Source organism: Ctenopharyngodon idella, chromosome 13, assembly GCF_019924925.1.
Source record: "Ctenopharyngodon idella isolate HZGC_01 chromosome 13, HZGC01, whole genome shotgun sequence".
Classification (NCBI taxonomy): Eukaryota; Metazoa; Chordata; class Actinopteri; order Cypriniformes; family Xenocyprididae; genus Ctenopharyngodon; species Ctenopharyngodon idella.
In genome coordinates this window covers 35455210-35587758 of record NC_067232.1, presented here as the reverse complement: position 1 = coordinate 35587758, position 132549 = coordinate 35455210, and the positions used below count along the sequence as shown (strand labels likewise).

The 132549-nt window shown below is 37.3% G+C and overlaps 6 protein-coding genes across 10 annotated transcripts in view; 3 read left to right on the top strand and 3 right to left on the bottom strand.

Moving 5' to 3' along the window:
• Positions 1 to 5143, bottom strand: part of nolc1 (nucleolar and coiled-body phosphoprotein 1) — a 16794-nt gene extending 11651 nt beyond the window's left edge. For 2 of the 4 annotated variants that reach the window (XM_051917665.1, XM_051917668.1), the window contains exons 1-8: positions 4898 to 5143; positions 4218 to 4273; positions 3943 to 4100; positions 3383 to 3486; positions 3184 to 3289; positions 2946 to 3070; positions 463 to 589; positions 248 to 310 (exon numbers count right to left, since the gene is read on the bottom strand). In XM_051917665.1, the coding sequence (XP_051773625.1) occupies positions 248 to 310; positions 463 to 589; positions 2946 to 3070; positions 3184 to 3289; positions 3383 to 3486; positions 3943 to 4100; positions 4218 to 4273; positions 4898 to 5023 (865 nt within the window). In that variant the 5' untranslated portion in view covers positions 5024 to 5143. The remainder of the gene's footprint in view (positions 1 to 247; positions 311 to 462; positions 590 to 2945; positions 3071 to 3183; positions 3290 to 3382; positions 3487 to 3942; positions 4101 to 4217; positions 4274 to 4897) is intronic. The other 2 variants (XM_051917666.1, XM_051917667.1) reach the window with 1 other exon arrangement.
• A 2496-nt stretch (positions 5144 to 7639) lies between these two features.
• On the top strand, positions 7640 to 9642 carry mrps6 (mitochondrial ribosomal protein S6). Its single transcript, XM_051917710.1, has 2 exons — positions 7640 to 8141; positions 9378 to 9642. The coding sequence occupies exon 1, from the start codon at positions 7780 to 7782 to the stop codon at positions 8137 to 8139; it is 360 nt and encodes a 119-aa protein (XP_051773670.1). The 5' UTR covers positions 7640 to 7779; the 3' UTR covers positions 8140 to 8141; positions 9378 to 9642.
• Positions 9643 to 10874: 1232 nt separating this feature from the next.
• On the top strand, positions 10875 to 28210 carry psap (prosaposin). Its single transcript, XM_051917693.1, has 14 exons — positions 10875 to 11066; positions 15941 to 16074; positions 16171 to 16245; positions 16325 to 16450; positions 18071 to 18256; positions 18407 to 18550; positions 18688 to 18744; positions 22084 to 22236; positions 22486 to 22578; positions 25208 to 25385; positions 25488 to 25651; positions 26970 to 27050; positions 27168 to 27275; positions 27391 to 28210. Exons 1-14 carry the CDS (start codon positions 11033 to 11035, stop codon positions 27424 to 27426), a joined length of 1569 nt encoding a protein of 522 aa, XP_051773653.1. The 5' UTR covers positions 10875 to 11032; the 3' UTR covers positions 27427 to 28210.
• On the bottom strand, positions 27694 to 45797 carry abcg2c (ATP-binding cassette, sub-family G (WHITE), member 2c). 2 transcript variants are annotated; one of them, XM_051917691.1, is made up of 17 exons: positions 45469 to 45796; positions 44459 to 44553; positions 43663 to 43853; positions 41746 to 41805; positions 40363 to 40480; positions 39501 to 39656; positions 39098 to 39255; positions 36674 to 36825; positions 36467 to 36559; positions 35241 to 35419; positions 34175 to 34326; positions 33146 to 33235; positions 32937 to 33061; positions 32317 to 32471; positions 30205 to 30294; positions 30070 to 30122; positions 27694 to 29937 (listed from the first exon to the last, which is right to left on the bottom strand). In XM_051917691.1, the coding sequence occupies exons 3-17, from the start codon at positions 43836 to 43838 to the stop codon at positions 29790 to 29792; spliced, it is 1905 nt and encodes a 634-aa protein (XP_051773651.1). In that variant the 5' UTR covers positions 43839 to 43853; positions 44459 to 44553; positions 45469 to 45796; the 3' UTR covers positions 27694 to 29789. The 2 variants fall into 2 exon arrangements, with proteins under 2 accessions (XP_051773651.1, XP_051773650.1); XM_051917690.1 differs by lacking the exon at positions 44459 to 44553 and having other exon boundaries at positions 45469 to 45797.
• A 3985-nt stretch (positions 45798 to 49782) lies between these two features.
• On the bottom strand, positions 49783 to 71287 carry slc29a3 (solute carrier family 29 member 3). The gene is made up of 7 exons (XM_051917698.1): positions 71116 to 71287; positions 69312 to 69441; positions 67352 to 67754; positions 62509 to 62591; positions 60574 to 60800; positions 57586 to 57748; positions 49783 to 50877 (listed from the first exon to the last, which is right to left on the bottom strand). The coding sequence occupies exons 3-7, from the start codon at positions 67679 to 67681 to the stop codon at positions 50253 to 50255; spliced, it is 1428 nt and encodes a 475-aa protein (XP_051773658.1). The 5' UTR covers positions 67682 to 67754; positions 69312 to 69441; positions 71116 to 71287; the 3' UTR covers positions 49783 to 50252.
• A 508-nt stretch (positions 71288 to 71795) lies between these two features.
• c1d (C1D nuclear receptor corepressor) lies at positions 71796 to 74573 on the top strand. The gene is made up of 5 exons (XM_051917709.1): positions 71796 to 71902; positions 72435 to 72586; positions 72683 to 72749; positions 72833 to 72888; positions 74031 to 74573. Exons 2-5 carry the CDS (start codon positions 72449 to 72451, stop codon positions 74208 to 74210), a joined length of 441 nt encoding a protein of 146 aa, XP_051773669.1. The 5' UTR covers positions 71796 to 71902; positions 72435 to 72448; the 3' UTR covers positions 74211 to 74573.
• Positions 74574 to 132549: the final 57976 nt, after the last annotated feature.

Below are 132549 nucleotides of genomic sequence, written 5' to 3'. Positions count from 1 at the left end.
GCATCCCTAAAACAAATAATTTCAATTATGGATTACTTTTCTGTATTAAATTATTAATTTATAGCTAAATCGTGAAAGCACATGCTGCTACAAACCAATGAAGGTCCATACAAATCTTGGAGGAAATGTTTACTTTGATTATCAATAATTCAACCATTTTAACACCCCTGAGCTAAAAATCAGAGTAATGCATGCCTCTCACAGCTTATTGCTGACATATATTCTACAGGACAACTCAAACTCTAACCGGGGGCTTTGACTGGAGCACGAGATGTCAGTGTTCCAGGGGGCGGGACGGCACTGAATCGTCCTGTGAATAGAGAGCTCTTTAATTTCACATTTGTCTTCTCTTTTTCAGAAACACTTTTGCCTCATAAGGTGCACTAAAGTTTTTTGACAAATATAATATAACCTGTTTCTTAGTGCACCTTCAAGACCAATGTGAAAGGAAAGAAGTAATACCAGTCTTGGCTTTCTTTGTAGGAGGGGCATCTTCTTCATCTGAGGATGACTCCTCGCTACTGGACTTCGCAGTGGCCGCAGGTTTGGCTGGAGGGGTCTTCACCGGAACTGCTGCTTTTACTGCTCTCTGTGATGAAGTGAGAGGAATATATCAAGCTCAAATCAAAACAAAATGCATTTAAATGTGGAACTGTGAAAACTGAAGGTTTCTTCACCTTCACATTTGTGTCTAAAGTACATAAAAAAAATAAACTAGCCTTATAAATGTCATGATTTATCTGAAAGGGTAAAATTAGCCTAGTTCTGGAGGGTGGAGGGTTTTGAGTGCCTCTACGGACTACAAGAAGAGTTATTAGATGCTGATAATTATCAATGAATGCTAAGAAAATTTAAAAAGGAGGTAAACCTTATCATATAGTCACAGAAAAACAAAAAAAACAAACGTGTTCATGAGAGCACCACAACACATGCGTGTGACATGAGCAGACATTGTTGCCTGGTTGGGGATTAATATTTTGTAAAAGTTGTGTTTTTGTGCAAACAAAGCATTCGTGTCGCTTCATAAAATTGAGATTAAACCACAAGGAGACACATGGATTACTTTAATGACGTCTTTACCTTTCTGGGGCTTGAAAGGCATGAGGTTGAGTAAATGACAGAATTTTTGGGCAAACTAACCCTTTAAACCACAGAAAGACTGACATTTAAATTCAAAGTTTCCATGTTCTCCATGATGTTTGTTTGCCGAAAAATAAAAGGAATTGTTCAAATCTCATTTGGCTGCATTTTAAAAGATTAATCTTATTGTTAATTTCATGTATTTATTTACTACCAATTTTGATAATACATTTAATATTGTGCCATAATTAAACAAATCCAGCATTTTGCAAACAAAGAGTCTGCTTTGCAAAGGAAAACTCGACTCGCAAACCAACAGAAAGTGATGTGCAAATACAAAGGTCAGTTTGAGCAAAAACGCAGATGAGTAACAAATATATGTATTATTTTTCAAATAAATAAATGAGCCTAAAATCATTTCACAATTAAATACAAACCATCCTACAAATGGCATGTAACCTTTGAACAAATACCAAATCTAGTGCATACAAACACACACCAGTCTGTTACGATTGTAAGACACTTGCCTTTTTATGAGATCTCTCGGCTTGATTTTCTCACAAATGTGTGCAGGCAGATTCTCACAAATGCAGCTGAGCAACTTCCTCGTCCAAAACAGCAGATGGCGCTTTGCTATGGGTCAATTTATGCTAGTCTCCCGAGAGAAGCCCAGAAACATGCGTTTATAATAATAAACTTTGTTTTATAGCACCTTTAAAAGTTGCACCTCAAAGCACTTTACAAGAACATACAAATAAAATGGAATAGGGGAATTAAAAGATGGAAACATAGATCAAAAAATATTGATATAAAAACAGGAGTAGCCAGAGTGAGCAGAGTGATGCCATCAAGATTGCTGGGGTTGCATTTTGCAGATAATGTAGAATTACCAAACTTTGCGTACTTGATATTGAGAAACGCCCAACTCACCTGTTCACCGCTCATTTTCGTCAGCTGTAAACTCCTTGTAAACTTATTTTCTATATGTGATTATTTTGTTTTATATATAACTATGTCTTGAAATGTGTTTTGATGTATGTTTCTATCTTTTATTTCCCCTATTCCATTGTATTTTATTTGTATGTTATTGTAAAGCGCTTTGAGGTGCAACTTTTAAAGGCACTATAAAACAAAGTTTATCATTATAAACGCATGTTTCGGGGGTTCTCTCAGGAGACTAGCGTAAATTGACCCATAGCGAAGCGCCATCTGCTGTTTTGGAAGAGGAAGTTGCTCAACTGCATTTGTGAGAAAATCTGCCTGCACACATTTGTGAGAAAATCAAGCCGAGAGATCTCATAAAAAGGCGAGTGTCTTACAATCGTAACAGAAAGGTGTGTGTTTGTACGCACTAGATTTGGTATTTGTCCAAAGGTTACATGCCATTTGTAGGATGGTTTGTATTTATTAGTGAAATATGATGTAGGCTCATTTATATTTGTAAAACAATACATATGTTACTCATCTGCGTTTCACTTTGTTTGTTTGCGAGTCGAGTTTTCCTTTGCAAAGCAGATCGTGTTTGCAAAATGCTGGATTTGTTTGTTTAATTATGGCACAATATTAACTCCATACATTTAACAATTTTATATATAATTTTATAATCATAATATCCTAAAACACAGAAACCAGAAAACAACAGAATATCTGAGAAAAAAAAAAAAAAAAAAAAACATTTCACATGCCATATTTAATAAATTTCATTTTATAAATTCAATTGATTAGACATTTTTGCTTATTAAAATTAATAAAGCCATTAAACCAGAATTTACAAAAAAATTGTGTTAAAGACAAAACAGAAATTTGTGAAAAAGAAAACTGAATTGTGATGCATGATTATGTTGTATGTCAGCATGTTAAAGTACCTTAGCTGGAGCCTCGTCCTCAGATTCACTCGAGCTGTCCTCACTGCTGCTACTCTCCTGCTTCTTCTGAACTGCAGCTGCTGGAGTGGACACCGACTTAGGGGTCCCTGCCACAGGCTTGGCCCCTGGAGACCACAGATCATCACTTTGAACATGTAACTGACTTTGAGTGAGCAATTATACCTGGAGTAATACACAGGTGTAGTGATTGAGAATGTGAACTCATGCTTCAGCTCACCTCTTGCTGGAGTTTTGGCAGGCTCGTCATCAGAGTCGGACTCCTCACTGCTGGAACTGGTGTCTTTCTTCCTGGCTGCTGCCACAGGTTTCACAGCTACAGGTTTCTGTACAACAAATGAACAAGCCGGGATTCAGGAAGAGGCATCCTAGCAGAGATATCCCACACATGCTCACCTAAACAGCATCAACTTCCTGACCTTTGCAGCTGTTTTAGCCGGAGCTTCATCCTCAGAGTCACTGGAGTCTTCAGAGCTGCTGCTCTCTTTAGCAGCTACAGGCTTCTTTGGAGCAGTAGCTTTCACTGTTAAGGACATAATACTTCACATCAGTGTTCAATGTAGTGTTAAAACACACAACTGTTCAAAAGTCTGGGGTCAGTAAAACATAATTCTTTGAAAGAAAATACTACTTTTATTCAACAAGGACATATTAAACTATTCAAAAGTGTCAGTCAAGGCATTTATAATATTACAAAAGATTTATATTTCAAATAAATGCTGTTCGTTTAAACTTTCAATTCATAAACAAATCTTAAACACAATACTAGAACCCAAATTAGGTTCCTTAAGTTCTTCTAGAGAGAACACCGCAGTCATCAAAAAAATACATTCATTTTCATTGCAATGTTGCTGGCTGCACCAACAATACCAATATACAGTCCAACCAATGAAGACCAATTTGTGAATCATTAAATGTAACCCTAATAAGAACACTTGTTAAGTCCCCATGATAAGATGACTAAGTGACAGCTATGTACCTTGTACGGCTTTCTTAGCAGGTGCTGCAGCTTCCTCCTCACTGCTGGAGTCTTCACTACTTGAGCTTTCTGCATCTTTCTTTGCTTTCTTGGCTGACGGTCCGTTTACTGCCGCAGGGCCACTGGTGACCGCTTTACGCTTTTTGGTTTCTGGGGACCTTGAGGAAGCAAGTTGTTGTAATTACAACCCAACAGTGGAAATGACCGCAAAACTACCAGCATGAGCAGAAGTGAATAGTTGTAATACGAAAAATTAAAAGACAGCTTATACATACTTCACCCAGAAATTGAAGATGTCCAGGAGATTGTCCTCATTTTGGTCCTGGGGTTTCTGATGAGAGGAAACAGATTTTAAATTGTAATATTTGTACAAAATTTATATATTATAAAACTTAAATATTCAAAGTAAAGTAAACTCCAACTTTGTGGTGTTATTAATGGCAGAGACACTCTGAAACTAAAAGATATTAGGCTACGACTTACGATAAAACATATGTATGAGTGTAGTTTATTCCACAATTTTGCACTCGTTTGTTTGTCATCTGTTATGTTGTATGTATGTATTATAAATTCCAAGCTTTACAGGTTTAACTAAGGTTTGTAAAATGTTATACATTTATAGTTTACTGATTCCAACATAGTCCAACACTCAACCTGTTGCAAAAGTCTATCTTAAGAGAATCGTGATGAATATAATTAATTTTGTACCGAGAAGAAAATGTTACACGTATAACAAAACAGCTGTAATATGGCACAGGTCGAAATGATAAAACAACCAGCAGAAATTAAATGTATTTAAACACATTCTACAAAGCGGCTCTTAAACACGTGTTCGGCACGAACTGCGTGTCAGTCCCCACGCGTGTGGAGAGCTACACGCCACGACCGACACATTGCAGCACTACTACACCCGCGCGCAAGACGGGTTCTAATAAACACGTGAAAATGTTCTTACCACTTTAGCCTGCTTTAAAAACTCTTTCGCAGCTTTGGCGAACTTATTCTCCACGAGAAACGAGTACACATGCTGATAGAGATCGCTGGGCACCTTGCCGTCCTGCGCCATCTTCGTTGCACTCATGTAGAGGAGGAGCGCGAATGGCTATTTCAACGTCACGTGGAGCCGCTGAAAATGGCGCACAATGAGTGCGTCATACTAAATGTACGATTATTACATTTTCGACTTTTAGAAACTTCTATATAGTTTACTTGTTATTCATATATTATATATATTTCTTTTTTTGTTATAGACGAGATCGGGATAGTTGTCAAATAAAGCTGTCACAAGCGCTATATCATTAACCCTGTAAAGCCCGACATATGAAATAACATAGAAAATCATTTTTTTTTTTTTTATGACCTGGCTAAAAAAGTATTTATATGGCTAAAAAGTCAGATGAAATTCTGATAGCTTGTAGGCTAATGTAACCGAATGAGATTTTCATATCTTTAAGCAGACGACTTGCAGCCCAGCCCCTTTGTCTGTTGACTTCCGGTTTGTATTTCCACAGTGATCTTACATATTTATGAATGAACTACTCGTTTTGAAAAATCTTCAACTGACATTTGTTAAGACATCTGCTAAAAACTGTACAATGCTCACAATAAACTTCCATTAACAATACAACAAGTAAATCCACTTCACCAGCTAATTATTCTTTGACAGCGATGCCATAGCCATCGAAATGTACAGAGATAACGTTACCGCAAAACGGAAGTTCAAAGACGATATTTAAAGATGGCGGCGCCCTTGTTTCTCTGGCGCATGAGGCCTGTAAGTCTAAGTAAGATTATAATTAAACGTTAAAGCTCTGTAGTTTTATTGTGGGGCAAAACATATACTGTAATGTGATACAATGATGACTGAGAGATAAATGTTCCTCAAAAGCCCGATGTTTGTTTGCATGTTTGATACTCACATTTTAACATTATGCATGGATAATCAAGTAAACCTAAGTAGCTTCAATAAATGTTCATCTTGAAATATTACTAAAATTAGCCTATAGCTAAAGGTTATTCTTACATTTACTTTATAAAAATCTTTAAAAGACTTCACAGCAAAAATACACATATTACGACCTGAATGTGGGAATTCCTTGTATAGGTACTTCTCCCTGATAAGCGTGCACACACACACCACCCAGAGCAAGAGCAAGAGCACGCCCATCAACACGCTTCGTTCGGGATACAGAAGCCGAGAGATTTTTCAACAATGGCTGTGTCCCAATTCAGGGGCTGCACCCTTTGAAGGCTGCATACATCATCGAGGCAGTCTCATTTAAGAAAAATAACCATTAGATTGCAACGTAAGAAAGAAATTACAGTATTTTACACCTCACAATGAATATCAGTCAATTTTATTACGGTTACTTTTCTTAAATATGACATCCTTGATGAAGTATTCAGCCTTCAAATGCGATCTCCGAAGGACGCAGCTTCCAAAATGAGATGCAGCTCCTGTCACCAAAGGAGTGTGTTTTTGGTTGTGATAGAAAGATTACCATTTTCAGCTTCCCAAAGAACGTCAAGGGAACAGTGGATGAAGTTTGTTTTTCCGGGGCAGCAACAGAGTTGTGCACGTATGTTTGTTTGTTCCCGGAACAAGTCCCAGTTCGTGCATATAATCTAAACAACACGAACGTTTTTGTTCCCTTTTTATTTATAATGATGTCGCAGCTAGCAGACGATCTCTACACAAAAGCTGCGCGCGCTCGTGACTCTTTAGCTCCGCCCACGGCACTGACAGCAGGCACGCCTCCAGGAGCTGGGCTTTTTTCGGAAAGACTCAGTTTAGCGTATCTATCTTTTATAAATATGATAAAACTAAAGACTTCTCTGAGATATGAAGGATGCATTGTTACTGTATATGTACTCAAGATTAACATGAGATTGGCAGAAACTGTGTGTGAGTTTCTGCCATGTAGTAGATTGTGTAAAAAATCTTTAGCAAAACTTTGATCATGTTGATAATTTAGAGGCCTTAGAAATTCGTGTTACAGTGGGCTTTACAGGGTTAATATGGTCTGTAAAAATGTTATACATTTATATACTTTATTGATTCCAACATTGTAAATTGTTTTTATATTTTTGACTTTACATATTTTCTTTAATTAGCCTATTTTTTGAGCTTCAATGTCTAAAAGTTGCTAAAGCCCCACACATGGGCAGTAGCCAAGGTTTTATTTATATATTTGCATTTTTTATTTATTTATTTATTTTATTTATTTATTTATTTTTTTTTTTTTTTTTTTTTTTGAGGTGTAATGGTGGTGTGTAATCGATTTCTCTGAAAGCCGATTCTTCTTCTTCTTGTACAATTCCGGCAGTGTAGACGCTGCTAAGCGTATTACTGCCCTCCGCAGGTCAAAGTTTGAACTAAATTCTTATATACAGTCCTGTATCATGCAAGAACGGAAGAACTGCCTTGGAGATCAGTTTATGCTTGTCGTTGTATCCAAACAAAGATGTAACAGAGAAAGCCTCAACTCCAAGTCCTGCCAGTTTAAAAAAAGAATACATTTCTTTCTGCCCTATACTTTCAACATTACAGGAAAACATGCCCGACTGTCTCAAGACTCCCACATTCACACAAGCCAGAAACATGCTTTCCTACAATCAATGTACAACTCAAAGCCGATTCAATCCTCAAAACCGAACATAATCCTCCGATGCTGTAGGTGGAGCACTACATCAAACTTACACGTGTGGTTCCACAGTTTCTCCTTGAAGAAGACATACACATGCACTTCAGAGCAGGCTCTGCGACAGATTTCCACTGAGAGACATTTATCTTTTTAGATAAACTCTCTAGTTCGTCCGTTCAAACAGTACCGGAAGATGCCGCGGTATGAGCTGTGTGTGATCTTAAAGGCGATGCAGAGGCCGGAGACCGCGGCTGTCCTGCGGCGCACGGTAGAGACTCTGTTCGAGCGGGGCGCTGTGGTCCGGAGTCTGGAGAACCTCGGAGAGCGCAGGCTGCCCTACAAGATCTCCAAACACAACTGTCGCCACACGCACGGTGGATACTTCTCCATTGACTTCCACGCCTCGCCGAATATCGTCAGCGAGCTGCTAGATCACCTTGAACGAGACGTTGACGTGCTGCGTCCGACAGTTTTAAAGAAAGACGTTGAGATTTCCGAGGCGCAGGGCTGTGGCCTACAAAATGAGAAAGCAAAGAGTGCCACATCCCGTTAAATGTGAGAATCTCTATGTTTCCCTGATCTGTTTTTACTCCGAGGATTTGGATATTCTGTTCAGATTGGAACTACTATAAAACTATGAATAGATTGTTAAAAGTTAAGCAGTATTTTAACATTATTAAGGAGTTAAGGTCACGGACCACTCCGCTAGGACACTTGTGTGGACTTTAGGAGAACTGAGTTCTTCACTACTTAAGTTTATTATACGGCTTGAAACGCAATTTTCCATAGTCTTTTCTAACCAGTTATCCAGGTGAAGCGGTTCACAAACAAGAGAAAACGTAGTGGGATTTGATTTTGTCCATTTGGAATTAAGTTGTATGGTTGTGGTTTGCTATTGGTCGATCTCATGTGAGTGACAGGTTGTTCCGCCCTTGCGCCATTAAACACGTAGTCAGAGAAGAGATGTTGTTGCAAGTGGGAGGGGAAGTTATTTTGATTATGAGCAACATAAATAATAAAAAAGGTATGCACAGATAAATCATTTATGATAAATACCGCAATATTCCATAAATTCAATTTTATTTAAAGTCATTGCAAAAGTGATAAAAAAAAAAATAAGTTGGTGTTAGGGGTGTAACAATATATCGTGTCACAATATATCGAAATACAAAAATGCAGCAATATGTATCGTGGATAGTGACAATGGCCTGGTTTCACAGACAGGGCTTAGCCTAGGCCAGAATTAGGCCTTAGTTCAATTACTTCCATTAGTTCAATTATTAGTTCAATTAAATATCTAGTCAATGACAGTGCAAGCATATTCATATTTTTCTGTATTTTTAGCTTCAGAATCATGCATATTTTTATTCTGGTGTCACCATTGTCCTGTGCATTGGGTTACCATAACCAAGTCCAAGCCTATTAATTTCCACTCCCAATGTAATACCAAATTTAGCATTTTAATCAACAGTTAATTTTTGTTAACCTTTTACCATGTGTCTTGACGTATCGCAATACTATTATATTGTGAGTTCAGTATTGTGATATGTATCGAATCGTGACATGAGGGTATCGTTACATCCCTAGTTAGTGTTTAAAAAAGGTCAAGCATAGTATAATTTTTTTCAAGTGCCATTTGCATTAATATGCAATGAAATCTTTTCCAAAGTGTTCAAATGTTTTTGAGGTCAAAGTCCTCAAATTTTGCTGGAGCTTCTGTGTCATTTTTTTAATAAGACTGTTGTTGATCATTTGTACCATAAAGTAAATTCCTGTCATTTTCCTCTATAGGACTGTGAAGATCACCTCATCTGCTGGATTATGTGAATGGACTTTTGCAACAAGACAAGCTAGTAAATGCCAGCATCCTTTTTATGGTTTTGGAGAAGTGCATTTACTTCAGCTAATGATGTGTGATATGTATTTCTGTAAAGAACTCTGTACATATTATCTTTTTGCAGGATCAACTTCTTTTTTTTTTTTTGAGTATTTAATTTTAGTATGACAGAATCTGCTTCAATTACATGCTCAGAAATAAATTATATGAAATTGTTTATCTCCGTCTATGGCAGTCATTTTCTTCCACAAAAGGGACATGCAAATAAAGAAATACATTTAAGTGGTGTAGAGAAAAGCTATGGTATAAGTGATTTACCATTAGGACAGTAACATGAGAAGTATGCAAGACTCGTCTGCATTTCCTTGTCGAGAATATAAAAAAAAGTCACTGGAGAAAAGATAAAGACATGCCAGTTTACACATACATACAAAAGTGTTTAATCAATTCAAAAGCAAATCAAACAAGATGCTGCAATTAACAATACGAAGTCACTCATCAAAACAGTTCATAACTCTAACTACTTTGTTCCTTAATCTCGTTTTTTGTAGAGTGGTTTTATTCATTCTTTATCTTATACAGAGAGGTTGCCCTTGACTAATGTCATCAACATCATTTTCTTAGTCATGGGTTCTTCATTTAAGATGTTTTCTAATTGTGTAAATTTTAATTGTCTTAAAATCGTATAAGAGTCACTTATATTAATAGGTTAAAATTAAATAGGTGTTAAAACTTATTCCAACCATACTACAACTACAAATGCATCAAAAATTGGATTTTTAATGCATGGGGTTATATTTGATAATAGTAGCTATTATTTTTGGACAAGCTGTTCCTAGTCAAAACTATTTTTGATAAAAAGCATAAATCTGGAACCAAGTAGTTTAAACTGCAGTAGAAGAATTGTTGAAAACCTAATATAACCAACTTGAGTGTAAATTTAGGAATGAACCACATCAGTTCTATCACATTCATAAAGATATTATCTACTACCTTCAAACAATATATATATATATATATATATATATATATATATGCATATGTAATCTTATTAAATGATGTAAAAACCCACACAAATGTAAATGTCATAGATATATACATATCTATGGTAAATGTTCCAAGGTCAATTTAAACAATGCTGGAAGGTATTAGATGGTAATATGGTAATATATGTACAATTTAAATTGTCGTATACAGTGGTATTTACATGGTACTCAAAGAACACCGTGTTATTACCACAGTAGGTGTCCAACAAAAAAAAAAAAAAAAATTACAAAGCACAAAAACAATTCATGAAACAACAAAATGGTATCATACAAAAGTTTCAAACCATTGTTTTAATGTTAAGCCATTGTAAAAATTGTAAATAATATATGGAAGACATAAATCACATAAATACTTTGTAAAACTCACAAATACTACAAAAATACAATTCAAATATTTTTTTGTCCCATATAGACACACCCCAGTCACGCGGTCAGCTGACAGTGAGCTCAGCATAAAGCCTCATCACACGACATAGCGATTCATTGCAGCACAAACACCTTCATCCGACCCAGACAAGATTCAAAACACGACATTGCTGTTCGAAAGAAGTGTTTCCGAAGTCATGATGCTTCTCACGCTTCTTTTTATCTCCACGGGTAATATATATGGTTTTACTAACCTCCACATTATTCTGTGTGTATTAGATGTAAGAAATGTGTCATAGCCGCAGTTAATGGCGGAGGAAGTGTTTGGTAAACATGTCATGTAGGTTACTGGAAGCCGAGAAATGTTATCTTCAAATACACATCCTAACTTGTTCTTTATTCTGGCTTTCTTGAACAGAATAATCTTATCTAATAATAGCGATATTAATATTGTATACCCAGTGTGTTTATTAGCAAGTCTGTCGAGTGTTGACGAGCTATGCTAACTGGCTAGTGTCAAGCAACAGACTTGAGCCCACGATAAGTGTCTTATGACGTTTTTAAAATATTTTGTTCAAAATTAGTTGACTCAGCCGCTGTCTGTATTTTTATACGCATATATGCGTTTGTTGCGCAGATATTTTTAATTGGTATAAACTATGACTAAGCCAAAGTATATTTTAACGCGTATCTGCAGATTATTTTGTCTGAAACAGACGTAAATATTATGGGTTCAATGACTATTTATTGTAGTCATGAATGTATTACTTAAATTTTAATTTCTTGTACTTAATGCCAATCTTTTCCGCATTATGACGCATTACTAACGTTCATCTCGTGCTTGATCGATTTAAATGATTTCATCAACTTTATCTTTCTTTCGAGCTCTGACAGTAGTCATGTGTCTGGATGTTGACACGGTAATTGAAACCTGTTTATCAACGTTGCCCTGATGCTGATGTACTCAGACTGTGTTTTAACCCCAAGTTTCCTTTATTCTGAGATCTGACCAATCATATGCGGCGTTGTTTGTATCCAAGCAAGTTTTGTTTTTTATGGCTTCAAAATAACGTCTTGTTCTCACTTCCAGGGATCAGATCCGTGCTACATGGGTAGTTTCCACATCCTCTTCTGTGTTCCTCTTTAGGGTTTTTGTTTACAGTGTCAATTTAACTTAATCTTTTTGCAGAGAGATCTGCTCATGGAAGCATAGAGGTCTGAAAGCATAGTCTTTCATATGTGTGGTCAAATAGAGCTTATAGCTTGTGAAAAATGGTTTATTAATAAAACCACACATGCCTCTCAACCACAGAATCTTTCACTTCTTATTGATATACAGTTTTCTCAGTAATTGCACAAGAGGAAGCTGGAAACTATTGGCCGAATAGACTTGGAGCATGACTTTTTATAAAATTTTAGTGCTGTGATTGAAAAGGCATTTCGAGTATGTGACTGTTTGCTCTTGACTTATCACTGGGATCACTTCTGCATTTCATGTATTTGATCAAATTAAGACTTTCTTAATCCGTTTTCTTAATGAAGATTTTCTTGATCCATGTCCATTTTGTACTTGTCAGTTTTAGCTTTTTTTCTGTTCAGTCCAGTGAAATATAAAAACTGATTCCATCTAGTGTCTTATAATATGAGCATATGCATACACATATAAACTGCATACACAGTTATAAGAGAATTAGAAAAATGTTGTTTTTAGAGGTTTCATGTCATTACTTGACATGCTGTCAACTACCCATTCCACAATGAGTTGACTGTTTTCTGTCTAGCAATGATCTTTTATTGAATCCTCTTTTTCCTTATTTGTCATGTTGGTAAAATGTAAGTACTTTATGGTGTGTAGGGCAAAACACTTTCATAACTTGAATAATAACATGGTCATTCAAAGTGAATGACCTAGTTTTACAGCTAGTTCTTGGGCCATAGGTTTATTGCCATAATCTGTACTGTCTGCACTTTTTCACCTTTTTATGTTTTTGTTTTTAGGCAGTTTATGATTTATTTTTGACAACTGCTATGGATTGCAGTGACAGAGCAAAAGTGAAAGCCTGGTGGTTTAACAAATGTTTTTTTTTTTTTTTTTTTTTTTTTTTTTTTTTTTTTAATAGAGATGTGCATGAGCACTCAGGCTTGACCATGACAGTCGATCATAAAAACAATGATCACTGTAACTTCAAATAAGTATATAAATAAATATATTTATATTTATTTATATAAATATATTTTATATAAAAATATATCCCCCCGGATTGGTTATTGCAGCATTTTGTGCAATACCCAAGGTCTGATTGGATGGTGTTAGTGCGCAGGGATGCCTGGAATCTAAGGGTGCTCCGATCAAGATTTTTGGGGCTGATCACCAATTACAGATCACTGAAAGCAGTATTGGCCGATACCAATCACCGAAATAAGTAGGAGATGAGATGAGAAAGTGAATTGATAACTCTTAAGGCCCTGTCCCAAATGGCATCGACCACAAAGGGGGCGCTCACGAGCACCCTTTTGAAAGCTAAAATGACAAACGGGACACCCTACAGTCTCCTGGACTTAACGTACATGCGCACGTGGCAGCCATTGTAAGTCCACAAGAACGAAAGTGCATATAAAGTGTGCCATTTGGGACAGGACCTCATTTATTGGCAAGCAACATGTGCAACATATTCCATTCCCTCTTTTAGAGGTGATTAGGAACAGCTTAATAAATATAGCATTTCTGTGAAATAGGTGATACAAATAAAAACCACAGAACAGTCTTTATCAACAGATAGCAATCAAATGTAAAACAGCACTGCATAGTCTTCACTGTATAAATTTAAATATAGATTAGTCCTGCTAAATCTACTAAAGAGCAGGGAGTTTTTTTCCTTGTCTTTTGTTGTTTAACATTAATAGGCTGCTGTCACTTTAAGGTCGAATGCACAGATCCAATATACTGTTACACATGCAACTTATAAGGGATAGTTCACCCTAAAATGAAAATTGTCATTTACTCGCCCTTAAGTAGTTCCAAACCTGTATAAATTTCTTTGTTCTGCTGAACACAAAGGAAGATATTTGGAAGAATGTCAGTAACCAAACAGATCTCGCCCCCCCATTGACTACCGTAGTACTTATTTTTCCTACTATGGTAGTCATTGGGGGGTGAGATCTGCAAAGATGTTGCAAATTTATTGTCCTTTTCAGTTACCTTGTAGAACTGACAGACCAGTGAATGTAGTAAAGCAATTTTGGCTGTGCATAGAAAAATTGTCACGCAAGTTTTGTGTCATCTGATCGACTCTTCTGACTGGCCTTTATAAAGACTACTGATTAAACTATATAAAGCTGTTATTGACCGTTTATGATCAGCGCCCGATCAATCGGATCACCCTTAGAATCACTTTGATCATAAAGTTAATTGTAAAATCTGCAGCGCCAATCTGCCATATAGCCAACATAACATTATAATGAGAACTCTATTGTAATAGAATGTTATAAATTCTTTGTGCTTTAGTTGCCCGTGTTGTTACAGAAAGAGCGCATCCACAACAGGTGTTACACATTCAGACAGTAAAGTTAACGTCCGCATTCACGTCCCTTTGTGCAGATACAAGTTGTAATATTACAATAATGCATCAATAATGTAAAATATTGATGCATTATTGATAATCCAGCAGTGTTATTTTTTTCTAGTCATATTTTGATGTACATATTTCATGTCATTTTTATTTATCAACATTAATTTTCACAATAGTGTTTTAATTAATTTCGGGAAAGGACCACAAGCAGGGACTCAAACTCGGGTCACCTGAAGTGCAACCCACAAGGCCATCAGCTCTGATGAAATAAGAAAAATTGACAAAAATGCCTATCCCCAGTTTTTCATTGGTAATTGGATACTTGGTGTTTGTTGCTTTTGGTTTCTTTGTTTAATAAGAGATTTGGCCATTAGGGATGATTCCAAGTTTACTCATGGCACAGTTTATTTATGAATCATGTGATGTTGACTCATTGGAATCATGAGTGTTACTGTCATAATTTATTACAGAAAAATACAGCGTCAGTCATTTGGTAAAAGTGCATTTGCTCTTTCACATCTGGGCAATGTGTCAACTTGTCTTGTTCAGTCAGCTATAAAGGCTGATGCTGAGCTGGTGGAAACAGAGACTGGATCAGAAGACTCACGCTTCTAGTTTTTGTTAGTGCGTGTGTCATATGTCAGATGATATTGCCTACAAATTTCAGACTTGGAGTCTGCATTTTTTTATTTATTTTATTTTTTTTTTTTTTTTTTTTAAATGGTGATTCAGCAGTAGGAAGAATAATCCTTCAGATCTACATCTGTCCAAAACTGCTTTCCTGACTACAGTTTCCTGTGATCATCTCTAGGTGGAAACTCTAGAAATCTGCTGGCATTTGCTTAATATGAGCCTGTTTATTCCTGATGTGACTCTTCATTTCATGGGAAGTTTTAAAGGAACCGTAATTAGGCGTTGTACTTGGTGGAATCAGTATTAATTGGCTTAAGTTCTGGGGACTTTCCAGGCACAAACTGTTTTTGTTTTTTGTCCCTCCCCCCCCCCCCTTCCCCTCTCTTTTCCAGTTTCAATTCTTTAAAGCAAAGTAGCTTTGCTTTGTCATCTTAAACTAATCTCAATAGCAGTTCAGCTCAAATTGATCGTGAAAGCCTAAAGTTTGTTTTTGTGTTTTGGCAGCTAAGATTTGCTTCTAAAATGTAACTTGATAAGAATTCCGTGGAGAACAAATCACAGAAAAGACACTTGAATAACCTGTTATTGGTCACTAGGATGTAATTCCACTCGTATACAAAAAGTTAAAGCAGAAAATTGATGAATATATGCTGCCTCCTTATTCAATGTTGACGACAATCCAATTAGAATACAAAACATGTTCTAAACACATTTTTTTTTTTTTTTTTTTTTTTTTTAAACAAATTGTGTGAAGTGTCAATTCATGGCAGGCTGATCAGATAAGAAATCAGGAAGAAGATGGTACAAAATGATGTGCTATTTGATTTTGCGTGGGCCATCACGCGTCTGTGTGACCATTGCGGCTGTTCTGAACCTGTTCTGAATCTGATGTTTTGTTGTTAGCTGTGGCGAGTCCTCTGTTGGGTACGGAGCAGTGTGCCCGCGGCCCCCCCTACTGGTGCCAGAATGTCAAGACTGCTTCTCTTTGTGGTGCCGTCCAACACTGCCAACAGAATGTGTGGAGCAAGCCTCAGATGGTGCGTTGATGGATTCTCAGAAGCACTTTAGTTTGCCAGTGCATAATTCATGAACACGAATTATGTTTTAAGTGTATAAAACCTTCTTTCTTGCAGAAATCTGTGCCATGTGATCTGTGCAAAGAGGTGTTGGTGGTGGTGGAGCAGCTTTTGAAGGACAATGCCACAGAGGTATGCTAACAATGATAACACTGGAGTTTTGAGTACTATTAATGAAGGTCAAAGTCTAAATTCTTGTGTTTTAATCTAGAGCGAACTCCTTGGATACATGGAGAAGGCCTGTCAGCTGATCCCTGATGAGGGCCTGGCTAGCCAGTGCAAGGAGATTGTGGATGACTACTTCCCCATTCTCATGGGCATCGTCCAAGGAGAGCTGGTGAGCTGAATACTTTCCCTTCCTTCCCACTAATTGAGTAACAATTTCCCTTTTAGTTGAAAATTTGTGAGTGGTACATGGTGGGTGTTCAGTAGCAGTACTTTCAGAACCTCTTTTCCAACACAAGCTGCTTCTTTTTGAGCAGAAAGACAAACAATGATTTGTCGTTACAAACCCTAATGAACAATTTTAGACTTTGTGGATGTTTGATACAAAACTCTTTATTTAAACTGTTATTTGCTTTAAAAAAAAAAGCCCAAAGTATACTTTGGTTTTTACGTATATGCAAGCGTCTGCGTAATGGTGCGCATAATGCAAATTTCGTCACCAAAATGGTATATGTGCTGCCTGATATTATTTTACTTTTTTTTTTTTTCTCGGTAACCGTGCATACTTTGTAAACACAAGTCGCACATGTGCATTGAACTTGTTTTGCACTAAACTGTTGTTCCACAAGGTGGCAACACTGGTCTGGGCCATTTCACAGTACAAAACAAAACTAAAGAGACGGAACAACAAAATACCGGAGACTGCAACACTAGTGCACGTGTAAAAAAAAAAAAAAAAAACCGGAAGACTTGTTTGTTTACACAACGCCGTTTTGCTGGCCTGAAAACACAAATTTTTGAAAATGATACCTTTATTGTCTCCATGTAAACTGCAAAAGCACAAGAAGTTATTCGCATGTGTATTTTGTGTTCTGTTTATAGGCGTGTAGTGTTTCTTTACAAAGTGACATCGCCAACTGCTGGCCTGGCAGCAGAATACAGCATTTTTAGTCATTTTCCTGGATCCATGTGAAAAGGGATCTTTTTGACAATGTTGTCGGCCCTTACGCAAAAAATGCAAAGGAAAAACTTAGTAGTGATAAATAACGTGCATAATTTCTGCAATGTATCTTTTTCCCCTAAAAGTCATTTGAAAAATGAATAAATTTTACACATTGAGATAAGAACTTCTTGATTCTATATTCCTATTACAGTGTTTATCACAAAGATGTTAAACATGAATAAAAAAGTAGACACAGTAACCAACAGTACACAGTAAAATCTGTGTGCATAAAATAAGTCCTGCTTCTGACATTTATTGGCCAAACAAGAAAATGCTGATAATTAAATGCCTAATATTGCCTGATAATTTTAATCCATGGTACTGTCTCGTTTGAGACTACATCAGACCCTATAGAATACAACGGTAGAGTAATTCTATTCATTACTACTTCATCAAAGTTGTGGCTTTTACAAAACCGAAAAATCAGCAACTTTCAAACATGCTGGTGAACTAAACTACCCATGACCCTGAAAAGAGAATCAATCAAACCACCAGTTAGAGAAGTTACTCAGCTGAAATAAAATGGGGAAAACTGAAACTAAACGCATATAGATGAACTAACTAAAGGCTGTAGTGTGAATAGACTGGTCTAGTGCTGCGAAGGTGGTTGGCTATCTAAAAAGCATCCTTTGTGTAATGGTCTCTTCCTTCCCATTGAGCCTCATCTGTCATTCAAAGCATCAGTCACAATCCCCTTTAAAGAACTGAAGGGGGTCCGTGTATTCAGCTGCAGATCCTATCTGTGTTTATCATGTTCTACAATGCGTCTGTGTTCCCTTCATTTTACAGGATGACCCCAGTGTGGTGTGCGGTGCCATGGGCCTGTGTGTGTCCCAGCAGGAAGCTCTGGCTAAAGCTCAGCTCATGTCCAATGAGATCCCTCAAGTGGACCTGAACCAGCGTGTCAACCCCTTCCTACTCAACATCCCTCAGCTGCTCTACCCCCAAGAGAAAGTCAAGGAGACCCCCAAACAGGTGAAGCTGTCACACACCTGTATGTTTAATGGGGATTCTAAATGTTGAACTTGAATGTTATGCAGTGTTGTCAGCTGCTGATTAAAACATGCTTGAATTCATCTCATTCTGTATGTTCCCTTACTGATTGGTGTTCTCTTCTGTGTGCAGATGGATAAAGATGTGTGCCAGGACTGCGTTACGTTCCTCACTGACACTCAGGATGAGGCCAAAACCAATGCCTCATTTATCAGTGCTCTGCTCACACAAGTGGAGAGCCAGTGTGAACTTTTGGGACCTGGCATGTCTGATGTGGTGAGAATATGAGAATTGGGTTTACCTGGTTTGTGTGCTCAACATAAAGATACCTTACTTTGGTGTGCATTGCTTGTCTGGTACATTTCTTGATATCTTATTTTTCCTATTTATCCTATTTTATTTTTCTTTAACAGTGCAAGCAGTACATCAGCCAGTATGGCCCACTGGTCTTTCAACAGCTCATGTCTATGGTAAGTAATTTTGCATAATTAAAATGTCTTATTTGTGTAGGCATTTTAATGGTTTCATTCTTCCATTCTCCATTACCAAAATGGTGCTCAAGGTTCTTTCTTGTGGCACACCGCAGTGAGTTTTAAAGGGGTCATATGAGGAATCATTTAATGTTCTTATCATAGTGTATAATTTCCAGAACTCAACTTTCTCCTTAATGAAAGAGCATTTATTGGAAGTTGCATGAGTTTCAAAATGAAACTCTTTTGCAGCTCTCTTGCAGGTGCCCACATAAACATTTCAGGGTAACACTTTACAATAGGCTTCCATTTGTTAACATTAGTTAACTATATTACAGTAATTAACAATAATACATCTAAAGCATTGATTAATCATAGTTAATGTTAATTTCATAATTTACTAATACATTATTTAAATCAATAGTTGTATCTGTTAATATTTAATAGACCTGAGGTAACTGTTCATTGTTCAGGTTATTAACTAAAGGTAACAACGATTAATAAATACTGTAACAAACATATTGCTCATTGTTATTTAAAGTTAGTAAATGCATTAACTAATGGAAACTTACTGTAAAGTGTTACCCATTTCAGCAATGTGCATTTGACAATGTGGATCAAATGAGCAGCTGAAGTTTGTTTTTAACAGGATCAGGATGATGGGGCTAAAAATTGTTGGGATTGTTTGAGTCTACAATCCTGTTCGCAAAGAGGCACAAGCAGCAAAAAGCGTCCTGTTTGACGGGTCAAAGACGGGGTGGAAAATTGTCGAAAATTGAATTCTGACATAAATGCATAAATGACTGATGTTTATAAGTGGACCTCAGGGGAAAAATGCTATTAAAATATGACCCCTTTAATATGTAGAGTTTGTTGGAAATTTGGTCAGTCAAGTGAACAAAGCTGCTTGTGTTCCCTTTCCTGTTAAGACACTCTGCCTGTCTGCCAGCTTTATTTGCATCTCTAATCACTTGTCTATTTCCCCCCCCCCATTCTTTATTCCCACCTTTTTTTTTTTTCTTTCTTTCTCTTGCGGTTTTGTTTGCTCTGGTCTTCAGGAGCAGGTATGTTTCTCTTGAGCTGCTAGTCTCATGCTAGTTTGTCTTTTAATCTGTCATGTGGCTAATCACCTGTGCTGTTTTCTAATCCAAGTGACCATTGCTAATCTGTGCTGTTGTGTAGAGTAGCCACTCACATGCTCTTAAAATGGCCTAAACCTTGAGGGTTTCATGTTTGTTTGTAGATGTAGTACCAGACTGATCTGCCAGTTGTGGGTCTTTCATGCAGAGAACTATTCTCCATATTTTTGCATAATGATGCATTTAAAACAGATATTTCCAAACGGATATTTATAAAAGTTCACATTGTTGTTGCAGATGAAATATTATAGTTGAACACATTATTCGTGTTTGTAGTTCTGAACATAATCCTCCAAAGCACAATGGGTTGTGGGCAATATTAGAGTGTGCATGGACCCACACTTCCACAAAATCTACCAGAAATAGTAGACCATCAGGGGACTTTTGGCGTACTCTTTTCAACATGCTATGCTTTGGGACATGCATATTCTAATCTCACATATTATTTAGGATGGATAGTAAGCACATTGGGACGCAGGGTCAATTTATGGGTTTGACTCGGTCTTGAATTGACTCCTTAAGTGATTGAATCATTCTGAGCGGATCTTGACTTGGGGCCTGTCCCAATACCCACACTTAGAGTATTTGCACTCCTTTATTTTGCATGATGTATTTGGCCAGCGTTGAAGTGGTTTTTTTTTTTTTTTTTTTGAAACTGTAAATGTCTGTTGAGTAGTCAATGGATAACAGGCACCACTGCTTATTAATTGTGGTGCTTTTAATTGAATGAACTGCAAACATTTTAAATGCGTACTTATCTCTGTGCCAATAAAATATGCAACACTTTAGTTTTACTTACAAATTACTAGGGCTGGGACAATACATTGTTTCTCAATTTGCAATACAATGATTCTGGATCGATTCTGATATTGTCTCTCTCTCTCGCTTAGTTTTAACAGCAGATGGCGCTCTAGGCTAGTTTTTAACCGCACACTCAAATGCTCACGAAGAAGAGTGCTGGACAGCAATCGTGCGTTCGGCTGAATCATGTAGGTGGTTAAATATCCTTGCACCTCGGCTCAGAATGCTTTTATGATGTGAGATTAATGTAAACACAGGCCACTGTGAACACCCTTGTAATTTGCTTCAACCTTTTTGAAATTTTATGAATGATTATTTTAGGTTTAAGTGGTGTGTGTAAAGGAACTGGAAGCAGGCAGAGTACGGGTGTTTCTAAAGCACATAGTGCCATCATCTGTTAAACTAAGCTCAGGTCGGTGCCAATGGCCTCGTGGGCAGCGCGCAGACATGTAGTGCCGATGCAATTCAGGTGACTGGAGTTTGAGTTCCGGCTTGCGGTCCTTTCCCAATCCCGTCCCCTTCTCTCTCCCACTTTGCTTCCCATCTACATAATGTCATATCGCAATAAAGGCAAAAACGCCAAAAAAAAAAAAAAAAAAAAACCACCAAACAAAAAAACACTAAGCTCAGAATTGGAAAAATATCAGATTCGCTCCAGATTCTTTTTGTTGCGAATAGAGATTTGATGAATCGAGAATCGAATATCGTCCCAGCCCTACAAATTACATGTAATATCTAATTCATTGAAATTACATTGGAAAGTTTCTCAATCTCATGATATTGGGTCATGCGAGTTCCTGAACATGATGAATGATGGGATGCGCTCAGAAGCTATTATAGTGTGGCATTAATGTGCGTTAAGGGCACTGAGTTTTGAGATTTATCACATCTGGGACAGACTTTTGCACTTACTGTTATGTGCATGTCATCTCAAGTGGTTAAGACCACAAGTGTGGGTACTGGGAAATGCCCTTTAAGTTTTTTTTTTTTTTTTTTTTTTTTTTTTTTTTTCCCTCCATCTTTACCTAAGAGCACACACTCAACCACATTCTCATTTCAACATGATTTTGATAGTGTTGAACTGGATGAATAAGTTGGTTTATTAATTGAACCGCCAGCAGCTTTTGCCATTTATAAGATCATACTTGCACATATCCTGTGTTTGTATGCATGGCAGTCATCAGACTGGAAGGGTGATGTGGGATAAATTGGGCATAATGTGGAGCTGTATCATGGATAATCAGTTAGTCAGAGGTGTTGCAATGGATGCTGCATGATGTCATCCTGGAAGATGTTATAAGCATATCAGTCAGTGCATGTCTAAGATTCTGCTCATGTTGACACGTCATGGTGAAATGTTACTCAATGAATGTGTCTGTGCCTCCTACCGTGCCTCTAGCAACCCAAGGACATCTGCGGTCGTGCTGGCTTCTGTCCCCTTCAGAAGAAGTCTGTGCCCATGGAGATGCTGATGCCTGCCAAATCCATCCCTGCTGTCAAGACGTTTCCTGCAACCAAACTTGAAACACCTGCCCTAGCCAAGCCTGCTAAGGTATTCTTAACAGTGAAGTAGGAAACAGTTTATTTAGGACACCACCCCCACCCCCCACCCCCCACCCCCCCATGTGTTAGGTTAAATGTAAAGAAACTTCCTCGTGTTATCAATTTTGATCATGTAAAATAACTGACTACAAGTTGTTGGCAATAATTGTGGCCTCTCATCAAACTCAAAACAAACTCAAGTGGGGAAGGTGTAAAAATGCAGGATGTTTTCTTGATGCGCATGCATTTGTTTTGACAGAAGCTAGTGCGAGTGCGTGACTCCCCTCAGTGTGCCATCTGCGAGTTTGTGCTGAAGGAACTTGAGAGCATGATTGAGGATCACACATCTGAGGTATGAAACCAACATTGACATTATTTTATGTGTTAGAAAATTGAGGCTGCAACAAATAATGGAGTACGCCAATAGAATACATGGAAATAAATTTGGTAAGCGAGACACCAATGAGACGTTAAGAGGGTTGATTAACTCTTTAAGCCCTGAAGGCATTTTTAGAGTGACCTACACAAAAGTAAAGTCTCATAATTCCAAAACTATAGCAAGGAGAGTCAAAAGGTTGGTATCGTTTGATAGAAAACTTACGTTTTTAGAAAAAAAAATGTATTACATTTGGACATTCTCATGCTGAGAAACTGCTGAAAAAAGACACGTATATATATTTTAAGTAGACATGTACATAAAATATTTTCTATCTTATTTAACATGCAATACCTCAGGAAGGAAATAAGGTAGGATTATTATTTTTTTTATTTTTTTTCCCCTTGGTAAATTTCCTCTACATGTGAGCTGCATTTGGATCAAATTTTGTGGTGATGGCATAAAGTAATCAAAAGTTACAGCATTTAGAACCAAGGTTCAGTTTATTTATCCCCTTAGGGGAAAGTAAGGTTGCAGCGAACTCGCACAGTATAGCAACTCGCACAGGTAGCTGTTTTGTTTTTTTTGTTTTTTTTTTGTTGTTGTTTTTTTTTTTTTTTTTTTTTTTTGTTCTTGACATGCCCCTAAAAGGCATTTTTAAAATTGTTCCTCCACAAGGAATATCTTGTGATCGATGCAACGAATTGTTTATTTATTTGTTATCAATTATTTTTGGACTCTTTTCAATCTGGAGCATCCATTGTTAGTAATGACGTGCCACTTTCTACGATTTTTGCATATTTTATGAATTTATAAGCGAAAAACGTCACATGAAAGCTACATTTGATTTTTAGGTACACTTCAGGTTTAACCCTTGTGTATTGTTCAAATTCACTACCCTTTTGTTATGTTCGGGATGAAAACATCCACTAAATTAAACTGCTGTAAAAATGTATCAGATAAATATTTTTTTTTAAATCTTTTTGCACAAATCTGTTAGTCAACCTCAGTCCTGAACAAAACTACTAAATCCAGGATTTTTACTCTTTAATTGCCAAGTTCACAAATGATGTCACTGATTTTGGGGGAAAAAAAAAACACACACAATGACTTATTTTCAATATAAAAAGTGATTGTGGACTGTATATATTTTTTTTATTTATTTTAACCTTTTATCACAGTCTTGGACAGATTAGTAACAACATTGACTTTGATGCATTGTTAGTTTTTGTGCAGCATCAGATTTGAATTTTTCTGCCCCATTGACTTCCATTTTATATTTTATTTTATTTTATTTATTTATTTATTTATTTATTTTTTTTAAATTGCAAAGCCATGACACCATATAATAATACATTGATTGTTGGTAGGATTGTTGGTAGGTTGAAAATTTTCAAAGCATTTTCCCAAAATATGTATCAAAATAAGATTTGTCACTAAAAATCATTCCGTTTGCTGAAACACAGAGAAAGTTGTGGCCAAATTAAGACTCAAAAGCACCCCATAGTGGATGAAAACATCCCCAACATAACATAAGGGTTAAAAGGTTAAGCCAGTGAGACAACCTTATCAGCAGGTGGGACTGATGTAATAAGGTCTTCATTCACTAAAGAGAAAGCAGATTTATGAAAGTGTAATGGATGCTGGTTTTGCAGTCAGGCAATTGGCCAACAATCCCCTGCAAAAAAAGCACACATAAAAAAAACAAAAAAAACGAAACAAAGAATGGCCATCACAGTCGGAGACTAACAAAAACGCAGTACAAGTAAATTGTGTTTTGAGTTCATATATTCAGATTTTTCTCAACTTGAAATCAAATCAAAAATTCATCATAACATAAATCTGGCATCAGTGGAAAAATTGCTTCGCAATATGAAATACTCAAAACAAGACAACTAATATTTCAGTATTTATAGTTCTGTAAATTCTGATTGGATGAGACGCATTGAAAGTATGATTATGGGTAGCAGGGAATTATTGCAGCAGGTGTTCACTTTGCTGACAGCTGATTGGTCCAATTTCAGTTTGACCTCTTACCCAGAACAAAACCTTCCTCCCAACAGATTAGCTGTGGAGCACAAATTACTATGGCGATGAACACTGGTATAAGACTTCATGGTACCTAAAAACAAGGGTTTGTGTAAACTAACCTAAAACTAATCTGGTTAGTCAGCTAAACCAGCTTCATGGTGCAGGCCCCTGGATTTGTCCCTCATTGAAAGTCCACCCAAAGTGACCCAAAACTACGAAGCCTCATTGGTTTTTGTGCATCAAGCACGATTGTGCTTATATAAACATTATTTGATGTGCTGTATGTGTCGACCAGTGCTTATGTGAATAAAAACCTAAACTAAATCAGTACATATTTTTTGCAGCTGAAAAGTTTGGAATGGACTTTCAATGGAGGGACAGAAATCTCTCAAGTTTAATTTAAAAATATCCTCATTTGTGTTTCAAAGATGAAAAATCTAATGGGTTTGGAACAACATGAGGGTGAAATAAATTGACAATTTATTTTTAGGTGAACTATCACATTGCTATAAATCTGTGATTACATATACAAGATTCTCCTGTTGAAGTTGTTGCCATTTGTTGTGAATTTTAGGCAGAGATTGTGCAGGCTGTGGAGAAAGTCTGTGATATTTTGCCCTCCTCACTCACGGCTCAGTGCAAGGACCTTATTGACGCCTACGGACAGGCCATCATTGAACTGCTTGTGCAGGAGGCCGATCCCAAAACGATCTGCTCTTTCCTCGCGCTCTGCAATGGGGTCAGCCATGTCCGTAAGTGCTGATGTTTGTTTTCAGCATAATCAACCCCTCTCTCTGTTGGATGCAAGATATTTACAGTATTGCCTTGCTCTTGCTTTTTCCTGTCTTGTAAAGCTGTAATGGACAAGCAGCAATTTGAGGCAGGTGATTTCTGTGCCGTGTGTAAGATGGCAGTGCGTTATGTGGATGGGATCCTGGAGCAGAACGCCACTCAGGCAGAGATCGAGGATGCCGTGAGGAAGGTCTGCAACTTCCTGCCTGATTCAGTCAGAGATGAGGTAGGTCAAACCTTTCATGTGACACTTACAGTCAATGGATATCGTTTCTTCCATCCATACTTCACACTTGCAGTGCTTCCAACAAATGATTCAAATTCAGTTTAAATTTCTCAGCAAACTTTCTACTGAGCTGCTGTCCAACATGTATGGCCATGTGAAATGAGTTTTATTTTTCCCCCAATATTTTTTTTTATTTTATTTTTTTTCTGGATTTATGATTTAAAATAATTATCAAATTTGTGGTAATCAAATGAAGGCATAACACATTAACAATTTATTTAATCTCTCAATAATAATTATTAAAACAAAATTTTATTTATTTATTTTTTTGATTACATTATTACTTGAAGTACATTCTGGAGGACGCAGTCCCCATGTATTGTGACACAGCTTGTGTGTATCTGACGATAGTTTTATGACACAAATGATGTATTGCTGGTGAAGTGAGTCAGAGCAGCTCTGGAGATGAAGTTCATGTTGAATGTCTACGTATGAGACGGCAGACGCTGAAATCACAGTGTCACGTGCGCTGTCTTGTGTCTGAATATCACAACAATAGTCCATATCATGATTTGATCATGTACAGCCCCAATTTTCATTTATTATATAGTTCCGTTTGAATTGTACTATAAATTTCCATTCCGTATGACTGGATTCAGTCCATGCTTTCCACATTGCATAAATCATAGGGATCTAAACATGCAGTATACCATTCATTTGTCGCATCTGATTTGCCAAAGCTGGTTCAGATTTATTTGAACTGCATTGAGAATCAGCCTGTAGTATAGATCAGTGTTTTTCTGTGTATTAGGCTTGCTCTGGTAGTTGGTGTTACATAGTGTTTGGTCGTACACAGATTACATTACTTGCCCACTGTGGCAATTTTTGCTTTTTTTTTTTTTTTTTTTTTTTTTTAAATGGAAAATAAAATCCATTTAGTTCAGTTGGACAACGGACGCTACAAATATAAACTGAAAGCGTCTGCTCCACTCCATACAGCACGCGCTGCAGAGTGTCAGCAGGAGTCAGATTTCACTTACTCTTGTACATAGTAAGTAAGTAGAGGTGACTGACAAGACGATGGCAGAGGATTTGGAACACAACAGCTCCTGAGTGTCATTATAGGCCTATATACAGAGTATGCGTGATTTGCAAAAGTGAAAGTTAAAAGTGAGCGCTCATTCAAACGCGATTCACCTCCCCCTGTGTTAACGGTAAATACCAGTGTTAATGCAAGTTTATATACAAGTGTCACGGTGAGGAAATGTTAACACATACTGTGTATGTGACTGACTATGTGCTGTCCTCCTCCCTGCAGTGCAACCAGCTCATTGAGCAGTATGAGCCTATGCTGGTGCAGCTGATGCTCCAGGCACTCGACCCTGACTTTGTGTGCATGGTAAGATTTACACAGCACTCTCAAGCTCAAATCATGTGATCAAATGGTGAGCCTAGACTGAGCCTTTTTTTTTTTTTTTTTTTTTTTTTCTCTCCTCTCTTTTTCTTCTGGATACAGAAGCTGGGAGCATGTCCTGAGGCAGTGCAGAGGCTGCTGGGATTGGAGCAGTGCAGCTGGGGGCCAGCATACTGGTGTAAGAATGTGGAGACTGCTTCTCGCTGTAATGTGAGTATTGCCTTTCTGCATTACAGAAGATGCCAATTTATGTTTTGAGCATATAATGATGTCTTGCACAACAACAGGCTGTGATGTAAATTAAGCTTTGGTGTTTGTGTCGTAGGCCTTGGACCACTGCAGGCGTCACGTATGGAGCTAAAGGATGAGAAGAGCGTTCCAGAACAATCTTAGGAAACTAAAGGAGAATTGCTGTAGCGCTGCTTTTCTGTTCGAAATCAATACTTGGGTTTTCTTTTAAAAAGTGGCATTTGTAATTAATCGGTCACAGCTAATTTAACAGCCTTGTTTCAGAGGAAAGAAAGCTTTTACTGAAAGGACCTGTACACTTTTGAGGGGGCAGGGGTTTGGAGGGAGGTAAGACTGACAGGTGTAGCTATATTAGAAATACTTGCACTGAAACTGGAACTTTTTTTTTGTGCGCTATTGTGGGGATTTTTATTTTTAAAAGTAATTTCTTTTAGTTGTACAATGCTTCTTTAAATATGCACATGCATCTGAGCGTTTCAAGAAGTGTATATATGGAAATAGATTGTGCCTTTTAATGGAAGCAGGAGTATGACACCCCTGAGAATGAAGATGAAATGATTTAGGATGCTCTAATATCCCTGCCTCCCTCTTTAACTGCAAATACATCTGCAAGGCCAGTGATTTTAAACTTTTATTTTTTAATGGGTAACATTTTGGTCATAATGGATGTTGATTTCTCTAACTTTGTCACTTTGTGTCTGTTATTAATGAGCTAATGGGGAAAGTTATGTTGACATTCTTCATTTGATCCACTAATTGTTGCCCCTCACTGATTGATCAGTCACTGCTCCCTAAATGTTGCTAAATGTCAAATTTTATCCTTGTGCTTCACACTGTTATGACTGAGCCTTTGTTTTGTTTTGTTTTTTTAAAATTAAAATTAAATTCCAAACCCATTCTCTATGGTTTCTTTGTTTGTAAATGGCTTTTTTCACTTGGCTTTGAAAGTTAAATGCCATTCAGTTCCTCTATAGAATTTTCATATGTATAAACTTTATTTAATGTATTAACTAAATATTCCAGTTGATCTGTCTTTCTGGCAATGTAAACATGACTTTTCCAATCATTTAGTCTGCTTAAACCCCACCCCTTTCTTAAGGTGTGGTCATATTTACCATTGCTCTTGAATTTTGCCAGTAAAAATTTCACTCGAAAAAGTTTGCAGATTTTGTGAGTATTCAAGTGGACAGACTATAGATATAGAAAGACGGTTCACTCCTGTCCTATTAGTTATGAATGGGAGAAACTGCAACGTGCAATATGGCGGAATACATCCCACCTTCCAAGTAAAAGAGCCAATCATTGATCAATAAAGTCATTGCATCACTGCAGCTGCTGTTAGAAGCTCCGGTTCCCACAGAAACATGAGACTAGCGATTAGGACTGCACATGCGCATTGGCTAGTCTAGGCTGAAAAATAAGGGTGTGTTTTTTTTTTATTTTTTTTTTTTATGCTATTTGAGCATAAACATTCATGGGACAGTTCATGTCAGATTTTTTTGGCTGATTTGAAATATTTGAGTTTGCCAAGCAGTTTGAGATTTCAGGATTTCACCATTCAAATAGGACTTGGTCTTGGATGCCCGAAATAGCTGCCCCGGAGGCATTGCAAATATGGCCACCGAGTGAAAAGACTTTCCTTGAAAGGGACTTTGAAGTGGATCATGCACATTCGCTACGTTGACCAACAGAAAGCTACTCATCTTGAAAGTGACTAAGAGCAGTGCTTCATGCATTGATAATGGACCCTTTTTGTTTTGTTTCCAATTTGTTTTGTTAGTGACCACACCTCAAAAGCAAGTTCACATTCAGATCTGCCTCTGTTTTGACTGCAACGTCCACATCTCATCTGATGGATGGAGCCAAGACCCTGCCCTATTTTTTTCTTTTAAACTAAGCTGTTTTGCTTAGTTGTAAGTCTGAAAGAAAAGATTTGTTGTACTTTCATTCAGTCCTGACTGATTAACTCCAAGGTAAATTGATGTGATTTCAAGAATGAGGAGTTGTGGCTTCTGCAGATGCTTCTGTCAGTTTCCCTTCACTTTGAATATTTTGCAGAATTATACTGGTCATTGTATTCAACTCATGTTGGGGGGGGGGAAATGTGTATATAAGGTTTTTACTAATAGTGAGATTTACTAATTTAGCATCCTTGGCAATAGATGCTGCATGTCTCAAAAAGATGAAAATTTTGTTTAAAGATTTAAAACAAGCCAAAATAAAAGCACATGTAAGGCATAAAATCTAAGTATCATTTTTCAGGTTCCCAGAATCTGTATTCAGTTTACAACAAATGAAATATTTACAAATTTTAATACAATTTTATACAATTTGTAGAAAACGAGATGACTGAGGTAGTGAATTATGTGGATTATGTAAGGCTTTATGGTTGAAAGGCTGAAAAGTATTTCCTGATTTCAGGGTTCAGAATTTTAAAAAGTGAGTGACACTGATTACACAACCAGCGTCATTCCATCACTTCCAGCGATTGATCCGCCGCAGCTGCACGTACGCAAGAATCAGACATATGGACATAATGCCTGTCAGAGCTACCTGGTTCTGCCAAAAACCCCAAGTGCTGTGGTCGATCTCTTGATGATCCAGGTACATGTCACCTGTCATCCTGCCAATCAGAGAGAGAGTTTCTTAGCTATGCAAGTGAAAATAAAAATTCTCACTGACCTCTTATAGCTAATTCAGCTAAACAGTTTTGATAGTTTTTTTCCAGTTGGTGATGCTGTTGAGCGAGTCATACCTGGTGTAGTTACTGGTGAAGACTTGATCTTTTAGTTCATTGATGGCAAGTGCCTGAAGAGAGACCATTTGATTGGGTTACTGCTAAACTGCATATACAGCCTCAAATGTGTTGTGATATGTTTTAGGGTCTTACATTGAAGCCATATCGGAAAATACTGGCCCACTTCAGCCAGGACATCCAGCTCAGCATTGAATTCAGGTTCACCAGGAAACCTCCAAACACCTGAGAAATCACAGAGGACAGGAAAATCAGTGCTGTGTCTCCTAAAAATACTGTGCATGAATCCCATGAGGGTTAGCATCTAGACATGACCTTCATCTCAAAACTTCCCATTTACTTCCTAGAACTGGAATCTAAGAGCATTTTCACACCTGGGTTGTTTGAAGTCTTTATTTAGCAATAGTGCAACAAAGTGATATATATATATATATATATATATATATATAATCACTTTGTTGCACTATTGTGCCAATATGCCTAAATGAAACTATTGGAGAAAATATATACACACACACAGTATCTCACAGAAGTGAGTACACCCCTCACATTTTTGTAAATATTTTATATCTTTTCATGTGACAACACTGAAGAAATTACACTTTGCTACAATGTAAAGTAGTGAGTGTACAGCTTGTACAACTGTAAATTTGCTGTCCCCTCAAAATAACTCAACACACAGCCATTAATGTCTAAACCGCTGGCTACAAGTGAAAATGTCCAAATAGGGCCCAAAGTGTCAATATTTTGTGTGGCCACCATTATTTTCCAGCACTGCCTTAACCCTCTTGGGCATGGAGTTCACCAGAGCTGCACAGGTTGCCACTAACATCCACCAGCTCCGTGATATCATGGAGGAGTGGAAGAGGACTCCAGAGACCTTGCGCTCCTCCATCTTCCGTTTGAGGATACTCAATAGGGTTTAGGTCTGGAGACATTCTTTAGCAAGGCAGTAGTCATCTTGGAGGTGTGTTTGGGGTCGTTATGTTGGAATACTGCCCTGCGGCCCGGTCTCTGAAGGGAAGGGATCATGCTCTGCTTCAGTATGTCACAGTACATGTTGGCATTCATGGTTCCCTCAATGAACTGTAGCTCCCCAGTGCCGGCAGCACTCATGCAGCCCCAGACCATGACACTCCCACCACCATACTTGACTGTAGGCAAGACACACTTGTCTTTGTACTCCTCACCTGGTTGCCGCCACACACGCTTGACACCATCTGAACCAAATAAGTTTATCTTGGTCTCATCAGACCACAGGACATGGTTCCAGTAATCCATGTCCTTAGTCTGCTTGTCTTCAGCAAACTGTTTGCGGGCTTTCTTGTGCATCATCTTTAGAAGAGGCTTCCTTCTGGGACGACAGCCATACAGACCAATTTGATGCAGTGTGTGGCGTATGATCTGAGCGCTGACAGGCTGACCCCCCACCCCTTCAACCTCTGCAGCAATGCTGGTCGACCATGGCGAGGCCTGTTCTGAGTGGAACCTGTCCTGTTAAACCACTGTATGGTCTTGGCCACCATGCTGCAGCTCAGTGTCAGGGTCTTGGCAATCTTCTTATAGCCTACGCCATCTTTATAGAGCAACAATTCTTTTTTTCAGATCCTCAGTGAGTTCTTTGCCATGAGGTGCCATGTTGAACTTCCAGTGACCAGTATGAGAGAGTGAGAGTGATAACACCAAATTTAACACACCTGCTCCCCATTCACACCTGAGACCTTGTAACACTAACGAGTCACATGACACCGGGGAGAGAAAATGGCTAATTGGGCCCAATTTGGACATTTTTACTTAGGGGTGTACTCACTTTTGTGGCCAGCGGTTTAGACATTAATGGCTGTGTGTTGAGTTATTTTGAGGGGACAGCAAATTTACACTGTTATACAAGCTGTACACTCACTACTTTACATTGTAGCAAAGTGTCATTTCTTCAGTGTTGTCACATGAAAAGATATAATAAAATATTTACAAAAATGTGAGGGGTGTACTAACTTCTGTGAGATACTGAGATATATATATAATTATATATATATATATATATATATATATATATATATATATATATATTAACTTGAGTGCACAAGACGCTGAAAGAGATACAAGAAGCGAGTGCAACAGGCAATCATGTCCGTCTAGTGCATCACTACATAGAAAAACAATAGAACAGTAGCGCAATATAATGGAAAAAACATGCTCTGTGTGAATCAGCCCTAAAGTAAATCTCATCTGTTCCACCAAACTCACCATCATAAAGACAAAAGGCAGTGCGATGAGGATGTTAGCCATGGCGAAGGAGCCCACGCTGGCACTGACCAAGAAGGCCAAGCTCACTGCTGACAGACTGACCATACTCATGGTCAAACAGTACAGGAAGAACGCCTCCACATCAGGCTTCAGACCTGAGCTCATCAAGAAAAAAAAGCCAGTTTAAAAGTTATTAATGTGATTCATGTTAATACGTTTCATTTTAGGAGATGCTATTGCTAATCATTTGTGACACAATAACAATGAGAAATTGACTTTTTTTTATTTTGGCCAATTCCTTTTGTCAAAATGGATTGAAACAAGAGTCCTTTCTTGCTGTCTACATAGGGAGCTGTCTTTTATGGCGGCAAGAGTCTGATCTGAAACACTCTACATGTGCATCAACTCTTTGTGTTATACAGATAGCGTTCTTCATCACAATTGATCCAATTCACTCTAATAAAAGCATAACATTTATCAATTTGATCAATTTGTAAAATTGTGACATTTCTCTTGCTTCATTCACCATTTTTGATTTTTGTTACAGTTCACTAAGGGAGAAGGATATGTGCAACATTTGGCCAGAGAAGGTGTCACAGAAGGTAGTGCCACTACTTTACCCATCATGAAGTACGGGATGGCAGAAAAGATGAAGACGGGGAGGATGCGGTTTGGAATGAGGTCAGCAAACACTTTAGACAGGAAGTAGACAGAGGTGCGGTAGAAACCACTCGAGTTCTCGTGGCTGAAGATGAGAGGAACATGTGATGATGGTCTTCATCTATTAGGAATAACAGGTTGGAAAGCTCATGTTTAGAGGTTAACTCACATGAAGAGCACTCTCTCGCTGATGAAGAGCTCCACCGCTGACAGATTGCCAAACACCATATTGATGACCAGAAAAAAGAAAGCTCCTGTTCTGAAGAGAGAAAAAATGAAAAACATTCAATATATGCAAAGAGTCAATATTTACATTGTTGACCCTTCTTCTTCATAACCTCTGCAATTCACTCTGACATGCTGGATATAAGCTTCTGGGCCAAATCCTGACAGATGGCGATCCATTCTTGTCTTATTAGTCCTCAGAGTTGATCACAATACATGGGTTGTTGCTTGTTTACTCGAAATTTGGGGATTGACCACAGGTTCTCTATGGGATTAAGATCCGGGAAGTTGCCTGGCCATGGATTTAAAATTTTAATGCAATGATCTCCAAACCACTTCATGATCACTCTTGCCTTGTGACATGGTGCTTCATCATGCCAGAAAATGCACGGATCATCACAAATTGCTCCTGGATAGTTGGCCGAAGTTGCTATTGCAGGAAGTTTTAATACCATTCTTTATTCATGCCAGTGTTTTCGGGCAGAATTGTGAGAGAGGCCACTCCCTTGGATGAAAAGCAACCCCACACATAGATGCTCTCAGGACGCTTCTCTGTTGGCCTGACACAGGACTCATGGTAGCGTTCACCTTTGCAGCTCTGCACTGGTGCTGACACGATTCAGTAGCTGATTCCTCAGGAGGACACAGTTCTGATACTTGCTGGACACTCTGGGACTTCCTGAAGCCTTCTTCACTGCAGTTGAACCTCTCTCCTTGAAGTTCTTGATGATCCAGTAAATGGTTCTTATAGGTGCAATATTCTTTGCAGCAGTTCCCTTGCATGTGAGGCCATTGATGCAAAGCGATGATGGCTGCACATCTTTTCGAACTTATCATTACACAAGCATTGCTAACACAAGCAATATATATTCATAATTCATGTACCATGAATGCAAATTAAAAAATGGTGGCAATGTTAAGTTAGGACCCAATGAACACATTTTGAGACATGGATCTGGTAGCAGGTACTCACCTGTTCTGAAGAGCCTCTGGTAAAGTGTGTGGGATCTGGTAGTAGATCAGTCCCACTAAAATACCAAAGAAAATGTTGAGGAACAGTTGGGCATAGGAGGTCTGAGGATTCCTCAAGATGTTTCTTACAGTGCGGCCACTCACCAAAAGGAGCTGCAACATAGACATATGCTCATCACAAATGTCAAGAAGTCTACAAAAATCAAGTCACTTTTATTTACATTATATAGCATTTTATATAATACAGACTGTTTCAAAGCAGCTTTACAGGGATAAACAGGAAAATAATAATTCAATGGCCCTGTTTACACCCGGTAATAAGATGCGTTTTGGTCAATCGTATCGCAAACACACGAGGGGAGGGTCTATGGCCAGGTAAATGTATGTTTTTGTTTTTTTTAGATCTTTCGATCTAATGGTTGAAATAAGCTTGGCAATTTACATATGAACGTGCACAGAGACGAAGGAAAACACACGGAGAGCATCAGCTTTTGTTTCTGCTCTGACAGCTGCAAGACTAGCCAAACGTGGGGAATGTGTGTTATGAATCATGAATGGTGAGAGAACATTGTGCTTGGTACGTTTTTCGTCTTCAAACCAAACTTGGGTCTTCATACAACAAAGTCTAAATCCCATCTGGCCAGTTCCCTTCCCATATTGTTTAAGCATTAGATCAGTAGGCAGAGAGAAGGCGGTCTTTTGTGGCTGTTTGAATATATTCAACAACGTGAGCATTTACACTATGAAAGCAATCCGGTCAAATGTGTTTTCGACTACCTCTGGAAGTGAACAAGCTCAAGATGTTTCAAACCACTTGTGATCCGATTGACCAAAACGCATCTTAATACCAGGTTTAAACAGGGCCAGTGATGCAAACAGACTTCAATTCTGCTGTAAAAAGACAATAGTATAGTCATTATTCATCTGAAATCAGTGCAGTGTTGATTCAGTCTAGTTCAATAACTGTGTAAAATTCATCAATTATGGAAGGTCATCTATTGATGTTATTCTTGGTTTTTGACCTGATGAGTCAACATAGGTAAAGCTAACCAGTCGCTTCTACATACCTGGTAATAAAAAGGTGTGGCGTAACTGACCCTGTCACCTTTAGTGACCTCAGGGTCAAGCCCATCTGAAATCTGGTTGAGTCGGTCTTTCACTTTGATGAAATGAGGGGACTGTTTGTAAATTACTGCCAGAGGGTTCTCATTTTCCACAATCTCCTCACTGCTGCTGCTACACTTTTCTAAAAACACCCCAAACATGGATGGTTAGCTGATCACACAGTAGTCCATAAATTAAAAAATATATATATATATTTTAGAGTTACTTCGACTAAAAAAATTCAAGAAATGTCCATGTGAAGTACCAAGAATGATATACAGTAGTGGTCAAAAAGGAAAAAAGCATGCATTGACTACAAAGTAGTTTTTCCGTTGGTTCGCTCTTGTTTTTGAATGTGTTCATAATTTCTTTGTATGTCAGCCTGGCCAAAAATTATGTCTGCACAATTTGGCACATTTCATTGCATTATCACAAATAAAACAATTGACTCCAAACACAACTACGCAATATGCTTACAAAATCTTTAACAACTTTTTAATAATATTTAAATGAAGGGTGAAGATGTAAATTTTCCTAGGCCGGACATCACTTTGGCCACAACCGAATGTTCATTAAAATGTGAGACAGTTCCAGTTCTGCATTCTGATTGGTCAATATAGACTTACAGCCAAGCAAAAATATATAGAGTATACTTCATTTTATATTTTATATATTGCCGTATATTTTATTCTGGGCAATTTGTCTTTTTATTCAAATTTGTATCCTTAATTTGTATCTTGCAGCAGATATTATAATTAAATTATATTATATTTTAATTTTTATTTATAAGTATGATCATTTTTTATTATAAGTATATGTTGTATGTCTTTAAGACTTTTTTTCCTCACCAAGGCTGCTCACTTTTTGATAAAAATACAGTAAAAACAGTTATATCATAAAATATTATTACAACTTAATTTATATATATATATTCAGCATCATTATTCCAGTCTTCAGTGATCACTTCACATGATCTTTCAGAAATCTTTATAATATTCTGATTTGCTGCTAAAGAAACATTTCAATATTGTTATCTGCATAAAAAGATGAACAGAAAGTTTAAAAATTAAGTATTTATTTTGTAACATTATAATCGTATTTACTGTCAGTTTGGATCAATTGATGTGTCCTTGCTGAATAAAAGTATTAATTTAATAATAATAATAATAATAAATAAAAAAAACAGCACCTGATTTATTGTTGTGAATTTGAGGAAGGACAGCTCCATTTGTGACATCCAGGAAGAAGTCTGCCGGGTTGTTGAATGGCTCACACTTGTATCCTACGACACAGTGACAAGTTTGAGAATCATAGTACATATGCATTGATGTAATTAGCGAATCACTGCTCATTAGCATTTGAATGTTTAGATTATCATCAGTATGTCTGTCAGTACCCAAGTCCTCAAAGTAGGTAATGGCTTTGTCGGCAGCCCCGGCGTAGATGATTTCTCCTTTATTCATGAGGGTGAGGTGGTCAAACTGCTTGAAGATGGAGTAGCGAGGTTGGTGAATGGAGAAGATGACAGTCTTACCCTTTTTGGAGAGCCTGAGTAACAAAACAAAAAAGTGTAAAAACTATTTCACATGGGTTCTAAGTAAATAATCAAAACATCAATCAATCTCTAACTTGCCCACAATCAAAACTGACAAAAAACACCTTGTACGTGACTGTGCTTTGCATTTGAAGTGAAATGTGGTTTCTTCTGACAGCTACTGCACAAAAACCTTGAAGGTGAAAACACGTTACATGTTGTGCAATTTTCCGGGAGTTTCAATACAAATTAAACTCATCTCTGACAGGCTGTCATTTACCACACATCATTATTTTGACTTGTCCCTCAAATGGAAGCACAGTAATACATGTACAGTATGCATTTTGAATGGATGTCTATGGGAGGAATGCACCAGAGGGTTTCAAAGTAGAAATATGAAGCTTGTACTTTTTTAAAGCACTTCAAACAATGTTTTGAAAGACCAAAACAAACTTTAATGAAAAGGTTGAAGAATCCTACAAACGACTTATTGTTGTCTCAGCATATTAACCCTATAAAGCCTGATGTGATACTCAACAAAAAAAACACATTTTTTTTAAAAATTTTGTTCTAAAGGTTAAACTGTTCCATTAATAATAATAATAATAATAATAATAAAATATTTTTCTGACTATTATTTCATATGTTAGGCTTTACAGGATGAAAGGAATGAATATAAAAATTATTTATTAATTACTATTTATTATTTACTAACCCCAAAGACATCCAAGATATATAATACATAATTTTCTTCATTTTAATTCCTCAGCCAAAGAGAAATTAAGGTTTTGGAGGAACACATTCCAGGATTTTTCTCCATGTAATGCAAGTGAATGGTGCCCAATGTAGACCATTTTTGACAGTCCAAAATCCACATTTAGGCAGCTTCAAAGGGCTCCACATGACCCCAGCCAAGGAATAAGGGTCTTCTCTAGCAAAAGTCGTTTAAAAAAAAAAAAAAAAATTACCTACAAACGTTCGCCTTGTGGTCCAGCTCTGCAAAGCGCGCTCGCGAGACTATCATGTAACATATCATTGGGAAGGTTTACAAGAGTTATACAGATGATACGCTGTAAATAATAGGAAAACAATAATAAAATAAATCACACAATATAAAACACAGTAATACATCAATAACAGAATCAACAAGAAAACACAATTACAGCAGTAAATAATTTGCATTTCTGCCTAAACATTAAACATACCTTTGTTTGCTGGATAAACAGCATGGACATTAACCGACGATTTTAGATATCGACACTTTCCTTTGTTGGATTGTTGGAAATCATTACAGGTGCTGAATTTCGACTGCCTGCCCAATTATTACCCCCCTCGTTAAAGTCGCTACCTGATTGCCTAATCTTAACCCCACCTCTAATCCTAACCCCTCCCCCACACCTGATCCTAAACCTACCAATACTAGGGGGGTAATAATTTGGCGGGGGTCAAAATTCAGCACAACACTGGAAAAATGATCACTACACTCTGTTATTTATGAGAATGTTCGGGTGTGTTGATAGCCAAGTGCAGCGTGAGCAACCACACCTTCAATCGCTCAAGATCATCTACAGGCAATCTGTGAAAAGTTATGTTTTTTTTCATAACTGAGAAAGTAAACTTTTGGGTTTGCATGATTGAGGCATCCAGGATACACACATGAACAGACCATTTTTAATAATAAACTGAAACAAATACTAATATACAGCAATGACCACTTGTTTTGGACAGTGCTCCTTCTTCACACTTGTAAACAATTCTTGCCGCTCTCCTCCATTACTAGGAGAATTCTTTCCATGTGACCTTTCCATCCCAACATGCATATCATGCGAAAGGTTGTGAACTCAACCGTCTCGTGAACGAGCTTCACAGAGCATTTGTAGGCAAAATGTATATGATTTTTTTTTCTTTTTCTGAAAATGACTGTTTTGTGAGAGAAGACCCTTATTTGTCGGCTGGGGTGGTGTGGAGCCCTTTGAAGCTGCCTAAATATGGATTTTTTACTCAAAATGGTCTACATTGGGCACCATTCACTTGCATTACATGAAGAAAAATCCTGTAATGTTTTCCTCCAAAACTTTAATTTCTCTTCAGCTGAGAAAAGAAAGTTATATACATCTTGGATGGCCTTCGGGTGAGTAAATAATCAGGAAATTTTCATATTTGGATGAACTATTCCTTTAAGCTTGGTTAGGAGAAAGTGTGTTTTTTTTTTAAATAGTAAACCTAAAAAACACTGTGTTTACAGCGGGAAGTAGGTACAGTATATTTGATAAGAGCGTGTGGTACTTCTGCAGCAGTTCCATGATGGAGTTGGCAGTGTTGGCGTCCAGGCCTGTGGTGGGCTCATCCAGGAACAGGAGGGAGGGGGAAGTGATGAGCTCCATACCGATGCTGCACCTCTTCTTCTCTCCACCAGAAACACCACGCAAAAACATTGTCCCAATCTGAGAGAAAACAAGCCAATATAAAGCCTTGTCGGTATGGAAGGACACATACCTACCATCACACGTTGTATACTGACATAGCGCCCTAACCCTATTGTTGTTGTTTTAGAAATAGTTTTTGTGACTGAAGCACATGTGACCTTGACCCAGTTCTTTCACACACTCAGTCTCAAAAGATGTTTTGTTCATACCAACACAACAAATCATTTTCAACATTCTGTCTTCACAAGGCTGAAGTCCATTACCTTTGTGTCTGCGCAATCTTTGAGGCCGAGCTCCTGGATGACGGAATCCACCCTCATCTTTTTGTCGGATGAGGAATACTCCTTTCGTGACAAACGAAGATTGGCAGAGAATGCCAAGTTCTCCCTTACAGTCAGAGTACCCATCAGAATGTCATTCTGAAGGACAAACAAAAGGAAATGATGTATGATTTCATCACATTTGCTTCCAATTATCTTGCAATTCATATACAAGTCATAGTGTGTAAAATACTACATTATACACACTTCCGTTCAAAAGTTTGGGTTCAGTACGATTTTCATTTAATAAAGAAATTAATACTTTTATTCAGCATCATTAAATTGATAAAAACAGATATTAAAGACATTTATAATGTTACAAAAGAGTTCTATTTCAAATAAATGCTGCTGTTTTGAACTTTCTATTCATCAAAGATTCCTGTAAAAATAATAAGCTGCACAACTGTTTTCAACATTGAGAATAAGAAATATTTTTATATTCATATCAGCATAATCAGCAGATGAACAAAATGATTTCTGAAGGATCACGTGACACTGAAGACTGGAGTAATGATGCTGAAACTCAGCTTTACGTCACAGGAATATATTACATTTGAAAATAAATTTAAAAAAAGTTATTTTAAATTGTAATACTATTTCACAAAACTACTGTTTTTACTGTATTTTTTGATCAAATGAATGCAGCCTTGGTGAGCAGAAGAGACTTCTTTCATTAAAAAAATCTTACGGACCCCAAACTTTTGAACAGGAATGTATATATCAATTCTTTAGCATTGTGTATTTTGGAGAACTAAATTAATTGATTTAAAATATTTAGAAGCCACAGAGAGTTTTGTCTCCCTACCTGAACTACATATGCAGAGCAGAGCCTGAGGTCAGAGGTCACGATGGTGTTGTCAACTAGAACTTGACCAGATTTTAAGCCCTTAGGATCTTTTCGTCCTGCGATGACATCCAGAAGCCTGTAGACAGACACACTTAATTAATGCCATATATTGTATGCAGATAACTATTTAAAATAGGGAGGTTTTACAAGAAAAAATTTCGCCGCTAGAGGTCGCTTATTCAAAACAAATATGTAGCTTGATGACACCTTGATTTCACAGAATCTTGGGAGAATCTGGACGGGACTCGGGCAGAAATCATGTTCATAGATGAGATTATTAACGTTACTGTAGTATGAAGCAGAGCAGGGCAGAATGCTGTGGGAGCAGAAATGAGGCCGCTGGAGCATTTGCTAATGAGAGACGAGCGCGGCACACGTCTCAAGAGCAGCAGAACGTTTATTATGCTGCAGTTGCCGCTTCTGCTTCTTCCTGTCAAGCATATGCGGGGTAAAGCAGCACTGTTTTATCATATTAGATATTTTTGAGTGTGTTGAAAGTTGTTATAACGTTACTCTGTGTATTCGCTTGGCGGCTACTAGGAGACACTTGTTGCACACTGCAGTAAGCTAGATCGATATTAGGCATGGTACAACATGGTACTCGCTGTAAATAAAGGAAACGAGATTTAAACAATAAGACTTACTGTGTTGAGCTATATAACATGATTAGTTTTCTGTCAATGAATATATCCAAACAAACAGTTGCTCACCTGTCTAATGAAACACATAATATATTAAAGTTTCTACAAAATAAAACTGGAAACCGAGGGTAATGCGAGTATGATGTCATTGATAGGCACCGCACGGATGCGGTCCGTGTCCTGGTTAAAATTGCTTATTTCTCTGGATTTAAACATTCAAAATATTTAACATTGTTTTAGTGGTTTTTGGATATTTCAATCCAAAAATCTTACATATTGTGCCTTTAAAGGAATACAGAACCAAACTACACTGGACTTCTATTGCAGTCGTACAGGTTTGGAACATGAAAATGATGACAGAATTTTCATTTTTGGGTGAATTATCCTTTTAGGACAGAGATAATTAAAAGTGCATGAATCTCACTGATTTACATAAAATATCAAAGATCTGCAAACAAAAAAACGCTAAACCTTTCTTCCTAAATAACATCCCATTTCTGAGCCAATTCATTATTGCAGTGACTAACAAAAATACAATTATTTTGTAAAATGTTTTGCATGAAACCTGTGCTTGTGATATTTTTCTTTAAAATGAATTTCACTTGCTTTGATATTTTGTCTAATGCAATAAGATTCAGATTTTTTTAGCATCCAAATACTATTAAATTGAACCAACTGAAGTAAAGGAATTTGTGCTTACGATGTCTTTCCACTTCCAGTAGGGCCCATTATAGCATTCATTCCAGGGTTCATGATGCCACTGCAACAGATAAACCAAATGAATACTGATTTCATGATACCACTGAAAAACCAAATAAAAAAAAAAAAAATGCTTTCAACTAGACAAAATGTTCTTTGGATTGTGAGAAGCTGTGAACTGTGTATCACTGATTCTTCTTCATATACAGCTGATATTAACTATACAAGGAAATACCCATTGACACTGACATTAAAAGTAATGGTGGATGGTCAATATGAGTTTTTCGCTACCTAGAGAGCAGAGTGGCTGATATTAATGCAGACATAAACTGATGTCCCGTACTTTTGAGGTATACCAAAAGTGCAGAAACTGAGTCTTCATTACAAAATGAAATAATGTTTTAATTTTAATATATTTTAAAATGTAATTTATTCTTGTGATCAAAGCTGAATTGTCAGCATCATTACTCTAGTCTTCAGTGTCACATGATCCTTCAGAAATCATTCTAATATACTGATTTGCTGCTCAAGAAACATTTCTTGGCATTATCAATGTTGAAAACAGTTTTTGTTGCTTAATATGGAAACTGATACACTACCATTCAAAAGTCTGAGGTAAGTAATATTTAAAAAAAAAAAGAAGAAGAAGAAATTGCATTTTTTTTTCTTTCTCTGCAAGGACACATTAAACACTGTTTGGAAGTTAGTCGGGCCGACACCAACAACAAACGCGTAACCAATCAGCATTAGGGGTCGAGGAGACAGAATGAGCCAGAGGGAGATTTGAAGAAAAACAGAAAGAGATATGCAGAAAGAGATGAGACACAATACAAAAGAGCTCAGAAGAATATCACTGGAATGAAGGTTTATGACTGGGCAAGCGCTTTAGGACCCGCGTTAAAATTAGAAAAGCTTTCCAGCGCTGGAGAGAGCTGAGCGGGAAGGCCTGAAAACAGACGCGGAGGCTGCTTTGATTCCGCTTCTCATGTGAGTAACACTGGGTTTGAGTGTCATTAATTATCTGGAGCTGCTGTGCTGTTTGTATTTACTCTTGTGTACTGTACGTTCGTTTTTTGTGCTTCCTTGTCGTTTGTTTATCATCTGCGCTTTATTTTTTGTGAAGCATTTTGTTGCGCGTCAGATGTGATAAACAGACATCCACTCTCGTATTGAGTGTGTAACAGTGGCCAGCTAGTGAGAGTTGTGCAGACTACTGCACACTGACGACCGCTAGAGAATGTGGCGTTTAGCGTCATTGTTAGTGCACTTGCCTCGCCTTGCCTGCCAGCAGCGATCGGGCCAGGGTTTGAGACCGACTTGGAGCAGGGTGGTTAGGATTGGAGGGTGAGTTTTGGAGGCGGAGCAAAGAAGAGAGGGGTGGGTTTGTTTGGGTCGATTTCAAATATCAACAATGTCCAACAGCGTTTTTTGAAAAACCTTACCCCACCTTTAAATTGATCAAAATCGACAGTAAAGACATTTATAATGTTACAAAAGATTTGTATGTCAAATAAATGCTGGTCTTCTGAACTTTCTATTCATCATTCATGTCTCTTGGTTTCCACAGCAGCAAAACTTCTTTCAGGACTGATAAAAAATAAGAAACTTTATTAATAATTGAACACCACTAATAACTGAGCAGAATCATTTCTGAATTATCATGTGACATTGACGACTGGAGTAATGATGCTGAAAATTCAGCTTTGCATCACAGGAATAAATTACTTTTTTTTTTCAATATATTAAAATAGAAAATAGAATATGTACAATTAAAACATTTTAATGATTCCAAACTTTTTACCAGTAGTGTAAAACCTACCAGTCAGAAGTTTGAATTTATCATGACCTACAGGTTTATGCTTAAAGAACCAGTAGTTATGTCCAAACTTTTGACCTGCAGAACATGTCAAACCATTACCTGACATCTTTGAGAATGTCCTTTACAACCCACTGCCTACTAAACATTCCTAATCGTTCCTTGACACGGTAACGGAGTTGATGGAAGGTGACAGTGGGGCCTGGAGTCTGGAAACATGGCATCGACTCCTCTGTGTCTGTCGACGGCTGCTCGTTCACAACCACCTCATCCAGCATGATGCCTTCCTCTGTCTGCAGGAAATGCATAAGGATTTAAATAACCTAAACAATTACTTTTAATTTGCACCACTGCTAACATGTAAAATGCTTTAAAAAATAAAAGCAAAAATCACACAAAAGTCAAATTATCTGCAGAAAATCATTACTGCAGGAGAAAGTGATCAACGCAGTAAATAATGTCAATGATAATGGTATGTCATATGTGTCAAACGAATACAATTTTGTCATTTCTGATCGTTATGTATTTTATATACAAAATACATGACACTGATTGTACCTCCTTAAAATTAATCTGTTTATGTTAAGAATTTATTTAAAATAGTACATTGAACATTCAGAAATATTCGGCTTTATTAATATATTATATATTATAATAAATGTAACTATTACACAATGCCAAGAAATCGATTAGGATACCTATCAGGATGGAAATAAAGAGCCATTGATCAGTGAGTATTAGCCTTTACAGTCTACGGTATTAGCTTACATAAGGGTTTTCATACTTTAACCACATTTTGGAAGATTTCTGTTATTTTATCTAAACGATATAAAGTTTTAAAGTTGGACAAACCAAGTCATAGCATAGAACATTCATTAAATTCATTGCTACGACTTACTGATGCTGGTGCTGCTGTTGTTATCCCACAAAAATGATGTCACTTCCTGGAGTATGAACCAGAGTGTGGAACCTGGCTTTTGTTACGGTACGGCACTGCAGTACAGATTAGGGTTAATAACCGGGAAGCGGCTCTTATTCAGAACAAGTTTCATTGTTTAGTACGAAACACCGTGTTTACTACAGTACTATTCACTGGCGCCGACTCACCGCTGCTGAACTAACAACGTGAAATCTACAGCAGGTTATTTTTAGAGAATCATACAGCGTCCGATTCCCGAGTCCGAATGAATCTTATGAGCCGGTTCATGTTAGTGAATCATATACAGCGCGGTCAGTTTATTCTGACTCCCGAACAAATGACTCTTAAGAGCTGGTTTATTTTAATGGATCAAAAACATACTGCATTCGTTGTTGGTAAAACTTTAACGTTACTTCCTGATTTACAGACTTCCAAACGACAGATCAGAAAAGCAGCTATGAAAAACTGACACATAAGCTTGGGGTGATTTTAGGTTGGCTTCACTTTCCTGGCAAGACAACTTTGCCGTTATGCTTTCAAAGGTAGAAGGATAAACTGTAATATCAGTGGATTTCGCAAGAGTAGGCCTATGCGACTTTATCACACAAATCAAGAATAACAAAATTTATCACGTTTTAGTACATATGTGTTCCGGTGTCCAATAAATCGCTAACATAGAACTTTTTACTACGTTTCCGGCTTAAGAAGAAAATGGTGACATGACTTGTGTAATTTAACTTTATCATTACTGTGTTCGTGAAATAATGCTGATGCTCCTCACTGTTCGTGGTAAACACTAACCTGTCGTTATAAGTAATTCAACTAGTTTAGAGCTCAAATCGTGACGGGTAAAGTACACTGCAGATACAACTGCCCACGGAATTTCCCATTGTTTACTTCCGTCGCTAGTACATTCTCCCCTCTCAGATGGTCGTTTTTTAATATTAAACCCCTAAAAATAATAAAAAGGAATATGTGTTTTTACATACCATGTCTTTGAGGAAATGTGCTCCGGTGTTTTTTTTTTTGTTTTTTTTAAGTCTACCTGTGGTGGTCCTTTGGTCAGTTTGTATGGGTGGCTGGGCGGGCTTTAACTTACACTTCCAAGAGCATCACAAACAGCTGATATCTCTCCATATTTGCACATCAATGCACATCACAGCTTTACAATCACACAGAACTGCTGCAGGATATACATACAGATACATGAACAGGTTTGTCTGCATGTGAAGAGTGTGAAGTTTGTTTTCTCATGCAAAAGGAAAATAATTGAGGGGGAGGTGAGGTCGGACAGAGGTGACAATTACAGTCTATTACATAAATAGGTGAGGAGTTTGAAATTTCAGCTTACTAATACTGTGTTAGGTTTTAGATTTGAAGTCTTATTTAAATCACAAAGGAACATAAAAAATATTAATGTGTCTTATAAGTTATAACTGAAAAACAATGAAATATTAGTACCAATTCTTTCTAAAATCTGTTCACAGCAATAAAAGATAGTAGATATTCCAGAAGTGCATGTTGCATCACTACTTGTTTCAGCTATGTTGTCATAAATATAAAACACATAAGTGTCATCAAACCTAAGAAACAATAAAAAAAATAACAAAATACAAAATATATATTTGAAAAAAAAAAAAAAAATGAATGAGGGTCAAAGACGAAAAAGGGTTTTTTAAGCAACAAAACAATAAGTGTAATACAGCTTTATCAGAATGGGTCCTGTTTAATTTGTTTTTTTCTGAGCAAAAATTAAATACATTTTTACCATGATTTACAGAAGACACCCACTAAAACGTCATTCAGTGTAACAATCTTGTCAGGGATATTTACAACAAAAAATCTATTTATGTCATAATAAACTTTAACCCCAAATGCTAATTACTTGCAATTTTACATTTTTTAACTTTGCCACTATCCTAGGTTTTGCCCATTTGTCAGCAAGAATTTTTTACTCATTTAAAATGCAATAAAATTTAGTATGCTCACTTATTCTTTTGTATATTTTAATATATACAGGTCAAAATAAGTATGTTGTTTCAATTTTTACATAAATAAAAAAAAAAGTGTTACACTGAATGACAATGAAACATTATTTCACCCACATTTTGACATTTTATTCTCCCAAAACATATTTAAAAAACCTTAAAAGTAGACATTTTACTTGCATTTACATGTGCTTTCTATGTATATAAAATCCCTTTTGTAAATTTCTATTGATGCAGACATCTAAATGCCTTTGACCCATGAATGAATGTTCTGACAAGAAAACTATAAAAACGTTTATTATATTAAACAGAAGAACCCTGTAGATCCTCATGGTTGTGCGGCAAGGTCAGTATGTGTTTAAGAATCATACTGATTAAATATATAAAAAATACTGATATCATAATGTTACTTGACCTTTGTTTCAACACTGAACTGACTTGAAAAATTAGCTGAATAAACAAAAAAAATTATTTGACAAAATGCATCTGAGCTTTTTTGTCTAGTTTCCAGCTCTGCACAGTCCAGTCCAACCAATTTAATGAAGTGCACCCTGGGATGCTTATTTATCAGTATCTAAGGAGTTTAGATGTGTGCTGGCAAAATTAATTTTAAACATTTAAGCATATGTCTTCAGGTCAAAAGGTTAACAGTATAACTGATGTGTATATATATATAAATATAAATATAAACCTTACATTGCCAAAAGTTTTGGGACGCCTGCCTTTACGTGCACATGAACTTTAATGACATCCCATTCCGTAGGCTTTAATATGGAGTTGGCCTACCCTTCGCAGCTATAACAGCCTCAACTCTTCTGGGAAGGCTTTCCACAAAGTTTAGGAGTGTGTTTATGGGAATTTTTGACCATTCTTCTAGAAGCGCCTTTGTGAGGTCAGGCAGTGATGTTGGCGAGAAGGCCTGCCTTGCAGTCTCCGCTCTAATTCATCCCAAAGGTGTTCTATTGGGTTGAGGTCAGGACTCTGTGCAGGCCAGTCAAGTTCCTCCACACCAAACTCACTCATCCATGTCTTTATGAACCTTGCTTTGTGCACTGGTGCGCAGTCATGTTGGAACAGGAAGGGGCCATCCCCAAACTGTTCCCACAAAGTTGGGAGCATGAAATTGTCCAAAATGTCTTGGTATGCTGAAGCATTAAGAGTTCCATTCACTGGAACCAAGGGACCAAGCCCAACCCCTGAAAAACAACCCCACACCATAATCCCCCCTCCACCAAACTTTAGACTTAGTACAATTCAGTCAGGCAAGCACTGTTCTCCTGGCAACCGCCAAACCCAGACTCATCCATCGGATTGCCAGACAGAGAAGCGTGATTCGTCAATCCAGAGAACACGTCTCCACTGCTCTAGAGTCCAGTGGCGGCGTGCTTTACACCACTGCATCTGACGCTTTGCATTGCACTTGGTGATGTAAGGCTTGGATGCAGCTGCTCGGCCATGGAAACCCATTCCATGAAGCTCTCGATGCACTGTTCTTGAGCTAATCTGAAGGCCACATGAAGTTTGGAGGTCTGTAGCTATAAACTCTGCAGAAAGTTGGTGACTTCTGCGCACTGTGCGCCTCAGCATGCGCTGACCCCGCTCTGTGATTTTACGTGGCCTACCACTTTGTGGCTGAGTTGCTGTTGTTCCCAATTGCTTCCACTTTGTTATGATACCACTAACAGTTGACCATGGAATATTTAGTAAAATGGACTTATTGCACAGGTGGCAACCAATCACGGTACCACACTTGAATTCACTGAGCTCCTGAGAGCGACCCATTCTTTCACAAATATTTGTAGAAGCAGTCTGCATGCCTAGGTGCTTGATTTTATACACCTGTGGCCATGGAAGTGATTGGAACACCTGAATTCAATGATTTGGAGGGGTGTCCCAGTACTTTTGGCAATACAGTGTGTGTGTGTGTAATATATATATATATATATATATATATATTGCTTATATCAGCCACACCCCGCTTCATTAGGGAATGCAGCTTTTCTATGCTACTTGTACCTCTTCTGCTTATAAAGAGTAATAATGACAACACAACTGTGATTTGAAGACCAAGAAAAAAAAAAAAACAGATGTTTGACTTACAGAGAAAAACAAAAGATAGCTGTTTATGAAGGACAGCTGTCATAAGAGATATATTGGAAGAAGAGACATGTTTGATAACTTGTTTGTGTGTAAACAGTGAAAGAGAGTTATGAGAGATAACTGTTTATATAAAAAAAAACTGTGAAAAGCGATATATTGGAGGAAGAGACATGTTAGATAACTTGTTTGTGTGTAAACAAGTGAAAAGATGTTAGCTGTTTATGAAATACAGCTGTCATAAGTGATATCTGTTTATAAAAGAAAAATTATAACAGAGAAAGCTTGTTGGAAATTATGTGAATTAAGTGATATCTGTTTATAAAAGAAAAATTATAACAGAGATAGCTTGTTGGAAATGATGTGTAAGAAAAACAGAAGAAATTTTGTATATGAAAGAATGTAGAAAAAAGAAAAACCCCAACAACAGATGTTTGTATTAAAGAATGAAAGACAACTGGTATTTTAACGCCTTTATTAAAGCATATATTAATTACTTATTAAAGAAGACAACTGTTATTGTAAAAGTACTTTAATAAGAATGTAGTTTATAAAGAAAAGAGACGAAACACAATTGTTGTAAAGCTTTATTAAGAATATGTTTATAAAGGAAGACACTACAACTGTTGTTTTAAGATTTTAAGAAAGCATGCTAGTAGAACAGTACAGACATAACATGTATTAGTAAGAAAGGCAATCATTACCGTTGAAGGATGTCTTGATCAGAAGCGCAGGACGCAGCAGAGGAGAAGAGTCCGAGAACAAAGAGACAAGGCCTCTATATATAGACAGATGAGGGGAATTCCAAAGATGACCTCAAGAGGTCAGATAGTCTATAAAAGGCTGGAACGAGAAGAGAACAGGAGGGGCTGCTTCGCACCTGAGGATGCTTCTCCGACACCAGAACCAACGCTGATGATGCCTACATCGCTGATATTGCCTTGACTGAAGAACTTTTTAATACTTATACTTTATTTAATTACTTGTATAGAATGTTTGTAGAATATATGTAATGCTAGAAATACTAATGTAATAAATAAATGAACTTATAACTTTATAACTAAACGCGGCCTCATGTGGCATTAATTTAAGTCGTTGAGCCTGAACAGACCACGGAGAAGTCTTCTGTCTGATTGTAAGTATTTTAAAATGCTTATAATTGAGATCAGATTTGACTTGCTTACCTAACCTGAGAATAATAAAAATAAGGTAAAGGTGCTTGTTCATAAAACAATATATATATTTGAATTGAACATTAAACATGAATTTCCACAGTAAAAAGAACATTTTAAACATGACCAAAACCCTTAAAAAAAACCCACTAAAACCCTTCCAGTTTATATCCATGTATTATGTCAGGAAAAATATACAATATATTTTTATACAAATGTTTTATTATAAAATTTCAAAATGGACTCCAAACATGACCACAAATTTTCTATTAAAAAATGACTATAGAATTCAACTTAAAATGCTTTTAAAATGAATTTTGATAATAAAAACATTTTAATATCAAAAGATTAAAACCAATAAAAAAACATATCCATGTCATTGAGACCATTAAAATGCATAAAGACTGTAACAGAAAAAAAGAAAAGAAAACCATTTTTTATAAATGGCATAAGACTTTGTGAGTGCTGTAGTGTAAACAATCAGTCCTGTGGCAACACTTTAAAAGTCATTGGCACTCATATGCCATGAACGAGCGCTACAGAGAAGGCTGAACCCACAGCTAGCCCAAGCGTGAGGAAGAAGGACATGACGACACCCGCAGGTTCAGCCAGCTCCCGTGGCACGACTTTCGGCCCGTAGATCATGGGCAGAGTGCCCAGGTACCCGTTAGAAATCCCCAGCAGACAGATGAAGACCACGGGGAAGAGGTCATGTGCAAAGAATACATTGTGCAGGTGATAACGCGGCTGATAGTTGCAGAACATGAACAGAGGAACTAAGACGGTTCTGGAGATGACCAGAAATGGCAGTACGCGGCTGGTCGGACCCGGCACCTGCAACCAGGCGGTGACCTGCCGGCCACAGAAGTCTGCAACATTGTACAGTAAAAAACTAGTCAGTGGTACAAAGTATGTGGTAGCCAAAGGGCTTCCAGAGTCTTTATTCATTGACTGGATTCCCGAGGAGACGGCAGGGAAAATCATGATGGAGATGAAAAACACGTAGAAGACGCAGGTGCCCAGCACCCATGTCTTCTTCAGGATGGGTTTGAGGGGCGGGATGGATACAGCTGACGAGTCTGAGCTGCTGTTGGGGCTGTTAGACTCACTAAAGGGTACAGCATCCAGTTCCATGTAGTATCTGAAAGAGAGATAAATTAACAACTGGTATTATGGTCAATGAAAATGAAAAAAGAAAAGAAAATTAAAACGGCAATTTGTACAGACAATGACTGATGAATAAGTTTTCCATTTCTGCATTGAAATAGTGTTGTGGGGCTTAGATATTTTGAAGAATATGGGTCACCAAACAGTTTATGGACCCCATTGACTTCCATATTATGGAAAAAAATTACTATGGAAGTCAAAGGAGTCCATCAACTGTTGGTTACTGACATTCCTCAAAATATCTTTTGTGTTCAGCTGAAGAAAGAAATTTATACAGGTTTGGAAAAACTTGAGGGTGATTAAATGATGAAATAAGAAAAATTTTTGTTGAACTATCCCTTAAATACAGGGTGTAAACAGGGCCTACATTCACTTTGTTGTACTGTTTACCCCTCTCAACAGCTAGGACCTGTAGCTCTAATCTGCGGAGCCCCAAAGGCATCATAACATCTCCAAATTATCCTGTCCAGTACGAGAATAACGCACACTGCGTGTGGGTCATAACAGCGGTGGATCCAGAGAAGGTACATCTGTAATTTAAATCTAAATTGAAACCCAAAGCTGACTCCCAGTCATACGAGTATACAATTTTATGGTCCATTTTTAATCTGCCAAAACAAAACATGATATGCTTTTGAATAGCCTCCAAGACATAATTGAATGGGACCTTGCATAAATGTCAAAAATAATCTTAAAGATAATTTGTGAGGACATTTGCATTGCAGTCCACAGTGTTTGCATAAACTGTCAACCTCTTGCCCTGGTTGTCTCTCGCTATTACTGCGTCTCCAGAATTGATTAGGTTCAGCCACACATCTTCAGCTCTATGGCAAGAGTGACGGTTAATACAATCCAGCATGACCTCAACACACACCGCGAGAGTGACTCATGCTTTTGTTACTAAATCAAGACCAAATGAAGACAGTCAAAATAACATATTAGAGTAAACAGGAGCTCCCCATGTGTTGCATCTTTCCATGGCAGATTTTAATGTTAGAAATGTTTGTGTACAGTATGTGTGACCTAATTGAGTTTCCTTGCAGATCCTGAAATTACTCTAAAATGATGTAACATTAATTAATGTAACATTATATTACATATATTAGCTTTGTGTCTAGGACTGGATAATACTTTGCGTTTCCCTTTTTGGATTATTCTCGTTGTTATCAATGTGTTTAAAACTTTTTTTTGTCCTTTGTTTGAAAAGTCAGTGTGGTGTAACCAAACACATAGGAAGCCTTTTTTGTGTTGTTGTGACAATTTAAAAAAAAAAAAAAAAAAAAAAAAAAAACATAAAACAGTAAATTATATTGAGCAGAAAACCACTGTAGACCCTCATGGTTGTGCGTGAAGGTCACTATGTGTTTAAGAATTATACTGATTAAAAGAAATACTGATATAATATCTGATAATGATGCTTGACGTTTTATGTCATGGAAATGTTATTAATTCAGGTTGTCAAATGGTGAATCCCCAAAGAAAATTCAAGATTTTAAAAATAATACATCTATGTAAAAATATGTTTAAAACTCTGTTTGCAAAAATAATGATTATGATGTGTACACTTATGCAAGAAAATGGTTTACTACTTTGTGGTTACTCTTATTTTTGGGTGAGAAACACTCACTGTGATTCGTACCCTCACAGCAGGGTCCCGGGACACAAAGAGAAAGGGTAAATTAACACAACAAAAGCAGACGTTCACCTCCCTCAGGGGAGCTTCTACAAAGACAGTACAGTGTCTTTGCATCACAGTTGTATCAAATCACATCAACAGGCCATTAACAGCTAAACATCCCATAGGTGTGCGAACAGGTCTGTGAGGAGGAACAAAGAATGTTAATGTTATTATTCATACCTGTTAACCCTGTCAAGGCATGTTTTCCAAGTGTGTGGAAAATAGTTTATTCTTTTATTCTTTTAGCAGAAATAAATGTATTCCAAAGCTCCAAAAATATAAGAATTTAATAATAGACTCTCACACAAATTATTATATTTTTGGAGCTTTGGTGTGCCAACATTATAAATTATTTTTCTGGTCTAATAATTTTCTTGGTGGAGCACCCAATTTGAGCAGTTTGCCAGTGAGGTGTGTGCTGTTGTTTTGTTAAGGTTTTATTCTTTTCCAAATTATTCCAGTAATGGGAATGGACCACAAAAATTGTTTTTTGTCTATTGTTTTGTCTATTTTTGTCTGCATTTGTTTGATCAAAAATACGATATTGTCATATATAATTACAATTCAAAACAACTGGTTTTCTATTTGAATATATATATTCTTGACAAAGCTGAATTTTCAGCACCATTACTCCAGTCTTCAGTGTCACATGATCCTTCAGAAATCTTTATAATATACTGATTTGCTACTCAAGAAACATTTCTTATTATTATCATTGTTTAAAACAGTTTTGCTGCTTATTTATTTTTGTGAAAACAATGATACATTTTTTCAGGATTCTTTAATGAATATAAAGTTCAAAACAGCATTTATATGAAATAGAAATCTTTTGTAAAATAATAATAAAAAGTCTTTACTGTTGCTTTTAATAAATTTAATAAATATTAATTTCTTAAAAAAAAAAAAAAAAAAAAAAAGCAAATTCTATGTTCCATGAAAATAATGCTATGAAAGAATAGAAAATATTAAAAGGGGGTATCACACAGTGTTTCTGCCAATCTCATGTTAATCTTGAGTACCTGTAGAGTAGTATTGCATCCTTCATATCCTCGAAAAGTCTTTAGTTTTATCAGTTAGTTTTATCGGTACGCTGTACCAAGTCTTTCCGAAAAAAGCCGAGCTCCTGGAGGCGTGCCTGCCGTGGGTAGAGCTACCCTGCGTCTTAATCAGCTCCCTAGCTCCCTAGGTCATGAATCAGTATATCGTGAAAATGAATGTGGCCAACTCCCTGATCAGTGCCCTGACTAGGGAGCTGATTGAGACGCACCCCTAAAGAGTCACGAGCGCGCGCAACTTTTGCGTAGAGATCATCTGCAAGCTACGACATCATTAAAGTCCCCGTGAACCGGAAGTTGCAAACGACTTTTCTTCAGTGTTGTGACGTATTTCCAAGTGAAACGGAATATTGAATAGAGGGCAGGGGTTTATTTTAGCGCTCCTCCTCTCCATCTCTCGCTCATAGCAGACTAACGGTCGGAGGGGAGTGGTTTAAGTGTTTTCAACCCAAGCCGTCAAACTGATATCATTAGAGAGGGGGCACCGTTGCAGAGGGGAGGAGCATTTTCAGATTTTGATTAAATATTACGAAGCCAAACAATTTTTTTGTGTGGATTGACTTGCACGGATAAATTGTTCACCACAAAACTAGCAATTTGAGCCAACAAAATAAATAAGGTCAATTTTGATTTTATGTGTACTTTAAATAAATAAAAAGGAAAGAAAAACATTCGTGTTGTTTATATTTTATGCACTTGCGCGCCGATTGCCAACAAAACACAGACATCTGATGCAGTTTTACCGCGCCGAACTGGGACTTGTTTACAAAACATTCATCACCAAAATTCCGGGATCAAACAAACATACGTGTGCAACTCTGTTGCTGCCCTGGAAAAATAAACTGCATCCACTGTTCCCTTAACGCTGGGATCTTTGGGAAGTTGAAAAAGGTAATCTTTCCCTCACAACCAAAAACACACTCCTTTGGTGACATTCACCACGTCTCAATCAGCTCCCTAGCTCCCTAGGTTGTGAAACAGTATATCGTGAAAATGAATGTGGCCGACTCCCTGATCAGTGCCCTGACTACTGAACTAGGGAGCTGATTGAGACGCACCCACTGTTGAAAAATCTCTCGGCTTCCGTATCCTGGACGAAGTGCGTTGATGGGCGTGCTCTTGCTCTTGCCCTGGGTGGTGTGTGTGTGCACGCTTATCAGGGAGAAATGCCTATACAAGGAATTCCACCCTTTATTACGTGATAAAGGGCCATACTCAAAAAAAAAAAAAAAAAATCTGCGAGACATGTCCACAACCGGACATTGGCACAGAAATACTCCAACTCGTGTTTTGAAACTTTGGCCATGTTTAGCATGAGAATGCAGCTCTTTAACAGTGTAAATAAGTCAGAATGCATGAAATAGCATTAGATATAAATACTGTTCGGTTTCTCGCACAAACCGATCATTTCGTGTCTTAGGACATCAATGTGTCGTCACGAGCCGCAGGGTTTAATTTGGATTTGTTTGTGCATGTTTTTTTGACTCTTATAGATGGAGTTCCCATTGACAAGCATTATACGACTGACAGACTGCAACGGTTGGAGTTAAAAATCATCATTTGTGTTCTACTGAAGAAACAAAGTCACCTACATCTTGGATGCCCTGGGGGTAAGCAGATAAACATCAAATTTTCATTTGAGTGAACTATCCCTTTAAATGTTTTTCTTGAAAATAAGGATTTATAAGCAATGATTTAGAAAAAAAAAACATAAATCAGAAGCTCATCATTATTTAAATCATTTCTTTTGATTTAAACAAGTAATAATTATGTAAATAGTAATAATAATGATTTTAGGCCAGTAGCTTTGACATCCTGTGTAATGAAAAGTTTTGAGAAGTATGTGTTGTCCATTTTAAAGACAGAAGTTAACTCTTTACTTGACCCATTACAATTCGCAACAGGCAGGATTGTAGTACAGAAGATGCTGTTAACACTGTCACTTATTTTATTACTAAACATCTGGAAAATCCAAGAGCCTATGCACGGCTGTTATTTGTTGATTTTAGTTAGGCTTTTAATACAATTAAGCCCCACCTTTTAATTCAGAAACTGAAGTTGTTTAATGTAAATACTTTTTTAATTAGGTGGTATTTTTCATTTTTCATCGGACTCAACAGGTTAGAGTCAATCACACTTTATCTGAGCTGAAAAGTATTAGCACAGTTGTCCCACAGGGATGTGTTAGTTCTCCTATCCTTTTTACATTGTATACCAACGAGTGTTCAAGTTGTGATTATAATAATTTTATAGTAAGATTTTCAGATGACTCAGCGATACTTAGTCTTCTGTATGAGAATACTGATTTGTCAGTTTACTTTGCAGAGGTATCAAGGTTTGTAGAGTGGTGTGATTTAAATCATCTCATTTAAATACAAAAAAGACTGAGGAGATGATTTTGGACCCTAGATCAATAGGTGATCACTCACCAGTGTTTATCCATGAAACATTAATTAAGCAAGTGTGTTCTTACAAGTATCTTGGTATCTATATGGATAATACACTTAGTTGGGGGATTCATGTGGATACAGTTTGTTCTCGTGCGCAGCAAAGATTGTATTTTTTGCGTAGACTAAGGCTTTATGGAGTGGATCAGAAAATCATGTGGTTGTCTTATGAAGCAGTTATACAGAGCATAATCAGATATGGCATTACGGTATGGTTTGGTAACCTTACAATTCAATTCAAATCTAAGCTCCACTGGGAGAAAGGACCATTTGTCCCTTGAGTCATTGTATGAACAGTCTGTTCTTAAAGAAGCACATAAAATCTTAGCTGATCCATTGCATGTACTGCATACTGAGTATGAATTGTTACCTTCCGGAAGAAGGTACAGAGTTCCAATGTGTAGGTATAATCGGTTTAAGAAGTCTTTTATACCTATTTCAATTAAAATGTGAAATGGTGAATGAATGTAATTTAATTTACTATCTTTTTTTAATTTTTTTTATTTAATGATTTTAATGATTTTGTCAATGTAAACACCTTGAGTCCAACACAAATTTCCCCTTTGGGGATAATAAAGTGTATTTCATTTCATTTAAATGATTTATATGATGCAATTATATGTGATATAATTGCATCATATAAATGCAGAATTCTAGTGCCACTTAATGGTAACTCTGAGTACTGCATTTACACCAACAGTTGTAGTCCAAAAATTCTATCATTTACTCACCCTTATATTATTCTAAAATCTTTATAGCTTTCTTGGAACAAAGGAAATATTTATCAGAATCTCCAAGATCTTTTTCATACAATGAAAGTGAATAATTGAATCTGAATGAGATTCGAGAGCTGTTCTTCAAACAGTTCCATCATATGGTTTCAGAAGATTTGGAAAATAATACACAGGTCATATGTACATTAATTATACTTTCATGGTTCTTTTATTACATTTTTGGGGCTTGATAGAGTCTCTCTCCTTTCAGTGATATTGTATGGAAGAGTAATTCTGCTAAGCTTCTCCTTTTGCATCTGACAGATTTGATAATCAGCAGACGGCGGTGTTTGATAGATGTAGAATTTTGAAAAATCCCTAAGCCAAGTGTATAATAATAGTACACACTGGAACATCAGCAACTGCTGATCTCTACATCACAACTGTGTCATGAAACTGTGGTTTGACCCCAGACCACTGACGAAACTCATGGATTCACTATCAGCAGCACAGTTCCTCTTTCTGCTCGCTCTCAATAGTGTCTCTCAACAAAGAACACTGTGAATATCATGTGGTGAGGTTTTACGGGAGACACTCACGAGACATATGAAAGAAAACTATGCTCCTTTTGTATTTGTGGGGTCAAATGTTTAGTGTAGTGAAATGTTCATAATGGTTATCAAGTGCTGGGTGGTATGTCGGTATATACAGTGCAATGATAGAAATGTGTCAGCTGGTCTGTTCATACCTGAAATGGGTTTGTGCTACATGTTAAGGAGACTCGCTCACCTGGAGTAAGGCAGTATGGGCAGCAGCAGGTACATGATGATACAGATAACAGTGAAGACGTCAGCTGTGATGAAGTACACCAGCGCGCTGTCGGTCACATCACTTGAGGCAGCCAGATCTACTATTGACGCCACTGCACTCAAAGTGCCGCCCATGGCCTGACCTGGAGTCAAAAGATGCAAGCTTAAACCTGGTTTGTACTCGCCATTTGAACATTTGTGGATTGCTACACGCATTTGTGGATTTCTAGCATCAAGATGCACACAAATTCACAAATATAAATATAGGTAGATTCCACACACCATCTACTTAAGCCAATCAGATAACAGCCACATTGCACTGACCAATCATAGCATGTTCTCGCTCCAACCAATCATGTTTTGCTTTACAATCATGGTGGGAACAGAGTCAGTTTAACTCGCTGGAAACAATTTAGCATTTTAGCACTTCCGGTTCCATCGTCCTGAAGTCAGTGGGTTTTTTTTAATAGGTTTTTGGTTAAATATTTGTAATAAGGTCTGTGGTGAACACAAGCTCACCACAGACCCTATTCTTTCACATTTTATTCTGATATAAAATACATCAGTAATACCCTCTTGTTACCCTCATTTACTTGTCTTGCTAACAAATATCTAAATGGAACTACAGAGGTTGTCAGAGACATTAAACGGAGTCCGCTTGTGTGTTTACAATCCTGCAATTGCAAACTATTATAACTCAAACTTTCAAGGAAAATGTTTTAAACAAAGACTGAAAGAGTTGTCGGAAGCTGTCAATGAAGTCATGTGACCGTGGTGAAGTTCATTTATAGCCTATGTTTAGCTTTTGACTTCTACTGATTGTATTTACCCTTCAAAATTCATAAAAGTTGTGTTAATTTGTGAAGATTATCACAATGAACAAAATGTGTGAGAATCATAAGCTTTTGTTAGTCACAGACCTTGTTTTCTGCAATAATCCAAAAGCAAATGGAAAAATCCTAATGGGTTTTTATTGAGGGAATGAGGATGATTCGAACTTCCAGGCTGGCCTACAAAACTGCGTCATCACTGTGACTCTATAACTGTGACCACGAAAAAAATGATGTTGCTACCTATAGATGTTGTTACCTTGACAAAATGATCTTGGGCCACCCATGACATATTCATTCCCATGAGTTAATATGTTGTGGCCACAACAAAACTAATCAAACAGAACACAGTAATAGTGAGTTTGGTTAAGTAAAACATGATTAGTTGGAGCGAGAGCGTGCTACAATTGGTCAGCACAATGTGGCTGTTATCTGATTAGCTTAAGTGGGTTAAGATAGTGGGTGGAGTCTACCTATTTGTAGCTTTGTCTGCATCTTGATGCTAGAAATGTTTCAAAATTCACAAATGTGAGTAGCGATTCACAAATGTACAGGACGTGATCCACAAAAGAATGACGGGCAAAGTTATGTTTGTGACATGGAAACATATTTGTGGATACTTTCTTATTTGCAAATCTCATTTTATTTATTTGTGAATTTAATTTATTTGTAAAACTCCTGTATATATTTGTGGATCTAATTGTTTGTGAATTTGTTTAATATTTGTGAATCTCTTCACATTATTTATTTGTGGCTCAAAATCTATTTATCTGGAAATATGCAACAAATCTAATCCCATACATTTTTGACATAAACACAAAAACTACATTGAAGTTTGAACTACTTCTTCTTGCTGCTACTTTCAGTTTCTTTAGAGAATTTTGTATCCAAACTTCCCCCTATTTCAGAAAACCGTACAATGGCAAGCACATCAACAATAAGGCTGTGTGTCCACCAATTTTTGTCGGCAGTTCTTTTTTTCCAGTTGAGATGCAGTGTTTGTTATGAAACGGAATATCCATGGAAGTGTTACTAGTATCTGATTTTGCAGATAGTTTGTTTCTGAATACAAAAATGTTGACACAATGTTAAGTACTTGCTCTGACCCTTGTTTTAATAGATTTTGTTCCGTAGTTGTACTTCTTGTTGTTGTCTCTTGTCATTGTGCAAGCAGGATGGTAAAAAAAGCCAAGCGTGCAGCACTGAGTGCCTAGTCAAGCTGCTGACTCTTTAAAGGGTTAGTTCACTCAAAAATTCTGTCAATAATTACTCACCCTCATGTCATTCCAAACCCATAAGACTTTCATTCATCTTAGGAACACAAATTAAGATATTTTTGATGAACTCTGAGAGCTTTCTGTCCCTCCATTGACAACTACACAACTACCACTTTGATGCTTTAAAAAGTTCATAAAGAGATCATAAAACTAATCCATATGAATTGAGTGGTTTTGTCCAAATTTTCTGAAGACACTTGATCACTTTATATGATTAATTAGGCTTTTACTCACATATAAACATTGATCAGTGAACATAAGCAGAAGCTCAACCGAACCTGCTTGACGCACAAGAACGTTTGCTTCTCTTGCGGAAGCTCAAACGTGCTGCGTAACATGAGAATGAACCTCACTGGCTATTGTACGTCCAACAAACATGCTTGAGTTTCCGTTTACCACAACTGATGTGTGAGTTGATGAATGTTTATGTGTAAATGAGAGCCTAAATTCAATCTGTTCATCATATCAAGTGATTGAGTCTCTTCAGAAAATTTGGACTAAATTGCTGAATTCATAAGGATTAGTTTCACGATCTCTTTATGAACTTTTTGAATTGTCAAAGTGGTAGTTGCATAGCTGTCAATGAAGGGACAGAAATCGCTCAGATTTCATCAAAAAGATCTTCATTTGTGTTCCGAAGATGAACGAAAGTCTTACAGGTTTGGGACGACATGAGGGTGAGTAAATTATGACATTATTTTCATTTTTGGGTGAACTAAGCCTTTAAATATGTGGCGTTCCCATAGAAAACAATTGAAAAAATACATTAACCGTAGGAAAAAACGCTTTGGATACACCGCCCAAATAAGTGGAAAGGCTAGCAAACTCAGGAGGATGAACAGTCAGGAAGTTGAGTGGTACCTGATATGATAGCTTGTGATATCCTCATGGGAAAATGGCCACTGACACCGAACACACTGCCAGAGAAGATGTTGGACGCCCCACTGACCAATGCCACACTGGCCAGTGTACCCCCAAAAAACTGCATCCTACAGCCAGACATGTCCACTTTCACCAGCACTGTGGTCACCACAAACACAACCAAGATCACCAGGAGAGAGAACAATATCCTGACCCGAGAGGAGAACCTGAAAAAAAAAAAAAAAAAACCACATTCACAGTCACAGAGAGAACTAGGTTGTTGTGGGGGGTTGCCAGAGTGATGCTTGGGTGGTTAGTTGTTCTGGGTGGATTTTAGAATATTACTACACGGTTGCTAGAGTGTTCTGGCTTTTTTTCCCATTGCACTGGTTAGTGGTTTCTATGGGCTAGGGCCTTGCTATGTGGTTGCTACGTTGTTCTGAGTAGTAGTTTTTAGAACATTGCTATGTGGTAGCTAGAGCGTTCTGTGTGGTTACTATAGTGTTGGTATGTGGTTGCTAGGACATTATTGTGCAGTTGCTATATTGTGCAGCTGGTTCTGAGTGTTTTTTAGCACGTTCTAGGGTTTCCTGTGTGGTTGATAGGCAGTTACTTACTGGCTTAATTTAAAATAGCCCAATCTCAAATTGGCTTGTTGGTGGCTTGAATGCTATAACATGTTAGCAATGTGCTAAAACATGCTAACAATGGGCTAGCTTGCTAGAAATGTGTTAAATATGGTAGCAACATGCTATCACAGCAACATGCTAACAAGCTAACAACCTTCAATGACATGCTAGAACATGCCAAGCATACTAGTAACACTTAGCTACATCTATCTATATACTTCAAGCTTTTAAAACTACTTCAAACTTTCTGACCAGGATTTCTCAAGTTAAGAGAGCCCAATCTCTGATATTTTGTATCCTGATATGGTTCGGTCCTTTTTAGTCTAGGATCATGATGTTGGCTTGAGAAAGCCAACTGGCTTGTTACTACATACTAAAACATCCTAGCAATGTGCTAAAACATGCTAAAAATGTGTTTAATATGGTAGCAACATCCCAAATTACAGCAAAATACAAAATAAACTTACTAAAACATCATAGTAACATGTTAAAATATGCTTGCTAGCAATATGCTAACAACCCTCAAATACATGAGGCTGATAGTATATTCAAAGATCGGTATATTCACTCCTACTTGCCATTTTTTTTCTAACAGCAATTTTTTTGCAGTGTAGGCTAGTTGACATGCTGCTTATGATCTGTCAGTACTTTGCAGAAAGTCAGGGAATGTTCTAAAGCCAATTTAGGCCTTGTTTACAGGGCTACATCAATGCAGAGGGTCAACATTCATTTTTATTTATTTTTTTGGTCATCAGGTTAGTATGATCCAATTGCTCATCCCAATTCAGTTAGTCTTCAAGCAAAACAGCAATGTGTTTTATCAGGCAGGATGTTTGTCCCGTATTTGCTGGCCACATATATCTCATTTGCAAATTGTTGTGACTATTTAAAATTAGAGCCCAATGTTCACAAAAAAAAAAAAAAAAAAAAAAAGGGAATCCTGGAGATGAACATGTAATGTCGGAAAACAGACACAGTGAATCTTTATTCTTTGAGACTACAGGAATTGGCAACGGTTACAAAGATACCACAGTTCACTTGAACAGGACACTGTGTGTGTTAACTGATTCAATTTAAGCTGAACCAGAGATGCTTTGTTTGTGCTGCATAAGAAGTTGCAAACTTTTGCGCCTGTTAGAAAACATTTTGTTTTTTTATGGGAAGACAAACTAATGCTACTTTTCAACTACTGTAGAATCTGAAATGCAAATCTCAAAGTCCGTCCAGGGATTTAAAGGCATTTGAAATCATAAATCACACGCTCTGGGTGGATAATACAGAAAGTGTGCAGATGTGTTTGTTTTACCTGTTGACCAGGAGGTAGTTAAGGATGAGACACAGCACCGAGGGAATTGTGGAAGCGATGGAGATGTAACTCTCAAAGTAATCCTGGACACAAGACAAAAAAACAACAAAAAAAACATTACTAAACTCAGGTCACTCAAAATCAATACATGTATCACAATCAGTGGTGTATGTAAATAACACTTATTTTATTATGCAAGAATAATGAGAGCGCAGACTGATAAAAGAGGAAACTAGCACAGCTACATAGGGCAATGGCTACTTGGGACAACAGTCAATTACACAGTTAGCTTGAGATCATTATACAAATAGAATAGACATATTCCAGAAAGTATTCAGCATTAAATTCATATCAAGTTGTGGCAGACCAACAGGCTGTTGTGGCTGATTAATTGCCTGCTATTTCACATTATTTAGCATGAGATCATTATAATAGTGATTCTGTGTTTATATGTCCAGTGTCACATTTGTAAATGTATAATTTACATTTCCAAATATTTTTGAGAAATCCTGTGTACAATAACGGTTAATTTCAGCAATTTTATCTGTTTCATTCGCAATCATTAATTGTATCATTAAATTGTGTATCATTAAATCATTTAATTGTATCATTTATTGACATTTATTTAAACACCCAGGTCTCTAGATGTCAGTCACTGAAAAACCCACTCTTTACAAATTACAGACAGAAAAATACAGTGAGTAAAAACCAATGGTTCACAGGTAAGAAGCCATAAGCAGTGCTTGATGTCTAATGCACATTTTTGTTGTTTATAACCCTATGCCTTAAGCCGGGATAGTTCACCTAAAAATGAAAATTCTGTCAACATTTACAAAATATATTTTGAAGAACTTTGGTAACCAAACAGCTTTGTTTGTCACTGACTTCCATTGTATGAACAAAAACACTGGTGTACATAGGTGTTTATGAAATGATAAGAGGGTAAGAAAATGATGACCTAATTTTTATTTTTGGGTGAACTTTCCTTTTGAGGTCTCCTTTGAAAATATCTTAAATGCTATAATAGAGCACAATTTAGTGATGAATCTTAAGAATAAGTCATTTGGAAAGAAAATGTCCTTAACTGTCATGAAAGTAATGTCATAATGTAAAAATGGTTCCAAAATAAGGACATGCTTTCATAATATTCACCCTTAAATGGGCTATATGTAAGAATTTCCATGTATTAATCACTTTTACTGTATATTGCTGAAGCATGAACAGCTTGTAACGAAACTTAAAAAAAAAAAAAAAGAGAGAGAGATCTCTCCCAACTTTCTAGGTTGCCTACGAAAGCCTCAAGACTGATTTTTATATCAAGAACTTGAGACGTTTTTGCTGGGAAAATCAAAAGGATGTGACGTTTATGAACCTCTCTTCCGTACTAAATGCTTATACAATGTTCAGGATAATGCCGAAAGTGCCATTCTCTACTGTAATGTCAATGTGTCGTGCAAAGATTAATTCAAACTATAGTCTCACATAGCCAGATAGTCTATAGTCTCAAATATACTTTATAATCAAACCATCATAACTGTGTAATTTTAATTACCTCATCTGTCGACATGATGCCAGTCAATTGCAGAGCTGGTGCAAACATATCTACATCACTATGATCAGATGCTTTCTTAAAGGGTTACTTCACCCAAAAATAAAAATTCTGTCATCATTTACTCACCCTCAGGTTGTTCCAAACCTGTATGAATTTCTTTGTTCTGTTGAACCCAAAGGAAGATATTTTGAAGAATGTAGGAAACTGAACAGATCTGGGGCACTATTGACTTCCATAGTATTTTTTTTTCTACTATGGAAATCAATGGTGCCCCAAAGCAGCCTGGTTACAAACTTTCTTCAAAATATCCTCCTTTGGGTTCAACAAAACAAAGAAATTTATACAGGTTTGGAACAACTTGAGGGTGAGTAAATGATGACAGAATTTTTATTTTTGGGTAAACTAACCCTTTAACTGCTGCTTTCTCACCGCTGTCATTTTTGTGTGTTTATTTTGTTATTGAGAGGAAAGAGCACAGCACATATTTACATATTCATCTAAACGTCACTCTCAGCAGCATAGACAGCATCGGGATGTTCGTTAACAGTATATCACTGCATAGGTATTTCCAACTTCTTTTACTTCTAAGCAAAGAACAAAAAAGAACGTGAGTATATCGGGCCTTGAATCACGTTCAGTCTCTTGTGTGTTACGTGTGTACGAATGCGAGCACGAGCAATAAGTTGCTGGCTGCAGTTCTTTTAACAGCCACCGGTAATAACAAGGGTTTCTGAATTCTGCATATAGACCCTTTAAAGCTAAGCAATAAATCTGTCAGTCATCCATTGTGATGCATCTTACACCTCTTTGAGAAATATTCCACATGCTCAAAAAGGCAAAGCTCACATGCTCTTGAAGACTAGAACATACAAACACAAGTGGAAGAGTCTCATAAAATGACACGCTTTCATTTTCACCATTTCCTGCGCTGTCAGATAAAACTAGTGTTTGAGCAGAAGTGAGAGTGACAAACAGAAAAAAGACCATCAAATCATTACTTATGAACTCGCAACTTATAGGTCTAATCTCTTTAGAAAAAATGACCAGATTTCTGTTGATGGCAACTTAACTAAGAATTCTTAATTTAACTTAAAAATGAATGATCCAAATACTAGAATTCATTCATCGAAACCTGTTTTTTCTTGGTTTTTCTTCCTGTTTAAAATCATGTGATCTGCTTTTGCCACCCCAGCAACTATGAGGGAAATACAAACATAAAAGCTAAGACACTTCAGTATCCCAGGACGCACCTCACTCAGCCTGCTAATTCAATACATTTAGAAACAAACATGAAAATGCAGCCAGTGGGCGTAATCAGATCAACTGCAGTCTAGAAGGAATGACAACAGTAGACTAAGGAACTTTTCATACAGAATGCCTCTGTGCGCAAGACGCTGCAAAAGACGAGAGCACAATGGTCAAACACATCCGTCTAGCACATGTTTACATAAAAAAAAAAACATAGGAAAAGTAGTGCGGTGGAATGGAAAAACGTGTTTCTAAAGAGGACATATTCTACCCATTATTACTTTTTTTTACCTTCAGTGACCCTAGAAGAAAAAAAAAAGAGGCCCTGTGATTCTGCATATGAAAAGAACGTCAGCTCTGTCAAATATCACAAGACCTTGAGAATGCTGGGGTGAGCAGGAACATGTTGTGATTGCCTTTAAATAACTCTTCAGTGTGGTAGCAAGTATGTGAAAAACACTTACTTGGTCATCTGACATGCTTTAGCAACATCTGACACATGGCTGTGCAATGTACTGTATATACTGTGTATAACCTATTGTTACAATTTAAAAGAACGGTTTTCTATTTGAATGCATTTTAAAATGCAATTTATTCCTGTGATGCAAAGCTGAATTTTCAGCATCATTACTCCAGTCTTCAGTGTCACATGATCCTTCAGAAATCTTTCTAATATGCTGATTTGCTGCTTAAGAAACATTTCTTATTATTATCAATGATGAAAACAGCTGTGCTGCTTAACATTTTTGTGAAAATGGTGAAACATTTTTTAGGATTCTTTGACGAATAAAAAGTTTAATGAACAGCATTTATTTGAATTTATTAATTGGATTAAAACATTTATTAAATAGAATTATTTTGTAACATTGTAAATGTCTTCACTGTCACTTTTGATCAATTTATTGCGACCTTGATGAATAAAAGTATTAATTTCTCTCTCTTAGAGTGTATGGCCCGGTTTCAGAGACAGGGCTTAGATTAAGCCAGGATTAGGTCTTAGTTCAAATAGGGTATTTAAGTAGCTTTTATAAACATTCACTAGAAAGAAAACATTACTGGTGTGCATATTGAGACAAAACAATGACACTGACATATTTTAAGATACGTCAGTACAAGTTACTTTCAGTTAAAGGAACACTCCACTTTTTTTGAAAATAGGATCATTTTCCAACTCCCCTAGAGGGAAACAGTTGAGTTTTACAGTTTTCGAATCCATTCAGCCGATCTCCGGGTTTGGCGGTACCACTTTTAGCATAGCTTAGCATAGTTCATTGAATCTGATTAGACCGTTAGCATCTCCTTAAAAAATGACCAAAGAGTTTCGATATTTTTCCTATTTAAAACTTGACACTTCTGTAGTTACATCGTGTACTAAGACCGACGGAAAATGAAAAGGTGCCATGGGTGCAGCAGGCGCAATGATATTACGCAGCGCCCGTGGTGACCCCCTGCTTGCACAGGGAGCGTGCCTTGCAACCATGGAGACATTTGTGAGAGACGCTGCGTAATATCATTGTGCCTGCTGCACCCATGGTACGGCAGCAAAGTTCCTTGATTATTACACCGGAATGAGAGTATTTTCGCAACTTTTCATTTTCCGTCGGTCTTAGTACACAATGTAACTACAGAAGAGTCAAGTTTTAAATAGGAAAAATATCGAAACTCTTTGGTCATTTTTGAGCGAGATGCTAACGGTCTAATCAGATTCAATGAACTATGCTAAGCTATGCTAAAAGTGGTACCGCCAGACCCGGAGATCGGCTAAATGGATTCGAAAACGGTAAAACTCAACTGTTTAACTCTAGGCGAGTTGGACAATGAGCCTATTTTCAAAAAAAGTGGAGTGTTCCTTTAAAACAGCTCAAACATGCATTTTAGTCTGGGACTAGCTTAAGCCTTGTCTGTGAAACTGGGGGTAAATGTATGAATTTTGGTACTTCAAGAAGATTGGTTTATAATTCACATTATATTGCGATATACAATTATAAGTGGTAAAACATACACTTTTCTGGCAAAAGATTTATGATTGGTTAACACACTTACGATGAGGTCATTGTGAGGTTCCTCCTGACTAGCAGGGCTGGAGTTGTTACTGAGCTTGTACAGCCAGTACTGTTTGGCTGTGATAAAGACATTCCAGGGCAGCAGAGAGCCGATGCCCATCAGGAAGAAGATGATGTACACTAGATTGTAGGAGTCTTCCGGACAGCGACGGGCCGCCAGGGGCCCCGCTGGCTGCTGTCGGGACAGCAACGGGGAACTGTCATCCCCCGCCGCCTCACCCTCTGAATGCTCTTCGTCAGACATGGAGGAAATGGCAGTGGGAATGTAGGAGGAGTTTGTGCTGGCCTGAAGAGACGGCTTATCATCCATTCTCAAAGAGAGGGGATGGAGGGAGGGAAATCCAAAGGATAGTATATGTGAGGCTGGCCAGGATAAACTAATGCTGGAGGAGAGAGAAAAAGAGGAGAATACAATACAATGAAGGGTTAGTTCACACAAAATTGAAAATTCTGTCATTAATTACTCATCCTCATGTTGATCCTAACCCGTAAGACTTTCGTTCATCTTCGGAGCTCAAATTATTATTATTTTTTTTATAAAATCTGAGAGCTGAGATAACCAATGAGGTTCATTCATGAGCTTCCGGAAGAGGTTTGTTCTTGTGCGTCAAGCAGGTTCAGTTGAGCTTCTGTTTATGTTCGCTGATCAAATGTTTATATGTGAATAAAAGCCTAAATTAAATCTGTTCATCATATAAAACAATCGAGTCTCTTCAGAAAATTTGGACTAAACCGCTCAATTCATATGAATTAGTTTTACAATCTCTTTATGAACTTTTTAAAGCGTCAAAGTGTTAGTTGTGTAGCTGTCAATGGAGGGACAGAAAGTGCTCAGATTTCATCAAAAAGATGATTGAAGGTCTTATGGGTTTGGAACAACATGAGGGTGAGTAATTAATGACAGAATTTTCATTTTTGGGTGAACTAACCTGACAAAAACTGTCAGGAATATAACTATATGGACATATTTCAGCCCAAAATCACAAAAATAATAAATAATAATAAATAATATTTTGCTTATACATTTCCATTTAATCGTTTAGCAGATTCTTTTGTCCAAAACAACTTACAAATGAGAAAAACAATAGAAGCAGTTTAACCAACAAAACAGCAACAACATTTAAGTAAAGACAAAGTCCCAATTAGTCTAGCACAGTTCACTTAGCAAGGTTTATTTATTAATTTTTTTATAGAAAACAGATTTTAGGGTGAAATGTGACCGGATTGTTGAGAACCACTCATGGATTGTTGCAATATGGTTTCTAGGGTGTTCTGGGCAGTGGTTAGGCGCATAAAGAACCGTTGCTGCAACCATGGGAAGCTTTTTTTTTGCCTCAAGCATTTCAGAATGACTAAAACAACATTTGAGATGGTGTGCAAAGAGATTGGTACACTGGTTAGTCCAATTATCCAATCACATGAAGTTTTTTAATCAGTAATTTAATAGTAGTATAGTAATAGTAGTAATAAGTAATTTAATCAGTAAATGCGTTTACATTGTAGTTTATGAGCATGTCTTCATAAAAAAATATCCACCTCAATTGAGCACATTAGGGGTTTTTTTTGTTGTTGTTGTTGTTGTTGTTTTTATGCACACCTTGGCATTTCCATTCAGCGGTTTTAATGCAATATCACAAAATGTGCTGGTGCTTGATAAAGGTTATTCAGATCTCTAGACAGTCGGTTTCTCCCTCTTGAGATCTTTATGCCAGTTTATCATCCACCAGGCCAAAATTGTAAGTCTGATCAAAAAAAAAAAAAAAAGTAAAATAACTCATGATTTAAAAAGTAATAGCATGCCTCACCTTCACATGCCACATGATCATTCATGTCCATGTTTGCTTTAGCAATAAAGAGGAAGGAATTTCAAAAATATAGTAGCCACTTCAATAAAACACAGAACCCAAGAAAAACAAAGGAAGGAGTGTATCCAAACTTACTAGCCGTCAGCCCCTCTGCTGCTGTGAGATTACTGTCTGTCTGCTTTTAAAATCGGTCTGCCATTCTGGAGATGCTGGCCATCAGTTCACAATGAAGAAAGAAGCAAACACTCCGTCAGGACTCACAGCGCTGCAAGAGACAGACATGAGAAACCACCACCACCACATTACTCAAAGTACACCGAATTTCACACCGGTAGAAAACTGCATGTGAGTCAGTTACACAGAACAATCTGTCTCTATCCCAATCCTGTCTGATGCTTCACTCAAGGAATGCTGAAGTGGCTGCTGAAGCCTTACGTGCATCGTCACACTAATTACAACACACTCACATGCTCCTCCTGTACTCCATTCAATCACATGACACCAGACTGACATTTACCTAGGAGACTGCAAACATATACAACTGTGTTATTAACAAATACCTCTCTCTAATATACAGCTGATGTTATGATATCCTTATCAATGAATAGTGCACATTTTCTATTTTTTATTATAATTTTTTTTTTTAAATATTGTGAAACATATTCAATTTTGCCTTAATTTTTATTTGCTATCATTAAACTGCATTATATACAGTATATTGCCCATCGCTCACCCTCCCAGCTAACAGGGAACGTTCTCAGAACTTCAGCTGACGTTCTATCAAGGTTCTCTTAAAGTTATGAGCAAACATTCTTCCAGTAATGTTAATATAATATTCATTATTTATACATCATTCATGGGTTGTTGTTTTTTTTTTACATTTTAGTTGCACATTCGTTTAATGTTTTTAATGTTACCACTTGTTTCAGAATGTTCAGAGAACATTCAAAATTAACGTTCCCTTAATGTTTGCAAAATGATAAAATGGAATATTCCCTTAACGTTCACATAACCAAAAAAACTGGACGTTTGGTACATTGATGGTGTCCGATTTGATATATTCCATGGTACTAAATGATTACCATACACATGTTCTATGGAGTTCACATGTTACTCCAAAGAACACTTGACAATATAGACACCAAACAAAAAAAAAAATGTTATTGCTTGGAAGCTGCTCTTTCATTGAGTTCTAAAGGAGTTCTCAAAATGTTTCACTGAAAAAGCAACTTTGTCTCAGAGGTTTGTCCTTAAAGAAAAAGAAAAAGACACAAATGAGACAACTGTTGGGAGTAAGAGTATAAAAATATAAAATTAGTGTGAAGAGGAGCTCAGATAATTTGGTCGTGGTAGAATTTACAACAAAATGTCTCAGTTTGCTAGCTCACTCTCAGTGCTGTCTGAGAGAAACAAATGAGATATTAAAGAGGGTTAAAATGTAATTTTGTTCTTTCCTATAGGTGTTCCTAGGCAGCAACATTTCTGGTTATCGTGATCCCCAAAAATGTTGTGTCGGTAGTCAGTTGGGTTTCGAGACACAGCCCATATGTCATGCCAAACAGCGAAAGGAAGTGTGCTTCAATATGACATAAAAGACAGATTAGAGTGTTCAGCATTTTTAAAATATTTGGCCAAATGACATTTCAAACAAAAACTAGTATATAGCTAAGAAAAAAATGGATTCAGAGTCAGACGAATGATATACAAAGTTCAGCTAAAGTATTTGTACATAAGTACAGCTGTTATGGGAGACGAAACAGCTGTTTTGTAGGCTGTAAAAACAGTATTACCTACAACAGATAAAAGTCTCGTGTTTAACCAGTCTCGTGTTTATCGCAATAAGGTGACTGTATATGACATTCCTTCACATATGAATCAGTTCAAAGCTGCTAAATTGCAACAGCGCTTGTGAATTTTCACGTAGATGGATTTCACTCACCAATAGCTTGATTTTAGCTGAATTCATCTTTCTTGTACCTGATCTCCGCATATAGACAATTATTATTATAACACACTCTCAGTTATTCCAACATCGGAGAGTTCACAACACGACCCGTAGTGTACTATTCTATATCCACTCGATGAACATGAATAATACGACTTCAAATTAAAAGCTTCACGGCAAGTTAAAAGTCATGTAAGCAAAAAAAAAAAAAAAAAAAAAAGAGCGAGAGAGAGAGAGAGAGAGAGAGAGAGAGAGAGAGAGAGAGAGAGAGAGAGAGAGAAATAATGATAATTAATTCTTTGTGCTCGAACTTCTTTTGCAGGTAATGAAAATTTGCAGTCAGCAGAGGATGTTATACAGAAAAGTTCAACAGCTAGAATCTTTTATTTAAACACACAAAATGAAATTTAAAGTTAAACTAATTTTTCTTACAACCTGAAACATGACAAAAGTCCACTAATGTAAGGTAAGTTAATAAAATACTATGCTAGCACAGCTTTTTCACCATTTTATGCAAGGAATCTGAAAAGGATGAGTGATAAAAAATATTTTACAGTAATAAATACTATTTGTGCTGTGTTATTTATTAGTGTAATAACTTAGTGTGTTAGTGTAAAACACTAAATAAAATTAAATGTTTTAGATTTCGCACATAATGGGCTTGATTGTAAAATTAATCTTGCGTGGCTTTTATTTTGAAATCCGTGGGAATTGAACGTCACTTATTTTTCCTGTTTTCACCGGAGGTGCCGCGTCGTGTGTGTGATTATTATTATTACAGGTAAGGGATTTTTTCAAATAACATAAACGTACTTTTGTGTAAATATGATTTATATCAAGTGTTTAATGAGCTGTCTCAGAGTGCGTCGCATTGATCTTTTTAGCCCAGAACAGCAAGTGTTCCGTTACAACACTTAGTCACCAACACACGTGGATAAAGCTGGACATCTCCATACTATCTCTCACATTAAATCTGTACACTTGTTATAATCTTATAATATAACATAATATAACAGCATTAACATTAATCAGGTGTCCACAACTGTGTATTTAAGCATCTCTCGTCATGCATGTTCCTGTAGTCAAATATCAATGAATTAAAAACGTCCAGGCCTGAAAAGTCAAGCTAATTTAAGCTTAAAATATAATGTAGACGTCTACATTTTTAGGTATGCTTAGTTCTGAAATATTCCCATTAAATGTATTTTAAAAATAAACGAACTAACGACTTTTTTCAGGTCATTCAGTGGTCAAAGTTTGTAGGAACCCTTTTGTAAATATATAATATTTTGAATATATCATTATGTTTTCAGTCAGTTTGCAGACAATGGCTGATGATGGTCCAGCAGAGGATTATCCCACCGAAATCGAGGAAAACCTCAATGATTTTGACTCCTCTGTCAGCTCTGTCCAGAATATGGTCCAAACACTTGTGTCTGTATCCAGAAGTGACCATCTGCTTAAAGTATGTGGAAACAAATGCACAAATCAATAGTTATATGAACTTGTCACATATGAATGGCTTAATAGAATGTTTTGATCTTTTTGTATCTCATTCAAGCTGGATCCTCTTGATCAAGCTAAACTGGATCTGATGTCTGCATATGCCCTCAACTCAATGTTCTGGAGTAAGATTTTACACCTTTGTGTTTTACTTGCCAACTGTAATGTAATTTAACCGGTTATGACAAGATTTAACTTTCCTTCTTAGTGTATCTGGTGACACAAGGAGTCAATCCGAAAGACCATGCGATCAAACAGGAATTGGTAAGAATAGATTGTCATTTTACTTCAAATGTTAAAGTTAAAAATCAGTAGCATTTGTGACATTGTGGATTATCACAGTAAATAATTCTGAATTGCCTCTAGTCTCATTGTCAAGTCGAATTTTAAATTTTAATAGTTAAACAAATAAAATACATTAAAAAAAAAAAAAATGTAAAATTAAAAAATTAAATAACCCATTAAAGACATTTCTCCTTTTATTAGGACCTTTTTGGAACCCTATTGAAACTAAGAGTGATAAACTGACATTGTAAGGGCATGTCTGTAACCACATTAAAAACAAACAAACATTTTTCTTTTCTGTGATGATCAACATTATACCATAAATTCAAAGTCCATAGCACATAACTTAAATTTAAACTGGAACGGTATTGGGGCATACATTAACAGGATTTCTGCGGGTCTTCAAATGGTCTTAAAAAGTCTTAATTCACCCTTACACAAATTAAGGCCTTAAAAAGATCAGAGCAGAAAGTCTTAAATTCATAAAATCATGGCATTAAATGTTGCATGCATTGCAAAAAATATATATATAAAATCTTCCTCAGTATTTTTGTCCTGTTTTCCAATACAAATATCTAAACATCTTTAAATCAAGATACATTTACAATAGATGCAAATGTAAAATTAAGTCTTGGAAAACTGAACAAAATTAAGTGCGTTTATACTTAAAACAAGAACAAATATCTGTCAATATGTTATGAAAACTTCTCTGCCCCACTGGCAGATATTTGTTCTTGTTTTAATAATGAAGTCACTTCATTTTGATCAATTTCACAGAAAGCAAGACTTCATTTTTTTGTCATTTTGTATCTCCAGTAAATGTATCTTGATTTAAGAATCTTTAGACAGTTGCACTGGAAAACTAGACATTTACATTTAGAGAAACTATTGACATTGTTGTCTCTTTAGTTTATTCCTTACATCTTTCTTTACTTGGTCTTTAAAAAGTATTCAATTTACCTTCGTAAAGCCTGCAGAAACCCTCATTAAATCTGTGAACAGAAATCCAGTATGTGAAAGTAGAATTCTGTGTAAAATCACTACTTGTCTTTATGAATGATGGTTTAATATATGTACTGACTAATTGAGAAAGGAAACTAACATCCCCCTCCACCTCACAGGAGAGAATCAGGGCATATATGAACAAAATTAAAGAGATCACGGACAAAAGAAAAGCTTCACGTCTGGACAAAGGTGCGGCATCACGGTTTGTTCGGAATGCACTGTGGGATGCTGAGGACAAGAAAAGAAAGGACACAACTGAGCATTCCCGCAAAGGAAAACACACAAGGTTTTCTTGATTGACTGGTGAAACACATTGAAGTTTCTCAACAAATATTTAGCAGACTTTGAGATCAAGCGCAACAAATTTCTCAACGCACTGAGGACTTGCTTAAGAAGTGTACCATTTACCCTGTGACTGTTCATGATGCTGTGTTGTTCATGGTGTACATGTGTTGAGTAGGATCATTATTTTCAAAATGGCTTGTTTAAAACTAAAAATGAAACCCCATGCAAGTTACCTTTTTTTTTTTTTTTAATTTCTTTTATTATTTTATTCTTTAATGTAGTCTTGAGTTTGTTTTATATCTGGGGTTACATAATCTGAAATGTGTGATGTGGACCATCCATAATACCAGTCCCATTAAAACATCTAAATCCTCTTTGTATTGTTAATTCATTTGGAAGTATTGTTGTCGTATGATTCAATAGTTTTTTTTTTTTTTTTTTTCTGTTTTTTTTTTTCTGTTTTTGTATCTAGATTAAATATGTTTCTGGAAATTATGAATCCTTTATGTAGTGGTTGGAGAACAGAAGCATTTCGAAACTTTGAATCAATTGAACCAACAGCTTTGCAAAATGATTCACTGTTTCGAACGCTCTAAACGGCACACGCTGGTGACGCCAGCTGTTCAGAACAGTGTAAATGCAGCGGAAACTCAGCCCGAACACCTTTTATTAACCAACTGCAAATGTCTTATTGAATGCAATTAACAAATCATTTAATACCATTGAATATGAAGCGTTTCTATAATATGTTATTTTATTAAACTGTAATGCTTGTTTTGTTTGCTAGAGTGTAGTTAATCATGCACTAAGATACTTTTAACTACTACTCTTATTATACAAATGTGTCATTAAGGGACCGTTTACATGACACCGTTTTGAACTTGAAACTTTCTATGCGTTTGGCCCCCAGTAAAATTCACGTTCCGGGGGGTAAAATCCGTGTTTTTGAAGGGGTTCCTCTGGTAAAATTTGCATTCCAGGGGCTTTTTTTAATGGGATTTTGCATGGTTAAATGGCTGAAATAAGGTCTATGGTGAACATTAAACGTCATCACGCAGAACAGGTAAGCTCAGTCCGCTTACAGCCTTGTTATGCTTATACAGTGCATCCTGAAAGTATTCACAGCGCTTCACTTTTTCCACATTTTGTTATGTTACAGCCTTATTTCAAAAGGCATTAAATTCATTATTTTCCTTAAAATTCCAAACAATACCCCATAATGACAATGTGAAAGAAGTTTGTTTGAAATATTTGCAAATTTATTAAAAATAAAAAACAAAAACAAATCACATGTACATAAGTATTCACAGCCTTTGCTTAATAATTTGTTGAAGCACCTTTGGCACCAATTACAGCCTCAAGTCTTTTTGAGTATGATGCTACAAGCTTGGCACACCTATATTTGGGCAGTTTCTCCCATTCTTCTTTGCAGGACCTCTTAAGCTCCATCAGGTTGGATGGGGAGCGTCGGTGCAAAGCCATTTTCAGATCTCTCCAGAGATGTTCAATCGGGTTTAAGTCTGGGCTCTGGCTGGGCCACTCAAGGACATTCACAGAGTTGTCCCGTAGCCACTCCTTTCTTATCTTGGCTGTGTGCTTAGGGTCGTTGTCTTGTTGGAAGATGTCTGAGGTCCAGAGCACTCTGGAGCAGGTTTTCATCAAGGATGTCTCTGTACATTGCTGCATTCATCTTTCACTTGATCCTGACTAGTCTCCCAGTTCCTGCTGCTGAAAAACATCCCCACAGTATGATGATGCTGCCACCACCATGCTTTGGACGGTATATTGGCCAGGTGATGAGCGGTGCCTGGTTTCCTCCAGACATGACACTTGCTATTAAGGCCAAAGAGTTCGATCTTTGTTTCTTCAGACCAGAGAATTTTGTTTCTCATGGTCTGAGAGTCCTCCAGACGGGCTGTCATGTGCCTTTTACTGAGGAGTGGCTTCCGTCTGGCCACTCTACTATACAGGCCTGATTGGTGGAGTGCTGCAGAGATGGTTGTCCTTCTGGAAGGTTCTCCACAGAGAAACGCTGGAGCTCCGTAAGAGTGACCATTGGGTTCTTGGTCACCTCCCTGACTAAGCCTTTCTCCCCTGATCGCTCAGTTTGGCCAGGCAGCCCGCTCTACAAAGAGTCCTGGTGGTTCCAAAATTCTTCCATTTATGGATGATGGAGGCCACTGTGCTCATTGGGACCTTCAATGCTGCAGAAATCTTTCTGGACTCATCCCCAGATCTACCTCGATACAATCCTGTCTCAGAGGTCTACAGACAATTTCTTGGACTTTATGGCTTAGTTTGTGCTCTGACATGCACTGTTAACTGTGGGACCTTATATAGACAGGTGTGTGCTTTTCCATATCATATACAATCGACTGAATTTACCACAGGTGGACTTCAATCAAGTTGTAGAAACATCTCAAGGATGATCAGTGGAAACAGGATGCCCCTGAGCTTAATTTTGAGTGTCATGGAAAAGGCTGTGAATACTTATGTACATGATATGTTTTGTTTTTTTCGTTGTGGTCATCTGTGAAAATTATCTTGATGGACAAAACGTGTAAGTATCATAAACTTTTGTTGATCACAGAGCTTGTTTTTTTTTTGCAATAATCCAAAAGCCTATGGTAAAATTCTATTGGGTTTTTGTCAAGGGAACCAGTGTGATGCTAACTGCCGATTGGCCTACAAAATGACATCATACCTGCACCACTCCATAGGCGCATAGTTTTTTTACAAAGTGACATCGCCAACTACTGGCCTGGCTTGCATAATACAGCGTTTTGGTAGTTTTCACGGATCCATGTGAATTTTTTTTAGTTTTTTTTTTTACTGGTGTCGTCTGTATGTGAAAAATGCAAAGGAAAAACTTTTCAGTTTTTAGTACAGACCAGCACAGGCACTATGGCGTAGGTGAAGACGTGTATTTAACCGATTTTTTTACCACGCTACAAATCTGATCCTTATCTAACCCATATATTTTCTGGTCTTAGGGGATTTTTACACTACACTGTTTTCAGTTAAAAACTGAAAACATTTTATGCGTTCTGTTCATATACATGACAATGCCATTTCAGGGCCGCAAATTTTGAAAACGGGTTTCAAAGTGCAAGTTTTGAAAACAATACCGTTTTCATCTCCATGTAAACAACAAAAACGCTGCTCTGTGAAAATGTTGATGGCTGACATGTTTAGTTTATAGGAGCAGGAGGAGTGTGTGGAGAAAAAAGCCAGTATTTTTGTCATTTAAATTGGTGCCACTAGTGTGAATCTGCTGCTGGAGTTTGTTCAGAATTTCTCTCAGTAAGGTTGAGCACACTGTTGTGACATCATAGTAAGGATTATGTTCTGGCAGCTACAAATTGCAGCTCTGACTCTTGTCTGCTGACAGTAGCCAGGTTTACATCCAAGGATTTTTTTGTGAAAAAAGGTTTAGTGCTTCAGAATGTTTAGCGATATAGCTGATGGAAATGCCATTTGTCGATAAAATTTCTCAAATGTTGACACAATATTTTTCCGTTTATTTTTAGCGCATACATTCTATGTCGAAACTTCAAATGTCGAAAAAATTGGTTTGGAAAAACTTTTTGTCAAGAAAAAGGGCTTTAACACAAATAAATTTGGTGTCACATGACAGAATTGGCAGAATAGGGGGAATATCCAACTAGGTCCTGGACATGATTGAACGAGGCTATTGCTCCAGTTTGCTCACAGATATGACCCTGTAACTTGTGACGTGGCATCAATTCTTTCCTTTCTGCAAGAGCTGCCGGACCCCAGGTGGACCTCATCCATGCTCAAGGTCTATATGGCAGCTATTGCAACATATCATGCCCCATTGCAGGCCAGTCGGTAAATAGGAACAAGCTAGTTGTTAAGTTCCTTAAAGGGGCCTGAAGGCTGAACCTGCCTCGATCCCATATGATTCCGACTTGAGATCTGTCCACCATTCTTAGGTCCTACAGCTGGCTGGATTGTGCACTAGCCTCTGTTAAGCGAGTTGGTGACCTGTAGGCGCTTTTTATTAGTGCATCATGCCTTGAGTTTGGGCCATATGACTGCAAGGTCATCCTTAAGCAAAGGCATGGTTATGTGCCTAAGGTGCTCTCCACTCCCTTCAGAGTACAGGTCATAACCATGACAGCTCTCCCCGACTCTGTGGATGAGCAGTTGTTGCACTTACTGTGCCCGGTACAGGCCCTTAGAGTGTATATTGAGCACTCCAGCCACTTCTGGCACTTGGAGCAGCTTTTGCACTCTATTCAAACAGTGAAAGTGGCCTAACACCACCCAGAAGACAACTGCACCGGGGAATTTAATAGCCTGCAACCCTATAGTCGCTATCTATTCTGCCTCTACACCAACACGCAGTTACCCAAATGCAGAAAGGGGGTGGGCCTTGGCCAGACGACTCTCGCAATGAGAGGAGGTCAACACTGGATGCTGGATGCTGGAACCTACACTCAGATACTAAGGGGTCAGGGGCGAGAATGCTTTTCTTTCTTTTTACCACTATCCCTAGTATTAGCCTAGGCCAGCTATTGAAGCAGCCCTGGTGAGCACACAAGCATATATCTACCTGAGGCTCATAAGAGCAGCAGCCTCTACAGAACGACTCTCAATATCGAGAGAAGGCATATTCACAGCTAAGGTGGCCTGAATTTACACTGAGAGTCAACGCACTGCTGCTAACTATATACAGAGCTCAGAGGAGCGATGCTTACCCAGGTAACAATGTCAGGCGGTTCCGTGAGCTGACGCTTGACATTTGATCTATCTGAAGTTCAAGCGCTAGTCTCTTGCACATCAACTCCCCAAACCTTATATGAGAGGAGACCAGCTACTCTATCATGAGGTGGCTATCAAGGCAGCCTGACGAGCGCCAGCCCTTGAGACGTGTACTAGACAGAGCGGTGGCCTCAAAAATACTCCCATTCTGGAGGAAGCCAACTCACTCAATACAGCAACTACATTCTGTGATGGATAGCTGAAAGAGTGGTAGCCTCTCTAGTGAATTCACAATAAGCAAAGCCAACACACTCATTAAAGAAGACCAAAATGGTTCTTCAATATTTTTCTAGCCAACCTACAATAGTAACCTTAGGGCCCTAAAAACATAACTATTTAAAAAGAATTTTTCACTAGGTAAATCCCCACAAACTCTATACAGGGAACAGTGGCATACAACAAATACTATTTGGTATTTGAAAATAGCACAAAACCTACTCAGCTCAACCTGCAGCCTGCAGAATGGAGACCTACCATCATAGAGAAACATGGGGTCTACCACCCTTTCGGGCCTGAAAGGGCACTCTCACTATCAAAGCCAAGGCGGACTGTCAGAAAACACATAGCTCATCAGCACGAGCGGGACCCAAACCACCAGGCCCAGATGCTGAACTCTCTCCCCTCGAGAAGAGAGCCAGACTAGAGCAGAGTGTTCTCGAAGGAAAATGCTCACAATTGGCACAGACAGCTCCCTTGAGAACTGACTGTGCGTGCTCTTCACACAGACAATAAACGCACAGATTGTGTGTGTCATCAGATGTCAAATATCTAGGACACGGATCCACACACTTCTGAAAAAGTTTAGTTTTCTCTGTGCACTTCATACTTTCCTTTTGTCAGCGATCGCGCGTCACACATACAGTCCCTGAAGATGAAAAAAGGATGATATGTTCTCTAGGCGGCCCTTATATACTTTCGGGTTGCACCTTAATGACATCATTGGCTGTTGCCGGTCAATACAATTGCCATGATTTGATAAGCGTTTCCAGACACAGGTTCACATGGAGGCGTTCCCCATAGCGTTCAACGCAGTGCGAGTTCCCTTTCGAAAGGGAACTATGTGGGACCAGTCAAGCTGCAAGTGGGCTATCTCCATATTGAGAACATTGTCCTCCTGGTTCTAGAGAATTCCACCGCCAATATCATCCTAGGGTTCCCGTGGCTCGTTTAACATTCACCCGTTCTGTCCTGGTCCTCTGCAGACATCCGGAAGTGGGGCTCCCAGTGGCTCCCAGGCTATTTTTCTGTCCATCCTCTTCCAAAGTCATCTGAACCACTGTGACTTCCAAAGTCATCAATAAACCAATCCTGTTGGTTGTGAACAGCACCATCGAGAGTCCTATGGACCAAATGTCTGTGGAAATTCCTCTCTGTTTCTTGTACTTCCAGACTTCTTCTGTCCCAAACCAGCCTCACAATTACCGCCACACAGACCATGGAACTGTGTGGAACTGTTTCCCTGCCAGAGCAAAAGGCTCCCATGGAGGAGAATGTGGAAGAGGCACTTTAGGAAATGAATTAAGAGTGATTGTTCCCCCTTCGATCTAGCCATGACTAAATTATCTGTAATTCATACTAAAATATATTAGCTTGCCTTTTCTTCACAGAGAAATAGGGCATTAACAATCAAATGTGGTTAAAATACATTTGACAGAATAAATGTATTTATGCAGGAATTACAATCACTGGAAGGTTTTTTTATTTTATTTTTTTATACAGTGCATGCCAATTGTTCCATGCAATCATTTGTAATGTATGGTGATGTCTATTTCAAAATGGAATTCACCCTATTTGAGAGAAGATGTGAGAAAAAAGGTAAGTCATCTTTGACTATTGTAAGTTAATGTTGTAGTGATTTTACTTTCGCCCATCCAAGGACGCTAAGTAGGGTAGTGATTGGTACTCAAGTCACAGCTAACATTTGTGATTTTTAGGGTTAGTTCACCCAAAAATGAAAATTATGTCATTTATTACTCACCCTCATGTCGTTCCACACCTGTAAGACCTTCGTTCATCTTCGGAACACAAATTAAGATATTTTTGATTAAATCCGATGGCTCAGTAAGGCCTGCATCGCCAGCAATAACACTCCCTTTTTCAATGCCCAGAAAGCTACTAAAAACATATTTAAAACAGTTCATGTGTCTACAGTGGTTTAACCTTAATATTATAAAGTGACGAGAATACTTTTTGTGTGTCAAAAATAACAAAATAGTGACTTTCAACAATATCTAGTGGTGGGCGATTTCAAAACACTGCTTCATGAAGCTTCCAAGCTTTTAGTAGCTTTCTGGGCATTGAAAAAGTGAGTGTTATTGCTGGTGATGCAGGCTTTACTGAGCCATCAGATTTTATCAAAAATATCTTAATTTGTGTTTCGAAGATGAACAAAGGTCTTACGGGTGTGGAACGACATGAGGGTGAGTAATTAATGACATAATTTTCATTTTTAGGTGAACTAACCCTTTAAGGTGTGGTTATGTGTACATCAGATGACCACCTTCCCCCTTCTCCTAGTTCAGGGCACCAGTCAAAGTCTTTTACCTTGGCAGCATGAGAACACTCCCAACAGTGGGCTGTTCAATCATTTAGAATTAATGTAAACTGGAGGGAGTTGGTCAGCTGATTTATCTGATTCAGTATTATCAGCAAAAGGAAGACACAAGTAATAAAATAAATTTTATTAATGAAAGATGAACAAGAGTAACTAACACAGCTACTAAAAGAATACCACGAATGATAAAGGAATAAAGTGCATAAGATGGATAAAATACAAGTGATTAAGTTGAGTGTGGCTATGGAAGTTACGTTATCTTATGGAAAGATAAACTGTTGTTTCTCCTGAACTAATAAGGTGGAGAACCTTATTATGTATCAAACAAATAAACAAAAGATTATTTGTTATTAACTAGCATCAATTATATTACCTCAAATGTAAATTAGAAAATCATATACTGATAATATACAACAATGCAAAGGTCTCTGGAAAGAGGTTTGGTTAAGAGATATCTACAATCCACATGGTTGAGTGAGCAGTCCGATGACAGTGACGTCTTCCACTGTTTGTGCTGGGTGATAACACAGTGAGGAAAGGAGTTGGAATCTATTTCAACAGCCTTGAACACGAAGCTTTGTGGGATGCTGATCTTCTGGAGCAGCAAAGGGTCCTAAAATCTGGAACACACAGATGATGTCCTGATATAGGTGCAGAAGATCCCTAATCTGGAACACGCAGACAAAGGTACTTTGAAGTAAAGGTTTGCTCTCCTGAGCTTATCCTTGTTGTTGACCCGTGTAATATGAATAAACTGTCATAGACTCCGTCTTCATAATCTGTGGCTTTATTGACCACACATCACCTGTATTATGTGAAGTTCCTAAATGTAATTTAGGGAGGAGCGAGCCCATCTAATCTTCCAATCAACAGCCAGAGTATATAAGCAGCTGCTTACCTCTCTTCAGTCTCAGCTGTTCCAGCATCCCTCCACCTCCCCAAACTCCACCTTCATCTCAGGTACCTTGCCCTATGAAATCATATCCTATATTTATTCACTGCGGGGGGTATATCAGAGCTCGAGTCGAAGCTGCTTCATCGAGACCCTCATCAGTGGACAGCAAGCCAAATTAGCTAACCTAATACCCTAAAGATTATATGGGCAAACGAACTTGTTAAACATCACACGGCAGCTACATATCTAACACACACCAACCACCTGAGGGGTGGGACCGACAGATCGAGAGACCTCGTAACCACCTACACTTACAGTGATGTCACACATACTGATGTACTACATCCCCTACATAAAATATTGCTTCAAGTGTATTGCACATTAACGAAACTGGTATGTTTAACCTAGAAAAACAATTAAATAAAACATGAATGTGCAATCCAACAGCATATCAAGTACTTCAGTCCTTGTATTTTGGGTTAGGGTGGACAGTACGTCCAGACTGTGTCACATAAGGACTGGCTCTCAATTGTGCATGTGTCTGAGGGTTTATTTGACCTGTGGTTGTTTGTACGGGTACATCAGGTATCTTTGGAATTGGATCATTCACTTTGGTTGGAGCAAGGATTACCTGGTGACCATCATCATCATACTGACTTGGCATAGGTTCTTTCACAGTTAGGAGGTGTCTGCGATTTCTCCTATATTCCTTTCCTCCAGACAGGACAATGTAAGATCTTGGTTCACGGCAGACTTCCTTCACCATTCCTTTGCTGTCATAACCACGAGGGGTTTGCATCCTCACTACTTGCCCTTTTTATGAGTGCGCTCAGTTGTCTGCTGGTTTTGTCGTAACTGTTCTTTTGACACAGTCTTTTCTTTGTGAGTTGCGCATGAATCTCTTTGGAGGCCAGAGGAGAAGGTTCCAGCAAAGAACTGTGGAGAGGCAGGGTGGTGCGGGTTTGTCTGGACATTGATCTCTGAGCTGGTGAGCCAAGTTTAGGATCTCGAGGAACATTTTGCAGATTCAGCAGATTGAGATAGATGTCAGTGCCATCTCGTTTAGATTTTTCCATGAGCTGCTTAGCACTGCGAACCGTGCGCTCCGCTAGGCCATTAGATTGAGGGTAATTTGGACTACTGGTTTTGTGAACGAAATCCCAGGCCGTAGCGAAATCTTTGAACTCATTGCTCACAAACTGTCTCCCATTGTCTGTGAGGAGGGTTTGCGGTGACCCATGAACAGAAAAGTGTTTTTTAGCTTCTGTATGACACTCGCTGAGGTCAAATTGTGGAGCTGATCAATCTCGTACCAGCCTGAATAAGAGTCGACAAGCACCAAGTATTGATGACTGTTCCACTCAAAGATGTCAGCTGCTACTGTTGACCATGGTAGGCTTAGAACTGTATGCAGCTGAATGAGTACTTTTTGCTGGAGGGGTTTGGTGCTGTTGCATGTGGTACAAGATGTGATGTAAGCATCAATGTCTTTTGTCATGGTAGGCCAAAAAAAAATGCCCCGTGCACGTCGTTTAGTAGATTCAGCTCCAGGGTGACCCCTATGTACAATCTGTGTGTATTCCAGCTGAAGTGTTTCTGGGATGACAACTTTGTGGCCTTTCCACAAAATTCCATCGTCTGTGACCAGTACATGTCTGTATGGGTAAAACGACTGCGTCGTTGGGGGAACACTATGCAATTTGGCTGGCCATCCTTGTCTGATTGTGTTCACAAGCATTTGAAGAGTGGGGTCGTCTGCTGTGTGGCGTTTAAGTTCATCCATGCGTGATGGTGAGATGTTGCAGACGTTCATTACCTCAAAGGTGTTCTCCTCTTTGAACTGTTGCTGTATGGATGCTTGTGGGGCCCATGACAAGGTGTCTGCAATGTACATGTGTTTTCCTTTTTTGTAGACTAGTGTGATGTTGTAGCGTTGGAGCTGAAGCAACATTCATTTGAGTCGGGCAGGAGTGCTGTGTATTAGACGTTTGATGATTGTCATCAAAGGCTGGTGGTCTGTTTCAACAGTCACCGGTTTGCCATAGATGTAATCGTTGAATTTGGTGCAAGCGAAAACTACAGCAAGGAGCTCTTTTTCTATTTGCGCATAGCGCATTTCAGTATGCGCAAGGACTCGTGAAGCGTAAGCGATGGGCTTACTGTCCTGCAGGCATGCCGCTCCTAAACCGAACTGTGAGGAGTCACATGTTAAGGTGACGGGCTTGCCAGCGTTGTAGTACGACAGGACAGGGGGGCACGTCAGGCACTTTTTCAAGGCATTGAAAGCATCCTGATGCTGTTGCAGCCAATACCATGCCGTGTCTTTATGTGTTAGCTGGCGGAGTGGGGCAGATATGTCACTGAGGTTAGGGATAAACTTGCCCATATAGTTGACCATGCCGAGAAATCTCTGAAGAGCAGTGGCGTTTGTGGGCTCTGGCATTTCACTGATGGCTTTAGTCTTTGATGGATCGGCATGTAGACCTCTACATGCCGACTGCTGAAGACATGGCCCACATAGCTCACCTCTTTCAGTCTGAATTTGCATTTCAGCGGATTTAGCCTGAGATTTACCTGTCTGGCCCGCTCAAGCACTCTTTCTAGGTTGTCGTCGTGCTCCTTTTCTGTGTTTCCACCAACCAATATATCATCTACTGTTACAGCACAAGGGTATCCAGCAAAAATTTGTTCCATTGACTGTTGAAAAACTTCACTAGCCAAGTTTATGCCAAAAGGCATTTTCAGGAATCTGTATCAGCCAAAAGGGGTGCTCTTTTGTGTTAGGTTAGTCATGGAATCAACAGACTTTGCATTTACTCCATCAATGAAGAATGATTCACTTCCCAGACAGCAACATAGTGTGGCCCAGAACCGGACCAGATGTGGGCCGGATCTGGGCCGACACTATGTTGCTGTCAAGGTTTCATCACTGTTTGTCTGGTGTGGTTCAACATCGTGGACGGTTTTACTGTAGCGTCACTGTTTGATTTGTTTGAGTAGACCTACAGAATTTCTTAAAATGGTTCCACTTCTTGCAGCCATTGCATTGTTGACCAAATGCAGGACACTTATCTCTTTTGGCTGGATGGTCACTACCACAGTTGTTACAGTTCTTTATGGTTGGTGGTGCTTTGCTGTCTGGTTAGTGTTTCGATTTGTAATTTCTGTACTTTCCTGCAAACGCTTGGTGTACAGCACTGACCATAGCAGTTGTTGTTTGGAGTGTTGCTAGGTCTTTAGTGTGCTGTTCAGTTTGCTCATAGATCTGGCATGCTGATATGGCTTTAGTCAAAGTGAGTTCTGGATCACGCAGCAGTGATTCTCTCAGAATGTCATTGTGTATTCCACAAACTAGTCGATCACGAATTAGCTCGTCTTGTAATGCACCAAATTTGCAGCTTTTTGCTTTTAGTTTTAAATCACTAATATAAGATTCAAAAGTCTCACCGGGCTTCTCCGATCTCATGTTGAACTTGTGTCGTTCTATGGTAATGTTGATATGAGGAGCGCAAATCTCACAGAACTTTCTTTTTAAGCAGTCTGGGTCTTCCCTGGACTATATAATAATAACACTGTCATTTTCACCGGGAGCTCTCACCTCTTGTGCATAAACAAAGGACCGTTCACGTTTGATGGCTTCGGGACCGGCGAGGTTGAGAAGAATGAAAGCTTGTGTTTGACGTGGTTTATCCCCATGAGCTGCAGCAATGAAGATATCAAACTCTTGTTCAAATAAACGCCAGTTCTCTGCAATATTTTTGTCAAAAACGAGAGGATCTGGTCTTCGGAATTCCTCTGCCATGGCTGGCGCGTGCGATGTAATTGTTTACGTAGCTTGGCGACTAGTTAGTCACGAGTCGAGTGACATGCATGGAAACTTTTTCAGCGAAGACAAAACTCACTTTCGTGTGCAGTTGTAGTTTACTTCTGACACCATGTTGACTTGTGTAATATGAATAAACTGTCATAGACTCTGTCTTCATAATCTGTGGCTTTATTGACCACACATCACCTGTATTATAAATCACACGGCAGCTACATATCTAACACACACCGACCACCTGAGGGGGCGGGACCGATAGATAGAGAGACCTCGTAACCACCTACACTTACAGTGATGTCACACATACTGATGTACTACACTTGTTGCAAATGTCTCTGTGTCTTCTGCCTCTCTAGGCCAGACACTCAAAACTCGGTCAGTCCGCTTTTGTTTCTCTGGCACGGAGACTCGGGACTTGCTGTAGTTGTTACTGTCACACTGGACGAAAACTCTGAATGTAGTGTTTGTTAATGTCTCATTGCCTCATTGCCTCATTACTAGGTCATTTCTGCCTAACAAGCTGTAGACTTAGATCATGGAATCTGTTGTTGTCTTTCTGGATGGACCAGAGACTCAGAACTTTGTTGATCCGTTTCTGTCTATCCCCTTAGATAACAGACTCAGAACGTTGTATCTGCTACAGTCTCACCTACACAGGCTCGAGACTCAGAACGAGTATGTATCTGTTAATGTCTATCCCCTTTACAGGACAGACTCAGAAGGGCATATCTATTATGTCTCACCCGATGGGAGACTTGAATGAACTTGAATGATCTGTTACAGTCTCACCCTTGCAAGCTGGGACTCAGAATGAGGAGTGTCTGTTGAAAGGGTACCTTTATCCCTTTTCGATGAGGAGGAGATTGCAATTTGGCACTTCTCCATTTCAGTGCTGCGTTTGGCTGTTGGCATCAGAGCCTTCTTTTCCTGTGGAACTCATTTGCATTAGCACTAAGTTGGAATTCTTTAAAGTGTCTTTAAAGTTTTCCAATGCATTTCTCACTTTCCAAACCACCACCAGAATACACCTTATATCATAAACAAATAAACAAATAAGTCCAAACAAGATGGAAAAATATTGAAATGTCAATGCACTCAATTGGTGTAAGATGTTGCACTACAAATAACTGTCACTGAGAATACTTATTTCTCTGAATAAGCATGAAATGAATGTGTGTAGTTTGCATCAGTTTTAAGGTTTGAAAACATAGAATGGATTTGGATGGATCTTTGTGATCTCTCTATGTTTCACCCACTGCTGCTGCATCTGGAGGTTCTGAGGAATTTTTTTGGCAGTTGCATGCCAAAACCTTAAGAATTAGTCTCTAGATGGGTAAAGGGCAAAAACTGCATGTGACCAATTAGGCTTCCTGGGCTTGGTACCAGAGGCCTTCTTCTTGCCCTCTAAAATGTGTCTGGCAGTTGTCCTAGCATCTTTATCTGATGCCGTTGGACAGTTTGTTTGTGTTAGTCCACCAAGATCCAATCAAAATGTAGCAAACCTTTGTCCACTGTTACAGACAGAGAGGGGCCTGGCCATAAACTGGGCCCTGGAATGTGCTGTTCCCTACAATGTCATTAAATAGATAAAAACATTTTACATTTGTGTTCTTAATTTTTGACTTTCACGATTGGCTCCCTCCTCTTTTTAAGACATAGGGGCCCCATTATGACATTGGCACAAACAGTAACAGACTTTAAGGGTTTTGTTTGTGCTATTATCTTTTTATAATACATTTTTTAAGAATATTTGTATTGTTGTACTTTTAAACTATCACGTTTCTAACATAAGGAAAAACATTTAAAAGAAAACCACAATATATAAAAATGTAGCATTTCTGTTTGGTGTCCTTAGTGGTGCTAGAATCACAGACTCAACCTTTACATGAATAGTTCTCTCTCACTCTTTTATTTTTGTAATCCTTAATGTAGACATAGTCTACACTCAGGCAAACCACCCCAGCCCTACAGAGGGCAGTAAAACATGCTTTCCAAAATCCATTATACTCAGAGTTGGCGCTCATCTGTTTGTTCAGTGGAACCTTTGGGGCTTTGATTTTAAGAACATGCAGAGTGAAGTTTCATGTTCTTGGAAAGTCTTTGAAAGGCAGTTCGTAAGTGGAAGGAGTCTGGAAAACTGGCGGGTCTAAGGGACTAATTAAAAGCTTGGTGGACAAGAAATTCATAATGGCTATTGTTGGCATTGCTTCAGGGTTTAATTAAACAGCCTCATGTCTAATGATGTGATGTGGGATATTGCATTTGCCTTACAATCCTTCAGAGAGAGAGACTGTACATAAAAAAACAACTTGGAAGAAAGCTTAGTCGATACAGTCTGGGTATGCAGGGGAATGGCTATTGGCTAGTAGATGATGGAAAATGACATTATTGCTAAAGTTATTTACAAAAAAAAGACTTCTGTCAGTGGTTCATTCTCTGTTGGGACACAACCAGCTCTCAAACGTGTAGACTTCCAATAATTATGCCTTCAAGTCATATCTGAATGATCGCATTTAAGAGATGAGAAAACACAAGGCACCATAAAGTTTTTTAATATTTACCAGTGAGACACTCAAGATTTTCATTGAGCTGAGTTGAGGGTGTATCAATTAAAGAATCATGATGGAAACAAATTGGTATTAATAATCTGTAGTTGTGTATGTTGAATATACGGTTCGTTTACATATACGTAATCCGCAGACAGAGCGTTGGGCATTGGAACACTTTAATGGCTGAAAGTTGGAGAAATAAATAAGCATATGATTTTGAATGTAAAACAGCATAAAATGCATAGATAAAGCATCAATTACACACCTAATCAAGTCAAGTCAAGTCACCTTTATTTATATAGCGCTTTTTACAATGTAGATTGTGTCAAAGCAGCTTTACATTGATAACTGGTACATTATTTGGCTGCACAGCAGCTCTTAAAGAATAGTGTCAATGCAGGCAGATCAAAGCACTGTTGAATATCAAATGTCAAGTCAAATGTCAAGTGTCCCCAACTAAGCAAGCCAAAGGCGACAGCGGCAAGGAACCCAAACTCCATCAGGTGACATCAGGTGTTTAAATGGAGAAAAAAACCTTGGGAGAAACCAGGCTTAGTCGGGGGGCCAGTTCTCCTCTGGCCAACAGTGCTTTGTTACGATTCAGGTAGCTATCATAAGTCCGACAGGATCGCAACATTCAAAGTATTTATTCCAGTTCCATCCAATTGAGGATTGTATTCATCACGGCTGTTGAGGAACTGTGTCGTGGCTGTCGTGTCGATGAGGCCCTCAGAGTGGATGATCTAGTTGACTCAATCTCTGCTGATACTTCAGGGCTGCGTTTTGGTCGTGTCAAGGCGCAGGTCCTTGGTCTCACCTGGATACGGCCTGGATCCGGTTGACTACGGTGAACCTCGGGATAACCAGAAAGACTAATATTAGTGTAGATGCCATTCTTCTTCTGATGTAACGAGTACATCAGGTGTTATAGGAAGTGTTCCCGGTTCCGGCTGACCTAATTTATGCAGCCTAATAATCCTTTAACGGATTTGAAAATATAAATTGGTAATGTGTTATGTGTATGCCAGGTTAAAGAAATGCGTTTTTAGTCTAGATTTAAACTGACAGAGTGTGTCTGCTTCCCGAACAATGCTAGGAAGATTGTTCCAGAGTTTAGGTGCCAAATAGGAGAAGGATCTACCGCCTGTGGTTGATTTTGATATTCTAGGTATTATCAGCTGGCCTGAATTCTGAGATCGCAATAGACGTGAAGGACTATAATGAATTAGGAGCTCGCTCAGGTACTGGGGAGCTAAACCATTTAGTGCTTTGTAAGTAATTAGCAAGATTTTAAAATCTATACAATGTTTAACAGGAAGCCAATGCAGTGTTGACAGAACTGGGCTAATATGGTCATACTTCCTAGTTCTAGTAAGAACTCTAGCTGCTGCATTTTGTACGAGCTGTAGTTTATTTATCAGGCGAGCAGAACAACCACCCAGTAGAGCGTTACAGTAATCTAGCCTTGAGGTCATGAACGCATGAACTAACTGTTCTGCATTTTTCATTGAGAGCATATGTTGTAGTTTAGATATATTTTTAAGATGGAAGAATGCGGTTTTACAGATGCTAGTAACATGGCCTTCAAATGAAAGATTGGTATCAAAGAGCACACCCAGGTTCCTAAGAGACGACGAAGACTTAACAGAGCAGCCATCAAGTGTTAGACAGTATTCTAGGTTATTACGTGAAGAAGTTTTTGGTCCAAAAATTAGAATCTCTGTTTTTTCTGAATTTAGTAGTAGGAAATTACTGGTCATCCAATTTTTTATATCAGCTATGCATTCTGTTAATTTTGTGAATTGGTAAGTTTCGTCAGGGCGCGAAGAAATATAGAGCTGAGTATCATCAGCGTAACAGTGAAAACTAACGCCATGCTTCCTAATGATATCTCCCAAGGGTAGCATGTACAGAGTGAACAGCAACAGTCCTAGTACTGAGCCTTGCGGTACTCCATATTGAACTTGTGATCGATATGACATCTCTTCGTTTACTACTACAGACTGATAACGGTCAGATAAGTATGATTTGAACCATGACAATGCAATTCCACTAATGCCAACATAATTTTCGAGTCTATTTAAAAGAATATTGTGATCAATAGTGTCAAATGCAGCACTAAGATCCAGTAACACTAATAGAGAGATACAACCACGATCTGATGATAAGAGCAAATCATTAGTAACTCTAATGAGAGCAGTCTCAGTACTATGGTACGGTCTAAATCCTGACTGGAAATCCTCACAGATACTATTTCTTTCTAAAAAGGAACATAGTTGTGATGATACTACCTTTTCTAGTATTTTTGACAGAAAAGTGAGATTTGAGATCGGCCTGTAATTGACTAATTCTCTAGGATCAAGTTGTGGTTTTTAATAATAGCCAGCTTAAAAGTTTTCGGTACGTATCCTAGTGATAAAGATGAATTGACGATATTAAGAAGAGGATCTATAACCTCTGGAAGCATTTCTTTCAATAGCTTAGTCGGTATAGGGTCTAACTTACATGTTGTTGATTTTGATGATTTAACAAGTTTAGACAATTCTTCTTCTCCTAAAGCAGTAAATGAACTGAATTTTTCAGAGACACTACAATGCATTAATTATCAGTATTATCTGACGCGATAATAATCAGTGTTGGGTAAGTTACTTCAAAAAAGTAATAAATTACTAATTACTAATTACATCATCAATGTTGTATTTAAAATACTTTTCTAATTACTCTGTCTAAAAAGTAATTCAATTACTCAATAAGTAATTCAACTCATTACTATTTATTTCTTAAAATCCATATAAACCTTGACTGGATAGACAATAGAAAGGAAACTCTTTTTTAAATATGAGTCAAACATGGAATAGTTTAGCCTTTTATAGCTTTTTAAAACATTTTAGATTTATTCAATTTTTTTAGTAACAAATAGGGATGTCACGATACCAAAAATCTAGTAGTCTGTACCGATACCACCAAAAGTGCACAATACTCGATACCAAAGTCGATACCACAGTAAAAATATATAAAGATTCAAATAAAACAATGCTATATATTTTTTCAGGTAGGTCAAATAGTAGTAAGTAAAAATACCACAGAAATTGAATAATCAAATATAAAATAACTCGGCATAGTCATAACTGTAAAAATTAAATGTAGATTAATCCTTATTAAAGCTTTTCTTTTGTTGTTTGATTATCATTTATAATACAGACAGCCAATAGTAGACAGTAGCATGTCTTAAAGGCTGCTATCACTAAGACCTAATGGACGGAGACAATATGCTGTTACACATGCTGTTCACATTCACATAACCAACGCGAATATACGCCAAGATGGGCATTTTGACATAACTGTGTGTGTATTTGAACGTTTATGTTTAATAAACCGCGAAAATCTGACACTCGCGAGAGGCGGCTATGTGTGTGCGCGTTGGTCGAGAGCGCGTGCAGTTTTTTCTCCCTAGGACATAGCTTACATTTTACCGTAATGTTTTTGCCTACCTGTGCCAAAAAGTGAAGTAATTGTAATATTTCCATTCTGCAAAACAGCCACTCGCTTCTGCCGACATCTTCAGACAGCGACTACGCAGCAAACTGGTGTGAAGTTGTGAATGATTTTAAAGAGGCAGCGTTCACGTATAGACGACAAATTTAGATTTTAAATTCAATATTGATTTATACAGAACTGTTGAACTAATTTACAGTATGTAACGCAATTATAAACTGTAATTAAATTACCTAAAAATGAACAGTAATCCCTTACTTTACTTTTTCAGTGGATAAGTAATTTAATTACAGTAACGCGTTACACCCAACACTGCACCTAATGCACATCCTTTGCTGCTCTTCATTTTATTGCACTAGTGCTTAAATGTCTTTTGTATTTGTTGAGAAGTGAAAAATAGAAAGAATTATTTATGTAATTTTTGTAAGTTATAGTTTTGGCCTTTTCTGCTTTTATTTTGATAAAGATTGGGAGGCATGGAAATGGGATTGGGAAAGATTGGGTCGCTCAAAGTGTTGTTGTGTCATATATAGGACTGCTGCCCACTCTGACATTTTCTCCCATTTTATTGCAATAAAAATTGTTTGAATGCACATTACAATTCTAAGTCTACAAATCTTGTAAGCAGGAACTTCCCAGGAGAACCTGTGGTCAGTATTAGCCCTTGTGTATTTGTTTTTCATAAGCTAGATGTTTTCTTGAAATTTGGTTGTAGAAGCAATGTGATGTGTCGTGCCAACTGGGTGACGGCAATGTTATACTTTATGATTTTCATTTTCCCATTTGTTTTTACTATGTGTTTGTATATACTGCCAAAAGCTGTGTGTTTCATGGGGCTAATGACAAACTAATGGCATTCTGGGAAGTTCAGGGTCAGTGTGGAAAGGTCAGCGAGCGTACCTCATCTGTAGATCAGCGCTAATAATGCTGTCAGTGACATTGGTCATGTGTGGGGTGGAAATGGGCCGTAGAGATGGGGAAAGTCAACGCCTGGCCGTATTGAAAGAGGCTGAGGTGGTCTGTCAAAGAACGTTTTTACAGCCCTTGGTCTCCAAGAGGAGACTTGGTCAGCCAACAGGAGTATGTACACTCTGTCCAATTAGCATTCATGAATTCTCTTCTTGCAGCACAGCCCGGTGAAGTATTACAGTCTCATAACCTGACACAGTGAGAAATTAATAACTGTAACTGCTGATGTAACTGCAACTGGCAAGTGGCTTAACTCTTGAGTAGTTAAAGGAATAGTGCAATCAAAAATGATCAATTCTGACATTTGTTTTACCCACCCTCATGCTGTTAACAACCCATATACTGTGAATTTTTCCATCAAGCAGCTACAGACAACATGTCTGTCAAGCTCCAAAAAAGCATCATAAAAGTAGTCTATGTGACTCATGTGCAATATTACAGGTGTTCCACAATCAAACAGGCTGAAATTCAGATTTCAATATAATTAATTGAAAATCTTCCTTTCTACTGCAGCTCTTAAATTTAATTCAGTTGTCGAACACATGAGACATCAAACATTGCATGAAGCTTTAAAGTTTCATTATTGAATCTAAATGTGATCACAAATGAGATTACAGAGCTTTAGCTGCACCTCTGTTCCTCATACTAACTTTCTATTTTGACATGTTCTTGATGTTTTTTTGGTGCTTGATAAGTTGACTCGAGTCACATTTCTTTATATAGTGCAGAGAGTTTCAGAGCAGCTTCACAGTAACAACAGTGAAAATAACAGGAAATATAACAGTAAAAAAAACAGTGTTGATGTTGCACAATGCATTAATTTTGAAATAACTTCAATTTAAGCTGTAAAGCAGCTCTACAGAAGACAATGTCATTATTAAGCTAAATTTAGTCCAGTGATTCATTTCAGTTCAATAACTGTCGATGTTGCAAAGTTAATCAATTATGAAACAACTTCAAAAGCAGCTACAAGACAATAGTGTCATTATTCAGCTCATGTTTTTGTTCTCCTAAGTCACAATAAACTGTCAGTCTAGAGAGAAGAGCTGCATTAAAGTTCTTCAAAATTTCTCCAATTGTGTTTCAGGGAAAAAAGCACATTCGAATAGAATTGTAATTTTTGGGTCAATTATTCATTTAAGGCCTTCAATCATTTTTAGACTGTTGTCTTATGACTTGTATTCAGCTTGTGGTGCCCAACTATCATCTCAGAAATACGCTTTCAGAGTAGCATTCATTCTTAACTATTCATTCTTTAATACTATTTTCCACATTTAATTATAATAGAAAGGTAATCTAATGAACAAATAGAACTATGCTGGACACTTGTTGACTGATTTTACTTAATTATCCAGTCCATCTTATCTAATTAAAATAATTAAAATATTTGTATAGTAAAGAAATTCATATGGTTTATGTTTGTCTACAAAAATAATTTCAAGCTTAACATTTTAGATCAGAAGATTTTTAAGGCCATGAGAAATATAAATCCAGGCATATGACTTCAGTCCTTTGACTGGTAGTTTAAATATGTTTGTTTTGCATTTAAATGTCGAAATACATTTTTGGCAAAACATTTGTCGGTCAAATCAAATAATGAGGCCTGAATTAATGAGATCTGGTTATTTTAAGCCAAGTGCTTTGCGTTGCAGGATACAGTATTCCATTCAGTGTGCTCAGAATATTCAAAGTAATTATAGAAATTTCAGCTTCTACACAAATAGGAGCAGTATGCTATTTTAAACATTCCCTGTGCGTGATGAATGCATGATGGAAAGAATGGGAAAAGAACAGAGGAAGTTGTGGGAAGAACCCAGACTCGGTGGGATCACCTCCCCTCCCTCACCTCCCCTCTCTCTAATCACTACTCGTGACCTCACTAGTGCTGTTGTTGGCTCTAAATAAATGGTCGGGGCCTGGACCCAAGGGGGGCGGCCCCTGCCATGAATGATGGAGCGGAGCCTGACCCACGGGCTGTTTACACTAGCACACCAAACATTCTTCACCCTCATTTGTGCCAACTTCCATTCACCTTGTTCGGTGTAGAAGGACAGATTAATCAGGATAAGAGACTTTTATTTACCCTCACTGGGCTGAGCAGGACAAATTACTTTTGAAAGTCAGACTCGGCTGTGAGCCCGGTCCCTGCCGCAGAGCCTAAGGGTCCTCAAGCATCTACCCCCCTCTCTTCTCTTTTCTTCCGTTTTTTTGCTCCCTCTCACAGGGGTTTTGCATTAAGAGGAAATTACGGCATGCTGAAGGCACGTGTACAGGTTTTTGATCTGAGACTTAAGCTTGTGTTCGCATATGCAGCTCCATGGATTGTGAAATGATCTTTTATTAGATCATTTGCCAAACAATATCGTTTTGATCTCTTAAAGGGATAGTTCTGTCATCGTTTACTCACCCTCATGTTGTTTCAAACCCTGTATGACTTTCTTTCTTCTGTGGAACTTAAAAGAAGATATATTTTGGAGAAAAAAAATGACAGGACATATTTTCCAGGAAACTGCATATAGTACTTTTATCATTCATACATGTGTGTTTTACGTCATAAAATAAATAAAGGAAAAAAGGTCATGCTGCTACTGTTTGCAATGGAAGTAGCCTAGATTGAAGCCTGAAAACCGAACAGCTGAACCTCAAACCGAAGAGTTTGCAAGTAAAAAGGGAAAGTGACAGTACCTGTATAATAAAACATGAATCAACATAGTTTGCATAGCATCACATTTCCTGTGCATGTTTGTGTTGGTAACAATGCCAATTTCTAAACCAGTTATACTTTTTTGTACTATTTGCCTATAAATAGCCGGTAACACTTTACAATGAGGTTCATTAGTTAACTATATTAGTTAACATGAATTAATAATGAACTGCACTTATACAGCATTTATTAATCTTTGTTAATGTTAATTTCAACATTTACTAATACATTATTAAATTCTTGTTAACATTAGTTAATGCACTGTGAACTAACATGAACAAACAACGAACAACTGTATTTTCATTAACTAATGTTAACGAAGATTAGTAAATACAGTAACAAATGTATTGCTCATGATAAGTTCATGTTAGTTAATACATTAACTAATGTTTAACTAATGAACCTTATTGTAAAGTGTTACCAAATAGCCTCACTGTCGGCATGAAACAGAAGTTGCAATAGTCTTTTTTTTTCACTTTAACGTATATCCATGTGAAACGGCTTCTCGAACAAGAAAAATGTAGGGCGGGACTTGATTTTTTTTGTCCATCAGTAATTAATTGGATCGTTGTTGTTTGCTATTGCTGCAATCTCATGTGAGTGACAGGTTGTCCTTGGCAAAAATAGAAAAGGGCTGGATACGAAAATTTAGGCAGCTGACTTGTTGCCTTGCTGCCCTATAAAGCTATGACTTCGTAGGCAGCGTTTGTGCACAAAAGTACCTCACGAAAGTGATTTCGGACCGACTCCTGCGGCAGCATAAAGGTTTAATGATCTACAACAAAATAGAGAGAGCTTTAGTGATAACTAAGCAAATATTTAATTACTACAATGCCATCTATACCATGAGCACCAAAAAGTTGGTAAAAAAAGTATATTTACACACAAGGTGTGTCCCAATTTGCGAACTTATGCACTATTCTATGACGTTTTTAAGTATAAATAGTGCAAGTAGTGTGTTCACACTGGAAATTCCGAAAAGAAAAAGTACACTTTAAATACCCGGATGATGCACTAAATTAACGGAAAAAACGAAGTGTGGAATGTTGGACACTTCATGCACTCAACTTTCACAGACTCCGTCATTAAATTACAAAATAACCTTATACAATTCACGCACTACATGGATGAGTATATAGTGCATAAGTACATAGTGTATAAGTGCATAGTGTAAAGTGCGTCATTTGGGACGCAACTACAAACTGACCACCAACTGTAACTTTCAGATGCCATATTTATTAACTGTTATGGAATGGAATGAGGGTTGTGGGGTATCAAAGGCAGCAAGGATACATCTATGCTGTAAGTTAGACATCCTCTGCAAGTAACTTGTAGTTTTATGTTTCAACCACTAGAGGGCCACAAGTTATATATGGTTACTTTCAAATATCTTTGTATTCTGCAGAAGAAAGTCATGCATTTTTTGATCGACATGAGGGTGAGTAAATGATGACAGAATGTTCATTTTGGGTGAACAGTGTGATGTATTGAACAGACTACTCCTATACCTCACAGCCTCGTATTCATTCACACAAATTAAATATAGTTTTTATAGTTAATCACAAGTGGCTTTTTCCTTTTTTTTTATCGTTTATACTCACATCCATTCAAAAGTGTGTAGGTCAATTTGTTACAGGCCTATTTAAAACAAAACCTGTGTGAAAGCTGACCAAATGCTTGTTTGGGTTTTGAAATTTTGCCAAGCTTTCAAAGTGCACAGACCTTCCTAAAGGTCCTTCTTCATGATGGATCTTGCATGCTGAGGTGGTGTGAAATGGATTTGATCCAAGACAGTGGTTTATTCAGCAGTCTTAGTGGGAGCGGACCGCAGCTGTCGCTACAAATATTTCCTGAAGAACGTTTCTGCCTTGTAGCTGAAGGCTGTGAATTCAGATTTCTCCCAAATGACAGATTATAGGTTTTAAGGAACATCTGTATGTACACGCAGTGTAGAGGGAAGTGTGTGTTTTGCATTTGAAAGGGAGATGAGCGAGATCAAGTCGGTCCTGTGACTTCCACCCAGTTAAACGACAGCTGGCTTTAGCAAAGCAGCTGACAAACATTTCTCTTATGGCCATTATCCCTAAACAGTTGCTTTGCACATTTACTGTAATGCACGTCCCTACATAATAAGCGTTTTAATGAAATTGGCATCATTGAGTGAGCTGTTTGAATGCAAAGAACTCCAGAACTCAGCTCCAGCTCAGCATTTCTCAAGCTCATTCTGTTTGTTGAATGCAACTTACATAAAATTCGATGAGATACACAAACAAAAAGCACTGTGGTATGCTGTAAAAACCATTAATAATTCAAGTTAATTGGTTAACTGTAATTTACCTTACCATATATCAAGAACATTATAATTAACAAAACAATACAAAAACATATATAAAAGTTAATATAAAAAAATAAAATGTGTGAAAATCAATTTTATATTTAATGAGACAATACAAGTAATTTTACTGTAAAATTTTGTTGTAGTTAGTTTTTTTGTAAGCAAAGTGTATGATTTGAAAATGTAAGACAATATAATGCATTTTTATTGCACAATATTATTTAAATAATAAATTGTAAATAAAATCTTTGTTATTATTTTTGTTATCAGTTAAGTACAATTTATGTTATTTAGTCTCTGTTTATTGCATGATTTTTGTGTTGTGTGTGTGTTTTGCCATTGGGGTCACATGTCTATTCAAGTTTATTAACCCTCATGTACTGTTGCGGGTCAATTTGACCCGTTTAGATTTTTGAGTTGTCAGAAACATCAGTTAACCTGTTTTTTTGTTTGTTTTTTTTTCTTGAAATTTTGTGACTTTTTCTCATTTAAGGTCATGAACATGCAAGCAAAGTTTCAACACGCTGATGTGTTTTAACATATACACAAAATTTTGGTTACGTTGGTGATGTTCGCGGGTCAATTTGACCCGCATATTTTTAATGTTCTAAGGCAACGGTACAGACCCAAAACAATGACATTTCTCGGTTATATTTTGTTATTTTAGTTTTTTACTACCCTATGAAGCTAAAAAAGTAGCTTTTCCTCACTTATTTCAATACAAAAAAATATTTTGTCAGCCACATATAGTAAAAATGAGCTATCATTACTTTTTTCAATCTATCTGAAATACTATCTAACCTACATTGTTTTTCTTGAAATTTTGTGACTTTTTCTCATTTAGGGTCATGAACATGCATGCAAAGTTTCCACACGCTGATATGTTGTGAAATGTGCATACCTTATACCTTACTGTTCGTTGGTCAATTTGACCCACATAGACAGCCATTCAAAAGCAGACCCAAAACACACAACACTTGTGTTGTATGTCAGAGCTCTTCAACTCCTGAAGTGCCAGTGTCTTGCTAAGTTTAACAACTTTTTATTTTCAAAGTTTGTGAAAATATAAAGTAGTTTTACCAGTTAATTGTCTATCCCACTTTTTGAACATACATATGAAAATGACTTTTCTAACTTAAATTGTTAAAAATCTTGAATACTTCAGAGCACAGACTTAAGTTTGGTATCTTTTTAAAGGGAACACTTCACATATTATTGTAGAAGTAAAAAAAGAAAAAAATAGAAGTTTGTTTATGAAAATTTAAAACATATATATTTTTAATATTTTATATAAAATATATATTTTACAAAACATGTTCAACTCTAAAACTTCAAGAAATTCAAAGTTAAATATCTGAACAAGTTCTGTGCCAAATTTTAGGCTGATATCTAAAAAAAAAAAAAAATTTGTGTGCAGTACCAATCTTTTTCACTAGATGACATCCAGACTCCACCGGTGACTATATAAGGACTCTTAAATTTCCATATATGGTTTGAGTGATCTGAACCATATTTTTCCATACTTCTCAAAATATATGAAGTAGACTATTCAGAAGAAGTTTGAGCAGTAATGTTAATATTTGATTTAAATTCTATCCCTAAAACAAATGCGAAAAGAATCAGAGCGTGTGTTATAGTTTGGCACCACATCACAAATGGAGAATCTATCGCTATTTTTCTATTGCTCTGTCATTTTTTTTGACAATCAGTCACCAAATATGAAAACTAGAGTCTGAAAGCTTTCAAATGATATATAGTTTGTCAAGATTACTTTAGACTAAGATATTATTGTTATAAATGCATAATAGCAAATGTCCCACAGGAGGGGGGAGGGGCAGTCTTGAAAATAGTGTTTTATAATCATAAATTCAGATATTTATTCTTTGTAATGCGTGAAAAGTATTGATATTAAAAGTTAATTGTTTGTACATGATTATGTTTTTTTTTTTTTTTTTTTCAGTGTGATTTTTGGGGAATTGTATTGAATCCAGTTAGGGTCAATTTGACTCGGACCATACAGGCAGTCGCCAGAAATCGAACAGTGCATGAAGGTTAAGCATGTCTAATGGATAGGCCTATTTTGATGAAGTCATCAAATGAACTTCCACCTTACAGTATCACTTGTATTATCACAGTGGTTAACAGACTCACGAAGTTCAGGTAGTTTAGAATATTAACAGTTTATCAATTAATGGCATACTGCAGTGTTCATCAAATCAAGCGCTGGATTTTACTGACACATATGTACTGATTTGAAGGGGAATTATCAAAGAGCGGATTAATGTGTGTGTTAAGAATGCCACTCAAGCTTGACATATGTTTAAATTTATTTATTTAGTTAAAGTGATTTTGCTGTTTAATGGTGTTAGAAGAGTTTGAAGGATATGGAAAGGTATTCCAGTATGGCGTTCTGCACTCGTCCTCTCCCCTCCAATGAAATAAACGCTTTATAGAATGTCAGGAGAGGCTCTCTTCCCTGTGTGATGTTTGTGTTTTATGGCTGTATGTGGGAAGCTCGTATGCAGCGGGCTCAACACTGATGTGAGTCCACTGTAACTGTGGTTAAGGGTGTAGTAAACCCTGGGCCCTTCACTTTTATGATCTGAATGAAGTAGCTGGAAAACACTGTTGGGAAGAACAGCAAGCTCTCGCCCGCCAACCTCCCAAACAGACTGCAAACAAAGCTGGCTGGATAGATTAGATATGGATGGAACTTTCAAGCAGTTTCTAATGCAGAATTAGATTATTTTCAGTGATTTTTGTGCCACAACGTTTTTGTAATTTATGTAATTTATTTATTTTGTAATGTAATTTATTCCTGCGATGGGAAAGCTGAATTTTCAGCATCATTACTCCAGTCTTCAGTGTCACATGATCCTTCAGAAATCATTCTAATATGCTTATTTGGGGCTCAAGAAACATTTATTAGTATTATCAATGTTGAAAATAGTTGTGCTGCTTAATATTTTATGTGGAAACCATGAAACATATTTTTGAAATCTTTGAAATAGCAATCTTGTGTAAGATTATAAGGGTCTTTACTGTCACTTTTGATCAATTTATTGCGACCTTGCTGAATAAAAATATTTTTTCAAGAAAAAAAAAATAAATAATAAAAATCTTACTGACCCAACTTTTCAACTGTATAGTTATCCTTTTATGAAGTTTCACAGCCTGTATTCCTGTTTTAGACAACACTGTTTGCATCTTGAATTAAAATTAATTCTTATAACTGGTGGAGGCATTAATCAGTCATACTGGACCAATATTGTTCACCATTATAGAAAAAAAAGAATCCATTTTGTATCAAAGCCTGATGAGAATGAGAATTCAACTTCTACAGTGCTAAGAAACTACAGCACAAAATGACCACTAGGTGGCGCTCTAAGACAGCTTATTTTTGAACATATGACCCTGTTGGCATACAACATGAGGGTGGAATGCGTCTCAACCTCTAAAACTGTAAACAAATTAACACAGCGTCTGGTGACAATTATACAAATTACAATAAATAACTGCATGAATGCCAGTAACAGTTGAAGCAATCGGATTCATTTTACAGTTTAGTAGAGTTACAACACAAATGTGTTTTGTGTGTTTGCCCACCCCAAAGTGATATTTTGGTCTCTAGATATGTCTTGGGTCCTAAGTCTATATGATTTTTGTAAAACCCATATCATCCGTAGATGAAAACTGAGTCTCATTGCTTAGACACCTCAAAAAGCCAACATGATTTCAAATGTTCATGGTCATGTGCCAAAGTTGAATACTTAAGGTAAGATCAATAACACTAATATAAGCAGTAGTAATAATAATGCAAACACCTTTAATTATAGATAGAAACCTATAAGCATTGCCTCCTGGAAATGAATGACCAACTATTACATTTCACTCTTCTAATATATCTCTTCAGCTTGTTTAGCCTCTATATGGGTTCTAACAGGTGCTCTTTAACACTACTATGCCTGAAAGCGTCAATGCCCGTGTTTACTTTGAAGACAGTTTTGATGGAATGTTTCCGTGGGGCACACGGTCCAATGAAACCCTTATCTTCAAGCAAATATGCAGCGAAAGCCGTGCTTCCCCTCTGACTGGGCTTGAATAGAGACAAATGATTCCTGCATGTAGGAGGGACTGATGTCTCATGTGGAGTTTTGGAAAAGTTCTCAGTGAGACAGCTGCTGTCTAGACTGTCACCCTGACATCTCATGGTTGCGCCGTAGGGCCAGATCTGTGAAGAGGAGCACTTGACAAGAAGCTTAACCGAACCTTGCGGCCTGTAAGATTATCTGCTCTCCTTTAAACATCCTATGCCTCTGTCATACCTGCTTCTGGAGCAAAAGAAAATGCAAGTAAAAGAGCTCATATGACCCGTGAACCCACTACACCTCAATGCAGACTCTTTCTTTGACACACACACAGTGGAACTGTGATGTAGGCTGCCCTAATATCAAAGGTCCACAGCACTTTTTGATGGTAAAAGTACATATTTCGCTGCTACCCCAGTTGAAACACACTGTGCGAATTTTAAGTCGTTTTAGTAATCTTGGATATGAGGGACTGGTAGTGACATTTAAAATAAAATGAATAATTTATCAGAATAATCAATTTAATTCAAACATTAAAATAGAAATAAATCACTTTTAAATGGACAAATTAGTAGGCATGTTTTAATAAAATGATGAATCATTTTTAAACTGAAAAATAAATGTCCATTTTTAACAGTTTATTTAATTATTTTTTTAAAAAAATGCAGTTAAAACAATAAAATAGTAAATGTAATTAAATAATTTTTAAATGCACATTTTAATTTGCTAGTTGCTTTCCTTTGTCCATTTGCCAAATGATTTTTACTTTGTCGTTTTGTCAAATGCTTTGCTTTATCCATTTGTCAGTAGAGATAAAAATGCCACTGGCTCTCCCATGACTTTTCTGGACAACAGTCTAATGAAGAACCAATATAGGATCACTGGTGATTTAAAACACCCAGTCAGAGTTCTCAATCATGCCCAAAGTCTTAGCTAAGATGATGGCTGATGACTACCTTAGACCAGAAAATGAGTGTACATTGTATGATTTGAATCATATTGTACAAGAAACAATAATACAGGGCAGAAAAATCACACAATGTACACTCATTTTCAAGTCTTATAGGTATTTTAATCTAGTTTAGCTGGTGTTTTTTCTTTGTGAAAAAGAAAACCTTTAGGTACTTTTAAAAAAAGTACAGAAATAATATACCCTCTTTATAAAGATATACTTTAGCGTAAACTGATTGTAATGCTTTTGGACACTTGCATGTTATTTACAAATGTTATATATAGTTTAAATTTATATTAAATGCAATTAGTATAACTTAAAATGGTACTTCACTGCTGGCAAAATAGGCTTTCAATAAAACTTGGCTGCCTATACAGTAAAAAGACAAATCAAATTTGAAATCGGCGCTGCCTAACTAGAGAAAATATTGATGTTGTCTAGCTTTGCGAAATAGGTAGGAAAACTACAACACCCATAATGCTCCGGGCATGTAGTCATCCAAGGCCACTCCCACCATTCTGCTATGTATACGCTTGACCAGAATCAAATACCGCCAGTAGGAAATACTTCTTAGCAAACTTTTAGTCATAATGGTGTTGACTTGTATGCTTCCCGGGTGCAAGAATTCAAAGAGTTTTAGCACGAGTGAATTACTTACGGTGTCCAGTGAAGTTTCCAGTGAAGTATCCAGCGTGTGGTAAAAGGCTGCAAAGAATAGTAAATAGTTTGTAGTCAACTTCAAACCGGATGACCACGAACACAGTGTTTTAGGCCAAACAGTTGGGAAAAACTGAAAGAAACTGCCATTCGGTCAGTTCCTCCCAACACCCCGAAGCAAAACAACATCCTGTACAGGTAAGAAAGCTGTTGCCATTGTCCCATTTTTACGATAATGCTGTTTAAAGAGTAGGCAGTGTACGATACAATTTTTACTGATAAGCCTACTGTACTTTCTGTTAAGAAGCAGTCATGAAAGTGTATTCTCTTTAAGTACACTTCAAAACACTGCTTCTGAGCTTTACGAATCTTTTGTTTCGAATTAGTGATTCGGATCTCCTATCAAACGGCTAAACTGCTGAAATCGCGTGACTTTGGCTCTCCAATCCACTGATTCTATTCATCAAGCTCTGAAGCAGTGTTTTGAAATCGGCCCATCACTATATATTGTTGAAAAGTCATTATTTTGTTTTTTTGGCGCACAAAAAGTATTCTTGCCGCTTTATAATACTAAGATAGAACCACTGAACTCACATGAACTGTTTCAAATATGTCTTTAGTACCTTTCATCAACAATATCTTAATTTGTGTTCCGAAGATGAACGAAGGTCTTACAGGTGTAGAATGACATGAGGGTGAGTAATAAATGACATTATTTTCATTTTTGTGTGAACTAACCCTTTAAGTACACTAATATTATATGCAAGTACAGTTTTTAAAAAAACAAAACTTTCAGATTTGAAGTATTCTACAAGTGCACATTCAGCACAATTAAGAGTTAGCTGGCGAGCAGGTCCTGACAAATAACCCAAATCAATACAAAACCATCAAAACAAACTAGCGTAAGTTACCACCTCAACCTGGCTAGAAGACTAGGCAACTGAGGCTAGTGTAAACTGTTATTTCAGCGTTATCAGAATAGCTAACAATAAAACCATATATTGTGGAAAAGAATCAAACTTCCTTTCTCAATTCTGCTGATTCAGGCCCAGACCTGTTGTAATATAATGAAGTCTAAATGAGGGCTGGCAATGCAACTGTCACATTCTCAACCTCTTTCCTGTTTTTCCTGCACAATGTGCAAAGCTATTAAAAGCAGCTCTGCCAATAGTAGGAAATACCACAGCTGATGTGAGCTGCCTGAGTGGCTAATGGTGATTATGCTTGATTTAAGCCGAATGTGTCATTAACTAATCACGCGGTATTCTCCAAGTCTGAGGTCTGCCAAGTTCTGCCCTTTCAAAGGAGCCCATTATACTTCAAGAGAGAGTAAACAGCCGGTCCCTAAGAACCGTGCTCTCTAGAGTTTAAAGAAACATCATCTATCACCCCGCCAGGCACCTGCAGGTGTGACCTTGCTCTCTCAACACAACTGACACTGAGGAGAACGGTCTCCCAGGCTGCCCTCTTCAGGCTGATGGTGAGGTCAAATGAAAAGTATGATGGGATACATATATGGAGTGGCTTCAGGCGGATGCACAATTTGTGACATTCAACGTTTAGGCCTGAAACATACTGTTGCTCTGGCATGACAGTGGTTGACCTCAGTGAGATGACTGACCATAGAAGAAGCCAGGTTATGCTAATGGTCCCTTTTCACATCTCTGGGGTTCTCAGAAGCAGAAGTCGTTATAGTTGGGTAAACTTCTTTAGCGGTCAATGGGAGACAACAGCAAATCTATATCCATTTGCTGCAATAGCAAAAGAAATACAATTTGTGATAGAGGTTCCACGACTTTCCAAAAGAGGGAAAAAATATAGAGAGCTTGATTACATTGGTCAGAAGATGTCATTTCCTAATATAACAATATATAGCGTTATAAATGTATATTTGTGTATATTCATCCATGGATGCTAACACCCCTGGTAACAATGCCAAGTTTGCAACACACACTGTGTTGCACATTACACAGAAATTTTTTTTAAATTAGTTTTTAATTTTCGTTCATTTACTTGAGAAGCAAAACTGCTAACGTATTGAGACTTGTTTTCAGAAAATGTATCTTTAATACAGTGTTTTTCACTTGTTTTTTTTTTTACTATTTTATATGTTTAAAACCGTTAAAAAATTCTGCAAGCACAGTAAGAGAAAATAAAATCGTATTAAAGATATCTTTTTTTGAAAACAAGTTTTATGCAGCAAAACAAGCCTTATATCTTATGCAGTGTTGGTTCTCATGTAAAAATCTAAAATGTAAGGATTTTTAGATATTTTAACTAGACAAAAGTACTTGTTAAGAATAGGACATTTTTATTTGCAGTGTACTGGATTAATTCATTAAGACAAATATTGTGACAATAAGTCAGCAAATAGGAAGACATGGCGAGACATATCAAACAGACCCTCCCCTTTAGTTTATCACAGCTTGGCCAGAGCCACTGAGCTCGGTAAAACCAAAGTTTCCTCCTAATCTCTAACCGTTTCTCCTCCACTTCGCTTTAAAATATTGCATTCTGCGCAGAATTCAAATAGGTCCGATACGTGTTGTGGTCTGCGCCGACTCGCGGATAGGATCCGTTCTGTGCTATCGTGTCTCTGGAATGGAGCAGACTGTGTGCGCACTGTGGCGGTTCACGTGACACTAGCGTGATACCAGGGCTGCGTTCAGCCCCGACAAAACGTTGCAAAACGTTTTTAAACGGAAACGGTGGTGCGTTGAACACCCTGTTCTGATGACGCAAGAGTTGCAACTACGGCAGCTGAGAAGGCCATTCTTTGTGTTCTTTTTGAAGAATTTTCGGAGCCTGATGAAGTCGGTATAAATACGTGTTTAATACTGCAAAATACGCTCGATGTTACAGTCACTGCCCTTGCCATCCAGAATAAAAGAGAACATCCCAATCGAGTGAAGGGATTTGTGGAAACTTCTAATTATTGTGATACAACATTTGCCTTGCATTTCAGCATGAAAAGACAAACATTTCAGGTGAAGGATAATCCACCTCTTACCTCCGAGACTGTGTTGATCTATATTATTTTTATTGTGAGTATTAGGCTTATCATTATTGCTGATCACTGTTGTTGTGCTATGATATTGTAATATTTACCATTATATAGAAAAGTTTATGAAAGTGTCACTTCACAGTACAACAGCAAAATATATAAGTATAGTATTTTTATGTTACATTAATATCCAAGATCACAAAGATGAAAGATCCGCACACGAGAATACAGTCAAAAAAAGCTCCAAAATGTATTATCCAGAGGCCATAAAAAAGTGCAAAAGTGCAAGTGCAAAGTGCAAAACGTTTTCGGGATCAACCCTTCATCAGTGCCATGATTCCAAGCATACACCTGTATCCATTTATTTAGCTTATTACTGTAATCATTATAGAAGACAGTTGCCCGTCATTTTAATATGTCGCATTCAGTTTCGGATCTAGATTTTGTGGTAATTGAGCACATTACATCGTCGCGTAGAGGTGGTAATATAGAGCGGAAACTTTTACAGAGAGAGTGCAAATGGATTTTTGATCTAAAGTGTTTACATCCTTTAGGTATGAACGAAGAACTGATTCTCAATTGTTTTTTGTCAATTTTCATTGTTTTGGTAAATTTACACACATTGGATCTTTTGCTTCAAAATCATGTTTGTAATTATGTTTTTCAGTAATTAATCATGTGGGTGTATATTTCTCCATTTGTACGTTTTTCATGATTATGTGGTGTAAGGTGTATGCTTATCTTTAATACCGCGTGGTTTATATACATCATGCCGCTGATTGGACTGACATTTCTGACACACCCACCAAACAAGAGAAAACGTATCTCAAACCCGTTGCACACCGTTGCACACCGTTGCACACCGTTTCCAGGAAACATGTCGTTCAACCCGGAAAACGTAGCAAAACGTTGCGCACTGGTTTGAGCTTGAACATGCCCCAGACTTCATTCGCCCCAATGGAAAGCATATTTACACTGTCTTAATCGTTCCCTATCCCCTATCTGCCATTCACCGTGTAGAAAATAGTAAATGTGTAAACAAGTGACCAATTACAGCCGCAGCTTCAGCATCTATTCATAATGCAGGGGATGGGATGCTTTAGATTCTAGAGAACATTTGATTGGGCAGAAAATTTGATGAGAAGCTGAAGTGCAGGGTGTTGTCATCAAAATCACTGATCCATATTGGCGGAAGTGAGAGACTGTACATTTTAAATGTTTATATCTTCTAAATGCAAATTTTCTCATTGTTTTGGAGCACACTAGCTTATAAATAACAGTAAGGCTAACATATTCATACTAAAAGCCAAAGAAAATTGATTTTGTTTTCGGGGGACTTTAAAGGGGGCTATGTGTAGAATTCAGAAACCCTTGTTATTAGCGACACCAGTGGCTGATAAGCGAACTGCAGCCAGCAACTTATTCCTTAGCTGTTCTAAATTCACTGTAAACCACGGCTTCACAAGGCTTATTGCTTTAGTAAATATGTGCTGTGCACAACAAAAATGACAGCGGTGAGAAAACAGCTGTTAAGAAAGCATTTGATCATAGTGATGTGGATTTGTTTGCACCAGCTCAATTCACCAGCATCATGTTGACAGATGAGATAATTAAAATTACACTGTTATGATAGTTTGATTATAAAGTATATTTGAGACTACAGACTATATAGATCGGGCTTGAGACTATAGTTTGAATTAATCCCTTTTCTTTGCATGACACATTGACATTAGAGAACAGAATAGCTTATTCGGCATTATCCTGAACGGATTCGTTTCATGTGTTATAGAACGGAAGAGAGGCTCTTGGAAGCTCGCATTAACATCACATCCTTTTGATTTTCCTGGCAAAAACGTCTTGAGTCCTTTACATAAAAATCAGTCTACAGGCTTTCATAGACAACCAGGAAAGGTCTTGTTTTTTGTTTCGTTACAAGCTGTTCACATATTGGCAATAAAAAATGATTAATACATCAACATGAAAACTTGTACATATAACCCCTTTAAACCTACATGTTACACTGTAACTTAACTGCCTAATGTGATAACACTTTAATTTGATAGTCCTCTTTAGACATTCTACTAACTAGCAGTCAGTAGAGTATTAGTAGACTCTCTGCTTAATATCTGCTAACACTTTATTTTGATGCTCCCAACAGACATTCTACTGAATATAATTAACTTTGAAGATACATGTCAACTTATTAACCCGAACCCTAACAGTCTACTAATACTCTGAGAGTTAGTTGACATGTATTTCAAATGAATGAGTTACAGTAGTTAACATGTAGTTGTATTGTTACTTATAGTTAGTTGAATGTCTGAAGTGGACTATCTAAAGAAACCCTATCAAAAGAATTGTAAAAAAAAAAAAAAAATCATTGCTGTTAAACTTAAACTATTCGTGGTCATGTTTTTCTTATTGGCTGAATCTCACATAACTTGTCATGAACATGTGCAGATCATATTTTACCTTAAAATCATAGAACGAAATATGAAATTTTGAATTTCTGAAAATTCTTTTATGAACTGTTAGATTTTTGTTTTGTTCTTGTTTTGTTTTTTTTTGCATTGAGACATCAAAATGTCAAATTACCCAAAACAATTCATGACAAATTACCATAATGCAAAGGAAAGAAAATAAATAAATAAATAAATAAAGTAAATAGGGTCCATTTTGATTCCATGTTCACTTATGTGAATTACGTACATGTTGGCATTGAAGATGGAAAGGCAGTCGCTAACATTCTTGGCTGTTTATCCATAATTTTGTCCGCTTGTCCTTGCGTGCCAGTCATGAGAATGTGTGTTTTTGTGTGCATGAAGTTAAATTTTCAAGAGTTTTGTGAGGTCCAGAGGTGCAGTTGGGTAAACAGTGCCGAACAGCCTGTGCTATGTCCCTGGGACGGAAGCCAAGGTGACACCAACAAGGCAGCTCAGACACACATAAACACACACTGTGGGTGAGAACGAACGCTGAATGTGAACTCAATGTGCTAGAATCTACACATAGGGTTGAGGCACCTGCCCACCCCAGCGGAGGTGTTTCAATACTACCAAGGCCAAATACCTCCCTGCTAATATTGACTCAGATAGTGGAAAGGATATTGATGGGTCTTCTGTGTGTACACAGGAAGAACAGTGGCATTGTGTCGGCAGGTCTCTTTTCTGCTGAGAGGAGACCTCTTTATCAGTGGCTGTGTGCAGAGAGCTTATGTAAAGTTGGGTTTCTGATAACATGTGCTGCAAACACCACAGCAGATGCACTGTTATGCTATTTGCTCAAACGATAAGCCAGCAAACTGAAATAGACTTAGAACTACATGTTTTGCAGACATTAAGCTTCACTGACTTCACTTCCTAGTTTTACAAATAAATCATTGCTGGAATACTTTAACTATTCATCACCATTTTCTTCTTCTTTTTGGCTGAATCTCACAAAACCTGTCATCAACATGTTATTTTACCTCAAAAATCTTACATAGAAATATACAATTCTGGTAACACTTTATTTCGATGGTCCACTTTAGATATTCTGTAACTATAAGTAACTTTGCAATTACATGTCAACTAACTCTCAGTAGAGTATTTAGTAGACTGTCTGCTTAATATTTGCTAACACTTTATTTTGATGCTCCCCAACAGGCATTCTACTGACTATAAATAACTTTGCAAGTATATGTCAACTTATTCCACTAACCAGAACAATAACAATCTACTAATACTCTAATGAGAGTTATTTGACATGTAGTTGCAAAGTTACTTATAGTTGGTAGAATGTCTAAAGTAGACTATCGAAATAAAGTGCAACAAAAAATTATTTTATAAATCTTTAGATTTTTTTTGCAAATAAAAAAATGGACAAATATTATTTAAAAATTCATGACAAGTTACCATTATCTATCTATATCTATCTATCTATCTACAACCCGAATTCTGGAAGTGTTGAGACGTTTTTAAAATTTGAATAAAATGAAAATTAAAAGACTTTCAAATCACATGAGCCAATATTTTATTCCCAATAGAACATAGATAACATAACAACACACTTTTATCCACTAAATGAGCTCATTTCAAATTTGATGGCTGCTACAGGTCTCAAAAAAGTTGGCACAGGGGCAACAAATGGCTGAAAAAGCAAGAAATTTTGAAAAGATTAAGCTGGGAGAACATCTAGCAACTAATTAAGTTAATTGATATTAGGTCTGTAACATGATCAGCTATAAAAGGGATGTCTTAGAGAGGCAGAGTCTCTCAGAAGTAAAGATGGGCAGAGCTGTGAAAGAGTGCGTAAAAAGATTGTGGAATACTCTAAAAAATGTTCCTCAATGTCAAATTGCAAAGGCTTTGCAAATCTCATCATTTACAGTGCCTAACATCATCAAAAGATTCAGAGAAACTGGAGAAATCTCTGTGCGTAAGGGACAAGGCCAAAGACCTTTATTGGATGCCTGTGGTCTTTGGGCCCTCAGACGACACTGCATCACTCATCGGCATGATTGTGTTGATGACATTACTAAATGGGCCCAGGAATACTTCCAGAAACCACTGTTGGTAAACACAATCTGCCGTGCCATCTGCAGATGCCAACTAAAGCTCTATCATGCAAATAGGAAGTCATATGTGAACATGGTCCAGAAGCGCCGTCGTGTCCTGTGGGCCAAGGCTCATTTAAAATGGACTGTTTCAAAGTGGAAAAGTGTTCTAGGTCAGACGAGTCCAAATTTGACATTCTTGTTGGAAATCACGGACACCGTGTCCTCCAGGCTAAAGAGGAGGGAGACCTTCCAGCGTGTTATCAGTGTTCGGTTCAAAAGCCAGCATCTCTGATGGAATGGGGGTGCATAAGTGCATACGGTATGGGCAGCTTGCATGTTTTGGAAGGCACTATCAATGCTGAAAGGTATAAAAAGGATTTAGAGCAACATATGCTTCCCTCCAGATGATGTCTATTTCAGGAAAGGCCTTGAGTATTTCAGCAGGACAATGCAAAACCACATGCTGCAGCTATTACAACAGCATGGCTTCGTCGTAGAAGAGTCCGGGTGCTGAATTGGCCTGCCTGCAGTCCAGATCTTTCACCTACAGAGAAAAATACATCAAAGACGACCACAGACTCTTCAGCAGCTGGAAACCCATATCAGACAAGAATGGGACCAAATTTCAATACCAAAACTCCAGAAACTCATAACCTCGATGCCCAGACGTCTTCACACTGTTTTGAAAAGAAGAAGAGATGCTACACCATGGTAAACATGCCCCTGTCCCAACTATTTTGAGACCTGTAGCAGGCATCAAATTTGAAATGAGCTCATTTTGTGCATAAAATTGTACAATTTCTCCGTTTAAACATTTATGTTATCTATGTTCTATTGTAAATAAAATATTGGCTCATGTGATTTGAAAGTCTTTTAGTTTTCATTTTATTCATATTAAAAAAATGTCCCAACATTTCCGGAATTTGGGTTGTATCTATAGGACAGTGTACATTAATAAATATCATAATAAAAATACAAAATGTAAACATGTTGAATTACTGCAGCACTGCTACTGACAATGTTGATTCATGAATAAACACTGAACCATACTGTCTTCATATGTCTTGGCTAATAATGATTTATGCATCTGTTACAAAACAGCACCATTTCAACAAAATCTGTAAAACGTTGTTCTTACTCTCTTGGGACAATTTTGGGAATTTCTTTCAATGGCTGCATTGCAAAGAACAGAAATTACCAGGGGACCATATTTAGTCGTCATGAGGCCAGTACAGAACTGCCTTCCACATACACACGCTGAGAAAACAGCCACTAATAACAAACCAAACAATAGTAGAGATGAAACGACATGCCAATGCATACTAATCTTGGCAGAATAATTGTGTGAGAGTTGTTTGAGTTGAAAACAGTGAAGTTTGAACTCTTTGTCAAACACGCTTGTGTAATTAACAACATCTGTTAAGAGGGAAGGGTAACAGGGTTTGGAAACAAGTGAGCTAGTCTTTTTTCCCTCTCTTCCTCTCCTCTGTCTTTAAGTGCGTATATTATTTGACTCTCCCATCAAAGCATATGAGAAACTTAAAGCTTGGTTGTCATGTGGGTAAACTCTACTCTCTCATACAGCCTCTATCAAAACTAAGATACTTTCAGAGATTTATTCTATCTACCAGTCCTGCAAAATCATGATTATCATGATTGTGCAAATGGATCTCTCATAAAAAGAGGATGTTGTGGAATTTTTTTGTCCAGAGCATGTAAAATCTTGGAAATGTTACAATATGTTATTTCGTAAGAGGCTGTGAAATGTGGCTTGCCTACACTATTGTGTCATAAAGTGCTGAACACTGTTTGTGCATCTCCTCTGCACAGCACTGAGTTACTAAATATTTGACATTTAATGTTGTTTTCTTGGGTCTTTTATATTTAAATTGACTGCTGGTTTGATGGATTTAGCCCTTACTGTACATTCTGTTTGGGGTCAGTAAGAAAAAACGGTAACACTTTACAATAAGGTTCATTAGTTAAACATTAGATAATGTATTAACTAACATGAAATAACCACGAGCAATACATTTGTTACTGTATTTACTAATCTTTGTTAATGTTAGTTAATGAAAATAGAGTTGTTCATTGTTTGTTCATGTTAGTTCACAGTGCATTAACTAATGTTAACAAGATTTTAATAATGTATTAGTAAATGTTGAAATTAACATTAACAAAGATTAATAAATACTGCATAAGTGCAGTTCATTATTAGTTCATGTTAACTAATGTAGTTAACTAATGTTAACTAATGAACCTTATTGTAAAGTGTTACCGAAAAAACAAACAAAAACAGTAATATTGTGAAATATTATCGAAATTTAAAATAACTGTTTTATATTTGAATATATTTTAAAAAGCAGTTTATTCCTGTGATGGCAAAGCTGAATTTTACTCATTACTCCAGTCTTCAGTGTCACATGATCTTCAGAAATCATTCTAATATGCTGATTTGGTGCTGAAGAAACATTTCTTATATTATCAATGATGAAAACAGTTGTGCTGTTTAATATTTTGTGGAATCCTCAGCATTTATGCAGCATTTATTTGAAATTTAAATATTTTGTAACAATGTAAAAGTCTTTGCTGCCACAGTGCCGTTTTTGATCAATGTAATGTGTCCTTGCTGAATAAAAGTAATACCAAAATTGCCAAAAAATCACCAACCCTAAACCTTTGAACATTATGTAATCTTTCAATAAAGTGTGTCAGATTGGTGGAGTGTCTAAATTTGTATGAAAACATTTATTTGGAGGCTTCCATGTTTCATCCTGAAATTGACACCAAATATCAAAACACAATACTTTAGCAAGGGTGGATAAATGTTTAGTATTTTTATAATCAGGCATAGAAAAGGAGAATTTGTAGGTACTGATTCAGCTGTTTCCCTAACCACACAACCTCCAGTGACATGAGCTATATGTTAAGCAGAGCGGCCTCATTGTTCCACTGGGTAATCTCTTCACAGTCTGCATTCTTCTCATGGATTCTGCAGTGTTTTATGGTGAGGAGGATCTGTCTTTGCAGATTGGCTTTGTTCTAATTATAAGGTCATTTGATGGTCCCAAGGCTGGTTTCACACATGGTTCAAACCCAAGTTCAACTCCACCCTCTCCCCTTGCGGATTTCTTTCTGTACGCTCTATTATTTGGGGCTAAACCAGAGTACATTTGCGTCATCAGCACGAGTACCACTGTGAGTATTACATTAGTGGCAGTCTGTTTACTGCTGTATTTAGAAAAACCATGAACCATACGAGTCCACATGAAGCACTACGTTTCAAGAGATTTTGGTTGCGTTTCACTGCTACCCACCAAGTTCAGAATACCATGTTAATACCAACAACAACCATACTCTCATGTCAAACATACTCTGGTCCGCACCAAATGTTCTAGTGTGAAAGCTTCCAAGAGAAAAAGTGTGTGTTTCTGTCATGGCTGTAGTGTCTGGCAGACATTTTCAGGAAGTTATCAAAAGGAAAATCTTCAAAAAGAGACTTAATAATGGCTCTTGTTCACTTTTATAATGCTAAAATGTGTCATTTTATTAAGAACGGCAGAAATCAATGAGAAGTACCCATTTCAACTGGTGTTTAAACTTGTATTTGTAAGAATGAGAGAATATATACAAGCAGTTTTCTATGTAGGGCTGCCCCCTAATAGTTGACTAATCATTAGTTGAACGTTCAACTATCATTCATCGACCTCAAATATGGCTTATCATTTGAAAAATGTAAGTAGTAGCAACTTTATATGGCTGCTTGCTCTAACGTTAACTTAAAATACTCATTTTTGGTAAGAGTAAAGTAGTACACCATTCGAAACTAAACAAATAAATGACACTTTATTTGTGTAAACTCACAATAACAAGAAAATGTTGTGCCTTTGTAAATAAAGAAAAGAAACAGGATGCGCTTTCTGCTTTCTCGGTTTTCCTGAACTGGAACATGTCACAAAAATGAAGCGAAACTCTGCATAGGCTATTTGTCTCACAGACATGAGAAATATATCTATGTCTACTTTTAAACGAACCAATTCAAATTGAAAAGAAATGCTCTCTGCTTACAGTATGTAATCCGGATGAAAGCTGCATTTCTCTCTATAGGAGCGGTCACTATACTGCGGAGATGGAGAGGCAACATCGTCAACTTCATCTTTGCAGCCGACACTACTCAAAAAAGACTTGTTTTTCGTCCTACAGTGGTACCTGCAGTTTGGACCTTCAACTCGTTGTACCCCAGTGAAGTCCATTATATGGAGAAAAATCCTTGAATGTTTTCCTCAAAAACTTTAATTTCTTTTCAACTGAAGAAAGAAACATCTTGGATGACATGGGGGTGAGTAAATAATCAGGAAATTTTAATTCTGAAGTGAACTAATCCTTTAAATTCAATTTCTCTGTTTGTGTCCCTAAGAACAGGTGTCCTCTCAGTGCCATTTCCCATCTCATTGTGTTTCCGTCGTGTGGTGAGGTTCCGGCCCATGGAAACAGCTGTTACTCATAGTGAAAAACTACTTTGAAGGTCACTCTGCTCATTATCAGCTTGTGCCCACTCAAAAACTAAAACCATTTTTACAAAATGACATTGTAGGACATTAGAACGGCTAGATTCTTTCTGCATTGTACCCTGGTGAAAAAAAGTATTGTACTGAATGTGCATAGTAGTGTACTTCAAATCTTAAAAGTATATATTTAAAAACTATATTACAGAACATATAAATTAATGAAAATAAAAGACCACTTAAGTAAAAGCACTCACACGCTACAAGATAATCGGGCCGATTTTATGCCCGATTCTCCTCTTCCGACAATCAAGTCCTGACTATCTTGATGGTTCTACAGATTATCTTATCAGATTTCCTGTGGTGTGAGGTGTGTTAAGAGTTACTGAATCTGCTCTACATTTTAAATGTTTGTGTTTTAATAATCTTTTGCCATGCTTAATTTGATTTGTTGAGAACATGTAAAGTACTTGATTATAATTTTAACTGTAGTGTGTTATTCAATATTACATTTAAAGGGGACCTATTATGCAAAATTCACTTTTGCATGGTGTTTGGACATAAATGTTTGTTGGCAGTGTGTGTACACAACCACCCTATAATGATAAAAATTCAACCACTCCTTTTCTTTTAATCCCTATAAATCATAAGTAGTGTCTCAGAACAAGCCGTTTGCAGGTTCCTGGAAATGTGACGTCACATTAGCCACAGGACCCGCCCACGATTGTTGACAGACACTGCAGTTTTTACATTGAACTGCCCTGAGCGAGTTCACAGCGAGTTGTACAGTCCGCCATTACTGCACTGATGAGAATATCTCCCAAGCGTTTTAGGTGTTCTGTAGCTAGATGGATTAATCCACATAGTTCTCTCCATTTACTCCTGAAATCTGAGCCGCTGAAGACGAGGTGGATTAATTTTGTTTTCGAAGAAAATGCTCCCTCAACTCTACCGAAATTTGTTTCTGTCTGCGCAAATCATTTCACACCGGACTTCTTTGTGAACGAATGTCAATACAAAGGGACAATACAAAACAGAGGTTGTGCTAAAAATGTGTTACTCAAGGATGAATCAGTACAAACTGTTTGTGATCCAGCTTACAGTCTCCAGAGTGATATTGGATACGGCAGTAATGAAGGTGAGAGCACTTTATTACAGTTCATCGGAGTTGATTTACGGATAAAAAGTTTACCAGTTTATTAAGCACCACTCGAAAAGGCATAAGGTCTTTATATATTTGTTTACTGTTAGTTGTAAGGAGTGTTTCTGTGTACTTCACTATGTATGTTGATGATAATGCAAGGGAGAGAGAGAGAGTTTATGGGTAATATTTTAATGCACACTTGCACTGTGTTTTCTTAAGGTCTTACAGTGATTTTCTAGAGTGAAAACAGACGCTTCATATTTTGTGCGAAGTACAATAAATGTTATAAAACTCATCGGTAAACAGGCTTGTACTAATATAGTGGATAAAAACAAAAAGACAATATAAGTTATAACCGTAATTAAACTAAACTATACCTGTTCTATCTCCATGCAGCATATATTCACAGTTTCTGACATTATAGTGCGTCCTGACTGACTCCTGACAGGGGAGAATGAGCTCTTGAAGCTCCGCCCTGTTAGGCCGAGCACAGCAGCTCATTTGCATTTAAAGGGCACACACTGAAACGGTGTGTTTTTGCTCACCCCCAAAAAGTTTCAATTTTAACATGCTATAAAAAATTTTTAAAAAAATTTTGAGCTCAAACTTCACATATACACTCTGGGGACATCAGAGACTTATTTTACATCTTGTAAAAGGGAGCATAATAGGTCCCCTTTAAAGTTAATATATTTTATATGTATTAAATGTATGCTTAAATATTCTTTAAAAATGTATTTTTCCATTATAATTATTATTTTTTTTTTTTTAAGTATGCAAAAAAGTGTACTTTTTTCCACAAGGGTATTCCCCACAACGTTCTGGTGTGGGATTAGTTTCGCATTGGCAGGCGCATTTTGTTTGAGATGGGGTCTCATGTGATAAAGTGGAGCATAGCTGACCTATTAGACACCCATTGCATGGATCTGTGCCTGATTTAATGTACATCAATCATGTGGTGGTAGTGATGTATGTATGAGCGTCTTGGACCACCCACACATTATAAGACTAACAGCTGGACTCCCTCCCAAACACCTCCTCCCCAGCTGTAAATCGATTTTTTTTCCCTGTTGCATATCAACATCAAAAATGTACATTGGGACATTATTTTCATAATTAAGTTTAATAATTATATTTCAAATTCTCTCATTTATTTGGGTTTACTTATTTATTTTGGTTTATTTATTTTTGAGATTACTATACAATAAAAATACAATTATACAATGATTTATTTTATTTAATTTAATATTAAAAGTGCAACAAATACTACAATGATGTAGAAATACCTTACAATTTACATAATATACCATTATTTATATATATATATATATATATATATATATATATATATTTATTATAGGTTGTCTTATTTTTAGGATGTTTTGAACGTTTTACTGGAAATTCAAAAATACCCAAGCACAGATGTGACGTTTACTTATGAGGCACAAATCTGCTTAGTAATTATAACGCGACACACACACATGCACACACACACACACACACAAAAGGAATATTCAAGTTTCTTTGACGTTTCACCTGCTCCTTTCAAACCCTGATCAGACAGGATATTTACAGCGCTAAGCAGACTATATCGCTCTGATGGAATAATAGACAGGGGATTGCCGGCTTAGATGACACTTTTTGAAAACATGATCATGTCTTGAGAAGCAGCTCTCCTCTTTTTCCGCCCCAAGTCCCAAAGGTTTGTATTGAGGAACACATAAAAACAGGTAATTGAACCGGTCTGGCTGGCATTACGCGACTAGGATTTCGTTTTTCATCCTTTAGGAACCTCGAGATATTAGTTTTAATATCTGTCACGGCTTTATTCGGCAAAGGTCAGCTGTCGGCTTCCGTCACAGCCTCCTTATGTGTGTTGATCCACTGCACTGCATTGGCTACTTCACTAATCCTCATAGTACTTGTGCCTCAGGTATCGAGGGTGGAAATGTGTCAACTATGGAAGTAGGTTATAAGCTCAGGGATAAGTCTAATAGCTTCATTTCTCTCTCTCTCTCTCTCTCTCTCTCTGCCTTAGCGACTGTATTGTTATCGACCTGGCTTCGCTCCAGCACTTCAATTCAAAGAAGTTCGTCTTATTGAATTTCATCCAGAAGAGATATTATAACCTCAAAAGGTAAAGTTACCCCTAGGCCCTCCCTTGAGTCTATGATAGTCTCTGTGTCCCTTTTTCTGTCTGAGAGAGTCAACAATAGCTGTTTGACCGAGACCTGTAGAGACACCTTCTTCAGACGGTTGTTTACATTATCCACTCCCAGGTTACAACCTCTGGAACCCACCGTGGGTCTCAGGTGAGCAGCAGGTGCAGATGCCAGGACAGAGTCAGTGCCGGAGTGTGAATGCAAGGGAAATTCAATCCACAGAGAATATATTAGTAGTAATGAGCTCCTGTGTGCACTGATAACTCCTGTTGATTCAGGATGTGGACTGACAATCAGCAGGATTCTCAGAACTCTCTGGTAAAATAATAAAAATCTGGGCGCTGCCATGATAGTTTTGGTATTCTTCAATAATTACACTACCATTTTAGTACTAATGTATTTGATGGTAATCAAACAGTACTATGGTATATAACTAAATATCATTGTTTGATCATCTGATACTATTGCTGAACCAAATTTAGCGCAGTACTTTTGTAAATGATACGTAAAGCAATAATCGATTAGAGTTTGTGTGTTACAGTCGCAATATAGGCTTACTGGAAATATGTGCCTCTACCTACATTTATCGCAAAACTTCAAAAATGTACCTATACCAGGGGCGTTACCTCTGAGGAAGGAAGGGAGGCAGTGTCCTCGAAAAACTGGATGAGAAAAGAATCAATATTACAAAAAATAAAACAACGCAAATATTACAAAATGTGACATTAAAAAGTGTTATAGTCACTCATTTTTTTTATAAAGAAACAGTGTCAAACAGCGACACCCGCAGGTGAAGTTACAGCGGGAGGCTTGCCTCCTCTGTCCCCTTTAAGTTAAAACAGACACCCTAATGTGTGCGATGGGTTTAGTGGGGGATAATTGAGAATGAATAGGGGAAAGTCATGTGAGAGGAGGCAATGCCTCCATCGCGCTTTGATTGGATATGATTGGTTCACACGATAAATCTGATAAAACAGAACAGCTCTGCCATTTCACTGCTTTATGTCACATCAAAATCAAACTTAAAATTGCCTGAAAACATGATGTGATCAGTGTGTTCAAGCTTGATGATTTTTGAAAATAAGCTGATTATTAAAAAGAAAAGCTGAAAAGCAAATCATGATTACAGTGGCAGATTATTGATTAAAAAAGAGTTTGCGGCACTATACTATGTTATGACCTCAAAATGCTTTTACCATAGTGCATGATTTGTAAACTAATACATTTATACATTTGCATCACAAAACCAGCTCCATATGTTTGGCTTTTCTGATGTTGTAAACTTGCTCGGTACCTCACCTGGTACAGCATTGCACTTGCTGTTACAGTGGTTTTACTGTTTAAATTAGATTTTTGCAGTCTTTTTTTAGTTTCTAGGCCCTTAGTTAAAAAAAAAAAAAAAAAAAAAAAAAAAACTATAAACCTAGCTAACCATATAAATATGAATATTTATGATTGCAAAATAAAAAGTGTTATCAACTTTTAAAGGGGAAGAGAAAATGTTTTCTATGTAAAAACACTTTACTCAAATAGGTACAAAATAGAGCCTGACACAAAAAAGTGAAGTACTTTTTTATTTTCCAACAAATGATCAGTAAAAAGAGGTGCTTAACCTTCAGAACCTCCAGAGGTTAAACTAAATATTATATGAGCAGCTTTATTTATTTTGTATTCATTTTTTATGAGGTTTCCAATTTTTGCAACCCTGTTTCCGAAACTGAATGTCTAAATAAAGTTTAAGACGTGGATTTGTGTGATTTTAGTATTTTTTTTTGGCAATAAAAGCTAAATATTACATTTTGGTAATTAAAATGAATATCAATTAATATCATTTATATTTAAGGGTGTGGAGATACAGATATTTGATGTGTCCAAAACTATCAAATTTTCATTCTAGGTTATTTTTTTATTATTAGATTATATGAATTCCAAAAGCATGGAATTTGTACCAAAATAATTTTCAACAAAGAACCAGTGACAAAATGGGTGCTGTATTAGTCACAATGCAAAAGACAGATAATGACTCTCCTCATTAGCTCTATGTAGATCTTATGGTGTTGCTCAGCAGATGGAGGTGTTACCCCATCACTTTTACCCTCACAGAGGCCAAGGCACTCTCAGGTTTCACTCCCCACAGTGGCAGTCCGCTCCTCGTGTCTGAGTGTGCCAATGTAAAGTGGTGTAAACATTAGTTCTTAGGCTAACACCGCAGAGTGTTTTCAGCTCTTAACATTTCCAGTAAGCAGCTACTGCCACCACTGTTATTAATAATGCATGCAGAAGAAGGAAGTCCTTCAATTTGTCAGCTTGTGTCAACCAACAGATGGATCACAGTTACTATAAAGGAAGCTAACATGTCTAAAAGCAAACCATCATATTAAATTAAATACATTGACAAAGGTTAATAGGAGAAGGAAAGGGCATTAATTAATATGTTGTCATCAGCAATCAGTTTTGATGGCTATGTTAAAGAACCTAGTGAGCTGCATACAAAGTCAGCATTTTAAGGCATCACAGGCATACGCCAGAGGTAAAGGCTGTTCCAAAAACTATAGGAGAATGATTATGCATGAGCTCAATAAAAAATGTATCCAAGATGGTGGATAAAGTGAGCGAAATTGTGCACTTATAATTAATTTAATACAAAGTTTTGATATCATAATTTAAAAAAAAACACCACGGTTACACTTTATTTTAAGATGTCATTGTTGCAGTGTAATCATACATTTAAGTACTGAGTGATATTAATTAACATTAATTAATGTACTTTGCTATATAATTAGGGTTAGGTTTTGGTTTAGGGTTAGTTGCTTGTAATTATGCATAACTTACTGTTATTACTATAGTTAGGGCTCGGTCTTGTTTAGTTGTGTTTTTGTTCATATGTATTGGTTTCATGTTTTACCCTTTCAGTTTAGTCTTTAGCATGTCCTAGTCAGTCTCCTTGGTTACTGATTACGTTCACCTGTTTATCATTAAGTTCACTTGTTAATCTTGTGTGTATATACTCTCTGTTCTGTTCAGTCCTTTGTCAGTTTTTGTCATGAGCTAAGTTGTGTTAGTGTATTGATTTCCATGCGCATTTACTCCTTGTTTATTAAAAGTATTGCCTGTGATTCCTCTGCGTCATGCATCCCCTTAACACCTGTATATATGTGACAGAAGAACTGAACAACAACAACGAGTATTTAAAAGAGGACTGTTAAATCCAGAATGGCCGGATGCTGGAAGAATATGCGGAGGGCTGTCTGCAACTCTACAATGAGTCGTGCTGAGATGACGAGACTCTAAAACATGTTTTCTGAAGCGGGATGGATGACATCCCCTGCAAGATGCTGCTGTTGGGGGAGAATCATCATCCCTTCACCAAGTTCATGGACTAAACACTGTGGCTATGTGGATCCTCCCTCACCTTGGGAGTCGTCGAGAACGATGCTCTCCAACTCCCAGGCACATATTCCATCAGCAGCAGCTCTCTGTCTTGCACCAGCCTGGAGAGTCCCAGACAACTAGAGAGATCTTCTGCCATGGACCTGAATTCGACACCCAAGCCCATCATGGATATAGAGCCTGAGCCAATGGACCATGTGTGAGTGTTGCTTCCCACCACGGAGCTACAGCCAGCCAAAGCGTTCGTTCCAGAGATAGAGCCTGATGCCACTTCCATCCCGAGGCCAGAGCCCATCACCGGGTCCATTCTGGAGTCCGTGCTGTGGAGTCAGTCCTCTCAAGAGCCAGCTGAGGACCACTGGCTCATAGACTTATGGACAGAACCAGCTCCCACCTTTGTTTCCACCCATGAAAGCACTCCAAGTAATCTGCTGGACAATCTGGTCCCTCCCAGTCACTTGCCCACCCCTTTATCTCTGTCCTCACTGCTGGTTATATCTAACTTTCAAGACTCACCTGCCCTGCTGGTGTCACGCAGCTCCTTGCCTTCCGTCTCCCTTCAGCTTTCCGGCTCTGCCTCAGGTCTCCTCTCCACCAGCTAAGCTCTGAGAGACAGATACTCTGGCTTCACTGCAGGACTCCAGGCCCATGATGCCACCTCGGGCTGTCAGCCCTCCATCTTTGCTCTGTGCTCCCTGAACTAAGCCGTGGTCCGCCATCACTCAGGATCCACTGTGCTTCTTCGTCCCTCTGGCTCCACCTTGGTCCATCATCACCCTGGTTTTGTCATGGACTTCCGACACCCCTTTAGCGCCACTGTGATCTTCCTTCCCTCCGGTTCTACCTTGGTCCTCACTGCCTCCAGTGTCGCCCTATTCTATCATTCCCCTGTCATCGCCTTGGTCCCTTGAGCCAGCAGCATCGCTTTGGACCGCCAGGCCTACAATGTCATCCCAGGCTATCATCCTTGCTGCTTTGCTGAGGTCTCTGCCTTGCCTGGCTCCGCGTCCTTCGATAGGCCCCAAGGCGTCATCCAGGAAAGCCATCAGGACTCTGCCTTGGCTCCTCCCCGGTATCGGCTCCACCCTGGTGTTCCCCCTTCTCCAGCTTCTCCTGTTCCTGGTCTTTCGTTTACTCCACGTCTTGGTTGTCAACCTCCAAAGCCCTCCCCCACTCTCCAACATTGTGCTGTTAAACGGTGCAAGGGCGCACCTTGTGGGGGGTGTGCTGTCAGAGTTTTGTCTTGTTTAGTTGTGTTTTTGTTCATATGTCTTGGTTTCATGTTTTACCCTTTCAGTTTAGTCTATCAGACCCTTGTTAATCCTGTGTGTATATACTCCCTGTTCTGTTCGGTATTGAATTCCTTGCGCATTTACTCCTTGTTTATTAAAAGTATTGTCTGCGATTCACCTTCGTCATGTATCTCCTTAACGCCTGCATATATATGACAATAGTAAGTACATGTAACATATGTAATAAGGACACTGTAAAATAAAGTGTTTAAATATTTTACCCAATTTGTGTGAGTTAGGTATTTCCGTGCCTAGTAGCCTAGTAATTTTTTTTAGTTAAAAAAAGTGTGCTTAATTGTATTGAATGTATACTTTTAATGTACTTTAAATCTTAAGAGAAAAAAACAAAACAAAACAAAACAGTAACACTTTACAATAAGGTTCATTAGTTAACTACATTAGATAACATTAACTATTAATGAACTGCACTTCTACAGCATTTATTAATCTTTGTTAATGTTAATTTCAACATTTACTAATACATTACTAAAATCAAGAGTTGTATTTGTTAACATTAGTTAATGCTCTGTGAACTAATATGAACAAACAAGGAACAGCTGGATTTTTATTAACTAACGTTAACAAAGATTAACAAATACAGTAACAAATGTATTGCTCATGGTTAGTTCATGTTAGTTAATACATTAACTAATGTTAACAAATGAAACTTATTGTAAAGTGTTACCAAAAAAACTACACTTTTAGAAAATATATTATTCCTGAAATAAAAGGCCACTTAAGTGTACTTCAGGTGTTACACTTAAGTACACTTTTAAAAAGCACACTTTGTAATAATGTAAAATGAAATATTTAAGTTTAAAGTACACTTTAAATCATTATAGTTTATATATTTATTTATTTATTGGTTGGCTTTAACAAAGTACACTTATTTTGATGTTGACTAAAGTACTTGATAATCATTTTATTGTAGTTTGTTATTCAGTGTTACATTTAAAGTAAATATATTTTAACTGTACTAAATTGCAACTTAAACATTACAAATGTGTAATTACAAATATACCTAAATACAAGTTTCAAAAATGACATTAAAGCATATTTAATTACCATTGAACAGCACACTTTAACCATTTTTCAAAAACAATAGGAATAATTATAAATTACATATAAAGATGTAATTAAGTCCCACTTAATTGGGAAAAGAGCTCTGAAGTACAACTAATTGTATTTATTTTTAATTTAAACTGTTATACATTTTCATTTAATTGCAAATAACAGAAAACATTACATTCAGTTTGCACATAAGTATATTTTTTAAAGTATATTATTTCCATAATAAGTACAAAAAGTGTGCTAAAGTATACTTTTTTTTTTCACAAGGGAATATTGTGTTGTTAGCCTAGCAACCCATTAACTCTAATAAATTCATTTGTAAGGAGATTCCCCTGTGAAGTTCACTTCAGATGCAGCCAGAAGGCAACTGCCTATTAAGGTAGTAAACAGGAAGGCAGCTGTATGTTTTATTCCTTATGTGGTACCCTTAAAGGTATTACCATGTTTTTTTGGAATTGGTACCATGGTAATACCATGATTTTTAGAGATTACTATGATATAGTAATTCAGTTTTTTTTTTACCTTGGAGCGCCATGTAACTACTCCAATATGATATGAATATGATAGTCTCTCAGTACCATGGTATATATCAAAGTACCACGGTATTACCATCTGATCACTGTACTATGTTGGACTCGCTGTCTTTCATTTTCTCTCTCTTATTGAATGACTAGCACACAACCACTATGAATGAAACAGTAGACAGTAGAAGCAGGTGCCATAACAAATCTTAGCTCAGATTCGGACTGGTGGAACGCGTGTGCGTGTCTTTGTGCCATTACAAACAACAAAGAGGAGTCAAAACATTCAGGCACTGCTGTTCAGCCCATGTTTTGGCCACCACACAGAATCCTGTGGTGGAAATGTCAGAGGTTGAGTCAGCACAGAGACATGCCGCTGGTCTGCTAAGAGGGAGAGGAAATGTACTGATTGAAGGAGACGAGGAAAGTGTATGTGTGGATTTGCCCAGCTCCAAGTTAAGGTTTTTCTACAAAACAGTCCTGACTTGCTTGCTTTGTTGGTCATTACTTAGTCTCGCTTGTCAGACGTTTGAGCGGCATGAAGTCTGGTCCACACTGCAGCTTGGACCAGAACCACCAACAACCACCCACTACAGTGTACAGGAAGGGATTGTCTGACTGACCATTTGTTGTGTTTTTAAGTGCCATTTAGTGGTGGTTTTATCTAAAATAGTTTATGCCACAATAATAGACCTACATGAAAAAAGAGTAATAATAATAATGTTGTGACAGACTCAGTTTGGACAGACAACATATAACATGTGTAGACATTGTAATCAGAGTGTCTGCTGTAGTGTCTGCTGGTTGTGGATATCTAGTTTACGAACCATCACGTGTCTCAGACTGAAGATTTGATGCCACTAAGCTGGCAAACTTAATTTTACTTCATTTTCAGACAGACAGGTTTGTTGCAGTCAAGCAATCTCATTGCAGCTCGCAATTTCACAAGTCTTTGGCAGTTCTGTTCAGTTGAGCCTGAACCACTAAACCACACCACCCACATGGAACTTGTGCACCTTTTGTCATATTTCCGCAGTTTTTCCAAATAAAACATAATCTTGATTTTAAGTTGATTAACACGTGCTGAACTGTCCTAATGATTCCATTATTTAACAATGGGCACATAAGTAGTTCTTGAACTACAGGCACAATTATTTATTTAAGAGAGTTTTATATGTATTAAAGGGGACCTATTATGCAAAATTCTCTTTTATAAGGTGTTTGAACAATCACACATTGAACAATGTGTGAGAACAGTCAGCCTATAATGGTAAAAATCCACTTACTTATTTTTTTTTTTTTATAATTCCCGTAAATCAAAAGCAGTCTCTTCAAATGAGCTGATTCAGATTCCCCCCTACGATGATGTCATGGAAATGTCCCGAAGAAAATCGGTAAAGTCTTATAAATTTGCGCCAATCATTTGCACCGGACTGTTTCACAAACAAGGGTCTTTTCAATGCTGTATTTTCATAAAGGTTGATTCTGAAACAAATAAGGCTGAACACTGCTACTGACAATTTCTGACATTTTCAGTGCGTGAGATTGTCCTGTTTTGTTGTTGCCGGTATGCAGGAGCATGAGCTCTTGAAGCTCCACCCTCTTCTTGAAAGGGGGCCGGGAGCACCAGCTCATTTGCATTTAAAGGGACACAAAAAAAACTAAGTGTTTTTGCTTACCCCCAAAAAGTGCAATTTTAACATGCTTGTAAATAATTATCTGTATGGTATTTTGAACTAAAATTTCACATACACACTCTGGGGACATCAGAGACTTATTTTACATCTTGTAATAAGGGGCATAATAGGTCCCCTTTAAAACAGATTTTAACTTTTTTAAACTTTAAACATTCTACTAAATATAAGTAACTTTGTAAGTCCATGTCAACTAGCAGTCATTAGAGTATTAGACTGTCTGCTTTATATCTGGTAACACTTTATTTTGATGCTCCCAATAGACATTCTACTGACTATAATTAACTTTGCAACTACATGTCAACTTATCCTGCTAACCCTAACCCTTACCTAACAGTCTACTAGTACACTAAGGAGAGGTAGTTGACATGTAGTCAGCCAAATTTTCCATATATTGTAATCATTATGATCACAAGTGGTTATAATAGCTTTAACAAGCTCATTGTTTCTGTCTAAATGAATACATGATGTTAGCCAACTATATGATTTGTATTATCATAGAACTGTACATTTCTGACATATGGACATTACTTTGACACACTATAGAAATAAATGTGAAATGAATTGAATGTAGTTGCAAAGTTACTTATAGTTAGTAGAATGTCTAAAGTGGACTATCGAAATAAAGTGTTCCCATTTTCTTTTTTATATGAAAGCTTTACATTAAACCTGCTTTCATCATTTATTTTTGCTTTATGTTTTCTATAGATGTTATTGTTTTACCCAGGTCACTGACACAGACCTTTTTAAAATACCATGAACTTATTACTTATTAAACTTCAAAAACTATGATGAAACTATGATCTAAAGTGTCAAATAACAATATCAGTGAAGAACTTGAGATATTTTGAGTCATGAAATATAGTCCACGGTAAATATTACGCAAAAAGTGTATATGTACAATGCTAGCAATGAAATTAGCTTTAGCAAGACAAATGAGTCATTTTAATCCAAAAATGCTTGTAAAACTAGTGAGAACATATATATATGAAATATGAAACATATATATTTTATCCACAAAGTGAAAAGTGACCATAGTTGAAGAAACACCCAATTACTGGATAATGGTGACTTTTCACCACTAAACAATACAATTTTTTTTTTTTTTTTGTAAAGTCAACTTTACAAACCTTTATTTGGGCCACATTAGTTATTAAAAACCTCCACAAAATAGTGGTTGAACTGGTAAAGGACATTTTTGCCATTATTACAATTATTTTGTCAAAGTCGTCTAAGAACAATGGACATTGTGCAGCAACTTCTTCCTGCTGCAAATGGCTACTGCTGAAGTGAACGAGTTTAGCTTTAGCTTCTCTGCTCCTCTTGCCTGGCTGAGCTCCTTTAAAGGTGCTGCTCATGCTAATCGTGGCTGTAATCAATCTCTGCTCTTTCTCTGCACCTCACAGGAGGCCGTCATCTGCCTCTTTGATGTTAACTAATGACCCTACCAGCAGGCCATCTCAAATGCATCTCAAGTGAGAGAGAGAGAGACATGAGCAGAGAGAGGAAGAGAGAGGAATATACAGTACTACAAAAATCATTCTCTTAATCAGTATTTAGTGCAGACTTCCAATAGAAATATCTGATCATTCATTTTAATTTTTACAAAAATCTGAAAACAATGGTTTCTCAAAGGACATTTAGCTCTTTAACTCAAATCAGGCTAGAAGAATGTTTTTGCCCTGATACAAAAAGGCAGTTGGCATTTTTTAAATGAAAGGCGGGACTTGCCACCATATTAATGTTATCATTTCTCCCATTCATATTTCTCCTACACGTCTCTAATTCCACACACCGGTGGGTTTCCTGTTCCTTACATCACATTATTTATAGCTCCACTTTTCATCTAAAAGGCTGTGTTATTTCCTCAGTATTACACTGTTTAAAAAACACTGTTATTCTATTGGCTGGGAAATTTGGATTCAGAATCCCAATCCAAACATGAACAAGCTAAACCTTGAACTCTGTTGAGAGATTCTTGTGGATTCTGTATTAAACTGGAACCTCAATCACTCGTCACTTCTAATGTGTATATTAAATCATATTGTTTATATCAGCCCAGCAGAAGGGTGGCCTTTGTTCCACCCTATGTCGTGTTTACATGAAAGCCTACCGATTCATGAAACGTAGTAAATTAAGATAAGACATTATACCGCAGAACCAATGATGCATTGTTTATGACGCACATATATGTGGCCTTGGATATAATGAACACACGTGCACAGACAGTGTATCCATCTTTCAGTAGGCTGGAAGGGTGTTTAATATTCATCTGAGCCTGTCGTTGTTTTGGGAGGGCTACATATGGTGTAATTATGTGGGTAATTTATACCTTCATAAAGCAGTGCCTTCTGGTCCTATGTGAGTAAACTTTAATGTGAAACAGACAGTGGGAGCGCTTCAGTGGTGCTGTGAGAGAGCGTGACTGCTCTAACTGCTCCCCTGAGTGCACTGGAATCCACCTCACACTGCCACTGTCCACTCACACACACACACACACACACACACACACACACACACACAAAGAAAGCGAGGCAGGATTGTATATCTGCACTGTACAACTTCACCACACTTTACATGTATTATTGTTTGCGATCAGAAACACTGTAAAAAGCGAACACGTTGCAGTTGTTACATTAAAAGTGAAGTGTGTAATTTCTGCGGCACCAAGCGGAATTGTAAAATTAATGGACCTCATTTATGTAACACAGGCAGAACAAATTTCTGTAAAAAATTTATAATATTCACATTTAAATCCAACCCAGGCTCATTGGAAATATGTGACTACATCTACAGTGGATATAAAAGTCTACAGACCCCTGTTCAAACAGCTAGTTTTTGTGATGTAAAAATGAAACAAAGATAACTCATATCAGAATTTTGGCACACTTAATGAAAAACTGCAACTGAAAACCAAAGTGACAGTGACATTAAAATAAATTAATAAAGAACTTGGAATAACTAACTGTGTAAGTGTGCACACCCCTGAACTACTTAGTTGAAGCACCCTTTGATTTTATTACAACACTCAATCTGTTTAGATAGGAGTCTATCAGCTTGGCACATCTTCATTTAGGAATATTTTCCTACAAAAACATTCCAGTTAAATCAGTTTTATTAATCTGCAACCATCCCATAAAAGTTGTTGGTGTTTTACTCCCTTCTAATGTTCATTTCAGCTGGAAACTGCAGTGAAATGTGTATAGGTACGTATTTGCAGTTTTGCTGAAATGTAGCATAGTCATGTATTTCCAATGAGCTGGGTTGTGTAAAAAATGATTGTTTAAAAAATCTTTATAAATCAGAGGGAAATGATAGGTGAATAACACTGATGTAGAAGCACCTAACCCTGATTTTAAACCTAAACTTGACATAAACTGTAAACTTGTCCCTCAAATCTGATTAGTTGATTGGAAGTACATGCTGTACTTGGTGAAATCATGTTCACTATGTTTGTTGAATGAGGCTCAATGATTGTTCCCCTTTTTTTTCATGGTTCGGACAAACAGGTAGTTCCTTGCCATTGGTTGAAGCAGATTCTCAAACAGTTTGAAAGCACCATAGAGCCACAGTTTTTATGAAGTTAACTAACAAATGGTTTAGTTAAACTGTAGTTGTCTCTGCATTTTACATATTTCTATCTGAAGTGATCTTTAGAAATGACTTTTATTACCATATCTTAATGTATTCAAGGTTTATTCAGCATTAATATTCAACAACTTTTGTTCAACAAATTCAACTGCCAAACCTTTAACTTAAAGGGATAGTTCATCCAAATATGAAAACTCCGTCATCATTTACTCACAAAAAAAGAAGATTACTATCCCTTTAATCCCTTGGGTGAATCTCATGAAACTTATCAAGAACATGCCCACTAATATTTAAATAAATAAAAACATAAAACATTAAGGCTATTTTAGTATAAATACAGTTTAAATAATATCTCATTACTTTTTATTTTTATTTTTTTGTGAGATTATTTTCATGATAATTAGCACAATTCCCCCAGCAATTCTCATTACCATAATGAAAAAAACCCTCATTCTCATTACCGTAATGTAAAAAAGTAATTATGTATAATCTACATCTTACTTATACTTAATTGCCCTAAAGATAGGCTTAATTTTCTTAATGCAAAATGTAATTTCTTGCTTTTAACTTTGTTGTGTAATGCGACCATGACATGTTTTCGTGAAATTCACCTGATTATTAGATGACCAACCCGCTGATTATCATATGCTGTGTCTGCCACTGCATCATAACCAGGAGCCACAGGATAAAGCTTTAAAAAGATTCAAAAGACAATAAATATTCAGTGACATTATTGATTTAACTGCAATGATGTGAATCGAGCTGGATATTGACACTAACTTTGCAACATTGACACTGTCATTCAACTGAAATGAATCAACATTGAACTGACTTGAGCTAAATAATGACAGTATTTGCTGTTAGCTGAATTAAACTTGTTTCATATTCGATAAACTCTGCAACATCGACACTGTTATTGAACTAAATTTAAACAACTTTGAACTGACTTGAGCTAAATAATGACACTATTATCTTCTGTAGATCTGCTTGAGAGTTGAAATTGAATATATTTCGTAATTGATGAGTTTTTTAACAATAAAGTCAATAAAGTTGATCAACTGAATGCTCTCCACTTGTGCTAATTAGGTTAATTATCTGAACCTCCTCCTTCTGAATTTAATTTATTGTAGGGACATCGACTTTACATTTTCACGCCCTTAAACATGACGTGGAACAAAACGAACTGTCATTAGTTGCGTTACATGTCAGTCAAACATCCTCTTTGGCGGTCCTTGGCCAATGAAAGCTGCGATAGAGTCCAGACCTTCTGCTGTCAGTCTGAAGGTCTGGCTATGCGAGACTAGATACGGAGCGTAAATGAGGACTTCAAAGATTTCTTATTCTGTTGCACCCTCTATAGGCCATGATAAGTGACTAGTCGACGTCAATCGCAAAGCGTCATGGCAGATCATTAAAGTCCATTAGTCGACTAGTCTGTGCAACCCCGACTTTGTGCTGTATTGCTGTTCAGTGAGGACAGAAAAATCTGAAAACATTGTGTCTGAATACACAGTGTTAGATCTGTTGATCCCTGTTCCATGGGCATCATTTTCCGTATTATGTTATGCTTAATCCATGTAACAGTGTCAAGATAAATGACTTTCTATGATGATTTGGAGCCAAGCACACA

Excerpts from the sequence above, each read along its gene's own strand:
- mrps6 (XM_051917710.1), top strand. The coding sequence starts at position 7,780 with ATGCCGCGGTATGAGCTGTGTGTGATCTTAAAGGCGATGCAGAGGCCG.
- psap (XM_051917693.1), top strand. The coding sequence starts at position 11,033 with ATGATGCTTCTCACGCTTCTTTTTATCTCCACGG. Across the intron at positions 11,067-15,940 it reads GCTTCTTTTTATCTCCACGG|CTGTGGCGAGTCCTCTGTTG; the intron begins GTAATATATATG and ends TTTTGTTGTTAG. Across the intron at positions 27,051-27,167 it reads ACCCTGACTTTGTGTGCATG|AAGCTGGGAGCATGTCCTGA; the intron begins GTAAGATTTACA and ends TTCTGGATACAG.
- abcg2c (XM_051917690.1), bottom strand. Across the intron at positions 33,236-34,174 it reads CCAGAGGCTCTTCAGAACAG|AACAGGAGCTTTCTTTTTTC; the intron begins GTGAGTACCTGC and ends TTCTCTCTTCAG. Across the intron at positions 30,123-30,204 it reads TTTTCCGATATGGCTTCAAT|GCACTTGCCATCAATGAACT; the intron begins GTAAGACCCTAA and ends GTCTCTCTTCAG.
- slc29a3 (XM_051917698.1), bottom strand. The coding sequence starts at position 67,681 with ATGGATGATAAGCCGTCTCTTCAGGCCAGCACAAACTCCTCCTACATT. Across the intron at positions 60,801-62,508 it reads AACTACCTCCTGGTCAACAG|GTTCTCCTCTCGGGTCAGGA; the intron begins GTAAAACAAACA and ends TTTTTTTTTCAG. Across the intron at positions 50,878-57,585 it reads CCCATACTGCCTTACTCCAG|ATACTACATGGAACTGGATG; the intron begins GTGAGCGAGTCT and ends TCTCTCTTTCAG.
- c1d (XM_051917709.1), top strand. The coding sequence starts at position 72,449 with ATGGCTGATGATGGTCCAGCAGAGGATTATCCCACCGAAATCGAGGAA. Across the intron at positions 72,750-72,832 it reads CCTCAACTCAATGTTCTGGA|TGTATCTGGTGACACAAGGA; the intron begins GTAAGATTTTAC and ends TTTCCTTCTTAG. Across the intron at positions 72,889-74,030 it reads ATGCGATCAAACAGGAATTG|GAGAGAATCAGGGCATATAT; the intron begins GTAAGAATAGAT and ends TCCACCTCACAG.